At 34.8% G+C, this 144,179-nt stretch overlaps 7 protein-coding genes, 3 long non-coding RNA genes and 5 pseudogenes across 13 annotated transcripts; 10 read left to right on the top strand and 5 right to left on the bottom strand.

Moving 5' to 3' along the window:
• Window positions 1–3,640: 3,640 nt before the first annotated feature.
• LOC146906971 (F-box/kelch-repeat protein At3g23880-like) lies at window positions 3,641–4,867 on the bottom strand. The gene has a single exon (XM_085725788.1). It carries the CDS (start codon window positions 4,865–4,867, stop codon window positions 3,641–3,643), a length of 1,227 nt encoding a protein of 408 aa, XP_085581914.1.
• Window positions 4,868–49,879: 45,012 nt separating this feature from the next.
• Window positions 49,880–50,434, top strand: LOC146906970 (uncharacterized). Its single transcript, XM_085729009.1, has one exon. The coding sequence runs from the start codon at window positions 49,880–49,882 to the stop codon at window positions 50,432–50,434; it is 555 nt and encodes a 184-aa protein (XP_085585135.1).
• Window positions 50,435–52,991: 2,557 nt separating this feature from the next.
• Window positions 52,992–53,570, top strand: LOC146906969 (uncharacterized). The gene is made up of 2 exons (XR_015020040.1): window positions 52,992–53,038; window positions 53,285–53,570. It is a non-coding gene; the product is annotated as an uncharacterized LOC146906969 (long non-coding RNA).
• A 3,623-nt stretch (window positions 53,571–57,193) lies between these two features.
• Window positions 57,194–59,477, bottom strand: LOC146906968 (elongation factor 1-gamma 3-like). The gene is made up of 7 exons (XM_085729008.1): window positions 59,469–59,477; window positions 59,098–59,217; window positions 58,920–58,980; window positions 58,784–58,833; window positions 58,487–58,592; window positions 57,868–58,329; window positions 57,194–57,713 (listed from the first exon to the last, which is right to left on the bottom strand). The coding sequence occupies exons 1-7, from the start codon at window positions 59,475–59,477 to the stop codon at window positions 57,337–57,339; spliced, it is 1,185 nt and encodes a 394-aa protein (XP_085585134.1). The 3' UTR covers window positions 57,194–57,336.
• A 4,448-nt stretch (window positions 59,478–63,925) lies between these two features.
• Window positions 63,926–65,766, bottom strand: LOC146906967 (uncharacterized; annotated as a pseudogene).
• A 621-nt stretch (window positions 65,767–66,387) lies between these two features.
• LOC146906966 (F-box/kelch-repeat protein At3g23880-like) lies at window positions 66,388–67,620 on the top strand. The gene has a single exon (XM_085725041.1). The coding sequence runs from the start codon at window positions 66,388–66,390 to the stop codon at window positions 67,618–67,620; it is 1,233 nt and encodes a 410-aa protein (XP_085581167.1).
• Window positions 67,621–72,849: 5,229 nt separating this feature from the next.
• Window positions 72,850–73,714, bottom strand: LOC146906965 (uncharacterized). The gene is made up of 2 exons (XM_085729006.1): window positions 73,363–73,714; window positions 72,850–73,274 (listed from the first exon to the last, which is right to left on the bottom strand). Exons 1-2 carry the CDS (start codon window positions 73,712–73,714, stop codon window positions 72,850–72,852), a joined length of 777 nt encoding a protein of 258 aa, XP_085585132.1.
• A 1,168-nt stretch (window positions 73,715–74,882) lies between these two features.
• LOC146906964 (F-box/kelch-repeat protein At3g23880-like) lies at window positions 74,883–76,108 on the top strand (annotated as a pseudogene).
• A 14,282-nt stretch (window positions 76,109–90,390) lies between these two features.
• LOC146906963 (pentatricopeptide repeat-containing protein At4g21880, mitochondrial-like) lies at window positions 90,391–91,952 on the top strand. Its single transcript, XM_085729004.1, has 6 exons — window positions 90,391–90,489; window positions 90,641–90,760; window positions 91,125–91,229; window positions 91,393–91,520; window positions 91,599–91,677; window positions 91,791–91,952. The coding sequence occupies exons 1-6, from the start codon at window positions 90,454–90,456 to the stop codon at window positions 91,950–91,952; spliced, it is 630 nt and encodes a 209-aa protein (XP_085585130.1). The 5' UTR covers window positions 90,391–90,453.
• Window positions 91,953–101,766: 9,814 nt separating this feature from the next.
• LOC146906961 (F-box/kelch-repeat protein At3g23880-like) lies at window positions 101,767–106,949 on the top strand (annotated as a pseudogene).
• Window positions 103,231–106,324, bottom strand: LOC146906962 (uncharacterized). 4 transcript variants are annotated; one of them, XR_015017842.1, is made up of 5 exons: window positions 105,877–106,324; window positions 104,781–105,045; window positions 104,175–104,697; window positions 103,873–103,914; window positions 103,231–103,536 (listed from the first exon to the last, which is right to left on the bottom strand). It is a non-coding gene; the product is annotated as an uncharacterized LOC146906962 (long non-coding RNA). The 4 variants fall into 4 exon arrangements; XR_015017843.1 differs by having other exon boundaries at window positions 104,786–105,045; XR_015017844.1 differs by having other exon boundaries at window positions 104,175–105,045; window positions 105,877–105,920; window positions 106,013–106,324.
• Window positions 106,950–110,284: 3,335 nt separating the features above from the next.
• On the top strand, window positions 110,285–119,476 carry LOC146906959 (F-box/kelch-repeat protein At3g23880-like). The gene is made up of 2 exons (XM_085727243.1): window positions 110,285–111,507; window positions 119,366–119,476. Exon 1 carries the CDS (start codon window positions 110,711–110,713, stop codon window positions 111,503–111,505), a length of 795 nt encoding a protein of 264 aa, XP_085583369.1. The 5' UTR covers window positions 110,285–110,710; the 3' UTR covers window positions 111,506–111,507; window positions 119,366–119,476.
• Window positions 115,357–118,478, top strand: LOC146906960 (F-box/kelch-repeat protein At3g23880-like; annotated as a pseudogene).
• A 7,435-nt stretch (window positions 119,477–126,911) lies between the features above and the next one.
• Window positions 126,912–127,543, top strand: LOC146906958 (uncharacterized; annotated as a pseudogene).
• A 3,547-nt stretch (window positions 127,544–131,090) lies between these two features.
• On the top strand, window positions 131,091–131,936 carry LOC146906957 (uncharacterized). Its single transcript, XR_015019640.1, has 2 exons — window positions 131,091–131,770; window positions 131,888–131,936. It is a non-coding gene; the product is annotated as an uncharacterized LOC146906957 (long non-coding RNA).
• Window positions 131,937–144,179: the final 12,243 nt, after the last annotated feature.

Genomic DNA, 144,179 nt, shown 5'->3' with positions numbered 1-144,179 from the left:
TTTCAGAGCATTTACCAACTTTGTCCTGTCAAAAAGAATTGAAAACAACCAGACAAATATTAAATGGTATTCCAAAGAAATAATCAAGAGGAAATTTAATTCACACAATTAAAACAATGAGAAAAAAATATTCTTTTACCACTTCACGGAGCACTGAACTTGATGTTTTTCTTTCTCCATTTTCCCTTAAACAAGCAACGAACTAACATTCAGAAATCAACAAATTAGAAATAGTTTTTCATGCTTATAAAAATCCAAAGCTAGGGTACTCAAAAACCAAAGCTGAAAGTAAAATATACAATTATTTGCAAAAGCATTTTCATGCTTATAAAACATAATAATAGGATAACTCTTTTTGTTTCCCATAGGTTCCCTCCAGTAGAGGGAATCTTACTTAGGGTACTTTTACTTCTCCAAGCCGAGATTGGAACCTTGGTTTGCCACACGTTGTGTGTTGAGATAACTAGAGTTAGTGTTAAGATAACTATAGTTAGTTAGTTAGAATTGGTTAAATGTTAGTTATAGAGAACTATAGTTAGTTACAAGTAGTTAGGTCCAATGTTATCAAAATCGGGACTTTACTTCAAGTCGAAAGGGTGTAGCAAAATCGGGACTCGTAAAATCGCAATCAAAATCGTAGGATTTTACTCAAGGACTTTTGTAGAATCGATATAGGATAGCAAAGTCGGGACTCGTAAAATCGCAATCAAAATCGAGGATTCTTCCAAAAAAAAAAATAATGTTAAATATATGTTATAAATTGCATATAGTCATAAATGACTAAAGTTCAAAGTCCACAAAACACATATACATAAATGACTAAAAGCCTAGATGCAAATATTCTTTAGTAGTCATAATAATGGTAAATAACCTAGACAAAATACTTAAAGGTAAATCCTAAATGCCTGACAAAATACTTGATCACAAGTGAAGTGAGTAAGGCTGTTAAGTTTCAAGGCAAAGACTAGAGGCCTAACAAAAGATTTAATGGGAAAGCTTATATGTAATCATAAATCACGAATAAATCGCCAATTAGAACAATCCCGTGTAACTATTGAGGAAGTGAAAGAATGAAAATTTATGGCCTTTTGGGTCTTTATAGAACCGGGTCATGGATTCAAATCAGGTCAATTTCCGAATCGGGTCAAAAATTGACCCTTATAATAAAAATGAACAAAATCCTTCAAAATCCATCAAAATCCTGCTATTTTGAACGGATTTCACGATTTTGTGCGATTTTGATAGGATTTTGCCTGTTTTTAGGACTTTGCTATGGATTTGAGTAGTTGAAGCTACACAAAGTCGCAAAAACCAGGATTTTGGGACTTAAGTCGCGTTTTTGATAACAATGGTTAGGTCTATAAAATGACCAACCATGTACTCATGCATGTAATCTTTTTCAATACAATTCATAATGAATTTTAAGGGTTTTCCCTATGTTTCTTCCTATCAATCATACTTCTCCTATGAAGCTAATCTACATCTATTTGATCCTATTATTTCTGATATGGTATCGGGGCGATACCGTTGCGCATCAAGCTATAGCGATTGTGAAGATGATGATTTGGCTTACGAAGATGAAGACAAGTAACTTGTTTCTGACTGTGATGATGAGGTTCTAAGCGAAGATGAAGATTGCTTCTCTGAATCTCTACGTCAAGCATCATCATTTCAAGAAGCTATGAAGAATGGTCGTGTTTCGCAGATGATGAAGAAGAAGACTTATCTCTTCCCTAACTTCTGAAAGCACCAAGATTCAATTCTTGAATCTAGAATCATGGATTGCAAGAATTGGTTCGATCTTCCTCAACTGTTTTCCGGTGTCACTGTTCGATCAAAATTGACAAAATCACCGATTCAAGAACCACTGAGTTCTTGTTTCTCACCCCAAGTTTGATTCAGTTTTCATGCTTTAAGTTTGAGAAGTTGATTTTGACAACAATCACAATACTGCCAGAACGCGTCAATTTCTTCCACAATCTCCATGGCGTCCACATCAAAGTATTTGATCCCGGTGGTAATTTTTGCAATTCATCGCCCTCGCTCCTGTCAAGTTCTGTTTGCATTTCGTCTATTTTCGTTAGTATTTTCATTTTTGACTCCAATGGCAATCAATTGTGTTCGTTGTTGCGCTTGTTTCGAGGCGGAGGCTCTGCATTCGTATTTGATCCTGGAGGAACAAATTCCTTCCGATTTTCTCTGTTTCCTTTGACCGTGTTTACAGTGGCATTTCATCTCTTTTTCCTTGCGATGGTACTAACAATACTCTATCATTGTTGTTTCTTCATTTTTGATCCTGGTGGAATATCTGTTATGTTTTCATCGACTATAACATCATAATCAAACACCAAAATGAAGAATAATCACATTTTGAAAGTGCGGTTTAGGAAAGTTATTTTAGTTGAGGATTTTAGGGGCGGAGTTCAGAGTTATGTTTCTGGGTATTATTGTATTTCAGAATTGCGTTTCAAAACTTTTCTTTGCATAGTCACGATTGCAGAAGCGCTTTTGGGATGGAAAAGCACCATTGTAGAAATTTCGTTTGGGTTGGAGAAGCATGTTTGCAGATTCGCTTTGCATGCTGGTTTCGGAAAAGCGCGTTCTGCATAAGCTGGTTTCGAAAAAGCGTGGTCTGCATAAGCCGTTTGGTTGAAGAAGTTCGTTCACAGAAAGTTGTTTTCATTCAAAGGATGAAAGTGATGGTGTTGTACGGTTCCTGTTTCTTTGGGCTTGGTCCTCAATATTGCATCTTGGGTTCCCCTCTCATTTACTATAATTAGTTTTCTTTTTTGTTTAGTTTACCAAGTGTACCCTTTTATTTTGGTTACAACATTATTCACTTTGGGATTTGTATTTCGAACTCAAGTAAGAATTCTCTTACCTCAAGTTTGAGGGGGGATTTGAGATAACTAGAGTTAGTGTTAAGATAACTATAGTTAGTAAAGTTAGTTAGAATTGGTTGAATGTTAGTTATAGAGAACTATAGTTAGTTACAAGTAGTTAGGTCTACAAAATGACCAACCATGTACTCATTCATGTAATCTTTTTCAATACAATTCATAATGAAATTCTAAGGGTTTTCCCTATGTTTCTTCCTATCAATCATACTTCTCCTATGAAGCTAATCTACATCTATTCGATCCAATTATTTCTGATATTGTGGGAAGTTATCCTCTTCCGCTAGACCCAACCCCCATTTGCATAGGACAATGTGTGTAGGTACTTGTACTCATTTTAAGGCTCTGTTCACCCATAAGTAAAAAAGCACGTGGGTTCACAAACATATGCTCATCCAATTTGAACGTTTATATAATACAAATTACAGACACGCCCATCGTCTATAAAAGATTGGAAGTAAATGAAATTAATATCAGTTTGAAGAGTAAATGATGTTTTCATTTTATCATATATGTAAAGTCTGTAAATATTTGTAATCAACCCATACTTGAGTTTTGTATAGAATGATCCAAATACCAACCAAGTTAAGGTCATTCAAGAATCATTGAATTTCCTTTAGGGAGGATTATCTTCAAGTTATAATAATATGTGAAAAAAATCAGAAACAAACTCATTAAGTTCAGAGATTATAAAACACTTAAAATAAATTTGAACAATTAAATCAGCGAAGAGAAACTTACTTTCAAGAGGTTGAAACTAAGCTTTCAACATAATCATTGGAATAAAACCACCATATTCTATTGTTGTTAGATGCATGCCTTACTCTTTTATCTCTCCAATTATAGAAAATTGCATGTTGTTGGTCAAAATCATAGTCTACTTGATTACATGCCATTATCAATGTGTCGCTACTCTCAGAAACACACAATGGTAACAGGAACAATTGCTCCTCGTATTCCTCCACATCACTACTGCGATAATCAATTTGAAGATCCTGAAAACTAATTTTTAGGAATTGAGTCCAAGACTCTTGAACTCCGAATTCCATCATCTTCCATAAAACAAAATGGGTCCCTTTGAAATAGTGAGAAAAACATAGACAATCCATCAATACAATTACAGATGGCTCAATAGGTGGTACTTCAACAAAACCGTTAGGTGGCAACAACTGCCGATATGTCTCTGTGCCCAGATCAAGTGAGACAATCACAAATTGGTCGATTTTAATATCACGCCATTTATATTGATCAGTCATATTTCGAATAGCCAACCAGTTAATTGTGCCTCTCACATACACACCAATATTCTCATATGGACGACAATCACTAGCCTTAATGTCAAAAGGAACAATGGGAAAACTTGGAATATCTCTCCAAACACTATCACCCAAAGTGAAAACTTTGACCTTTTTGGCAGAGAAGGCCACCACCTTATAAGTATAATTGGAGACATCATAGCCAAATGTGAACCTGAAATTGTTAGTTAAATACCCTACTTTTTTAGATAATGTCTTCGTGGCTGGGTTCCAAAAACGGAGCCAGTAGTTTTGAGGCGAAGTGGGCGGAAATTCACCGTACAAACAGATTAATCCATTGCAGGAACCAACGATGAACCAACAATCCAAATCACTAAATAGGTCGTAAGGATCGTTGTGAATGGTGGTATTCCTTAACTGCGGACTCTCCAGCAGACGACTTACAGGAATGAGTACGATACTCAAACTCGACTGGGTGTCAGACGGGTCCAAAACCATTGCCAGATGGGTGTTCCGTGGCGACCGGTGAAGGTGCAATTTGGCGAAGGAAGGATCATGAGAAATTAGGGTATTCCATGATTTGCAAACACATTTGAATTGCACTAGAGTTTTCACAGGAAGCCGCGATAGAATTTCTGCAACGAGTTCATCAAAAATCACTGAGGTCGGAGCACCGCCGTTTGAATGCGGAGACTTTGGCGAAGAGGAATCCATCATGAGAGCCAGAAGCTATTTTATGAAGAATGCAGGGATGTGGTTGTTGAAACCCTAAGATATTGTGTATTTTCCTAGTCATGAGATATATACGGGAACCCACCCTAAGATATTGTTGAAACCGACATATTCTTTGTTTATTTTAAAGCGTTGAATAATATTTTAGTAAAATCCTTAAAAAAAAAATATTTTTGTAAGTGTTCACGTGAGTTTAGATTAGTTGGCAAAGACAATACATAATAATATAATTATATGCAAGGTCCGGGGTTCGAATCCTAGACACCACCAAAACAAAAAAATATATATTTTAGTAAGTCTTTATGGGTGGACACAGTTTAAATTTAAAGAAGTGAGAAATCAGTCGTCGTGAGCTTAGCTCAGTTGGTTTGGACAATGTATAATATATGCAGGGTCCTAGGTTCAAACCCCGGCCACTACCGCAGGGTCCTGGGTTCAAACCCCGGCCACTACCAAAAAAAAAACCGGCCACTACCAAAAAAAAAAAAAAAGAAGTGAGAAATCCAGCGTTGAAATTCAGTTCAAGCATATTAATTTTATTGTTTTTGTAGTTGTCAACCGAGCTGTATTTACAAAACAATTTTAATCCATATTTTTATGTACACTTATGTGTATCATTCACATTTTAAAATGAGTTTTTTCATAGACGTTTAAACCATTATAGCAATCTCTCCCATAAAAATTTAGAACTGTTTAACAAGATATGAATTAAATATGAATTCTTAAGTGCTAAAAACTTAAATAAAAATTCATATTTAATTCATCCCTTGTTATAAAATTTAAATTTTTGCTAGTGATTAATTTATAATATACAAAACCTGAATTCAAAAAATATTTTAATATTTGAAATAATACACGTGAGTTTACTTAATAGGAGAATCTAAAAGTCGAGACGGAAAATATTTAAAGAACCAAAACTTGTTGACTATTTTTAAAATGATTAAGAACAGAATTTTAGATATTAAAAAGGACCAAACACTTTTTCTAATAAAAAGGACCAAAACATTATTTTAAGTATATTTAAAAAAAATATTATTATCAAAAGGGGAGCGATAGTTATTCGAAAATATATGATAAATGAATACTAAAAAATAAAAAAGGTTGTACATGAAAAATGTGAGATAATTTGAGGTGTTGAACCTTTAATACTTAGGGGTAATAATTATCAAATTTGAATCAACTAAATTTATTTGTTTTTTTTTAATGTTTGCATCCAACTAACTAAATTAATCAAATATGACCTTTTTTAATAGTCTACTTTGCACGAGTACTAGATCATAGAGAATGCTTCATGCGCTAACAACTAACAACGACTCTTGCCGTAGGCTAAAGGCTCAGCAGAATAACAATTCAGTGGGAAATGTTGTGATCCTAACTTACCAATATAGCGTATTAAGTTTTGCGTGATTGTACACAAAAAGGTATGTTCATAGGCGTTTGGCAAGTGCACCAAATACTATCGAAATAGTAAAATATCGATCCCACGAGGACTGTTTTTAATCTCAATAATTCAACTACGTTGTACTTTAGGATGTGTAAAATTTGTTTTGATTTGCCACTAGGCAGTAGATTGATTTGGTTTCAATAAAATAATTGCTGGAAGTAAAATTGGGTTTAAAGAATAAGAGAGATGAGTTTAGGTCTTTCGAATCATCTATGTTCCCCTAATTGGTATGTTGCACCTATTCGTATGAATGATTTTCTAGTCCCACGATAGTTAACAAAATAGTCCTAATCAATCCCTTGAGTTAGCACCCTCTTCTCAAACTACAGCCCCTAATTCCTTAGGTGGTCTAATAATCTTTGAAGGTTTAAGCATGTTAACCTAATAGCACTAACAAACGATTATCCATTCCTAGACTAACCTTGTTTATTAGAACAATTCAATTAGGTCTAAGTAGAAAGCTATGGTTAATAGTCATTCATTCTCACTAAATCATGTTTATATTTGATCAGGATATAAAAAGCATTAAGAACAATTGAATTGAATAAAAACTAGATTGTCATTCACAGTAAATAGAGTTTCACAGCAACATGGATCAATTAGGGTTACAAAGAATCATCTCAGACCTAATATCTAATAGATTTAGCTACTCATAATTGAGTTTACAAATAGCATAATCAATAGTGGAATCGAAACATACATGAACTAATAGAAGGTTGAAGAAATCGCTCTCCTATTCGTAACCTTTAGGTCTCAAAATGGCACTTTTCTGTCTCCAATTCGTAACCCTTGTTTTTGGAATAGACTTCAGCTTAAATAGACACAGAATATCGCCTAAATCGTGTCACGTTTTAAGTGAATCGTGACATGTTTTTACCTTATGGAGCAAGAAACTGAATTAGGGTTTCACCAAATCGTGTCACGTTTTACCAATCGTGACACGTTTCCAAAATGTCGAACCAAAGCTTCTGATGCTTCCCAAATCGTGTCACGTTTGTACCAAATCGTGACACGTTTCATTTTTTGCATTTCCTTCAGTTTTTCTGCTCTTTTTGCTGCATAAGTCTTCTTGTGAACTCCATTTTGTGATAAAAATACATAGAAAATTACATAATGACAAGATGTCATCACAACCCCAAACTTAAACCATTCCTTGTCCTCAAGGAATTTACTTGCAAAGCTGACAATTGACAGTAAAATAACAATTACCTGATCAAGCGATAGTACCCAAAAGTTCAACTCCCTACTAGCTAAAGATGAACTAGTTTGACTTGTTAGCATCCACCAATTCACAACTCCACGCAACAAATTGAAAAGGGTTCATACATAGTCGACATGCAATCTACATATTACCATACGCATGAAAAGTTTCTAAACGTCAATCAAAATCAATGTCAATGCACACTTGAGGTCTTTAAGGGTTATAACGGGGCTTAGGTGAAGGTAGGATAATATTTGGATAAGTAGGCTTCACAAAATTTTGAGTTAGGCATTCCTACGGAAGTTAAGCACAAAATTCAATCCAACACATTCATTCACCTCATAGAACAACAATTGCAAAAGTACTAGAGAATATTTATAACAGCTGGGACAATCGAGTTTGAAGTTACTCGGATTTTCAATGTTTTTTCCCTTTTTTCATCATTCAATTTCATTTTCATTTTTTTTATACACCATTTTTGTGTGTATTTTCCATGATAAAGTTCATTCTTTTGTTCTATTATTCTCTAGTACCCCCACCCCAAACTTAGTTGGTTGCAAATTCCAATAGCAACCCCAAACTTAATCTTTAGCAACATTCTACAATGCCTAACTCAGAAAAACAATATGGGACAAGTCCTAAAAGTCTCTAAGCTTGTAATGTAGTTTGTCACCGAACAAAAATTTCTAAACCTAAAGGCTCAAAGTGGTTAAGAAAAGGATAAAATATAACAATTAACAATCAGGGTAGGCTTCAAAAGGCTCACAGGACCAAGCACTTTTGCCTCAGTGTGCTAATGACAAAGATCAATCAACAGTAGAGAAAAATCGCAAGTTCTAGAAATGTAAATGCATGGAATATTCTAATATAAGTAAATTGAAAAACAAAATTTGGCAATGAACCTTATGGCTGAGATTTCTGGGAGTTGTGACTACCTATCTTTACTGCCGTACACTTCGCCTTTGAAAACCAAGTCACTCCTCCTTTTGAACTTTTGGAATACCACTTGAACAAACATTTGTTACTAAACTGTAAAAAGTCAACTAAACAAGCAAATTCATCGACAATAAACAAGTGCAGGAATAATTACAAAAACGGGGGGTACAACCGAGTTAAACATCACCAAAGCAAATAAAATTGTTCAAACATGAAATTAAAAGTACATAACCAAAGTGCTGAAACAAAAACAGAAAAATAATAAAAGAATGGGCCATCAGTAGCCCACTCAGTCCTGCATCTGGTCCTCCGGAATCCAAGTGTTGGGATCCTCCTCTGCATAGGTATCCTCCCCAAAGTGCTGCGTAGACTAGGCGCCACCAGCAGCAAAGTCAGCTCTGATCTCCTGCTCTCTATCCTGAGCTCGACCTCTGGTGACATCAAAGTAATGGTCCATAGCCTCCTCGGACCCATCAAAGCGCTCGAAAGACCCTGTCATCTTCCTCTTGTTGAGCCAGACCGCCTCAGTGAACTCCTGACCAAACCTCGGACGGTTCCAATACTCCTGATCTGACACCTCGTTCATCCAATTGGCATGCCCGAACATGTAGTCCAGCATCATAGGATGAATGGGTGCATAGATACCCTGCTCACTGCTCCCCTCTCCTGCAAACGTCTGACTCTGAGGTGGTGGTTGTGGCTGATGTGGTGGCGGCGCCTGTGGCTGTCCTGCTGCTGCTGCCTCGGCAACCATGGTAGCATGCATGCGGTCATGATAATCCTTGACAAAGCCATCCATGTAAGTGTCGGTGATGGGCTTCATCATGGCTGCACTTAGATCGTTCCCAAACAAATCACACTCCGCTTCCTCACAAAGCCAATTGAAAAGGCTCAAGTGAGGAAGCGCCTTCTTGGTACCTGAAGCAAGCATATAAATATTGTTGGAAATTAACTCACCAACATTGATGGGTGCACCATCAAGAATAGCAGACAGTGTATGTAACAGCCCGATTTTCGCTAGTTTTATTTTATTATTTATTTATTTGTGATATATGTGCTCTTATGTGATTATTTACCTTTGTGTGTATTTTTGGTTGGGAATTGTAGAATTCGGTGTAGAAGGGTATTTTAGTCATTTTGGACTTAGGGGCATTTTGGTCATTTTGAGAGCAGGGGTAATTTTGTAATTTTGGATGAGGATTATTTTTAGTGCTTAGTAAGAGTATTATTTTACCAAGTTACTAGAGAGGGGGTAGTAATTATTTTAAATTACAATTAAGTGAGTAGTGACATTTTGGGTGTTAGAATAGAAATGGGTTAGGCCCATTAAGGTTTGAGAGATAAGCCCAATTGAGTAGAGCATGTATATAAACTCTAGTTGTTGGTAAAACTAGGTTTTACAAACATTATTCATTTCATTTCATTTGAGAAGAGAAGAGATAGATACTAGAGACAACAACAACAACAAGGGTTAGAAGGATTCAACATCTAGGAGCAAAATTGAAGCTTGGGTTAGAGAATCTTGGTGTTAGAGGTAAGAGGGTTAGATTTCAACCATAATTCACATCTTTTTCTCTTTACCCATTTTTGTGAAATTGTTGAATTGAACCTAATTGCTTTCAAATTCATGTTCATGTTTTGATGCAATGTTTGAGTATGTAATTTGAATGTTAATTGAGTTGTTAGTGATGAAATTACATGCTTAAGTGGTGGTTATATGTATACTTTGCATTTTTGTCCAAAAATGGTGATATGAGATGTTGTTGTGATGAATTGTTGGTGAATTCATGATGTTTAGCTGCTGCTGTTGTTGTTGATAGATGTTGTGGTTGATGATTAAAACATTGGGTAATCATAATTGGAGAGTTTGATATGACTTTGTGTTGTTTTTGAATATTTGATGAAAAATGGGTCAAATGATGATTTTTGTTAAGAGAATGTTTTGGGGCAAATTTTATATGGAATTGAGTGTCTTTTCATGTTTAGAAATGTTTAGACAAACTTTGGGATCAAATTTGGGCATTGGGAAGTCAAAATTGGGGTTTTTTCCCGAGAGGAACTGTCATAACTCGCAATGGCGAGTAAAGTTCACTCGCAATTGCGAGCACTCGCAATGGCGAGCAAAACTAGTCGCAGTTGCGAGCTGCACAGGTCAGTGCTCCCTGTTTTTGCGTTTTCGTATCTTTTCACTCGTTTTTGTTTTGAACTGGTTTTTGGTGCAAACATGAAAATTGTAGAGAATTTCTTTATCTTTCTAAGGGCGTTGGTTTGACTTGAATACGATTTTTGGTTTGCAAGTTATGGGGAAATTACTCTTGAAACGTTTTATTGAAAAATCCCGCATAACTAGTTCCAAGTCGACCTAATCCTTGTGGAATGTTTTTAAATCATTGAAAACTTGATTTTTAAGAGTGCAACAGAGGTGGTTAAGCTGTGATATAGTGAACCTACTTATTTTTACTTAGAAATTGGGAAATTCTTTGAAAAATGATAATGGAGACGAACTTTGTGATTTTTATGAATTCGTCGTATTTGGCCGATGAAATGCTTATGTAACCTCTACTGCACACACATGTGGACTGTGAGAATACAAGGCATAGGATATTGAGCTTGTTTACTTGGTTTTGAATTAATTGTTCAATTAATTTTAAGTTATGACTTGGAGAGACGAACTTGACTAAAGATGACTTTTGAGAATCAATTGCTTGTGAATCCTTTATGGGGAATTGTTATATGTTATGTGAAGATGATTGGTGGTGCAATTATGTGACAACTTTATGTTGTGTGATTTTTGATGTTGTTGGTGATTGTATATGTGTTAATTGGTGATGAATTGTTGATGATTGCATATATACATGTATTGGTGATGGTGAGGTGATTATTGTTTGTGTGAACATATGCATTTGTAGTTGAGTCATATGTTCATGCATTCATGACTGATGGTGGTGGATTTTATATCCAAGACTGATGGTGGCGGATTTTATATCCAATTGAGGTGGGTACGATGTTTTTGTTGCATCGAAGGTGACGACCTTGAGGTGATTTTGTACCACATGCATCTAGATGAGTCTAGAATCATTGCATAAATTATTGGTGGATTGAATTGCATTTGCAATGTGTGTGATGATTGTTTTGCTAACTGTAATTGTGGATTGGATTATTGATTGTTAATTGTTGATTGACAAGGTGAGTTGGACATAGGTGTATGATACACTTGTGGAGATGAACTTGGAATGATAGTATGTATATGTTGAGATTACTTATGAATAATATGTATGAATTGTTGTTCTTGAATATATTCTTTCATTTCCAATGTTCATGATAAATGTTTTTCGTGGATTATGATGATGTAATGCTAACCCTCAGTGGTTTACCACTTACCTTTCTGTATGGACGGGTAGATGGAGTGCAAGATGGTTAGTTGTTGCTTGTTGATGCCGAGGAGTGGAGTTCCTCTTTTTCATGCAAGTGTCTAGATTAGGGCTCTGATCTAGGATAGTCTTTGCATGTTGTTTATTTGACTTTGTATTTTGGAGTTGTTGAGATATTCTGTTATTTGAGATTTGGAGGATACATTTGTATTTAGTTTGGAGATCCAGAGATGTTTATGAATTATATGTTGTTCCGCTGCTATGTTGTGTAACATGATCTTTATGCATGTATGATTTGTGGTTTATTCGGAGACGTAGCATCTATTTCTAGAATATTTCTGATGTATTCGCGCGTTTTACCGCTTAATAGAAATAGGGTGTTACAAGTTGGTATCAGAGCCGTGGTCAGTCTTGTCTGAACTAATAGACTAGTGTTTGTTGATTTACCCTGTTAGTATGTGAATGGTAATGAGTTACCTTATGTACTTGTTCTTGTGTTGTTGTGTTGTTGTTCTTATCTGTTGGTTGGTTTTGTGTAGAAGAGAGATGGCTGGTGGTAGAGATGATGCGGCGATTGCTCAGGCTTTAGCTTCGATGGCTCAGGTGTTGGCTCAGGCAAATGAGCAGGCGGCAGTTGGTCATCGTGATCCTAGAGAGGCGGAGGAGCGGAGGTTGGATCGTTTCTTGCGAAACAGTCCGCCGACGTTCAAGGGTAGGTATGACCCGGATGGAGCTCAGAAGTGGTGCAAGACATGGAGAGGATCTTTCGTGCTATGGTGACTAGTGAGAACCAGAAGGTCAGGTTGGCTACTCACATGCTTGCTGAGGAGGCTGAGTATTGGTGGACCAATGCTAAGGGAAGACTTGAGGCTGGTGGAGCTGTGACTTGGGCTAGGTTCAAGACTGAGTTTTTGAGGAAGTACTTTCCTGAGGATTTGAGGACCAAGAAGGAAGTGGAATTCTTGAACTTGAAGCAAGAGAACCGTTCGGTGGCTGAATATGCGGCGAAGTTTGAGGAGCTTTCGAGGTTTTGTCCGTACATCAATGCGGAGGATGCTATGGTTTCTAAGTGTGTGAAGTTCGAGAGCGGCTTGAGGCCCGACATCTACCAGTATATGTGTGTTCAGGAGATCCGAGACTTTGATACTTTGGTGCATAAGTGTCGCATGTTTGATGATGCTGGAAGAGCTAAGGTTAATCACTACAAGGCTCAGAATGAGAAGATAGGAAAGAGTCATGGATTTGGGAAGCCGTACAACAAAGACAAAGGCAAGAAGAAGGAATCTGGTGGAGGCTCTAAGGTGAATGTTGTTGAGGTGAGGTGCTACAAGTGTGGCACATTGGGTCATTTTGCTAATGATTGCAAGGGAAGTGAGAAATGCTACAAGTGTGGAGAAGCAGGTCACAAGGCTGTTGAGTGCAAGAAGGAGATCACTTGCTACAATTGTGGTGAGAAGGGGAATATCAGTACTAGGTGTACCAAACCAAAGAAGGCTGGGGGCAAGGTGTTTGCATTGAATGCGGAAGAGGTGGAGCATCCGGATAATCTCATCTGAGGTATGTGTTTTATCAATAGTACTCCTTTGATTGCAATTATTGATACTGGTGCTACTCATTCTTTTATCGCGGTTAGTTGTGTTGAGCATTTGGGTTTGGTTGTGACTTCGTTGTCTCGTGGGATGGTTATCAATACCCCAGCTAGTGGTTCAGTGACTACTTCTTTAGTGTGTGCTAAGTGTCCTGTTAGTTTTGGCAATGTTGATTTTGAGTTGGATCTTGTGTGTCTTCCGTTGAAGCATATGAACGTGATTTTTGGTATGAATTGGATATTGACTTTTGGTGTTAACATTAATTGTTTGACCAAGAGTGTAACGTTTTCTAAGCCGATAGTTGAGGAAGGTAGAAGGTTCTTGACCGCGAAGCAAGTGAAGAAGTCTTTGGATGGTGAACCTAGTGTGTTCATGATGTTTGCTTCCTTGAAGGAAAGTAGTGAGAAAGGAGTTGGTGATTTGCCGGTAGTGCAAGAGTTTTCAGAAGTTTTTCCGGACGACATTACCGAGTTACCGCCGGAGAGGAAAGTTGAGTTTGCAATTGATTTGGTACCTGGAACGAGTCTTATTTCGATTGCGCCGTATCGAATGTCTGCATTAGAGTTGGGTGAGTTGAAGAAACAGTTGGAAGAGTTGCTTGAGAAACAGTTTATCAGGCCAAGTGTTTTGCCGTGGGGAGCTCCTGTGTTGTTGGTTAAGAAGAAAGATGGAAGCATGAGGTTGTGTGTGGATTATCGGCAGTTGAATAAAGTGACGATCAAGAATCGGTATCCGCTTCCGAGGATTGATGATTTGATGGATCAGTTGGTTGGTGCACAAGTGTTCAGCAAGATTGATTTGAGGTCAGGATATCATCAGATTAGAGTAAAGGCAGAAGATATATCCAAAACTGCGTTCAGAACGAGGTATGGACACTATGAGTATTCTGTGATGCCATTTGGAGTATCTAATGCGCTAGGTGTTTTCATGGAATACATGAATAGAATATTTCATCCTTTTCTGGATCGTTTTGTGGTGGTGTTTATAGATGATATTTTGGTGTATTCTAAGTCTGAAGAAGAGCATGCCGAGCATCTGAGGATTGTGTTGGGAGTTTTGAAAGAGAAGAAGTTGTTTGCTAAGTTGTCGAACTGTGAGTTTTGGTTGCGGGAAGTGAGTTTCCTTGGTCATGTGATTTCTAAAGGTGGCATTGCCGTGGATCTGTCGAAGGTTGATGCAGTGTTGCAGTGGGAATCACCTAAGTCTATTTTTGAAGTTAGAAGCTTTCTTGGTTTGGCAGGTTATTATCGGAGGTTCATTGAGGGATTCTCTAAGTTGGCGTTGCCATTGACGCAGTTGACTCGGAAAGGGCAAGCTTATGTTTGGGATGCTAAGTGTGAGAAAAGTTTCCAAGAGTTGAAGAAGAGGTTGACGTCACTCCAATGTTGATTTTGCCGAATCCGAAGGAATCGTTTGTTGTGTATTGTGATGCTTCTAAGATGGGTCTTGGTGGTGTGCTTATGTAGAATCATCAGGTTGTGGCTTATGCTTCGAGGCAGTTGAAAGTGCATGAGAAGAACTATCCGACTCATGATTTGGAATTAGCGGCCGTTGTGTATGTGTTGAAGATTTGGAGGCATTATCTGTATGGTTCTAAGTTTGAAGTGTTCAGTGATCATAAGAGTTTGAAGTATTTGTTTGACCAGAAGGAGTTGAATATGAGGTAGAGGAATTGGTTGGAGTATCTTAAGGATTTTGATTTTCAGTTGAGCTATCATCCTGGAAAGGCCAATGTTGTTGCTGATGCTTTGAGTAAGAAGTCGTTGCATATGTCTGCTTTTATGGTAAAAGAGTTAGAGTTGATTGAGCAGTTTCGAGATTTGAGTTTGGTTAGTGAGTTGACACCGGAGGGTGTGAGACTTGGAATGTTAAAGCTGACGAGTAATATTTTGGAAGAGATCAAGAATGGTCAGAAGGAAGATTTAGAACTTGTAGACCGAGTGGTGTTGGTTAACCAAGGTAAGGGTGGAGACTTCAAATTGAATGAGAACGGTGTTTTGATGTTTCGTGATCGTGTTTGTGTACCAAGAGTCCTTGAGCTTAAGAGGAGAATTTTGGAAGAAGGTCACAGAAGTAGTTTGAGTATTCATCCAGGAGCGACTAAGATGTATCAGGATTTGAAGAAGTTGTTTTGGTGGCCTGGAATGAAGAAGGATATTGCAGAGTTTGTGTGTGCTTGTTTGGTTTGTCAGAAGTCTAAGATTGAACATCAGAAGCCATCAGGTTTGATGCAACCGTTGTTTGTGCCAGAGTGGAAGTGGGATAGTATATCAATGGACTTTGTTGGAGCATTGTCGAAGACTGTTAAGGGTTTTGATTCTATTTGGGTGATTGTCGATCGGTTGACGAAGTCGGCACATTTTGTTCCTATTAAGACCGGTATATCTGTGGCGAAGTTGGCTGAGATCTACATTGAGCAGATTGTTAGATTGCATGGTGTTCCTTCTAGTATTGTGTCGGATCGGGATCCGAGGTTTACTTCTAAGTTTTGGGAGAGTTTGCAAGATGCTTTGGGAACTAGGTTGAGGTTGAGTTCTGCGTATCATCCCCAGACTGATGGTCAGACGGAGAGGACTATTCAGAGTTTGGAAGATTTGTTGAGAGCTTGTGTGTTGGAGCAAGGTGTCAGTTGGATTGAATGTTTACCGTTGATTGAGTTTACCCACAACAACAGTTTTCATTCTAGTATCGGAACGGCACCGTTTGAGGCTTTGTATGGTCAGAGGTGTAGAACTCCTTTGTGTTGGTATGAGTCAGGAGAAAGTGTTTTGTTAGGATCGGAAGTTATGCAAGAGACGACCGAGAAGGTTAAGATGATTCAAGAGAAGATGAGAGCGTCTCAGAGTAGGCAGAAGAGTTATCATGATAAGAGGAGGAAAGACCTTGAGTTTCAGGTTGGTGATCACGTGTTTTTGAGAGTGAATCCTGTAACTGGTGTTGGTCGTGCTTTGAAGTGTCGGAAGTTGACTCCTCGTTTTGTTGGACCTTTTGAGATTGTTGAAAAGGCAGGAGTTGTAGCGTATAGGATTGTGTTACCGCCGTCTTTGTCGAATCTTCATGATGTGTTTCATGTGTCTCAGTTGAGCAAGTATGTGTATGATGCGTCTCATGTGATTCAAGTGGATGATTTGGAAGTAAGGGATAATTTGACCGTTGAGACTTGGCCAGTTAGGATTGAGGATCGTGAAGTGAAGCGTTTGCGTGGCAAGGAGGTCGTTTTGGTTAAAGTGATTTGGGTTGGACCAACCGGTGAGAGTGCCACTTGGGAATCGGAGAGTAGGATGAGGGTTGCGTACCCGGAGTTGTTTCCATCAGGTAATTTTCGAGGGCGAAAATTCTTTTTAGTGGGGGAGAGTTGTAACAGCCCGATTTTCGCTAGTTTTATTTTATTATTTATTTATTTTTGATATATGTGCTCTTATGTGATTATTTGTCTTTGTGTGTATTTTTGGTTGGGAATTGTAGAATTCGGTGTAGAAGGGTATTGTAGTCATTTTGGACTTAGGGGCATTTTGGTCATTTTGAGAGCAGGGGTAATTTTGTAATTTTGGATGAGGATTATTTTTAGTGCTTAGTAAGAGTATTATTTTACCAAGTTACTAGAGAGGGGGTAGTAATTATTTTAAATTACCATTAAGTGACCGTTAGTGTTATAAATTACCATTAAGTGAGTAGTGACATTTTGGGTGTTAGAATAAAAATGGGTTAGGCCCATTAAGGTTTGAGAGATAAGCCCAATTGAGTAGAGCATGTATATAAACTCTAGTTGTTGGTAAAACTAGGTTTTACAAACATTATTCATTTCATTTCATTTGAGAAGAGAAGAGATAGAGACTAGAGACAACAACAACAACAACAACAAGGGTTAGAAGGCAAAGAGGGGATTCAACATCTAGGAGCAAAATTGAAGCTTGGGTTAGAGAATCTTGGTGTTAGAGGTAAGAGGGTTAGATTTCAACCATAATTCACATCTTTTTCTCTTTACCCATTTTTGTGAAATTGTTGAATTGAACCTAATTGCTTTCAAATTCGTGTTCATGTTTTGATGCAATGTTTGAGTATGTAATTTGAATGTTAATTGAGTTGTTAGTGATGAAATTACATGCTTAAGTGGTGATTATATGTATACTTTGCATTTTTGTCCAAAAATGGTGATATGAGATGTTGTTGTGATGAATTGTTGGTGAATTCATGATGTTTAGCTGCTGCTGTTGTGGTTGATGATTAAAACATTGGGTAATCATAATTGGAGAGTTTGATATGACTTTGTGTTGTTTTTGAATATTTGATGAAAAATGGGTCAAATGATGATTTTTGTTAAGAGAATGTTTTGGGGCAAATTTTATATGGAATTGAGTGTCTTTTCATGTTTAGAAATGTTTAGACAAACTTTGGGATCAAATTTGGGCATTGGGAAGTCAAAATTGGGGTTTTTTCCCGAGAGGAACTGTCATAACTCGCAATGGCGAGTAAAGTTCACTCGCAAATGCGAGCACTCGCAATGGCGAGCAAAACTACTCGTAGTTGCGAGCTGCACAGGTCAGTGCTCCCTGTTTTTGCGTTTTCGTATCTTTTCACTCGTTTTTGTTTTGAACTGGTTTTTGGTGCAAACATGAAAATTGTAGAGAATTTCTTTATCTTTCTAAGGGCGTTGGTTTGACTTGAATACGATTTTTGGTTTGCAAGTTATGGGGAAATTACTCTTGAAACGTTTTATTGAAAAATCCCGCATAACTAGTTCCAAGTCGACCTAATCCTTGTGGAATGTTTTTAAATCATTTAAAACTTGATTTTTAAGAGTGCAACAGAGGTGGTTAAGCTGTGATATAGTGAACCTACTTATTTTTACTTAGAAATTGGGAAATTCTTTGAAAAATGATAATGGAGACGAACTTTGTGATTTTTATGAATTCGTCGTATTTGGCCGATGAAATGCTTATGTAACCTCTACTGCACACACATGTGGACTGTGAGAATACAAGGCATAGGATATTGAGCTTGTTTACTTGGTTTTGAATTAATTGTTCAATTAATTTTAAGTTATGACTTGGAGAGACGAACTTGACTAAAGATGACTTTTGAGAATCAATTGCTTGTGAATCCTTTATGGGGAATTGTTATATGTTATGTGAAGATTATTGGTGGTGCAATTATGTGACAACTTTATGTTGTGTGATTTTTGATGTTGTTGGTGATTGTATATGTGTTAATTGGTGATGAATTGTTGATGATTGCATATATACATGTATTGGTGATGGTGAGGTGATTATTGTTTGTGTGAACATATGCATTTGTAGTTGAGTCATATGTTCATGCATTCATGACTGATGGTGGTGGATTTTATATCCAAGACTGATGGTGGCGGATTTTATATCCAATTGAGGTGGGTACGATGTTTTTGTTGCATCGAAGGTGACGACCTTGAGGTGATTTTGTACCACATGCATCTAGATGAGTCTAGAATCATTGCATAAATTATTGGTGGATTGAATTGCATTTGCAATGTGTGTGATGATTGTTTTGCTAACTGTAATTGTGGATTGGATTATTGATTGTTAATTGTTGATTGACAAGGTGAGTTGGACATAGGTGTATGATACACTTGTGGAGATGAACTTGGAATGATAGTATGTATATGTTGAGATTACTTATGAATAATATGTATGAATTGTTGTTCTTGAATATATTCTTTCATTTCCAATGTTCATGATAAATGTTTTTCGTGGATTATGATGATGTAATGCTAACCCTCAGTGGTTTACCACTTACCTTTCTGTATGGACGGGTAGATGGAGTGCAAGATGGTTAGTTGTTGCTTGTTGATGCCGAGGAGTGGAGTTCCTCTTTTTCATGCAAGTGTCTAGATTAGGGCTCTGATCTAGGATAGTCTTTGCATGTTGTTTATTTGACTTTGTATTTTGGAGTTGTTGAGATATTCTGTTATTTGAGATTTGGAGGATACATTTGTATTTAGTTTGGAGATCCAGAGATGTTTATGAATTATATGTTGTTCCGCTGCTATGTTGTGTAACATGATCTTTATGCATGTATGATTTGTGGTTTATTCGGAGACGTAGCATCTATTTCTAGAATATTTCTGATGTATTCGCGCGTTTTACCGCTTAATAGAAATAGGGTGTTACAAGTTGGTATCAGAGCCGTGGTCAGTCTTGTCTGGACTAATAGACTAGTGTTTGTTGATTTACCCTGTTAGTATGTGAATGGTAATGAGTTACCTTATGTACTTGTTCTTGTGTTGTTGTTCTTATCTGTTAGTTGGTTTTGTGTAGAAGAGAGATGGCTGGTGGTAGAGATGATGCGGCGATTGCTCAGGCTTTAGCTTCGATGGCTCAGGTGTTGGCTCAGGCAAATGAGCAGGCGGCAGTTGGTCATCGTGATCCTAGAGAGGCGGAGGAGCGGAGGTTGGATCGTTTCTTACGAAACAGTCCGCCGACGTTCAAGGGTAGGTATGACCCGGATGGAGCTCAGAAGTGGTGCAAGACATGGAGAGGATCTTTCGTGCTATGGTGACTAGTGAGGACCAGAAGGTCAGGTTGGCTACTCACATGCTTGCTGAGGAGGCTGAGTATTGGTGGACCAATGCTAAGGGAAGACTTGAGGCTGGTGGAGCTGTGACTTGGGCTAGGTTCAAGACTGAGTTTTTGAGGAAGTACTTTCCTGAGGATTTGAGGACCAAGAAGGAAGTGGAATTCTTGAACTTGAAGCAAGAGAACCGTTCGGTGGCTGAATATGCGGCGAAGTTTGAGGAGCTTTCGAGGTTTTGTCCGTACATCAATGCGGAGGATGCTATGGTTTCCAAGTGTGTGAAGTTCGAGAGCGGCTTGAGGCCCGACATCTACCAGTATATGTGTGTTCAGGAGATCCGAGACTTTGATACTTTGGTGCATAAGTGTCGCATGTTTGATGATGCTGGAAGAGCTAAGGTTAATCACTACAAGGCTCAGAATGAGAAGAAAGGAAAGAGTCATGGATTTGGGAAGCCGTACAACAAAGACAAAGGCAAGAAGAAGGAATCTGGTGGAGGCTCTAAGGTGAATGTTGTTGAGGTGAGGTGCTACAAGTGTGGCACATTGGGTCATTTTGCTAATGATTGCAAGGGAAGTGAGAAATGCTACAAGTGTGGAGAAGCAGGTCACAAGGCTGTTGAGTGCAAGAAGGAGATCACTTGCTACAATTGTGGTGAGAAGGGGAATATCAGTACTAGGTGTACCAAACCGAAGAAGGCTGGGGGCAAGGTGTTTGCATTGAATGCGGAAGAGGTGGAGCATCCGGATAATCTCATCTGAGGTATATGTTTTATCAATAGTACTCCTTTGATTGCAATTATTGATACTGGTGCTACTCATTCTTTTATCGCGGTTAGTTGTGTTGAGCGTTTGGGTTTGGTTCTGACTTCGTTGTCTCGTGGGATGGTTATCGATACCCCAGCTAGTGGTTCAGTGACTACTTCTTTAGTGTGTGCTAAGTGTCATGTTAGTTTTGGCAATGTTGATTTTGAGTTGGATCTTGTGTGTCTTCCGTTGAAGCATATGAACGTGATTTTTGGTATGGATTGGTGTTTTATCTTGGTTTTCGGGTGTCAAACATTGATTACGTTTGAACCTTTTTAACCGGTGATATCTTATTTTTTCTTGGGAAGGGAAAAAGTAAGCAAAACCCTTGAGAATCGAGGTCCGGGAGTTGTTTCGCTACGGGAAGGTGTTAGGCACCCATAACGACTATAATATCCTATAGGAACCGTCTTTAATTTCTACGCGCGCGCTCTATTTTTAAATGCTATTTTGAAAGTGTTTATTAAGCTTAAAAGTATTCTAAGTGAAGAATTGGAGGGAGAAGAATGTTTTTGGATTTTTATTTTAGTTGAATTGAAGGAATTTTGGTTCCTTGCCTACGTACCCGTTTAAGGGATCAAATCCACCGTAGTTCTCTTCCAAAAATGTTTTTGTTTTTGTTGGTTGATTTTAAGTTTGAAAATGGAACTTTTGAAGAATGAGAGAAAGAGGCCTCAAGGGCATGAGATTATGAAATTTTGAGGTTGAATTAGTCATTTGCAAAATGTGGTCTAAACATGATTAGAGTTCATTGAAATTTGATTAAGAAAATAAAAGAGAAAATGCAATGGGATTTTGATCCCAAGGTTTATTTTGAAAATGATTTGAGTGAAGATGTTCATATTTTTTTTGGAAAATTGATTTTTCTAAGTATAAAGCCTAAACATTCATCTAAACATACAATCCTAAACATACATCTAAACATGCATATTCTAGCTACATCTAGAGTGAGGTGTGTGCATGTGTCGGTGCTTGTGTCGGTGTACATCATTAGAGTCCATTGTCCTTTACATCATTGGCCTAGATACATTCTATGGTCTTGTAAGAATTAAAAGGCATAAAGCAAAATATTACAAAATCCCTAAATGTTACATTCTAACTTTTGGTAAAAATTAAATTGCAAGAGAATAGAGATGAATATGATGGGGGATGCTATGGAAATGAGACATGAAATAAGAAAGGTTAGTAGCACACATGAAATAGAAGCTAGTATCAAAATGCATAATAAGCTATTGTAACTTGCAAGGGAAGTAAACTAACAATCTTAGCAAAAAAAGTGACCAAGGGAAATTATCATGCCAAAAATTATAAGATTTTCAAGCTCTTTATGCACTTTTATTCCACAAAAGATTTACACATTATTTACCAAACACAAGGTCCTCAAGAACTAAACCAAAACAGCAAGCAAACACCGCATTAAGAGGCAAATTTATTCCACAAAATTATATGTCTAAAGGTCACAACTTCATACCAAAATTTCAAGGTCAACATCACATTAAAACTTCACAAAATTGTTAAAAAAGTAAGCAAAGACAAGAATATATCCTACATGTTTGTGAAATGAGTTTTTTTTACATGTAATTGCCTTCCAAAAGATAGTCCTCAAACACCAAAATTACTTTCAAGAAAAGTCCACAAGATCTTCAAGGATTTTTACGAGTTTTTAGCAAACTTTTAAAATAATGAACAAAGTATTTTTTCATGCATTTTTAACCAAGATTTAACATGCAAGAATTATCAAGAAATATCAAAAAAAACATCAAAAAACCAATGGTAATTTTCTTAAAATTTTATCATAAAAGAAAACACGCAGGAGGTGTAAACAACGACTATCCGTGCCAAAATAGCAAAAAATTAGAGCAAGGAAATGAAATCAGCAAAGAAACCAAGGCCCAAGCCCACATATGCAGCAAACGGTTCATCAGGGTGCACAGGGATCGTCGGATCGATCCAATTGGATCAGATCCGAAATCAACCGGTCAGATCACGCGAAGGAACATGACAATTGCATAGATGAGCACACATTGGATTAAAAGGCACAACACCAATCCAAAAGAACCAAACGCGTACAGGGAAAAACATAAACCACAATCTTCTTCTCTCTACAACTTTGAAATTGAAAAGTTCTCCTTTCAAACCTTCTTCTTCGAACCAATTCTAGCAAGTTTGTAATTCCTTCGTTTTCGAAGGTGTTTGCGGTTCTAAAACGTTTTTCAAGCCTTTTTACGAAGTCTGATCTTAATTTCGAAGGAGGAAGAAGGATCAATAGCAGATCATGATTTTCATTTTCCAAAGAATCTGTTGAAAACAAAGAAAGAAAACAACTCGAAGAAGCATTTACCTTTGTTGATTCTGGTTCGTTCTTCCTCTCCGATCTGGATCGTTTATGGCTCCGAAACGAACGTCTTTCTTCTTCCTTCTCTGCGGTTTGCACCTTCGAGGCTGGAAGCTTCAATTCGTCCACGTTTTGTTCGATCCAGCCAGCCTTCTTCCTCTTCGAAACAGGTTCCGATTTGTTGATGATTGGAACGGTTACGTTTTGGTCTGTGTCACCGAATTGGAATTCGAGGATGATGGAATTTGGAGGTTTGGAACGATTGAAATTGAGCATGGACTATGGAAATTTGTGATGAATTTTGATGATGAGTGTTGATGATGATGAAGGTGGAAGAAAGGTTGTTGTGGTGGTGGAAGTGGTGGTTGAAGGTGGTTATGGAGGTTGTTATGGTGGAGAGAGAAGGTTGTTATGGTGGTGAAAGAGGTGGCCACGTGGGAGAAGAAAAGAGGGAGAAGAGAAATTGATTTTTGTGTATTTTGTGATTTTTTTGTGGAAAATGATTGGTGTGTTGAAAATTGACCAACTTTGACCTTTATAGGTGGTGTGGTAAGCCTTGGGCCAATTGGAATGGGACATGTGGCACTTGGATCTAACAAACTTTTGTGGACTAATAGCATTTGGACACGTGGCACTTGGACTTAACACACTTAAAAAGGATTAAAATGTAAATAACAAAAGTACGAGGACCAAAATGAAAATTAAAACTAAAATTGAATTGAAAAAGTAAATTGAAAATTAACGTAAAGCGAGACGATTAAAAAACACAAAGCAGATTAAAATGAATCAGAAATATTATGTGAAATGACCAAAACGCCTTTAGGGACTAAAATGACTCGAAATGACTCAAATGCAATTTTAAAATGATTTTTTAACAAGGGATTAAAGCAAGAGTTCATACAAGCGAATTAAAAGACTCAGAGACAATTTTTAGAATTTAAACAGGGTTTTAACACATGAAAAGACTAAAATGCCCCTAGGGGCAAAACTGACTCAAAATGACTTCAAACGCAATTTTTTTTAAAATGGATTTTGACATGGAATTGAAATAGAAACTTATTCAGACTTTTTGAAAGGACTCAAACAATTTTTCAAAGATTGAAAGAAATTTTAACATGAGAAATAACTAAAATGCCCCTAGGGGCTAAACTGACTAGAAAATGACTCAACTGATATTTTTGAAATGAATTTTGACATGAGATTGAAACAAGGACCTATACAAACCAATTTAAAAGACTTAAACAAATTTCAAGGATTAAAATGAGTTGAATGCAGGAAATGACTAAAATACCCTTCTATGTGAATTTTGCAAATAACATTGAAATAAAATGCAGAGAAGCATATAATTGATCAGAGACAGTTCAAATGGCTTGTAACACAAGAAAAGAAGAATTGAATAAGTATTTTTAGGTCCAAAATTAGGGTATAACAATTGGATATTGACTTTTGGTGTTAACATTAATTGTTTGACCAAGAGTGTAACGTTTTCTAAGCCGGTAGTTGAGGAAGGTAGAAGGTTCTTGACCGCGGAGCAAGTGAAGAAGTCTTTGGATGGTGAAGCTAGTGTGTTCATGATGTTTGCTTCCTTGAAGGAAAGTAGTGAGAAAGGAGTTGGTGATTTGCCGGTAGTGCAAGAGTTTTCAGAAGTTTTTCCGGACGACATTACCGAGTTACCGCCGGAGAGGAAAGTTGAGTTTGCAATTGATTTGGTACCTGGAACGAGTCCTATTTCGATTGCGCCGTATCGAATGTCTGCATTAGAGTTGGGTGAGTTGAAGAAGCAGTTGGAAGAGTTGCTTGAGAAACAGTTTATCAGGCCAAGTGTTTCACCGTGGGGAGCTCCTGTGTTGTTGGTTAAGAAGAAAGATGGAAGCATGAGGTTGTGTGTGGATTATCGGCAGTTGAATAAAGTGACGATCAAGAATCGGTATCCGCTTCCGAGGATTGATGATTTGATGGATCAGTTGGTTGGTGCACAAGTGTTCAGCAAGATTGATTTGAGGTCAGGATATCATCATATTAGAGTAAAGGCAGAAGATATATCCAAAAATGCGTTCAGAACGAGGTATGGACACTATGAGTATTCTGTGATGCCATTTGGAGTATCTAATGCGCTAGGTGTTTTCATGGAATACATGAATAGAATATTTCATCCTTTTTTGGATCGTTTTGTGGTGGTGTTTATAGATGATATTTTGGTGTATTCTAAGTCTGAAGAAGAGCATGCCGAGCATCTGAGGATTGTGTTGGGAGTTTTGAAAGAGAAGAAGTTGTTTCCTAAGTTGTCGAAGTGTGAGTTTTGGTTGCGGGAAGTGAGTTTCCTTGGTCATGTGATTTCTAAAGGTGGCATTGCCGTGGATCTGTCGAAGGTTGATGCAGTGTTGCAGTGGGAATCACCTAAGTCTATTTTTGAAGTTAGAAGCTTTCTTGGTTTGGCAGGTTATTATCGGAGGTTCATTGAGGGATTCTCTAAGTTGGCGTTGCCATTGACGCAGTTGACTCGGAAAGGGCAAGCTTATGTTTGGGATGCTAAGTGTGAGAAAAGTTTCCAAGAGTTGAAGAAGAGGTTGACGTCACTCCAATGTTGATTTTACCGAATCCGAAGGAATCGTTTGTTGTGTATTGTGATGCTTCTAAGATGGGTCTTGGTGGTGTGCTTATGTAGAATCGTCAGGTTGTGGCTTATGCTTCGAGGCAGTTGAAAGTGCATGAGAAGAACTATCCGACTCATGATTTGGAATTAGCGGCCGTTGTGTATGTGTTGAAGATTTGGAGGCATTATCTGTATGGTTCTAAGTTTGAAGTGTTCAGTGATCATAAGAGTTTGAAGTATTTGTTTGACCAGAAGGAGTTGAATATGAGGCAGAGGAATTGGTTGGAGTATCTTAAGGATTTTGATTTTCAGTTGAGCTATCATCCTGGAAAGGCCAATGTTGTTGCTGATGCTTTGAGTAGGAAGTCGTTGCATATGTCTGCTTTTATGGTAAAAGAGTTAGAGTTGATTGAGCAGTTTCGAGATTTGAGTTTGGTTAGTGAGTTGACACCGGAGGGTGTGAGACTTGGAATGTTAAAGCTGACGAGTAATATTTTGGAAGAGATCAAGAATGGTCAGAAGGAAGATTTAGAACTTGTAGACCGAGTGGTGTTGGTTAACCAAGGTAAGGGTGGAGACTTCAAATTGAATGAGAACGGTGTTTTGATGTTTCGTGATCGTGTTTGTGTACCAAGAGTCCTTAAGCTTAAGAGGAGAATTTTGGAAGAAGGTCACAGAAGTAGTTTGAGTATTCATCCAGGAGCGACTAAGATGTATCAAGAGTTGACGAAGTTGTTTTGGTGGCCTGGAATGAAGAAGGATATTGCAGAGTTTGTGTATGCTTGTTTAGTTTGTCAGAAGTCTAAGATTGAACATCAGAAGCCATCAGGTTTGATGCAACCGTTGTTTGTGCCAGAGTGGAAGTGGGATAGTATATCAATGGACTTTGTTGGAGCGTTATCGAAGACTGTTAAGGGTTTTGATTCTATTTGGGTGATTGTCGATCGGTTGACGAAGTCGGCACATTTTGTTCCTATTAAGACCGGTATATCTGTGGCGAAGTTGGCTGAGATCTACATTGAGCAGATTGTTAGATTGCATGGTGTTCCTTCTAGTATTGTGTCGGATCGGGATCCGAGGTTTACTTCTAAGTTTTGGGAGAGTTTGCAAGATGCTTTGGGAACTAAGTTGAGGTTGAGTTCTGCGTATCATCCCCAGACTGATGGTCAGACGGATAGGACTATTCAGAGTTTGGAAGATTTGTTGAGAGCTTGTGTGTTGGAGCAAGGTGTCAGTTGGATTGAATGTTTACCGTTGATTGAGTTTACCCACAACAACAGTTTTCATTCTAGTATCGGAACGGCACCGTTTGAGGCTTTGTATGGTCGGAGGTGTAGAACTCCTTTGTGTTGGTATGAGTCAGGAGAAAGTGTTTTGTTAGGATCGGAAGTTATGCAAGAGACGACCGAGAAGGTTAAGATGATTCAAGAGAAGATGAGAGCGTCTCAGAGTAGGCAGAAGAGTTATCATGATAAGAGGAGGAAAGACCTTGAGTTTCAGGTTGGTGATCACGTGTTTTTGAGAGTGAATCCTGTAACTGGTGTTGGTCGTGCTTTGAAGTGTCGGAAGTTGACTCCTCGTTTTGTTGGACCTTTTGAGATTGTTGAAAAGGCAGGAGTTGTAGCGTATAGGATTGCGTTACCGCCGTCTTTGTCGAATCTTCATGATGTGTTTCATGTGTCTCAGTTGAGCAAGTATGTGTATGATGCGTCTCATGTGATTCAAGTGGATGATTTGGAAGTAAGGGATAATTTGACCGTTGAGACTTGGCCAGTTAGGATTGAGGATCGTGAAGTGAAGCGTTTGCGTGGCAAGGAGGTCGTTTTGGTTAAAGTGATTTGGGTTGGACCAACCGGTGAGAGTGCCACTTGGGAATCGGAGAGTAGGATGAGGGTTGCGTACCCGGAGTTGTTTCCATCAGGTAATTTTCGAGGGCGAAAATTCTTTTTAGTGGGGGAGAGTTGTAACAGCCCGATTTTCGCTAGTTTTATTTTATTATTTATTTATTTTTGATATATGTGCTCTTATGTGATTATTTGCCTTTGTGTGTATTTTTGGTTGGGAATTGTAGAATTCGGTGTAGAAGGGTATTTTAGTCATTTTGGACTTAGGGGCATTTTGGTCATTTTGAGAGCAGGGGTAATTTTGTAATTTTGGATGAGGATTATTTTTAGTGCTTAGTAAGAGTATTATTTTACCAAGTTACTAGAGAGGGGGTAGTAATTATTTTAAATTACCATTAAGTGACCGTTAGTGTTATAAATTACCATTAAGTGAGTAGTGACATTTTGGGTGTTAGAATAAAAATGGGTTAGGCCCATTAAGGTTTGAGAGATAAGCCCAATTGAGTAGAGCATGTATATAAACTCTAGTTGTTGGTAAAACTAGGTTTTACAAACATTATTCATTTCATTTCATTTGAGAAGAGAAGAGATAGAGACTAGAGACAACAACAACAACAACAAGGGTTAGAAGGCAAAGAGGGGATTCAACATCTAGGAGCAAAATTGAAGCTTGGGTTAGAGAATCTTGGTGTTAGAGGTAAGAGGGTTAGATTTCAACCATAATTCACATCTTTTTCTCTTTACCCATTTTTGTGAAATTGTTGAATTGAACCTAATTGCTTTCAAATTCGTGTTCATGTTTTGATGCAATGTTTGAGTATGTAATTTGAATGTTAATTGAGTTGTTAGTGATGAAATTACATGCTTAAGTGGTGGTTATATGTATTCTTTGCATTTTTGTCCAAAAATGGTGATATGAGATGTTGTTGTGATGAATTGTTGGTGAATTCATGATGTTTAGCTGCTGTTGTTGTTGATAGATGTTGTGGTTGATGATTAAAACATTGGGTAATCATAATTGGAGAGTTTGATATGACTTTGTGTTGTTTTTGAATATTTGATGAAAAATGGGTCAAATGATGATTTTTGTTAAGAGAATGTTTTGGGGCAAATTTTATATGGAATTGAGTGTCTTTTCATGTTTAGAAATGTTTAGACAAACTTTGGGATCAAATTTGGGCATTGGGAAGTCAAAATTGGGGTTTTGGGGTGAAAATGAGGTTTTTTCCCGAGAGGAACTGTCATAACTCGCAATGGCGAGTAAAGTTCACTCGCAATTACGAGCACTCGCAATGGCGAGCAAAACTACTCGCAGTTGCGAGCTGCACAGGTCAGTGCTCCCTGTTTTTGCGTTTTCGTGTCTTTTCACTCGTTTTTGTTTTGAACTGGTTTTTGGTGCAAACATGAAAATTGTAGAGAATATTTTTATCTTTCTAAGGGCGTTGGTTTAACTTGAATACGATTTTTGGTTTGCAAGTTATGGGGAAATTACTCTTGAAACGTTTTATTGAAAAATCCCGCATAACTAGTTCCAAGTCGACCTAATCCTTGTGGAATATTTTTAAATCTTTGAAAACTTGATTTTTAAGAGTGCAACAGAGGTGGTTAAGCTGTGATATAGTGAACCTACTTATTTTTACTTAGAAATTGGGAAATTCTTTGAAAAATGATAATGGAGACGAACTTTGTGATTTTTATGAATTCGTCATATTTGGCCGATGAAATGCTTACGTAACCTCTACTGCACACACATGTGAACTGTGAGAATACAAGGCATAGGCTATTGAGCTTGTTTACTTGGTTTTGAATTAATTGTTCAATTAATTTTAAGTTATGACTTGGAGAGACGAACTTGACTAAAGATGACTTTTGAGAATCAATTGATTGTGAATCCTTTATGGGGAATTGTTATATGTTATGTGAAGATGATTGGTGGTGCAATTATGTGACAACTTTATGTTGTGTGATTTTTGATGTTGTTGGTGATTGTATATGTGTTAATTGGTGATGAATTGTTGATGATTGCATATATACATGTATTGGTGATGGTGAGGTGATTATTGTTTGTGTGAACATATGCATTTGTAGTTGAGTCATATGTTCATGCATTCATGACTGATGGTGGTGGATTTTATATCCAAGACTGATGGTGGCGGATTTTATATCCAATTGAGGTGGGTACGATGTTTTTGTTGCATCGAAGGTGACGACCTTGAGGTGATTTGGTACCACATGCATCTAGATGAGTCTAGAATCATTGCATAAACTATTGGTGGATTGAATTGCATTTGCAATGTGTGTGATGATTGTTTTGCTAACTGTAATTGTGGATTGGATTATTGATTGTTAATTGTTGATTGACAAGGTGAGTTGGACATAGGTGTATGATACACTTGTGGAGATGAACTTGGAATGATAGTATGTATATGTTGAGATTACTTATGAATAATATGTATGAATTGTTGTTCTGGAATATATTCTTTCATTTCCAATGTTCATGATAAATGTTTTTCGTGGATTATGATGATGTAATGCTAACCCTCAGTGGTTTACCGCCTACCTTTCTGTATGGACGGGTAGATGGAGTGCAGGATGCTTAGTTGTTGCTTGTTGATGCCGAGGAGTGGAGTTCCTCTTTTTCATGCAAGTGTCTAGATTAGGGCTCTGATCTAGGATAGTCTTTGCATGTTGTTTATTTGACTTTGTATTTTGGAGTTGTTGAGATATTATGTTATTTGAGATTTGGAGGATACATTTGTATTTAGTTTGGAGATCCAGAGATGTTTATGAATTATATGTTGTTCCGCTGCTATGTTGTGTAACATGATCTTTATGCATGTATGCTTTGTGATTTATTCGGAGACGTAGCATCTATTTCTAGAATATTTCTGATGTATTCGCGCGTTTTACCGCTTAATAGAAATAGGGTGTTACAGTGTAAGCAAGCGGGGCAGCGGAATCTCTGAAGTACAAGTGGTGCCATCAATAGTCTGCACCACAAAAGATGCCCACGCCTTTGCATGGGGCTTGAAGTCGGCCCTCAACAACATGTGTGACCCTCCATGCCACTTAGCACCTTCAACACAAATCTGCAATAACAACTCCTCCCACCTATCATCATTCCAATTCTTGCACTCCTCCATCCTCCTCTTCACATCACAAGTCTCCGGTGGCACAATATCAAGCAAATCATTGATCCTCTCCGGGCTATAGCCAATCTCCTTCCCCCTCACATAGGACACATACTTCCTCCCCGTGTACCTAGCATTGGAATAGAATTCTATCCCAATAGTCTTGTTGGCTTGCTCAAATATCATACTCATTAGGGACTCCCACCCTCTCTCAGTGATCACTTGATGAAACTTGGGGTTGGAGATAAGTTTGGTTCTCCGGGATCACTTTAAGACTACAGATGTCTTTGAAACGGTCTCGGGCAGCGTTGTTGTAAACTCGGTGGTTGACAGATAGTGGTGGGGCGGTGTTAGGGCTAGGTTTAACGATTTGTTTGCGTTTGGGGGCGGTCTTGGCCTTTTTGGATGGCTGGGATGTGGCTTGGGACTTGCCTTTGTTGCGGGTCTCAACCATGGTTAGGGTTGGTGAAAGTTAGGGTTTGAAGAAGAATGAGTATTAAGGTTAGCGTTAGGGTGGAGATGATGAATATGATGATGTTTGGGTGTTTGTTGGTGATGATGAAGGAAGATGATGATGGTTTAACGTTTGGAAGATGAAAAGATGAAGAATTTTGGTAGAGAAAGTTTAGAAATTTGTAGGTTAGGGTTCTGGGAAAATTTTGGCAGAGTTTGGCTACTTTTGGAAGGGGATGTAATGAAAATCGTGTTGGGTTTATTTATAGGCTGGGGAAATCGTGTCACGTTTGGCCAAAAACGTGCCACAATTTGGTTTTGTAACGGTTAAATTTTGGAAACTGCCAAAATCGTGTCACGTTTGGGCAAAACGTGCCACGATTGCTCATTTTTGAAAAATTTCTTGCCCAGAAATCGTGTCACGTTTTGGCCAACGTGTCACGATTGTGCTATGTCAAATGGAACCAGTTTGAGACATAGAAAAAATTTGAAGTGCCAAATTCGTGTCACGATTTCAATATCGTGACACGTTTTTGAAAATGTCGAAAGGGCACTTTTTAATTCTTGTAAAGAGCTTCAGAGGGAGGCAAAATTGTGTCACGTTTTGCCCAAAACGTGTCACAATTTGCCCAGTATTGGACTTGAAAAATTTTTGTTCCTCTGTTCGTTTCAGCTAAAATCTTTTTGTGTTTTTGAATTTTTTTGAAAGCAATAAAAATTTAGAAATGCTACCTGAAATACACATGTGGGTTGCCTCCCACAAAGCGCTTCTTTACCGTCACTAGCTTGACTTATGATGACCCCTAAGAATCATTCAACACCACTCCCGCTCTATTCTTTAGGAGTCCACCTCCAAGATATGGTTTCAGCCTTTGTGCGTTAACCTTGAAAGTCTTTTGTTCACCAGGCTTCCTCAGCTCCACTGCTTCATAAGTAGAAGTGTTCCTTACCAACCCCTTGTCATAATACCTCCTAGCTTTCTCTATCGTGTCAGAGAAGATGGAGAGCATACACCATTGAAAGGTAACCGGCGCATTACGCAGCCCAAAGGGCATGCTCCTGTAAGCGAATATACCAAAAGGACTAGTGAAGGTAGTCTTTTCTTTTCCTTTATTCAAAGTTTCTGATCCCCCATACTTGTCGCCCAAGATGTCTTCAGGTGGTGGCAGTTGCATTTGTTCTTTGCTTGCTTCAAGTTGCTTGACACAATCACTAACTTCAAGGTCTTCATCCTCCTCACAACTCTCTATAGAATTTACAATTGCCCTTTCAAGAGGTTGTTGAGGTTGAGGTTCACGAGAGTTGTCTTCTAATATTTCTTCAACAACATCAATCCGGTAACACTTGGGGTTTTCCTCTCTGTGTTTCATTGCTTCAAAGATATTAAACACCACTTGCTCGTTATGGAATCTCAACATAAGCTCTCCCATCTCAACATCAATCAAAGCACGACCGGTTGCAAGGAAGGTCTTCCTAGAATGAGTGGCATATCTTCATCTTCAGCCATATCTAGGATCACAAAATCTGCTGGAAACACTAGATCATTTACCTTGACTAGCACATCTTCAAGCACACCGAAAGGATAAGAGATTGACCGATCAGCTAGAGTAATGGTCATTCTTGTTGGCTTTGGCTCCCCACATCCAAGCTTCTCCATCATTGAAAGGGGCATCAAGTTGATACTTGCCCCTAAATCACATAAAGCTCTTCCAACGTTTACCGGTCCAATAGAACAAGGGATAGTAAAAGCACCAGGATCTTTCAGCTTGGGTGGTAGCTTCTTTTGGAGAATAGCACTACAATTCTCGGAAAGAGATATGTTTTCATCATCTTTAGGCTTTCTTCTTCCCGTTAGCAATTCTTTGATGAACTTGGCATACAAAGGCATTTGATCAAGAGCTTCACTGAAAGGAATATTCACCCGAAGTTGTGATATAAGTTGCATGAACTTCTTGAATTGTCCTTCCTCCTTCTTTTTCTTCTTCTCTAGATGAGGGTAAGGAAGCTTCACATATGATGGAATAATTTGTGGGTTATCTCCATCCTTCAATATTTGGCTCTTGGACTTCCTCAAGATTGAATCTTCAACTATCAATTTCTCACTTTTTTCTCCCTCTATTTTTTTCTTCTTTTCATTTTCAACTACTCCTTAATCATTCTCCTTTTCAACTACACCATTTTCCCTTTCTTTTTCAACTTCGCCATCTTTTTCCACCTCCACTACTACTTCATCAACTTTCTTTGGAACTAAAGGTGTCAAAACCTTTTTACTCCTTAACTCAATAGCATTACAAGATTCGTTCGTAGGATTCTCTTTAGTGTTACCTGAGAATCCGCCTTTGTTTTGTTCAGCCAATTGCTTAGCTAATTGCCCAAGTTGAGTTTCAAACATCTTCCTGGAGGCTTCATTGTTCTTTCTCTCAGCCTCTTGACTCTTCTTCATCTCTTCAAAGTTGCCTTGAGTCATCTTCATAAAGTTTATCATAGTTTCCTCGAGAGCTGAAGGCTTTCTTGGTTGTTGCTGTGGAGGAGTAAGCATCTGAGAGTTCAAAGCATTGTTATTCGAGTAGCTCAAGTTGGGATGCTTGTTGATGCCTGGAGTGTTGTACTGATTTTGTCTTTGATAATTCCCCATGTAGTTAGCTTCCTCACCAGATCCTTCGGGAACACATTCTCCTTTTGCATGTCCTTCACCACATAAGTCACACTTGATTGCAGCCACTTGTTGTTGCTTATGAGCCAAATTGAAACCTTGAAACTCCTTAGTTAGAGCCTCGATTTGTTTGTTCATGGCTGCTTGGTTAGCTAGGATTGCAGTTTGCTCACTCACCCCACACACTCCTCTTTCTTTCTTTTTCACTTCACCACGATATTCGTTGCTGGCCATGTTTTCGATTAGAGCCTGAACTTCAAGATCAGTTTTACTTTTAAGCCTACCTCCCGCAGAAGCATCTAAGAACATTCTAGTGTTTGGTGTCACCCCCTCAGTGAAAATTTGGAGGTATTGTTTCTCAGTAAACTCATGGTTAGGGCATCTCTTAAGAAGCAAGTTGAATCCCTCCCAAGCATCATACAATGACTCACTCTCCCCTTCCATCTTCTTGTCCCAATATTTGGACATAGGAAAATACTTCTCGAGGAACTTAGGCTTTAGCTCCTCCCATGTTTGGACAGTCCCATTTGGTATTGTTAACAACAAATCTTTGGCTCTTCCCGTCAAGGTGAAAGGAAATAGCCTAAGCTTCTTTTGTGCGTCGGTCACAGTGGTTGGTTGTACACAAAACTCACATGTTTCAGCAAAGTGGCTCAAATGTTCATGTGGGCTCATGGATTCGGTCCCGTCAAACTGTTTGTCTCTCAACCCATTAAGGACGGTGGTTTTCGTGTGGGTCAGTTGACCACGATGAGTTGCTAATCCATAGTCTCCCAATTTTGGTCTCGGTGGTACAGGTTCTCCCATAGTTGTAGATTTAGGAGAAGAGATAGTTTCAGATTCAGCAGGTATCGGTTCTCGTACACCCGGTGGAACAGAATGAGACAACCTTTGCAGCCGGACAACTTTCCGAAGTGCTCTAGCAGTCCTTTCTATTTCTGGATCGTATTCTAAATCGTCGGCGCTCTGCTTACCTCGCATAAACCGCAAAATACCTTAGTAGCACTGCACGATACAAAATACTTAATGAATACTGAAACAAAGAAAAATTAAAAACAGAAAATTAAATTGCAGAAATCCTAAATTATAACGTAATTGCCTTGTTGAAATAAATCAACAGTCCCCGGCAACGGTGCCAAAAACTTGATAGGCGTTTGGCAAGTGCACCAAATACTATCGAAGTAGTAAAATATCGATCCCACAAGGACTGTTTTTAATCTCAATAATTTAACTACGTTGCACTTTAGGATGTGTAAAATTTGTTTTGATTTGCCACTAGGCAGTAGATTGATTTGGTTTCAATAAAATAATTGCTGGAAGTAAAATTGGGTTTAAAGAATAAGAGAGAGATGAGTTTAGGTCTTTCGAATCATCTATGTTCCACTAATTGGTATGTTGCACCTATTCGTATGAATGATTTTCTAGTCCCACGATAGTTAACAAAATAGTCCTAATCAATCCCTTGAGTTAGGACCCTCTTCTCAAACTACAACCCCTAATTCGTTAGGTGGTCTAATAATCTTTGAATGTTTAAGCACGTTAACCTAATATCACTAACAAACGATTATCCATTCCTAGACTAACCTTGTTTATTAGAACAATTCAATTAGGTCTAAGTAGAAAGCTATGGTCAGTAGTCATTCATTCTCACTAAATCATGTTTATATTTGATCAGGATATAAAAAGCATTAAGAACAATTGAATTGGATAAAAACTAGATTGTCATTCACAATAAATAGAGTTTCACAGCAACATGGATCAATTAGGGTTACAAAGAATCATCTCAGACCTAATCTCTAAGAGATTTAGCTACTCATAATTGAGTTTACAAATAGCATAATCAATAGTGGAATCAAAACATACATGAAATGATAGAAGGTTGAAGAAATTGCTCTCCTAGCCGTCTTTAGGTCTCAAAATTGCACTTTTCTGTCTCCAATTCGTAACCCTTGTTTTTGGAATAGACTTCAGCTTAAATAGGCATAGAATATCGCCCAAATCGTGTCACGTTTTAAGTGAATCGTGACACGTTTTTACCTTATGGAGCAAGAAACTGAATTAGGGTTTCACCAAATCGTGACACGTTTTACCAATCGTGACATGTTTCCATAATGTCGAACCAAAGCTTCTGATGCTTCCCAAATCGTGTCACGTTTGTACCAAATCGTGACACGTTTCCTTTTTTGCATTTCCTTCAGTTTTTCTGCTCTTTTTGCTGCATAAGTCTTCTTGTGAACTCCATTTTGTGATAAAAATACATAGAAAATTACGTAATGACAAGATGTCATCATATGTCTTCAAGGGCTTAATATGAAGGTTGAGTGCACAACACTTCCAGTGCCCACCAGGTTTCCAGGAAGATATTCATAGCTATAACTTTTTACTTATTTCCTCGGGAAGTTGTACGAAGCTATAACTTCCATCTCTAAGTTCTAGCTATCTAAATCTTGCAAACCTCTATCTTTACCAAGTTCATTCCTTAACCACACATTTTCACTTGAATCCGTAATTCCTTTTTACATGCTTTATTTACTTCTATATTTTACTATATTAGTATTTTAAAATATTGTCTTTTATATTTGTCTTTTTGGATCTTAAATATTTTTTTTTTTGAAGAATGGATCTTAAATAATTAAACTTAGTATTTGAAAGTACTTAGAACTTGTCCACGACAATCTTCGTGGGATCGATACTCTACTTACTCTCTATTACTTGTTGCGATAAAGTACACTTGCACCCTGTATATATTGGAGAATAGGTAACTATTTTTCAAGCATCAGCGGTTTTCAAGGCGACTTGGCTAGCAAACTAAGGAAGTTTAAGAATTATTTGAAGAACAACTAGCTTTTCCGTCCATGGAAGAAAGCTCGATTCGCTGGGCAACCCTTGCTTCACCTACATAACTTAAAATATCATAACCTCTATAAATAGAGGTGTAGCTCAATTTTGTTGGAGTTAATCGATGTAATAGGAAGCAAATAGAGATAAAATAGAGGGTTGAGAGTGTGAGCAACCATTGTAGGATTCAATCTTGTATACATCTCATGGGTAACTATACTCTCCTTTGTTTTGCAATTGAATGTAAATAGCTCAGTACCTATATAGTACTCTTAATATGATTGGTTTTATATGATTTATGCAGTCAATATAATCTTTAGTTTAAATATGTTTTTAATGCTTTTTTGACGATGTAGTTTGAGCCTTTAGTTTTAATCCATTCAATATAATATTTAGTTTAAATTCGTTCTTAAATATGTTATGCAATTGATATTTAGATTTAGTTTGATCCTTATTCGTCCCGATTATCTAAGGGACATGGTTTAATCTATGCACAAGTGCTATCACGTTAGAGATAACATGTTCTATATTCATGGTCTATATTCATGTATAATTATATGTGTGTATGCCATTTAAAACATTGACTATTGTGTCATGCAAAACTACGCCAGAAAGCTATTACATTTGTTTTCCGCAACGTCTTGTAGGTTTTGGACATGATTATACCAATACGGAGTAAAGCAAGGCAAGCATATGCGTCACAAGCCAAGCCAAAGCAACATAAAGTCATCTGGTGAAGAGTAAGGTTTAAATTTGATCCGTCAAATCCATTTCCAATTTCTTCGTCTTACTATTGGTTTATGAATATTACCATTCCCAATGATCCTTACTACCAACTAGCGAATATAGATTGTTGTCACATTGTTGGTTCCTACAATGGATTGATATGGTTTATCTTTGATTCTTGGTCCATTGAGCATCAACACACGTGGTTCAGTTTCTGGATCCCAACTAGGAGCATATAATATGATAAATTAAGGTATGTGACTAACTTTTTTAGGAATACATTTCCTTTTGATATCGCAACCAACACATATGAGTGGTTGCCTTCTCTGCCAACAAGGTGAAAGTTTTCATTTTGAGTGACAATGTTTGGAGAGATATTCCTTGTACCAACCCATTTTTCGATAGGATTATTTTATTTATTTATTACATGTTTATTTTCTTGTTCGTGTGTTTGATTTGGGATTAATGGATTTTTAGACGAGAGGGGTATTTTAGTCATTTTTAGAACTAAGGGTATTTTGGAAATGTGAGGAGTGAGGTTAAATAAGTAATTTTAGAATGAAGAGTATTTTAGTGTTTTAGTCTGAATAGTTATTTTTACTAAGATTAGTAGTAACTTGAGGTAATTATTTTGAGATAGTAATTGATGAGATGTTTTAATGAGTTAAGTGAGCGGTAACTTTTTAATTAGTGGTAAGAGTTACTAGACCAAATATGAGATGACATGACCTAGCCCATTAGTTGGAGTCTATATGGATAACAATAGTGGAAATTAAGGTTAGACTTTCATTTCACACATCACACAAAAGGGTGGCCAGAGAAAATTAGAGAGAAAATAAAGAGAAAAGAAGATAAAAGAAAAAGGAAAAACAAAGTAAAGAAAATAAAAGAAAAGAGCAAAGCTAGGGTTCACAAAGGGAGACAAGAATTTGGTGCAGTAGCTTAAGCTCAATGAGAATTGAGGTAAGGGGGATATGTTTGTTCTTTCCTAATAAGTTATAATCATGTTTTAGCTTTTGGGTCATGTTTGTTTATGTTAATTTTTGAAATTGATTATTATGGGTGTTAATTTCCGTGCTTGGACTTAATTGGTGATTTTGGGTATGATAAAACTGTTAAAAACTTGTTGTTGATGCATGAATTTCATTATTGATATATGTTGAGTTAATTACTTTGAGATTCTAGCTTAAATTGGTGAAAATGGTGGTGATGTTGTTGTTAAATGTTGTTGAATTCATGATGTATGTTCTAATTGAGTGATTGTGTTTATGAAAATGATAAGTTTAAATTGTTGTTGTTGTTTATGTTGTGTTTGGATGAATTAAGTCGTTGTTGTTGGAACTTTACCAATTTAAGTAAAAACTATGTGAATTGATGCATATGATGTTTTGGGTGTTGTGAAAAGAGTTTAATTGATGTGTTTTAGCCTTGGAAAATGATTTTAAACACTTTGGGTGAATGGCGAATGTAAATAAGCACTTTGGCTCATTAATGATGAAAATCTGATGCCAAAACACACAAAAAGACCCTTTTCGCAATGCTGGCGCCTGCACTGGAGTGCTAGGCACCCAGTTACTAGGAGCCAGTGCTTGGCCCTGTCCATCCTGGCGCTAGGCGCCCCTGATAGTGCAAGATTCTTCTTGCATTTTGTCGTGGGTGTAACAACCCGTTTTCGCTAGGATTATTTATTTATTTCTTATATGTGTTTATTTGCTTGTTTGTGTATTTGATTTGAGATTAGTGGACTGTTAACCTAAAAGGGTATTTTAGTCATTTTTAAGACTAAGGGTATTTTTGATCATTTGATGTTCAAACATTATTCAATTCTTGATAATATTTAGTCTTTGAAAGGATGTTGATTGTATTATTGATAAGATTGATACTCATATAGAGTATATAAGAGCTATTATAACCATAACTAGTCATTGCTCTATATGTGATTAATCATTTCTCTATTAGTGAAAATTACAAAAACTATAGAATATAAATAAATAAATATCAACAATTACTAAAAACAATAAAAATTGTTGTGATGCTTCCATATCTTAAACACAAGTCCTTGACTACAAATCTATAAGCAAAATAAAGGATTTGTCCATCCTTGCACAACAGGTGCGATACACATAACCCAGGGCCGGCCCTAGGCATAGGCTGGGAGTGCGACGGCCTAGGGCCCATGCCGGAAGGGGGCCCAAAAAAAATTTATTGGTGGGGGTGCATATTGTAAGAATTGGATTTTTGGGGGTTTATATAGTAAAATATACCAACATGCCCGAAACATTGACATGAAAAGCTGGGCTGCAGTCTGTTATTGTTTTGGCCTTTTTGATGCAATCTGTTATATATACACCATATAAAACAAAGCTTTCTATATACACCCTCCCAAAAAAAATTGGGCCCTTTGTTCCTAATAATATGCCAAGAAATTTTTTATATTTTTTGTGGCCCTTTGTTCCCAATAATGTGTCTTACTCATATTAAAAATATTTGTGATATTTATTATCCAGAAAATTGGGAGAATTTTCATAACAAAACAAATTATATTTTAGTTGAAAATTGGCCTACTAGAGAAATTAATCTTAATCTTGCCTTTAAAGTATCAAAAATAAATAAATTATATCATATAGTAATATAAATTTGGTACTTGTAGCATATAAAAAGATGAATGATTACTCTAAAAAGTCTAACACTGACTTTTTTATCAAGTATTATTGTTGTTATGGGTTTAACATTGGAGAATTTTGTATCCAAATGTCTAAAATTTAATTAATTACGTGTTGATATACATTTATTTTTTTGGTTTTACTAACATTAGATGTCAAAATTTCAGTGTTTACTATTAGATGTTAAAATTTCAGTCTACTTCGCAGTTGTTCTCTAATTCTATGGTATATGTTTAGTTTTGGTTTCTATGGAGTATTTGATTTATTTGAAGATGTTGCCTAAAAAAACTTTTATCTTGTAGTGAAAAGCGGAAAAAAAAATGAAGCACTAGTAAAATCATAACAAGAAACTAAAAAAGTTTATGATATATTATGCAAGGCCCATTTTTTCAAACTATGCCTAAGGCCCCTAAAACGCTAGGAACGACCCTGTCATAACCATTCAACAATTAAAATCATTTCGAATAAAAAAAAAATTGAATTATTTTAGTATGTGTTTTTGTATGTGAAGTGCAAGCAATGGAACAAGAATATAGAGATTATCTCGAAAATACTACAACAACTATAATGCAGGAATCTAATCATTGACCGAACTTTCAATTCAATCTTCTCAATCTTAACATCACAAAACTGTGTCATTTTAGAGCCTATGTCATGTCAAATTTTGTTAACTTTCCAAAGGTGGACAGAATCAATTACAAACAACTTGTGTACTAAAATTTAATATCCTCTCATGTGTTGTTTTATTAATGTCAAATTAAAAATTATACTGTCCACTATAATCTTTTCCCTACCATTCTATACAAGAAAAAAAATTCAAAAATGTTGGAAAAATATGTCCCTTGTTCCCTCTCATATTTTGTACTTATAACACTACTTATATAGTGTGAAATAAAATAAATAAAAATAGTATTATATGTTTTAACTTGAGTTTTAAGTGATTGAATTTGACTTACATAAAATTGACACTCAAATTAGTATAGGTTGGATTGGATTGGATTGATTTTGTTGGTATGAATCTAAACATTAAAAAAAAACTAATAAGTTGATTAATATTTTTACTTTTACAGCTATATGGGACAACTCTCTCTCTCTCATACTCTTGAGGTGTTATTTTTCTCTATGTATTCCTTTGATTTATGTGTCAATACTAACTGTTGAAACACAGTACAAAAAGGATAGAAGAATCATTATTGAATGATGAGCAGCAGGAACACAATACTTCTCAATTACTTGTGCCACAGGCTAACACTACACCTTAGTTACTTGCACTGCAAGTTACATGAGCTGGCGCTAGTTCAGAGTTGGTTATCAGAAATAACTAACTTCCTAGTTTATAGGGATGTTAGGGTCCAATGTAATAGGGTTGATACACAGTAGCATAGTATGTGCCTACAATAACAACCTATATAAGAGATCATTGTAACAAACTCTGATTCAATGAAAAAGTTCACATTTCTCTCTGATTTTCTTCTCTAGTTTTCTCTTTTCTCCAATGTTTTTGGTTACTCAACATGGTATCTAGAGCCTTTTGATTCGTCTTCCGCAAGCTTTCTCAAGCTCCATCAATGGCGCCTCGTAACAACGATGTTCTCACCGATCAATCGAGTCCTTTCTTCGTTCATCCTAGTGATGGACCTTCATCTGTCACTGTTTCTCCAGTTTTGGACGGTTCAAACTATCATTCCTGGGCTCGATCAATGCGAAGAGCTTTAGGAGGCAAAATGAAGTTTGAATTCGTTGACGGTACAATTGAACCTATCACTGATGATTTTGATCCTCTGTTTCGACCTTGGAATCGTTGCAACAACTTAGTGCATTCCTGGATTGTAAATTCTGTATCTCCTTCAATTGCACAATCCATAATTTTCATGGAAAATGCATGTGATGTTTGGAACGATCTGAAAGAACGATTTTCTCAAGGAGATTTGGTAAGAATTTCTGAACTTATGCAAGAAATCTATGCTTTGCAACAAGATTCCAAGTCTGTAACTGTTTTTTACTCTGAGTTGAAGATCTTATGGGAGGAGCTTGAGATCTATATGCCTGTACCAAACTGTGTGTGCAGAGTACGGTGTTCTTGTGAATTCATGCGCAATGCTAGACACAATCATAATCTGCTTTATGCAATTAGATTTCTCACTGGTTTGAATGAGAATTTTGCTATGGTTAAGTCTCAAATTTTGTTAATGGATCCATTACCTTCCATGAACAAAATCTTTTCCATGGTTTTGCAACATGAAAGACAAGGAAATTTTGCTTCACCTAGTGAAGATTCAGTTTTGATTAACTATGCTGATTCCAGAAAGTACAAGGGAGATTCTTCTGGAAAATCACAATCTCAAGGAACCAATTCTAAACATGGTGTACGTGTGTGTACTTTTTGTGGTAGAAAGAATCACACTGTGGAAACTTGTTGGCAGAAACATGGAGTTCCACCTCACCTTCAAAAGACTTTTGGTTCTTCATCTGCTAATCATATTGCAAAGGAGGATGTTACTAATGATGAGAAGCCTTCATCATGTGGTGATAGCAAAACTACTGCTCCAGCTATTACACATGAGCAATATGAGAAGTTAATGTCTTTACTTCAGAATTCATCTCTTAACCAAGGTTCAAAAACTGCACATGCTTCTAATCAGGTTTCTTCTTCCATGTCTCTTGGTCATTCACCAACTGACAGGCAAGGTACTAGTTTCTGTTCTTCTTTAACTTGTCACAATTTTACTCTAAGTTCTTGGATCATTGATTCAGGAGCTAGTGATCACATTTGTGGAAATCTAAAATGGTTTCATTCTTACAATGAAATCATTCCTACTAACATAAAACTACCTAATGGTCATTTAACTATGGCAAATCAATCTGGAACCATTAAATTTTCTGATGATTTTATCATTCATGATGTTCTCTATGTCCCTGAATTTCACTTTAATCTCATTTCTGTGTCCAAATTAACAAATTTTTTAAATTGTATTGTGAGTTTTAATGGTTTCCAGTGTTTTATTCAGGACAAGAAAACCAAGAAGATGATTGGTTCTGGTGATAAAAGGGAGGAGTTATACTACTTGAATCTTTCAAATAAGCTGACTTGTTCTGCAAGCAAGATTGTTCCCAACTTTGCTCCTTTACCAGATAGTGCCCTTTGGCATTTTAGACTAGGTCATCTTTCCTTTTCTAGAATGAAGTCCTTACAGTCTCAGTTTCCTTTTGTCTATGTAGATTCTAAAGCAACTTGTGATGTGTGTCACTTTGCTAAACACAGGAAATTACCATTTCCTGAAAGTTGTAATAAAGCTGAAAAGCCCTTTGAATTGATGCATTTTGACATTTGGGGTCCTATTTCAATTCCTTCTGTTCATAATCACTCTTATTTTTTAACTGTTGTTGATGATTTTAGTAGATTCACTTGGATAACCTTGATGAAATCTAAAGGTGAAACTAGACAACATGTAATAGATTTCATCACTTTAATTGAAAATCAACATGACTGTCATGTTAAAATTGTTAGAAGTGATAATGGCCCTGAATTTAATATGCCTCAGTTTTATGCCTCTAAAGGCATTCTGCATCAAACTAGCTGTGTTGAAACACCCCAACAAAATGCAAGGGTGGAAAGAAAACATCAGCACATTTTAAACATCACTAGAGCACTTCTTTTTCAGTCCCACTTACCTAAAACTTTTTGGTCATATGCTGCAGTTCATGCAGTCTTCATCATGAATAGGGTGCCTAGCCCCATTTTAAACAATCAAACACCTTATTTTCTATTACACAATCAAAATGCTGATATGCATCAATTGAAAGTTTTTGGCTCTTTAGCTTATGCATCAACTCTTCAGGCACACAGAGTCAAACTTGCTTCTAGAGCAAGAAAGTGTATTTTTCTTGGTTATAAAAGTGGCATGAAAGGAGTCATTCTTCTTGACACTCATTCCAAAGAAATTTTTGTTTCTAGAAATGTCACTCACCATGAAAGTATTTTTCCTTATAAAAATAACCCTTCAAATGTCTCATGGGAATATCATACACATCTAGCACAAGATTATGATATTGCTCCTGTTATTGAAACTCCTCCTTCTGAAACTGTGTCAGACCCTTTCAATTCAACTTCAAATTCCACCAATGAACCACCATCTTCCACTTCCATCCCTAACCCTCCTCTTCCTTCACCACCTGTTATACATAAATCTACCAGAGTCAAATCTGCCCCCAGCTATTTGAAAGATTACATCTGCAATAACTCTTCCATTTCATCATCAAAATCAGTCAACTCAGGTATTTCTTATCCCATTACTGATTTTCACTCTTTTGATCATCTTTCTTCATCACATAGAGTCTTTTCCATTTCTATTACTCAAAGTACTGAGCCTAAAACCTATAAAGAGGCATGTCAGTCTGAACATTGGTTAAAGGCTATGAATGATGAATTAAAGGCATTGACTGCTAATGGTACCTGGTCCATTGTGGATTTACCACCCAATGTGAAGCCAATTGGCAGTAAATGGGTATATAGAGTGAAACATAAGGCAGATGGCTCTATTGAAAGGTACAAAGCCAGATTGGTAGCTAAGGGTTACAATCAAGTTGAGGGCCTGGATTTTTTTGATACTTTCTCTCCTGTTGCTAAGCTCACTACAGTTAGAACCCTTCTTGCTATTGCCTCTATTCAAAACTGGCATTTACATCAATTAGATGTTAACAATGCATTTCTTCATGGTGATTTGCAAGAGGATGTATTCATGAGTATACCAGAAGGGGTTTCTAGTTTCCCTGGCAAAGTCTGCAAACTGCAGAAAAGTCTTTATGGTTTGAAACAAGCAAGCAGAAAATGGTATGAAAAATTGACTGCTTTGTTGCTTCATGAAGGTTACTCTCAGTCCACATCTGATTACTCCTTATTCACTCTTCAACATAACACTGATTTTACAGCAATTTTGATTTATGTTGATGACATCATATTGGCTGGTACTTCTCTGATTGAGTTTCAAAGAATCAAGTCCATTCTAGATGCTAAATTCAAGATTAAGGATTTGGGGATCCTTAAATATTTCTTAGGATTGGAAGTTGCTCACTCTAAAGCAGGCATCTCAGTCTCTCAAAGGAAATATTGCTTGGATTTACTTGATTCTTCTGGTCTTTTAGGTTCCAAGCCTGCATCAACACCTTTAGATACTTCTCTCAAGTTGCATCAAGACACAAGTGCACCTTTTGAAGATGTGTCTTGCTACAGGAGGCTTATTGGCAGACTGTTATACCTGAACACTACTAGACCTGACATCTCTTTAGCTACACAGCAGCTGAGCCAGTTTCTGAATTCCCCAACAAACACACATTACAAAGCTACTTGTAGAGTATTAAGATACCTTAAGAACAATCCTGGTCTTGGTCTTTTCTTCCCTAGAAGTTCAGAGAAGCAACTACTGGGCTATGTTGATGCAGACTGGGCAGGGTGTGTGGATTCCAGAAGATCAACAACTGGATTCTGCTTCTTTTTAGGTTCTTCACTCATATCTTGGAGAGCTAAAAAGCAAGTAACCATTTCCAGATCTTCCTCTGAAGCTGAGTACAGAGCTCTTTCCACTGCTACATGTGAGCTTCAGTGGCTGCTCTACCTTTTAAAGGACTTGAAAGTCAACAGCAGCAAACAACCAGTCATGTATTGTGACAGTCAAAGTGCAATTCACATTGCATCCAATCCAGTTTTCCATGAAAGGACAAAGCATTTGGAAATAGACTGTCACCTTGTCAGAGAAAAGATTCAAAAAGGAATCCTCAGACTTCTTCCTATATCAACACATGAGCAATTGGCAGATTTTCTAACAAAGCCTTTAGCACCTCCAAAGTTCAACCAATTTATATCCAAGCTTGGAATGATAAATATTTATCATGGTCAAGCTTGTGGGAGGATGTTGAAACACAGTACAAAAAGGATAGAAGAATCATTATTGAATGATGAGCAGCAGGAACACAATACTTCTCAATTACTTGTGCCACAGGCTAACACTACACCTTAGTTACTTGCACTGCAAGTTACATGAGCTGGCGCTAGTTCAGAGTTGGTTATCAGAAATAACTAACTTCCTAGTTTATAGGGATGTTAGGGTCCAATGTAATAGGGTTGATACACAGTAGCATAGTATGTGCCTACAATAACAACCTATATAAGAGATCATTGTAACAAACTCTGATTCAATGAAAAAGTTCACATTTCTCTCTGATTTTCTTCTCTAGTTTTCTCTTTTCTCCAATGTTTTTGGTTACTCAACACTAACATTGTCTTGTATATATTTGGTAGTCACAAAATAGTTATTCAAAAATTATACCCTAATTTAATTTTATTCAAATTGGATACTTCTTACACCCCTAGATTAAAGGTTCAACACCTCAAATTATCGTGCCTTTTTCATGCATTACCCTTTTTATTTTATCCATTTACGATAGAAAGTACAATAGAATCAAACTAATGGTTTAAACAACACAAAATAAATTGCTGAAAATGCAGTCACACGAAGCAGCATCAATACCTACATCAACATAAACTTTCAGAATCATAATTACGGGTCTTCCCAAATGCTTAAAGTCAAGGGTGTTGTTTGTCAAACAATGTCATTTCAAGTGAGATTCTATTACACTAGCGTATATATCGACAATATTTATAATAGAAGAAGTGGATCCCACGTGAAATGACGTTGTTTGTTGAACAACACCCTTACCTTTATGCATTTGAGGAGTCCATAATTCTGATGATAATTCCGAAATCTTTTATTGATGTAGGTATTGTTGCTGCTTCTTGTGCACTGCTTTTTTCAGCCGTTGATTTTATATTGTTGATTGAACCATTCATTGCACTTTCTGGCCAATTATCAAATTCGGCTTTATAAATTTATTTTTTAGCCATTACTACTAGAGAAATTCTTGTGTAGGAACAAACTTAACATATCATTCTTACAAACAACAAATTAAAACATGACACGTCATTCTTTTTTTTCTTTTAAAATGATTATGAAAAATAAACTACTAGAGAAATTCTTGTGTAGGAACAAACTTAACATATCATTTTTAAAAGAACTAGTTTGTAATTGTGTGGAGAAAGCGCTAGTTTATTTTTCATAATCATTTTAAAAGAAAAAAAAGAATGACGTGTCATGTTTTAATTTGTTGTTTGTAAGAATGATATGTTAGGTTCGTTCCTACACAAAAATTTCTCTTACTACTATGTAGTGGCTGCAAATAAATCAAAATATTCATAAAACAATAAAAACAAAACCTATAAACAAAGTTATAAGTCTCAATAAAAATGAAATGATTATAAAGACAAAACATTGATTAATTAGCGGTATACCTCTTGCTTCCTTTATTCAACATCAAGTTAAAATTGATCATCCTTTCATAGTGTTGCCTAACCTTTTCTATCTCTTTGTTTGTATTTTCAAGATTAATAAAAAATATTTTTTAATTATTTTTTATTAATCTTGAAAATACAAACAAAGAGATAGGAAAGATGAAGAAAAATTATTAAAGGTTTAAGAATTTCATTTTAATAAATGGAAGCAAGAGGTAACACTAATTTATCTTAGACGTTTTTTTCTCATAATAATTTTCCTTTATATTGGAACTTAGAACTTTGTTTCTTGTATGTTTTTTTTGTTTATGAAAATTTCGATTTATTCGAGTCTTCCACGTAGTAGTAGTGACCCAAAAAGTAAATTCAAAAACTCTATTTTGGTGATTGGATAGAAAGTACAATTGAATCAAACTAATGGTTCAAACAACAGCATAAAATAAATGGCTGAAAATGCAGGGCACAAGAAGCAACATGAATACCTACATCAACATAAACTTTCAGAATCATAATTATGGGTGTTCCTAAATGCTTAAAGCCAAGGGTGTTGTTCAACAAACAATGTCATTTTAAGTGAGATCCTCTTCTTCTGTTACATTGACGTATATGTCGACAATATTTATAATAGAAGAAGTGGATCCCGCATGAAATGACGTTGTTTGATGAACAATACCTTTTCCTATATGCATTTGAGGAGCCCATAATTCTGATGATAATTCTGAAAGCTTTTATATATGTAGGTATTGTTGCTGCTTCTTATGCACTGCTTTTTTCAGCCGTTGATTTTGTATTGTTGATTGAACCATTCAATTGCACTTTCTGGCCAAATACTAAATTAAGCTTTGTGAATTTACTTGTTGAGCCATTACTACTATGTAAGGGCTTCAAATAAATCAAAATGTTCACAAAACAATAAAAACAAAACTTATAAACAAAGTTCTAAGTCGCAGTACGAGAAAATATAGATTAATTAGTGATTACTCTTGCTTCCATTTATTCAACATCAAGTTGCAATTCTTCATCCTTTCAGAGTGTTGCCTCATATAGTATTAAGAGTTGATTCTCTTTGCTTTGACACAAAAAATACCTAAAAATAAATGGTATACAATTGCTGGAGAAAAGTAGCATTTCGGCGTTTGAGAGTTAGCAATCTTAGTTTTCCCTTTGAAACTTTTTACGGTGGCTGGAGACAATGGAATGGTATCTAGAGCCTCAACTTGAACATTTGAAGAAAGCAAAAAAGCAGCAGCGACACCGTTAAACTCATCAAGATTTATTCAAAAATAACAAATAAAAGAGGGAGAGAGAAGAAAAGGATTCTAAATTTCATAATATTTTTCGGTGTGTGGAATGAACTACGTGAGCTCTCTATTTATAGAGAAAAATCACAACTAATATGTGAAAAACATTGGGAACAAGTAATTCACATATTCCTTCAAAAAAAATGTAATTCACATATTATATCTAGTACAAAAATATCTCAAATTTTCATAATATTTTTCGGTGTGTGGAATGAACTACGTGAGCTCTCTATTTATAGAGAAAAATCACAACTAATATGTGAAAAACATTGGGAACAAGTAATTCACATATTCCTTCAAAAAAAAAGTAATTCACATATTATATCTAGTACAAAAATATCTCAAATTAAGTGTCAAAATATATAATATTGAGTACCAAATTATATCATATTATGTACAAATATATATTTCAGATCAAGTACGAAAATATCACTACAAGAAATCTTGCATATTGCCAGGGAACAATGCCAGGAGCAAGCAGTCCTGGCAAATTTGCCAGGAGCTATGCCAGGGAAAACTCCTGGCAAAGTTGCCAGGGGCAACCCCTCACAAAAGCCGTGGCAAAATGTATGGAGCAGAAAAGATTCTTGTGTGGTCAGAAAAAGCTGGACGGTACAACACTTTGTCAGGGGTTGTGCCACCAAAAACCCCTGGCAAATTGCAAAGCCTACAAATTTGTCAGCACAGCCTGCAAAGGCTACGTGAATAGCCTGTAAAGTTTAATTAAAAAATATGTTATTTATTAAAATTTTAAATTTATTGGTGTAATAAGTATTAAACTGATTTTATTATACGTAATGAGAATTAAAAAAATAATTTAAATGAATAAGTATAAAACTAATTTTATTATAAGTAATTAGAATTAAAAAAATAACTTAAATGAAAAAGTATAAAAAATGTTTATTGAAAAAATTTGTGTTAGTAGCGATACTTAGGGGAAAAAAAAACTACTACCTCCGTCCCAATTTAATTGACACAATTTTGTTTTTCACACATATTAAGAAAAAAGTATAAATAAAGGGGAAAGTGGAATATATTGTATTGGGAATGATAAAAGTAATATTATTTAGTGTTATATTGTATTGGGAATGATGAAAGATGTATTGAAAATTGAAATATGTCAGTTATTTTGGGACACTTTTTTTTAGAAAATGGGTCAGTTATTCCGGGACGGAGGGAGTAATTGTTATATATGTGAACGTTATAGCTGAAGGTGTCAAAGATGGAGTATTATCAGCATTATAGTAGTTGGATGTATGACATAACGTTTCCGGGAAGAAGGGGATTAAAATCCCATTTTGTAGGAGTTCACGGATTTATTTCATGGGCATGGGGACAACAAGTTTGTAAAGATGAGGGAGGGATAAAATGTCCGTGTCTGAAATGTGCGTGTAGATATATAAAGACTGACCCCAATGAAGTGAAGAAACACTTGGAGAAAGTTGGATTTATGCCTGATTATTGGGTTTGGATTTATAACGGTGAACAATGTCAAAATTTTGGGGCGGGAGTCAATGCACAAGCTTCGAGTAGTGGAATACATGTGGATGACAACGAGCAATTCAACGATGAACAATTCAACATGATGAATGATATGGTCGCTGATGCTTTAGGTGTGGAATTGTCTTACAATGATGATGTTGAAGATGAACAAGGCGAACAACCCCCAAATGAGCAAGCCCAGAGATTTTACCAGTTGTTGAGTGAATGTAATGTCCCGCTGTTTGAAGGGTGTACGCAATCAAAGTTATCAATGTGTGTCAGATGGTTTCAATGAAAGTGTTTTTGGATTATAATTAATGTATTGTTGTATTATTATAATTGGTGTATTGTTGACTTAGTTTTATATTGTTCTAATTGCAATGATATTATTTTCAATATGAATGAATATGTGCGTTGTTTAATTCATAGTAGTTAATAGCGGCCAATAGCGGCGCAACGCTACGTAGTTGTTTATAACCGCTATTGCATTTTAAGTGAAAATACAAGATTGTCCTTGGTTTTAAAAAAAATAAGGGTATTTTTGACATTTTCATCAAACCCTAAAATCCCTAAAAGCTTCAGCTTTTCTCTTCCTTCCTTCATTCTTACCAGCGGCGCCTTCTTCAGCTTTTCTCTTCCTTCCTTCACTCTCTCAAGAACGCTGCTTCCTTCCTTCACCGTCAAACGCCGCCGTTGTTCCTCACCGCCGCCGTTCATCAGGTTTGTCACTTCTTGACCTCGTGTTTTCTCTCTTTCCGAAATCTTCTTTAGATCTGTAACTTCTTGAACCCTTTCAATGTGATGTTTATTTTGTTCATAGATCTGTAATGTGTAACTTCTTTCAATGAGCATTGTGCTCCTCCAGAACCCTGAGCTACAATGGGGATCGATCTCAAAGGTGGGGGTAAGAGCAAAAACACCAAACGAACCGAACCTAAATCCAATGATATCTACCTCAAGCTCCTCGTCAAGCTATATTGCTTCCTTGTTTAAAGGTCTGACATTATCAGGTTATATTTATTGTTACATAGATTCAGTATTATTGAGATTGTTATACATGGCCTTGCTTTTAACTTGAATTTGATGTCTGCCAATAAATGGGTATTAAGTTTTTAGTTATCTAAAAAAAAAAAAGTGTAACTTCTTTCAATGTGATGCTTATTTTCTCGAACCCTTTCAATGTGTAACTTCTTTAGATCTGTAATCTTCTTTATCCTGATGAAAATGTTATATATCTTAAATCCTGATGAAAATGTGTAACCCTTTCAATGTTTTAAAAATTGAAAAAAATTAATTTATCCACAGCTTGTTCTACAAAATTAAGATATATCTTATGGTTGGTAGAAAACAAAACAGATTAACTTTGTTTTTAACTATCATATGTGGTGGTTAAATCATCTTTTTAACACAAAAAGCAAAAACTATAGCAAAAGCAGTCACATGGTATAAAGATATAGTACACATTACCTTGATTAACTTCTCAAGTGGCTGCCTAACTTTGAAGGACTTATTAGCAAGTATAATGGTTAGTAGCCACATGGTATAAAGATATAGTACATATTACCTTGATTAACTTCTCAAGTGGCTGCCTAACTTTGAAGGACTTATTAGCAAGTATAATGGTTAGTAGCCACAGCACTAAGATAGCTTTCAATTTTATCAACAAGTTCTGTATCTGATGAAGAAGAACTAGCTAATTTTAGTTCATCAGAAATGGATTCTAAGTAGTCTACATTTAGTTGGTTAAAGTCTTTGCAATCAACTAATGCACCAATCTCTTCATGGTTTAATGATGAAGATGATTGGTGGCGGTTGAGGAAATCTATGAACACTTTTTCTAGTTTTCTTGCTACTTTTAGGTTTTGCTTTATGGAGAATTTTCCATGGTTATATGGATTTGATGGTGATGAACGAATTGCGGATATGTGTTAGTTTGGTTGTGGATGTGTTTAGGAATAATGGTAGTACTAGGAATTTATAGGCACGTAGACGAAGTTGTTGAGATAAATTAAATACCCCTTCTCTAGCAATAGTATTTGGAAAATAACAATGTCTGTCATCAATGTGTTATAAATTTTTGTTTTTCTTTTTTAGTTAACCGACGTTGATCTATTTGATAAAAAGGTGATTCATACACATTATAACTATAAGTGATCATTTTCCGTATGACTTTTTTACACGAGGAAATGTAATATAAATCAAAATCGTCTATTCACTTCTCATTAGATGGACCCACATGCATTACTGAAAAGTGAGTGGTTCAAATTTAACTAAACTCTCCGGTTATAGGAGAGAATCCAGATCCATAAATGTGTGGGTTTAACTCCCGCATACCAACATTAAGAACTAGCACTTGAACTTATCTAAACTCTGACTCATTAAAGAGAAATGAGTATATGTTTCTAAGTGTATCATCTAGTACTAGTATAGGGATCAATGTCGATCCTTCAAAAAAAATATCACATAATATTTGTAGTCACAGATAGAGAGAATAGCATAAACATGTTCTTTCAAAAAAAAAAAAAAGCATAAACATGTTATACAATAGTCTTCATCACCAATTTTCCCTCATATTAAGTTATGCTGCAATGTCAACTTCCTTTCAGTTATAGGGTGAGATATACTGTTTGGATGATTCTGTTTGGATGATTCTGTTTGGATGCTTTTAATTTTAGTTTTCTCTATTGTATTGAAACGTGAGATATACTGCTTCTTGCTTGATCATGCTATGGCAAGATTTCATATTCTGATTGTCTGAGTAATAACTGTATATTTTACTTGTCTGTCAGTTTGAGTTACTGTACAATGTAGTTTTTTCCTATGTAAACGTTTTCTTACTACAATATCTGAACAGTTACGCAATTACATTCCAGCACCATCGATTAATATCAACATTAAGGTGAGGAGCATGTTTGATTATGAGTAGTGCAGATTGTTGATTAACAGGCCTTGTTGTGATCATTAATTTAAGGGTCATGCTAACAAGTGCCCTTAGGGAACTTGTTAAGGATTCAAAATTAGAAATGATTGATGAAATTTAGGCAACAAAATTATCCTAAACATAAAGTTAGAATTACTATGGTTTAATTGTGTTATGATGATTTATTGTTTTGATATGATGTTTTTCTTATTGATAAATATCTAGGAATGCCTCCGAAACATAAAGGAAAGAGCAAGGGCAACAACAGGAAGCGTTATAGTACTCATGTTGTGGACGCAGCAACATAAGCTAGATTAAACCCCATGCCTGTCATTTCTAATGCATCTTCTAGCCAGGGATCATCTCTCGTGCCTTTATCTATTTAATTTCTTGGTCGGTAATATTTGGGGAAGTTTCTTATACTTCCCGGTACAATTTCTACCTATTTGATACTTATGTATGTAATATTCTGCACAATTTTAATTTCAATGCTGCTAGACCTATTATTTTATGTGTGCTATTACTTTAATTTGCATTGTTAACTTCTTCTTCTAAACCAATTAAATTAAAATAACATTTTAAAAACGTTTTTTAAATAATTTTTATCATTAAATCAATTTTTAAAAAAGAAATAAAAAACAATTTAAAAACATTTATTTTAAATATTTTAATAATTAAATTTAATTAATTTTAGAAAATAAAATTTAAATTCTTTTTTAAATTTATTTTAATTATTAAATTTTAATATTTTTATTTTTTTAACGAATAAAAAACATTTTTTTTAAAAAGTCGTACACAATTTGCCAGGGGTTAACCCCTGGCAAAACGCCTGACACGTTTCTGAAAAGGACTGACGTAAGGGGACACAGTCTGCATTGATCAGATTGCGTCAGAAAAGCCTGTGTTCTATCAGACACATTTTGCCAGGGGTTGTGCCAGGGGATGTGCCAGGGGCGAATTTGCCAGGAGCTAAAGCCCTGGCAGGGTCATTTGCGATGAGCAGATTTGCTGGGTATTCTGCTCCTGGCAAAACTCCTGGCAAACGTCCATTTGCCAGGGCTTTCTGCATTTTGCCAGGGATTCCGCCCCTGGCAAAATGCAAGATTTCTTGTAGTGTATATTAGATTGCATACCGAAATATTTCAGGTTGAGTTTCAAAATATTTTAGAAAAACTTGGAGAATAAGAAAAACTTTCGAATAATGATTTAATTAATTATTTATTTAACATCTCTAAATAATAAAATATATAAATACTTTTTTCTTCCGTAATAAAATATATAAATACTTTTTTCTTCCTTTAGTGCTTACTTCGTTTACATAATTATGTACCCATCTTAGAGTTACACCACCCACAATATAAACACTATTAATGTGTGTGATACGTCCGGTAGCCCCACACGTTAGTACAAATGTGAGAACTACATCCGATATCTAATACCCATGATGCAAAAGTAGATAAATGAATTCCTATAACGAAAATACCTGATTTAGAAGCATATACTCCATTTTTCTTATCGTTAAGGTACTTTGGGTAGTTCCTCTTCCAATGTCCAGTCTTACCGCAATGGAAACACTTACCATCATTAGTTATGTCGCCAGTAGGTTTCAAAACATGAGTGACATGTTTGGGTTTGGAAACGTCCTTGCCCTTTCCTTTACCATTCCCTTTGTTTCCATTGTTATTCTTGAGATTTCCATTATTGACCATCAAAATGGGCGATTTCCCTTTTGATTTCATATTTTGTTCAGCTTGTCTCAACATGCTTAACAGTTGTGGCAGAGTCTTCACCATGTCAGACATGGTGAAGTTCAACACAAACTGACTGAATCTCTCCAGCAACGATTGCATGATCAAATAAGTCGAAAGCTCTTGCTCGAGGGGAAAACCCAGGCTTTCTAGGTTCTCCACATACCCAATCAGTTTGAGTACATGGGTCGCTTGGAAAAGGGCTTTGGAAACCTCAAACCTTTTAGTTATGGCCTGCACTTGATATAGCAATCATCAAGTGTTCAATCATATTGAATTCATTCACGTTCTCATGTTGTTTTTGCAACTCAGGGTTCATGGTGGCCAACATGAGACAAGAAGTATCTAAGGAGCATCTTCTAGATGCTTATAGGAAGCATCTCTTTCAGCCTTCGGATCATTTCTAAGAGGCTTCTCATTGGGAATGAGTAAATAGGTAATTACCCTCTGAAATTGTAAGTTTCGTCAATTACCCCCTGACATTAACAAAACTTCAATTACTCCCCTGAAATTGCACAATGTTAATCAATTTACCCCCTCCGTCAAATTTTTCTGTTAGCCAACATGACGTTTTGCAAATATCCCCCTGAAGTTTTGCACTTATGTGCAAAATGCCTCTTGAACTTGAAAATTTATATTTTTTTTTCTTATACTTGACTCAAGATATTAAATGCAAACAATTAACAGTTAACTTTAATATTTAAGTTATTTAAGACACATTCTCTCCCAAACCAATATCCAGGCTAAAAAAATGCCTACTAATTTTTCATTTAATTTCCCTATTGATTCACTACCTTGCATGAGGTTGTTGTAATATTCATCATTGCCTTTGAAATTAATCAAAGACTCTTCTTCAAGTTCGCCCTTTTCTGCATAGAGTAGGAGAATTTGTAATGGCAGAAGCTGAAGTTGAATCATTGCTTAGTCCATTAGTGCTTCGTGAACCATCTTCTTCTTCATTCATAGAATTTTTATGAGACATTACTGAGTTAATATCCATAGAAATCTCATGAAAAACACAAGTTTGAAACGTGCTGCTTAGGCTTGAACAATGTAGAATGTTGTAATAAAGTATCCAAATGTTAATTGTAATATTGGATTGCAATATTTTTATTGGATTGTAATATTATAGAGTTTAAAGTATTAAAGTTAATTGTTAATTGTTTTCCCTTAATATATTTTGAGTTAAGGATAATAAAAAAATAAATTTTTAAGTTCGAGGTGCATTTTGCACATAAGTGCAAAACTTCAGGGGGATATTTGCAAAACGTCATGTTGACTAACAGAAGAATTTGACGGAGGGGGTAAATTGATTAACGTTGTGCAATTTCATGGGGGTAATTGAAGTTTTGCTAATGCCAATGGGTAATTGACGAAACTTACAATTTCAGGGGGGTAATTGCTTATTTACTCCATTGGGAATAGGTTCCTCTATAACATACAACTTCTTTTCATGCATGAGGGCAATACTCAAATTGCAATTTCAGTCAAGAAAGTTTGCCCCAGACAATTTGTCTTTGTGACGAACTAATCGCGTAATATTGTTTGAAGTGTTATTTTACATGATAATCTACATTTAAAAACGTGAAGATATAAGTATCATTAAAACACATTCAATTGGACCTTTAAATATGCTCCCATTATTTTACTCAAACCCAACAACCCTCGACATTTGATTTAGAAAATCCCGTTGGAAGATTTTCTGGTGGGATGAGATCCATATTTCACTTTATATTAATTCAGCATTAGGCTGATTACACAAAACTCAGTTATTTACGTAGGAAGTCCTTCCAATTGTATCTCGTATAACTCTCATATTAGTTATTTACGTAGGAAGTCCTTCCAATTGTATCTCGTATAACTCTCATATTTAATCAAATGCTCCTTATTCTAATCCATAATATGGATGTTCCCGACTCTTACTTCTAACCTTATATAATCTTACTTGTGTCAAAAAAAAAAAAAAAAAACCTTATATAATCTTACTATATTAAGTTAAACAAGTTACCTCAATCCAACTTACTAATATAGAAAATGCATCTCGGGTAAACGAAACCTACATTATTCGATACTAGTCTTGAAGGGTTATATCCTTTGGAAAGCATATAACTTAACATTCACTTTGAGGAATTTTAATTAGTTAGATCTCGCGTCACTATGGCTTATTTATCACATACAATCGTCTCTCAAACATGTATCAACATCCATAAAATAATGACATGACATGGTTATGACCCTTAGCGCAATTGTTCTCTTAAGCCAATAAGATCATGACCCTTGGCGGAATGGTTATTTTTATTTAGTTTATTTAGTTTTCTATTTTTTTATTTAGTTATTTTAATCTTAGCGCAATTGTTCTCATAAGTAATTCATACATGCTTAAGTCGAAGGAGAAATATAGAACTAATTATATATAACACTGGTCCTGTTACCATCAAAGTTTCAACGTTGATAAAATCCTAAATATCTTGAACTTAACTATAGCAAAAAATAGGAAAGAAACCAATAACAAAACGATACCCATGAAACCTACTTAAAGCACATGGCATCCAAAAGAGCTTCTCCCTCAAATGGTTCAGTTTCTTCAATCATCTGACTCACACGCTCCTTCTGAACTTCATCAGAGATGTCAACCTTGGTCCACTCATAGAGCTCCATGTCATAGAATTCCTTGATAAATTTTTGAATATCTTGTCCACGGAAAAGCCACAACCCCTTCACCTTAAATGGAGGTTCTTTTCCAATTATAAGCATCTTTCCAAAAGCATACTTGCGAGCCAGAGCCATCCTGTGAAGAAATCCAACGACCTTGTTGAGTGGCAGAAAAGAAACTTTGTTCTCATCATTGAATTTGTAATCACAAAACCAGAGAGAATATCCCTCCGGATCATACATCTCCCAGAATCCTGCAAGTCAAATGGAGGAATTCAATTGACAAGATAAAAAGAATTCACGTTTCCAAAAACATTGTGAGAAAGAATAGTTTATTTTTGAAGGATATAAGCTACAAAAACTTGAAAGAAAAAAATAATAAAAAACACAGGAAAGTAACCACAATACCTTTGATTGCAACCTCACGGAAGTTCGTCGTAGTTATAGAGTAGAGTCTTTTCCAGTCATCCAAAATCATCTTGCTTGGAGGAAGAAGGTCAAGAGGATTCTTGGGTTCGGGTGCCTCCTCTTCAACTTCTTCTACTTCGGTCTGCCTAACCTGGCCTAATATCTTGCTTGGAGGAAGAATGTCAAGAGGATTCTGAAAAGGTAGCATAGCTTCAGTCTGCGTAACCTGACCTAATATCTTTCGGAAATTGCGCTGGTTGACCATGGTCCAGAAGTATCTCTCAACATGAGGAAACTCTGAGGTGAAGTTCTTAACCAAGAGTTTAGTAAAACCTATATACAAGTTGGATGTTGCTATAATGTCAGCAATGGTAAAAGAATACCCAAGCAGGTAGGTATTCTGAGCAAGATGAGTGTTCAGAAACTCAAATGCTCTCTTCAGTCCATCCATAGCAGTTGCCTCTTCCTTCAATTAGACACAAATTTCAAAAAGGGAAATTAATATTTTCACATTGAATTTAAATAACATTATATAATTGCTACCAATACTCAAGATTAGAAACATCATACAAGATTACATTGCAAATTAATATTTTAAAACATTAACATGGCACACAACTTACTCGATGATCGTAGGAGGCAAATCCAAGTCTTGGCAGGTACACTTTCATAATATTGGCGTCAATCTCCCTGGTAGAAAAATCAATCCACTGGTCAATGTGGGCCTGAAATAGAAAAATACAAAAAATTTGCATGGGACAAGGAAGATAAACAACAAAGCCAAGGGATATAAAAACTTTTGGTCCTGTCCAATTATACTCTTTACATAAACCATGTACATGGTACAACAGATACTAAAAACTATTAATGTTTATTTCTTCCTTTGACAAAACCATAACAGGAATGAGAATGTTACCTGATCAATGAGAGATGATCCAAACAAATTGTTTTCACCCAATTGGGCAACTGCAGCAAAGTAAATTACAAAAACATTACAAGAAAGAATAGTTGTTCAAAAACAGATGATGTAAGTTTAAAGAAAGAAAACATACCATAGCGAGCAATGGCATAGCTCTCAAAGACAGTACCATCAGGGGTTTCCAAGATCAAAAACTGGAAGGAATATTAATTTACGTGAGCTTTGATATGATGAATTTTAACTTATAATGATAATGATGATGATGATAATAATAATAATAATAATAATAATAATAAAAATAATAATAATACCGGTCCAACAGAGTCTGGAGACAATTGAACTTCGACACCGACATATTTAGCAGTAATCAGAGTCTTGTTAACATCTTTGTCGTAAACATCTTTGTTTCCATTGTTGGGAGGGCGCAGGATCTACATAATTATAAACAGTTACATGCACGGAATTGAAACCACAAGGAAAATATTACACATAAAATTAATTATGATGACTGAGAATTGAGACACCAATATTACAACTTGCCACACCCAACACAACAACCAGAAAACGCCAAATGGAACTAAACATAAGAAAAGCCAAGCCAAACCAAGACCAACAAGAAGATTCTAAACAAACACCAAACTATATATATATATATATATATTAAAATGAAGCAGTAACTAACCAGGGCCATGGCTTCCGAATGAAAAAGGAGATCTCAACCGATAGGAAAGAAGGAGTGAGTGATAGCACAGCACTTATTGCTTGCAGTGCAAGCTAAGGTTTTTCTTATGAATTTAGGGTTGAGAAATTGAGAGAATTTAGAGTAGAAGAAAAATAATGATTGTTGTAAACAATGATATATATAGCGAATTTGACTACTAATCACGAAAGTAAATATTATATATATATTTTGTTTTTGTTTTGGAAATATATGGAACAAAAATAAAACTACTAGAAATAAAATTAAAACTATCCTAGAAACAAGTAAAATAAAAAACTTACTCAATCTATACAAAAAAGATATAGATTACTAAAAAAGATAAACAAACAAAAGAAACAACTAATAATAATAAAAAATCACTACTCCTAAATAATTAAAAGATTTTTTTGAATAATCCTAAATAATTAAAAGATAAAAACTCAAAATTAAAAACAATAAAAGAAAAACTTGCCTAGACTTACCTAGAGCTAATCCTAATTTAAAATAAGTTTCACCGATTGCCTTGTCAAAATATAACAATCTCTGGCAATGGAGCCAAAAACTTGATGAACGAAATTGGCACGTGTATCAAATTGTAACAAGTAATAAAGTAATGAGTTTAGTAAAACTTATTTCAAAGGGTGAAAGTAAAAGAGAATTGAATAGAGTTTCAGGTTAAATTTCCCCGCCCAATGCGAGATTAGGTTTGTGATTAAAATAATTAACGGCGATTACGGAATCCTTAAATCCCCTTCGTCTCTGTTGGAATTAACTTAGAAAACAATCATTTATGTGGTGTCAACTCATGATTTACTGAAACTAAGATTTAAAAATTCTATTAAAACAGAAAAGAAGAGCTTTATAAATAAAGTTAAAAGTAGTTTGGTAACTGTTCTCGTGAGCTTAACTCAGTTGGTAAAGACAATGTATAATATATGCAAGGTATGACGTTGAAGCGCCGGCCAACAAAAAAAAAGTTGTTTGGTAACTATTTAAGCAAGGTATTTACCATTTAAACTATTGTTCTATTGAGTTTTAAAAGAAAAAAAACTTAAACTATTAGCTACAACGTAAAAAGAATGGTCAAATTAGTTACTAACTTTACAAGAAACTTTCAAGTATTTTAAAAATATCCCAAACTCAATTAGAATGTGGTCCACAAATTCAACCATTTATCATGAATTAAATCCTTATATCTTATAAATTTACTATTAATTTGGTCATTATCATTAACCACTTACTATCAAATATTCTCTAACATGTTTTCACAAAAATTAATATGAATAAAATTTGACATTTGAAAGTGTTTACAATTTGAGTTTTTGTGTATTTCTGGTTACACCCAAATTTACTTAAAATTTTATAATAATATCAAAATTGCCCTTTTATATAAATTTTCTTAAAACCTTGATTACATTCATTTTCATTCTAAAATTTCACCCTCTTTCACCCACAAACAATCATGGATGTTCAATCAATCTCTATAGAAGATTAAAGAGTGAATCAAAACATCTTTCATCCATAATTTATTGCATATAAATAATTGAATTTCTTCTTCTTTTTCAATGCTAGAGTTTCTATTTTTGATGTTATTCACTTTACAACACGGTTATTTAATGATGCAGCACGAACAACGTTAATTAAGATTGTTGAGGTTAACTTAAATTCAGTTTAAGTAGGTACATGTAAACATAGTTTACATAACCTTGCTACTTAAACTGAGTTAACATGTAGATAATTAAAATAAGATTACGTAGAAACATTAAACAGGGTTGAAAAAGTTAAAGCGAAATTTAACGTTTAGTATGTACACTTAAACTCAAGTTACATGATCACCTACTTAAACTAAGTTTACATGACTTATTTAAACCGAGTTTAAGTGTATGCACACTTAAACTCAGTTTACCTTACCTACTTAAATTAAGTTTACTTGGCTTACTTAAACCGAGTTTAAGTATGTACACTTAAACTCGATTTGAATGACCTACTTAAACTGAGTTTAAGATTAAATTAATTTTTGTTTAAGGGTAATTTTGTCAGTTTGGGGTGAAACAAGGAATACATGGGGTGTATTTAGAAAAATTACAATTTTGGAGGCTATAATTTGGACTTTTTTTTTTCCTTATCGAGACTTACTTTTCGTGTCACAAAAGACCTAAATGGAATTCAGAATTGATACACAATTATTTATTAGGGTTTAGCTTTCAACTTCAAGATCAAAACATAGGCAGTCACTTTGTTCCTTTCGTTGAATTCCCCTCCAACTTAGACAAACGCCTCTCATGAAATCCCCTCCAACTTGGCCGGCAATCCTTTTCGTCGAACTCATTGCTGAAATCCTATCATGGCTTCCTGTGAAAACTCTAATGCAAATTAAGTGTGTCTGCAAGTTATGGAAAACCATCATCTTTGATGATCCTTCCTTAAACTGGTATTAATTTCATTTACTTCAAAACTTTGTTATTGATAATTAGTGTGTTTGTACTTGTAAGTTCTGTATTTGCATAATGCTATGTACAGCGGATGTAAAATCACGATGGATTTAAGAATGACATGGTAGAATACTATCCTTTAGATTTCAGTCTTATATGAACGTTGAAAACCAATCCTCGTGATCACAAGCACGTGAGTGCCCGTCTTTTCACTAGTAGTACTAATAATAATAATAATAATAATAATAATAATAATAATAATAATAATAATAATATTAATAATAATAAATAAGGATTAAAAAGAAGGATGTTTCACTAACCAACAATCCATTCGGTTCAGAGGAAAGGCCATATGATAAAGAACAAGAATTTAGTATCTTTTTCTCTGTTGGAGGTCATGATGGTCGGAGATGGAGGGGGAGAAAGGCGAGGCCCTGATAGAGCTTGGTAAGGGAGGAGAGTGTGCCCTTGGTTTTGTTACATGAAATAAAATAATGATTGTTTTCTGGACAACAATTTTTTTTTTAAAGTATTTGTAGTGAGGGTTTGAAAAAATAGTTGAAACAAATTGAGGGAAATCTTAAGATTTATTCTCCTTGTATTTGTAATGAATGATATCAATTAAGTTTGACTTTCTTTAAATAAATAAAAGTGGGAAAGAAATATTGTAAAAAAAAAAAGATAGAAAAAAAGGTTAAAATCTTTTATCTTTAGAAATAGTAGAAGCTATTTAAGAAACTAAAAATGAAAAAAAATTTAGCTTCAGATACACGGACGCTAATTAATTAAATTAACAAAATATAAGAATCTACTACACTGAAACTAAATTTGGTAAAAAATTGAATTGAAAACAAAAAACATTTGCGTTAGATTTAGTTGGCGCTAAACAATATTTGGTGGATGCTAACATAAGTGATCTGAAACAAACATTTCTAAAGCTAACATGCAGTTTTTGTCATAACAGTACCATTATGAAACAAATTCTTGAAGAAGAAGTTTATACCCTCATAACAAATTTCTCATCCTCTTTTGTCCATGAAGAGGAGAATGGATCTCGTGGTGTGTGGCCCTGTACCTCATAACAAATTTCTCATCCTCTTTTGTCCATGAAGAGGAGAATGGATCTCATGGGTTTTGAATGTCGGAACCTTTCTCCACCCCTTTCCCTTTCACATATGAACTCATCCCAATTGTGCAGTGCAGAATCGTAAGCTACGATTCACATATGTTGGAAGACGAGGTAAGGAAGGAATACAATTTCTGGTTTGTAGGTTTTGATGGAGATGAATTTTTGGTCATGATTTCTATTCCTATAGAAAAAAGTTTTAGTTTCTGATTTTACGAAATGCAATTTTAGCTAGTTATGAGTTTTTTTTTTTTTTTGTTATCATTGTCTAATATAAATTATTGACCATTACATTCGAAAGTAATATCATTTTAAATTTAATATGACGTGACATCCATGTATGTACTAAGTTCAGATCCACATTATCGAATATTATGCCACATCGGTGTCAATTGAAATGTTGAATTAAATTCAAAAAATTAGAAGAAAAAAAACAAGGAACCAAAATTGCGGATTTCGAAATTGGGAAACCAAAATTCCTAAATTAGTTAAATTGCAGGACTAAAATTGCAATTAAGTCAAAAAGTAATTATAAATTTACAATAGTGTCATGAAATAAAGTTCGATCTTTGAAATTTTCATTTATTTACACTTAAATGTGCAAGTTCAGCCATCATATATTTTTTATTTTTGTTTATATTGTGTCGTGAGCATAATATAGTTGACATGCAGAGGATAGGGTTCGAACCCGGACATTCCACTTGTTCACTTTGAAAAGTGAATTCTATCCACCAGGCTATTTGAAAACGAAGTTTTAGATCTTTATAAGAATTCTCTAAAAACTCAAAGAAGATATTTACAAGAATATGTTGGTGTGTTTTTTTTTTTAAGGGAATAATATGTTGGTCACTTGTTCACTTTAAAAAATGAATTCTTTTTTTTTTTTTGACAAAAGCAAAGTTAACTATTATCATTAATCAACCAATGTTCAATACAAGAAGGATAAGAATTAAAAATACGGTGACTAGCCCAAGAACAGGCCGCCCTAGCTAAAGTGTGAGCAACCATGTTCGCTTGTCTCCTAACAAACTTCACCTCGAAGTTGTAATGTAAAGATAACTGATAAATAATACTAGAGACAATAGCATAGAATTCCGAATCACCATGGCCCGGAGACGATAGAGCTTGCACTAGAGTAGCTGAGTCGGACTCGAAGACAACCCGGTCCCATCTGTTCACATCAGCAAAGTGAATGGCAGCGAGTAAGGCTATTGCCTCCCCTTCCAACACCGTCATATTTGTCCGCTGCCATTTTGTTTGAGCCCGAATAAATTGCCCACGGGAGTCTCTAACACGACACGCAAAAGATGTAAGATGGTTACCGACATGGAACACAGCATCCACATTGCACTTCAAACACGTCTCGCGCGGTTTCTCCCAAACTGAGTTGTTGCCTTGCACTCTATTCTGCACTTGTTGCACAACCGGTGGTGAGGGCTGTTTATGAATCTCTTGCCATTGTTGCCATGCGTCCAGTGTTGTCCTTCCAATGCTTGTTGAAGTATGATGAGCATCATTCCAAATGACATCATTGCGTGCAGCCCAAATTTGCCAAAGAAGTAAAGCCACCCAACTAGCAATGTCTCGACTTTCTGAACAACATATGTCAAAAATAAAATTTGCCAAACTGCTCTCATTTCCAACTCGCGTTTGCATCACAGTCGATAGTCCTGCCCAATACCAACTCTCACGTGCTACCGGACAACCCACAAAAGCATGCCAATCATCCTCAACAGCCGTATCACACCAGGGACATATTACCTCACATTGCACATGCCGTGATTGTAGTCGAAGACGCGTCGGAATACACCCCTGCAAATCCTCCATAATAAATTACGTGCTTTGTGGGGGGAATTCACCTTCCAGATTCTATGCCACTCTTCTGCAACATGGAACCGATCAGTGTGTAACAACTCCATCGTAGCCAGTTTATAACCAGTCTTAACAGTATACCTCCCGTTACTTTCCAACATCCACGCTATTCTATCGTTCTGAACTTCTGCAAACAGTGGTGTGTCAAGAATAGCTTGCACCATATCATCTGAAAACAAAGATTCAATCTTATCAATGTCCCAAACTCGTTCCTAATCAGCTATCAAATCAGACACATGCAAACTATGCACATCCTGGCTTTGTGGGGATTGAAACCAACTACCATGAACACCTCGAACCCATGGATCATTCATCACGCTGATCTGCTGCCCATACCCAATTGTCCACCTACAACCATGTAAAAGTAACTGACGCGAATTCCAAATACTCCGCCAAGCAAAGCTCGGGTTATTACCGAGTTTAGCCCCCAAAAGGAAGACTGGGGAAAGTACCTCGATTTAAAAACTCTAGCAACCAGAGATTCAGGTTTAGACAGAAAGCTCCATCCTTGCTTAGCTACCATAGCGAGATTAAAAGCTTTGAAATTCCGAAACCCCATTCCACCAAACTCTTTGGGGCATGCCATTCGTTCCCATGTCATCCATTTAATCCCTCGGTTGTTACTCCCTCCTCCCCACCAGAATGCATTGATCATCTTCTCGATATCATCTATAACTGAATTTGGCAGAAGGTAGATACTCATTATATATGAAGGAATAGATTGTAACTCAGATTTGATCATAACTTCCTTTCCCGCCTTCGATAATGCTCGTCCCCTCCACGGATTTATTCGTCTCCATATACGATCCTTGATAAAAGAAAAAATGGACCTATTATCTCTACCACGCATTTAAAAAGTGAATTCTATCCACCAGACTATTTGAAAACGAAGTTTTAGATATTTTTAAGAAATCTCTAAAAACTCAAAGAAGATATTAACAAGAATATGTTGGTGTGTTTTTTTTAAGGGAATAATATGTTGGTTTTTTTTTATTTTGTTTGAAAAAGGAATAATAAAGAAATTCTGAACTCTTACCCAACACATCATTCTTACACCAACCCACCACGTTAAAATAATAAAAAGAATTAAATTAATATCAGAATTTTTTCTCATTATTTTTAATATTTCTCTCTCTTTTTTCCACTTTCTTTAACCGACAAGAACCACCCACCATCATTTATGTTTCCATTTCCTTAATTAAAATCACATTTTTTGTAAAGTTAATAACATGTGTCATATTTTTATTGGTTGGGTGTGAAAATAATGTGTTGGGTGAGAGTTGATGCAAGAATATCTCGTAATAATATGCCGGTGTTGATGGCTTTTCCCTTTTCCCGTGTAAAGACTTGATAATGACTCAGAAAGAGACAAATGTTTGTTATGGTTTCAAGTTTCAACATCAACGCCACTGCCTTCTTCATAGTCACGCTCAGCATACATTCATAACATAGCTGCTGCCGCTCTTTCATTATGGATTCTCCGTCGCCAGAGTCTCTGCAATCAAACGGTGGTGTTCTGACGTCAGTCCTCTTTGATGAACTCATCACTGAAATTCTATCGCGGCTCCCCGTCAAAACTCTGATGCAATTCAAATGCGTTTCCAAATCATGGGAAACCCTAATTTCTCATGATTCTTCCTTCATCAAATTGCACCTTCACCGGTCGCGATGTAACACCCATCTAGCACTACTTTCAGACCAGTACATATCTGATACCGAGTGGGATTTTAGTGTTGTACCCATTCCCATAAGTCGTTTCCTTGAGACTCCATTCAGGAATATCTCCATTCCCAAGGATCCTTCTTACTTCCTATTTACTAAGGATTGTTGTTTCATTGTTGGTTCCTGCAATGGATTAATCTGTTTGAATGGTGATTCTCGGTCCACTGACGACCAAAACGTCTGGTTCCGTTTCTGGAACCCAGCCACAAATACATTATCTCAAAAAATAGGGTATCCCAATTTTTTCAGCTTAATATTTGGCTATGATATTTCAAATGACACTTATAAGGTGGTCGCCTTCTCTGCCAACAAGGTAAAAGTTTTCAGTATGGGTGATAATGTTTGGAGAGATATTCCAAGTTTTCCCATTGTTCCTTTTGGCGTTGAGTCTAAACATCTCGAGTGTCATCCATTTGTCAATTCTGGTGTGTATGTGAGTGGCACTGTTAACTGGTTGGCTATTCGAAATATGACTGAATATGAATGGAGTGATATTACAATTGAGCAGTTTGTGATTGTCTCACTTGATTTGGGTACTGAGAGCTATCAACAGTTGCTGCCACCTAGCGGTTTTGTTGAAGTACCACCTATTAAGCCATTTGTTACTGTATTGATGGATTGTCTATGTTTTTCACACATTCTGAAAGGGACCCATTTTGTTTTATGGAAGATGATGGAATTTGGAGTTCAAGAGTCATGGACTCAATTCCTAAAAATTAGTTTTCAGGATCTTCAAATTGATTATGGCATTAGTGATGTGGAGGAATACGAGGAGCAATTGTTCCTGTTACCATTGTGTGTTTCTGAGAGTAACGACACACTGATAATGGCATGCAAGCAAGAAGGCTATGACTTTGACGAACAACATGCAATTCTCTATAATTGGAGAGATAAAAGAGTGGAGCATACTACATCTGTCAACAATAAAATATGGTGGTTTTATACCAAGGAGTATGTTGAAAGCTTAGTTTCAACCTCTTGAAAGTAAGTTTCCCTTCAATGATTTAATTGTTCAAATTTAGTTTAAGTGTTTTATAATCTCTGAACTGAATGAGTTTGTATCTGGTTGTTCTTATATATATTATTATAATTATAACTTGAAGATAATCCTGCCTAAAGGAAATTCAATGAGTCTTGAATGACCTTAACTTTGTTGGTATTTGGAACATTTTATACAAAACTAAAGTATGAAGTTGTTCTCGATTTGGAAGGATAATAAATTTAAAATTGAAATGCCACGAAAAAAGTCATATAAGGTAGTAGAGGGAAATGTTAAAGCGAGATACATGTCAATGGTTTGGTCACAGATATCTTGAGACTTTGGCAAATTTATTATCAATTGATCTTTCCATAGATGATAAAATGAAAACATCATTTTCTCTTCAAACTTATATTAATTTCATTTACTTCCAAACAGTTTTAGACAACGAGTGTGTCTGTACATGTAATATGTATTGTATAAACATTCAAATTGGCTGAGCATATGTTTGTGAACCCACGTGCTTTTTTACTTATGGGTGAACAGAGCCTTAAAATGAGTAAAAGTGCCTACACACTCATTGTCCTATGCAAATGGGGGTTGGGTCTAGCGGAAGGGATAACTTCCCACAACATGTGGTGAACCAAGGTTCCAATCTCGGCTTGGAGAAATACAAGTACCCTCAGTAAGATTCCCTCTACTCTAGGGAACCTATGTGAAACAAAAAGTTATCCTATTATTATGTTTTATAAGCATGAAAACGCTTTTGCAAATAATTGTATATTTTACTTTCAGCTTTGGTTTTTGAGTACCTTAGCTTTATATTATGTGCATCCCTACCTATGTAAAAAGGGCAGCTTTTCTGTAAGGGCTCTGACAAATTAGTTACTAATGTGTTTTATATGAACCGTGGTTTTTCCTGATCATAGTTCTTACATGATAAACGTGATCCCTCCGAAGGCCCAAGAATACCATAAGCCAATTACGTGAGACACCTTTCATTTTTGTTGAGGGATTGGCACTGAAACTTCTGTGAATATAATTGCAAGTTTTCTTCAGTTTGTATATTAATTTTCGTAACTCTTGAATATTTTTCTCGTGATCGAAAATGACATTGTTGGTAAGAACATTGTTTTATTTGTAGATAATCTACACAGCTCAACATTTAACTTCGCAAAATTTGAAACTTTTGTTTGCTGTAATGATTAATTTTTTTCTGATTCTGTTTCTGCCGTTGTTACACTCTAAGTTTGCTCCCCGCAGGTTATAATATGAAAATACTATGATCTGGTCACCTTAAAGAACTAATGTAATTTTTGGTTTTTAACTTTTTATCATTAATTTTCGTTGTAGGTACGAGTAGAATAACTTGATAGACATAAAAGCTGAAGCAGTTCATTTATTTATGATGATTAAAAACTCTGACTAATTCCTAATTTGATTACTATGATCTATGACTCAAGTATGATCTATGCCATTTTTCACTGTATGAGTTTCCACACCAAATCTTTCCAATAGATCTTTATGAATTAGACGTGTATTATCATCTTTATCCATAATAAGTGCTCTTAATGCTGGTATCACTAGATGATCTTGACCTTCTACCACCATTATGCCTTTGCCTTTGCCTTTCTCTTTTTAACCCGTATATACTATGATCCATGACGTTTATATGAAAATACTTCATAGAACTAATATAATTTTTGCTTTTTTGCTTTTTATCATAAGTTGTTTTGAAATATTGCATTAGTACAAGTAGATTTGCGCCATAGAATTATATCATAAGTTGTTTTGATATTTTTGCTTTGTCACGTTTTACCATAAGTTGTTTTACTAGTACTAACGATATCAACATACCGGAAGATTGCCTTTGCATTTCAATGTTTTTTCTACATTTGAAACCAAATTTCTCTTATTGAGTTAACTTGTTTGAGAGACCAAGGTTATTCTGATTTCCTTCACATTCCTCTCAAAAGACCTAAGGGAAAATGGAGAAACTAAAACATTAAGTTCAGCGCTCCATTAAGTGATAAAAGACATGTTTTTTCGCACTATTTTCACTGTGTGAATTAAATTTCATCTTCATTATTTCTTTGAAATATCATTTAATATTTGTCTGGTTGTTTTCAATTCTTTTTGACAGGACAAAGTTGGTAAGTGCTCTGAAAATGGCTGACTGTGAAGAACATGTCGTAACTTAACTAAGAAGTCATTTTGATGCAGTAAGAAAGTTTGGTAACAATTTATGTCATGCTGTAAAAATTGCATTCTCTATTTATTTTTGGTTCCTTCCAATTATTTGCCTTGATAATGCACTTGTAATAGAACGACTAGACTCTTGTGTGGATGTAGAGTTCAAATCTGTAATTTACCAAACCAATACTGTTAGTTTGCAACGGTTATTCTGTTACTCAGTCTCCATTATCTTGTCTCTATTGATAGACACTATTTTAGACATTTCTACAAATTCATTTCCTCTCATTTTGCTCTCTTCAACGAAAACAACAATAAACAACACTTTTTTTTATTGCAACATACATGTTTTAGAGAAATCTGCAAAACTGCAACCACTGTCGCAACCATGATCGCATTAACACATTGATCTGCCATGATCAGAAATATAAAAAATAGCGAGGCTGCACATTTGATCATAATATAAAAAATGACACGCAACCACCGGTTTAATACCATATAAACCATATAGATGAACGCAAGCTGTGAGATGGATTAAAAATAAGTGTACTTAAAAATATGGATTAAAATTGTTTGTAAATACAACTCAGTTTGCACCTAGAAGAACAATAATATGCAAGGAGTGAAGTGAAAATGCTAAATTTAAGGGGTATAGGCCCAGCCAGAAAGACTTACTGAAATAAATATTTTAAAGGGTTAAAATAGAAATTTAAGATTTAAGATATTTATAGGTATCTACTAATCTACTAACAATATATCTATTAACAATATATGAAAGTTGAAGTACAGCAAAATTTCATAATCGTCATCTTTAAAACTCACGATTTCCTTAATTTTATGTTCATCATGGTCATTTTGCAAAATTTAATTTAATTGTATCTATTAACAATATATGAAAGTTGAAGTACAGCAAAATTTCATAATCGTCATCTTTAAAACTCACGATTTCCTTATTTTTATGTGCATAATGGTCATTTTGCAAAAAATTTAATTTAATTGTTTTAAAAAAATATAAAATTAATTATGGATAATGGTCATCTGCAACAAATTTCTATGGATAAGCATGAAATTATTTAATTTGTAAAAAAAAGTTATGGATAATGTCATCACAACTCTAACAAATTTTCACGGATAACTATAGAATCAAATTATTTGTTTTTCAAAACAATGACTTTTTTTTTTACCAAGTTTTTCTAAAATGACTTCAAAATTTGTTTTTTTTTTGGATGCAAACTAATAAGTCTTTGGAATACTTTTAAGATATTATTTGTTTTTTAATTAAAAACAAAAAGGTGTAGTCAATTTTTTCTCTAAAAAAATGTAACTAATTTCCACTTCCACGGATAAGTTGGATGCAAAATTAATAAGTTTTTGAAATACTTTTAAATTTAAAATATTATTTGTTTTTTTTTGACAAGAAATATTATTTGTTTTTATAATCTATATATATATATATATATATATATATATATATATATATATATATATATATATATAGGATCCGTTGACACCAAATCTTAACCATTTAACACGTTTAATCCAAGGGTCCTAATTATTTTGAAATTTACTCATATGAACCTTTCTCTATCTGATCTGTTATTCCGTACACTCGCTCTTTCTCCATTGTTGTTCTGAACAACAATGGAAACGTCTTTTTTCTTATCAACAGGCATATACTATTTGTCCTAATTCCAATTCATCGTAGGCATATACTATTTGTCCTAATTAGTTACACCGCCATGCCTTTCAAACCCAGTATTCTTTATTTTTTCCATAGGAAGACATAGTGAATCACAAAGGATTTTGGATTGGATCTTTGGGAAATTGAACGTTGAAATTATCAAATCATGTCACCGAAATTATATTATTCATAAACCCTAATTCAATAAAGTTTAATTGCTTACAATCTCTAACTTACAAAACTCTATTGATCGAGGAACACAAACCATCTGAGAGAAAATAAAAGATTCATAGGATAATTGTGAAATACAGCACGGATATGGAAATTCATAAGAGAGACATTGAGGTTCAGAATAAAGGGAGAGAGAGATAATAAGGTGCGGAAAATACAATTGGTGTAACATGCACTTTTAAATGAATAATTATTAACCTCTCTTGATTAAACTAAATTAATGGATGAGATTTGGTGTCAACGAATCTGTTCACACCTGGTGTCAACGGATCCTAACTCATATATATATATATATATATATATATATATATATATATATATATATATATATATATATATATATATATATATATATATATATATATATATATAGACACACACACATATGGGGCATATCACATGAGAATGAACATCTTATGTGAGAATGATAAGAATGAATCTCACCCATTGGATAAAAATAAACGGTATGGATTAAAAAAACTAATTTTACATGGTACATATGCCTTTCCACATGCTATACTCAACTCATTCACCTTCTCATCTTCTCCAACCTACCAGATTCTCTCACTCTCTCTGTTTGTCACTTTCCCTTGATTAATTGAGTCCATCCTTGAATTTAAAACAGAAAATTGTAGAATGGACCGAAGCTTTGAAAAATCAGCAAAAACATATTGAAACGAATGAAGCTTTTGAAAATCAATTCTAATTCAAATAGAAAATTGTCGTGTTCTTTACAAAAATAAAAAAATTTACCTCTCTTATGCATAAATATAGGGAACAAAAAGTTTATGTTACTCTCTTATGCCATAAGTATAGGAAAATAATTTATTTTGATCTTTTTTTTTTTGACCAAAGCAAAATTAACTATTATCATTAATCAACCAATGTTCAATACAAGAAGGATAAGAATTAAAAATACGGTGACTAGCCGAAGAACAGGCCGCCCTAGCTAAAGTGTGAGAAACCATGTTCGCTTGTCTCCTAACAAACTTCACCTCGAAGTTGGAATGTGAAGATAACTGATAAATAATACTAGAAACAATAACATAGAATTCCGAATCACCATGGCCTAGAGACGATAGAGCTTGCACTAGAGTAGCTGAGTCGGATTCGAAGTCAACTCGGTCTCATCTATTCACATCAGCAAAGTGAATGGCATCGAGTAAGGCTATTGCCTCCCCCTCCAATACTGTCATATTTGCCCGCTGCCATTTTGTTTGAGCCCGAATAAATTGCCCACGGGAGTCTCTAACACAACACGCAAAAGATGTAAAATGGTTACCAACATGGAACGCAGCAACCACATTGCACTTCAACCACGTCTCGCACGGTTTCTCCCAAACTAAGTAGTTGCCTTGCACTCTATTCTGCACGCGTTGCACAACCAGTGGTGATGGCTGTTTATGAATCTCTTGCCATTGTTGCCATGCATCTAGTGCTGTCCTTTCAATGCTTGTTGAAGTATGATGAATGTCATTCCAAATGACATCATTGCTTGCAGCCCAACTTTGCCAAAGAAGTAAAGCCACCCGACCAGCAATGTCTCGACTTTCTGAACAACATATGTCAAAAACAAAATCTGTCAAACTGCTCTAAGTTCCAACTCGTTTTTGCAGCACAGTCACAAAACCAATACCAACTCTCACGCGCTACTGTACAACCCATAAAAGCATGCCAATCATCCTCAACAGCCGCATCACACCAAGGACATATTACCTCACATTGCACATGTCGTGATTGTAGCCGGAGGCGCGTCGGAATACAACCCCTGCAAATCCTCCATAATAAATTATGTGCTTTATGGGGGGAATTCTCCTTCCAGATTCTATGCCGCTCTCCTGCAACATGGAACCGATCAGTGTGTAGCAACTCTATCATAGCCAGTTTATAACCAGTCTTAACTGTATACCTCCCGTTACGTTCCAGCATCCATGCTATTCTATCGTTCTGAACTTCTGCAAACAGTGGTGTGTCGAGAATAGCTTGCACCATATCATCCGAAAACAAAGATTCAATCTTATCAATTTCCCAAACTCATTCCTCATCAGCTATCAAATCAGACACACGCAAACTATGCACATCCTGGCTTTGTGGGGATTGAACCCAATATTCTGATCTCTTTTAATCTCTTAATATTGCTAATTTGCATATAATTTTTTTTACTAGAAACGATACATTAATTTCTTCAAAAAAGAAACGATACATTAATGTTAATATTTTTAAAATAGTGATTAGTTTTCAAAATTCAAGCATATCAAGTTTCTCATATTGGTCTATATAAAATTTGATTTTTGAGATATAAGCACATAAATTAAATAATGAGAGTGGTGTAAATATTTAACAGTATTTTGGAGAAACAATACACTGATGTTGATATTTTGAAAATAGTCACGAGTTTTCCAAATTGTATCATATCGACTATCACATATCGTTAAATAAAAAATTTAATCTGCATATATAAGCTTATAAAATCCTGAACGAGTGTGGTGCAAATATTTATCGGTGTTTTAAATATAAAATAAAAAAGTTATTTAATAGAAACACTACATTGATGTTGATATTTTGAAAATAATGAGTTTTCAAAATTTTATCATATCGATTTTCTCATATATGTACATAAAAATTCATTTATGCATATATAAGCACATAAAATCTGCAACGGGTGCGGTGCAAACAATGCACGGTGTTTTGTATATAAAATAAGGAGTTATTCAATAGAAACACTATATTATTGTTTATATTTTGACAATATTAATGAGTTTCCACGATTTTATCATATCAACTTTCTCATATATTTGGATGAAAAATTGTTTTTGCAGATAAAACACATAAAATCTACAATGGGTGCGGTGCAATCATTGAATAGTGTTTTGAATATAAAATAAGAAGTTATTAATAGTGTAGGTTTTAAAAAATTATTTAACCCTTTAAAATAAGATGAAATAAACAAAGAATATGTTAGTGAGTTTTTTATTCTTCTCTAGCCATTAGGCTATTTCATAAAAATAAAATAAAAAAATATGTTGGTTTGATGGTCACGAATCATTTTTCAAAGAAATTCAAACGATGGGTTCCGTATAAATACACAATATGTTAGGGTTTCAAAAACCACATCAGTCATCACTGCGTTCTTCATAACATAGTTGCTGCCTCTCTCATGATGGATTCCCCTCCCTCAAGGTCTTGGCATTCAAACGGTGGTGCTCCGACCTCAGTGCTTTTTGATGAACTCGTCGCAGAAATTCTATCGCGGCTTCCTGTGAAAACTCTTATGCAATTCAAAGGTGTTTGCAAATCATGGAAAACCCTAATTTCTCATGATCCTTCCTTCGCCAAATTGCACCTTCACCGGTCGCCACGGAACACCCATCTGGCAATGGTTTCAGACCTGTCTGACGCCCAGTTGAATATGAGTGTCGTACCTATTCCCATAAATTGTTTGCTGGAGAGTTCGCAGTTAAGGAATATCACCATTCCCAACGATCTTGACGACCTATTTAGTAATTTGGAATGTTGCTTCATTGTTGGTTCCTGCAATGGATTGATCTGTTTGCATAGTGATTCTTTGCCCACTAGGCCTCAAAACTATTGGCTCCGTTTCTGGAACCCAGCAACGAAGACATTATCTAAAAAATTAGGGTATTTAACTAACTATTTAAGGTACACATTTGGCTATGATATCTCAAATTATACTTATAAGGTGGTGGCCTTCTCTTCCAAATCGGTGAAAGTTTTCAGTTTGAGTGATAATGTTTGGAGAGATATTCCAAGTTTTCCCATTGTTCCTTTTGACATTAAATCTGGTCATTGTCGTCCATATGAGAATATTGGTGTCTATGTAAGAGGCACTATTAACTGGTTGGCTATTCGAAATATGACTGACCAATATAAATGGAGTGATATTACAATCGAGCAATTTGTGATCGTCTCGCTTGATCTGGCCACAGAGACATATCGACAGTTGCTTCCACCCAGCGGTTTTGTTGAAGTACCACCTATTGAGCCATCTGTTACTGTATTGATGGATTATCTTTGTTTTTCTCATTATGTCAAAGGGACCCATTTTGTTTTATGGAAGATGATAGAATTTGGAGTTCAAGAGTCTTGGACTCAATTCCTAAATATTAGTTTTCAGGATCTTCAAATTGATTATGGCAGTAGTGATTGGGAGGGATATGAGCAGCAACTGTTCTTGTTACCATTGTGTGTTTCTGAGAGTAACGACACACTGATAATGGCATGTAATCAAGTAGGCTATGATTTTGACCAACAACATGCACTTTCTATAATTGGAGAGACAAAAGAGTAAACCATACACCTGTCAACAATAGAATTTGGTGGTTTTATACCAAAGATTATGTTGAAAGCTTAGTTTCAACTTCTTGAAAGTAAGTTTCTCTTCAATGATTTAATTGTTTAAATTAATTTGAAGTGTTATATAATCGCTGAACTTTATGAGTTTCTTTCTGGTTGTCTATATATATATATATAACTTGAAGATAATCCTCCCTAAAGGAAATTTAATGACTCTTGAATGACCTTAACTTGGTTGGTATTTGGAACATTTTATACTAAACTCTATTTGGGAGGAGTATGAAGTTTGAAATGCCTGGAAAAAGAAGTCATAAAAAGTAGTAGAGTTAAATGTTAAAGCGAGAAACATGTCAGTAGGTTGGTTTGCAGATATCTTGAAAATAGGCTTGGAGAAGTACAAGTACCCTCAGTAAGATTACCTCCGGTGGAGGGAATCTACAAAAAAAAGAGTTATCCTTGTTTCATATATGTGCCTAATCCCTTATTTTGGACTCTGACAAATTAGTTACTCGTGTGGTTTAGGTTTAATGTTGCTCTGTTCTATTGTGTGAATTATATGAACCACGATTATTCCTGTTCATAGTTCTTACATGATACATGCTAATTAAGCCAATAGCGTGAGACACCTTTCATTTTTATTGTAGAATTGACACTGAAATTTCTATGAATATAATTACAAGTTATCTTCAGTTTGTATATTAATTTTCCCAACTCTTGAATATTTTTCTCATCATCCAAAATGACATTGTTGGTGAACATATCGTTTAATTTGTTGATAATCTACACAACTCAGCATTTAACGTTGCAAAATTTGAAACTTTTGTTTGTTGTTATGATTATTTTCTTCTGATTCTGTTTCGGCCTTTGTTACCCTTTAAGAGAGAAGACTGATGTAGGTTTAGTTACATGTACAATATTACTCTCTCCAGCCATAATAGCATTAGAACTGCGCAAATTTACCATTAGCTTCACTCTGTATTAAATAAGAATACATAATATAGAGGAAAAACTGAGCAAACTGCGCAAATTTCTTCTGATTCTGTTTCAACGTTTTGTCTATATTTAAAACCAAAATTCTTTTATTGAGTTAACTTGTAGAAACTATTTCTAATTCATTGTTTTCTAAATGTTAGTAAGTTACTAGTTTGAGAGACAGAGGTTATTCTTATTTCCTTCATGTTCATCTCGATAGACCTAAGGGAAAATGGAGAAACCAAAACATTAAGTTCAGTGTTCCATGATGTGATGAAAGAACATGTTTTTTCTCAGTCTTTTCATTGTCTTCAATTCTTTTTGACAGGAAAAAGTTGGTAAGTGCTGTAGTAAGAGAGTTTGGTAAAATTTTAAGTCATGCTGTAAAAATTGCATTCTCTATTTATTTTTGGTTCCTTCAAAATGGTTATGTTCTTTATCCCATTGGATTTGAAAATTATTTGCTTTGATAATGCACTTGTCTTCAATAATTATATGGTTCCTTGTAATTTTGCTCTCTTCTTCTAAAACACTTTTTTATGGCAACATACATGTTTTAGAGGCATCAGCAAAACCGCAACCACTGTCACAACCTTGACCGCATTAGCACATTTGTTTTCCATGATCAGACACGAGGCTGCACATTTGATCATGATTTAAAACTTTACTTCTTACCCTTGTAAGTGGACAGTGGAATAAGACTCCTCGAATTAGCTAATTCTTAGGTCGGATACCGAGCTTTCAAAAAAAGCTTTAACTCTAGTATTTGAACATGGAAGTATATGACAGTACGTAGATGCAATACTTATAGAAAAAAAAATTAATAATTATTTAATTATCATTTTCTTTCTGAAGTAATTATCATTTACTAGTATGACTACTAAGAATTTAGTGTAAAGGATATCATAAGCTCGGCATGCAGTGCGCAATTGATATTTTTTTCGTATTTCAAATGCTCTCAACAACACTCGCTTTTTTATTTGCTTAAAACATGTTGGGTCACACACTTTAATGATAGGTAGACACCCTTAATATGTACACCCCTTTGTACCACTCTGGAAGATTTCAGTTTACCAAATATATGGTCTGTGTGACCACATTGTTTTAGTTGCTTGATCACTGGTTTTTCAGAATTTATTTGGTTAACCAAGTGCAAAAATAGTGGTCATCATGTGCATTTAGTTGCGTGACCACAATTTTCAGATATTAAATAGTGGTCACGCAACTGAAAAAATGTGGTCACACAGACCATATACTTGGTTAACTGAAATTTTTCAGAGTGGTACAAAGGGGTGTACACATCAAGGGTGTCTACCAATCTTTATTCCTTTGGAAATGGGTACCACTTAAAGTGGTGGGTCATACTTTGGTTTCATCCTATAAGAGAATGAAAGAAAGGAATTTTCAATTTTGATATTACAGAACTTGAATTTATGGTAGAGGCTACAAATGTTTGTTTCTTCCAAAACCTTAGATATTAGATATGGCTATAGGAGACTTATCTTATAAAACTGTCACAACATATTTCAAACAATTTTTCGATTACCAATTAGACATGCTACAAAAGTATATTTTCCACAACCAAACTTAACTTTAATTTACACATTCATACCATGGAAATGAAATCTTTTCAGAACAAATTGCATCTGGCCAAACAACAAGTATCATTACATGTAGCTGAGCTCTTTGGGAAGGTAACTCTTGTTGTAATTCAAGTTTTATTCATCTGAGGATCCATGGAAGACAAAAAACTAATTGTCATCATCTGTTAAAATGTTGAACTCGGCATAATATATCGAACGATAGTGTACTTTTGCAACTGCAAAGAAAGGCATTCAGGCAAAATATTTGACAGCAATGTTAAAATAGATGATAAGCACACAAGTCAAATTGCAAAAAACAGCAATGTTTCTGAACATCTGCAAAATTGAAAAATAAAAAAGATAGGACATGTAAAATTATGACATAATAAAATAACGATCAGCGAAAATTGACGAGTTCATCATAGTTATGTTTTCTGCTTCTAAAACCTCATGAATTGGACAACCATTAAGAAACGAAACCTTCATCAAAACAAACGTAGTTTAAATGTAAGCATCCTTATCTCTTTCAGTTTGAGAACCACAAAATTTCGTAAACAAAGTTTGAGCCATGTTATGTTAAGAGTTAAGGATGCTTAATTTCGTAATCAACAACGTGCAAGTACTGGTAGTAGAAGATAGTTGATATTCTTCACCAAGCAAAATGTAGTCGATATTGCTGCTGCTGATGGGAGAGCTTCTATCCCGGCATCCTTGTACTCTATGTCAATTTCTTCAAGGGTCTCAATGGGCTCACTCACAAAACTGAGATAGATGAAGGGACTATTTTTACTCTAGAAAATACTATTTTAAAATAATCAGTGTACCTCTCTGGAACAAGCTACAAGACTCCTCACACCTTTCTGGCCAATCATATTTAAGGTACAGGTTGACATTTCTTTATGATGTTTGTGAGATATGAATGGAATTTGAAAAGAAAATGAAGAAAGAGTCGAGGTGTAGAAAGAAAAAGAGATCAGGGTCAGTGTATCGTCAGGTAAGCACTAGAGTACTGTAATGTAGTCTAAAGGGAAACATTCAACAATAAACAAGTTAAATCGACAAACCAGAATTGAAAACCAAACATTGACAAACAAAGCAGACAGAATGACACCAAGTGTCCAATTTTATAATGCCTGCAAATATTGTTGAGTAGCTTTAAGTCTCTCTCATACTCTCATTGTATTCTCTTTCTCTATCTTTATTGCTTTGAATTATCTGTCAATACTTATTTTGTCTTGTATATATTTGGTTGACCCAAAATGGTTGTTCAAATAACGTACTTCTAAATTTATTTGATTCAAATTGGATACTTCTTACACCCGCAGGTATTAAAGGTTCAACAACTCAAATTATCTCACCTTTTTCATTCACAACCCTTCTTATTTTCTGCTATTTATCATATATATAGAAATAACTATTGATCGGCTTTGATTTGAAAGAGATAATTGAAAGCATCATTGCCATGTTGTTAATGGCCGCACCACCAATCTATCTCTTTCGAGCTCTCCTGCTCTGGAAAAGCACCGCGGCTGTGCTGTTAAATGCGGCGCTGCTGCTGTTCCGCTTTCTTCAATTGTCGAAGTTGAGGCTTTAGAGACCCCTCCTTAGTCTTCAGCCACAGTAGAAAGCTCCGAATAGGAAACAAGCACATAAAAGTCATGCTATTAATGCTGCTGCGATCAATACTGAGGTTGTGAGTTCTGAAATACCAAAACTTTCAAAGCAAAAACCTTCGCTAAATCATGTATTCTTATTTACCTTACCTGCTTATAATTTCTCTAGTAATTGTTTACCATTTGTTTATTTTTTTCCCACTTTCAATGTTATCTGATTTTCAGTTTTTTTTTTTTTGTGTAAAAGAAAAAGAGAATGGGCTCTTAATATTATACAAGTTTGACGAGTACCAATGATTCAATGAATCATAAAAGCTTATTTATTTTGTTTGTTTCTTTATTTCTGGTGTTTTCTATGTGTATTTTTTTAACCACTTAAACTTGGTTTTGCAGCCCTTTTTTATTTTTCATCTTCTATTCTTCTTGTTATGTTTTGATTTTTTTATTAATCTATGAAAATCAAAACAGGAGATACATAAGGTGAAAAAAAACTATGAAAGGCTGAAGAATTTTAACTTGATGTTGAAGAAAAGGAAGCGAAAGGCAACAAGAATTTATCTCTGTATTTTCTCATAAATAATAAGAAAAACCAGTTTTAGCGAAGGTTTTTGCTCTGAACGTTTCAGCGTTTCGGAACAGGATTTTTGGGAACATACTTTTGGGAGCATGTTTCCCTTTCAAACTTTTTACGGTGGCTGGAGACAAAGGAGCGGTCTCTAGAGCCTTAAAATTGATTTTGGAAAGAGAGGAACAGCAGCAGCAAGAGGGAGCGAAAGAGACAGATCGACGGTGCAGCCATCAGCAACACAGCATGGACGCTTTTTTAACAGCTCTCGCAGGGGCAGAAGTTCAAACTTTGGATTTCTGACTTCTCTATACTTAAAGTGTGCAAGTCCAGACATCAAAATTTCTTGATATTTTTTAAAAGGAAAGGAATAGTAATATCCTATACTTTCTTGTTTTTTTCTTTTTTTTTGTCCCACGTCCAACATATTTTACTTTATCTATAACCAAAATATGAAAAACTTAGCAAAATGGTATAGTATAACCTAATATAAAACTGCACATATATAGAACCAATCTTGCAATGGACAAAGCCTTCAGCCAGACTCAAGAAGTAAGAGTCGACATTCACCATCATTATACTACTCTTGGCAAAATTAACTCTAAGGAATTAAGCTAGGCCTAAGCACCCCAAGATAGTTTTCAGAGTCCAGAAGTTGGCCATAGAAGCATCCCCAATAAAAATAGCAGACAAACGGCAGAATATTTCACTAACCGATAATCCATTCGGTTAAGAGGAATGGCCATGTGATAAAAAACACGAATTTGGTATGTTTTTCTTTCTTGGTTAGAGCTCATGGTGGTCGGAGAGGAATGGCATATTCCCTCACTTTTTTCTGCAGTTGTGCAGTCTGCTCTGACTGTTGATTGAATGATCTGACTGATGGAAGGTCAAATCATAACAAATTATACAAGGGATTTGCGAGGGGTTTAACCCCTGTCAAATGGTATCTGAGGAAACTCTAGAAGACCTCCTCAAACAGGAGGAGCTATGGTGGGCTCAAAGAGCTAAGGTTAACTGACTCCAAAGTGGAGATATTAATACCAAATACTTCCACCAAAAAGCCAGCATGAGAAAAAGAAAGAACACCATACACAACATTCAAGATGATCAAGGAAACAACTGGCAGGATAGTTTTCATTTTCAATCTATATTTACTAACCATTTTCAAAAAATATTTGACAGTTCTGGTCACACATATAATCATGATATCTTTAATGTTGTTAAGGATAGACTATCTATTCAAGATCATAATCTCTTAAACACTCTTTTTTCAGCAAAAGAGGTGTATGATGCCATCAAGTCCTTAAAGGCTAAGTCAGCCCCTAGACCAGATGGCTTATCTACCCTTTTTTACCAAAAATATTGGGAGATTATTGGTCATGATATCACTGAGTATACTCTAAACATCCTTAACAATAATGGCAATGTAAATGATATTAATCATACATACATCAGCCTCATACCTAAAGTCAATTCTCCTAATCACCCTTCTGAATTCAGACCCATCAGCCTATGCAATGTTATTCTGAAAATAATCACAAAAACCTTAGCTAATAGAATCAAACTTATCCTTCCCAACATTATCAAAGACTATCAAAGTGCTTTTCTTCCTGGAAGGTTAATAACTGATAACTCTCTGTTAGTTTTTGAAATTTTTCACCACATTAAAAATTCCAGGAAAAAAAAAATGGGTTTGTTGGTATTAAACTTGACATTGCAAAGGCTTATGATAGCCTTGAATGGGATTTTATTGAGAACACTCTTAGGTACATGGGCTTCCCTAACAATATCACTAATGTCATTATGTCTTGTATTAGAACTGTAACCTTTTCTATTTTAATTAATGGGGACCCTACTGACCCTTTCCATCCTAAAAGAGGAATTAGGCAAGGGGACCCTTTATCCCCCTACCTTTTCATCCTCTGTGCTGAAATTCTTTCTGGATTAATTGCTAAAGGCCAACAAGATGGAAAAATACATGGCATTAATATAGCTTCTAAGGCCCCTAGTATCTCTCACCTTCTCTATGCTGATGATAGCATCTTGTTTTGTAGGGCCAATCCTGAAGAGGCCCAAGAAATCCTTAACATCCTAAACACCTATCAAGCAGCCTCAGGTCAAAGAGTGAACATGGAGAAATCAGAAATGGTGTTCACCCCAAATACATCCATTACTATTAAACAACAGGTTCAAGCTATTCTCCCTATAAAGACAAGTGATTCTATCAAAAAGTATCTTGGTATGCCAACCTAATTTGGCAGATCCAAGGCTCAAGATTTCAGTTTTATTATAGACAAAGTGTGGAAAAAACTTAGAGGTTGGAAAGAAAAAAGCTTATCTTTTGAGGGCAGGGGAGTTCTCATCAGAGCTGTGGCCCAGGCTATACCTACTTATATTATGAGCTGTTTTTTACTACCTAAAGCCCTTTGTGATAAGATTGAGAGTGAAGTTTGCTCCTTCTGGTGGGGAGGCACATAATCTAAAAGGAAAGTACATTAGACCAAAAAAGACTCTCTTTTCAGATGCAAGCATGAAGGAGGAATGGGATTTAAAACTCTAAGGGAATTCAATCTGGCTATGTTAGCCAAACAAGTCTGGAGACTCCACACCAACACCAATTCTTTAATAGCACAATGCTACAAAGCTAGGTACTATCCTAATTCAGACATTATTCAGGCGTCTAGTGGTAATAATCCCAGCTTTGCATGGAGAAGTATCCAACAAGCTAGTTGGATTATTAAGAAAGGGAGCTGCTGGAGAATTGGGTCTGGGGCCAAAGTCAACATCTGGGAAGATAATTGGATCCCAACTATGCCTAGTTACAAAATCCTAACCCCAAAGCATGCCAACACTATAATCACCATAGTTAAGGATCTCATCCTAAACACTAATGAACAATGGAATAAAGATAAAATTGACTCTGTATTACTCCCAGTTGACAGAGATCACATTGACCAAATACCTCTTATTAATGTGAATTCTAATGATGTGCTTATGTGAATGCATGAAAAAAATGGAAACTACACGGTCAAAAGTGGATACAAAGCCATTACCTCTTGGAAAACCTACTCTAATCCGGCCCCTACTACCAGCTATCAAAATACTACTAACTGGAAAAAGCTTTGGGCCTTAAAGACCATTCCCAGACACAAAAACTTCCTCTCGAGAGTTCTCAATAACTCCTTACCCCTTAGGAGTGAATTAGGAAAGAGAGGTATTCAATGTTCACCCCTCTGCCCACACTGCAATGCTAAAATTGAAGACATCAACCATGCCTTCATGACGTGTTCCTACATTACCCGAGTCTGGTTTGGGAGTCAGCTAAACATCAACATTAGCAACTCTCCTATTACCAATTTTCCTGATTGGATCTTTTATGCTATTGAACACTATGACCCAGACATCACCATTCAAATAGCAGCTCTAGCCTATCATATTTGGTTTGCAAGAAATCAAAGGGTTTTTGAGGATAAAAGAATACCTGAAGAGGACATTATTCATCGCGCTGCTACTAGTGTCCGTGAATTCCATGAAGCGAATCTACCTCAAGCTGGTGAAGCTACGCCAACAACTCACAAAGGTCCTTCCTAAAAACCCTCGCGTTTGACGACTTGGAAAAAACCAGCAGATAATCTGGTCAAGGTGAACTCAAATGCTAACCTCCAAATCGATGGTTGGTGGGGATTGGGAGCCATTATTCGAGACAACAATGGTTTGGTGTTAGCAGCAGCTACATGGCGAACACCAGGTTTTAAGGATGTCATTACTGCAGAAGGTTTTGCTCTTTTGGTGTCTAATAGGTTTGCGATGGAATGTGGCTTTCGTAGAATATACTGTGAAGGAGACAACGAGAAGCTGTTCAAACGGATCCAAAACACAAATGAAGAAGATAGATCGTACTTAGGATTTATTATAAAAGAAATCCAACTCCTCCAATATAGGTTCGACACTTGGCAATGTAATTTTATCCATAGAGAGGCTTATACTACAGCCCATAGTCAGGCCCGTTTAGCTCATTCAAGCCCGAATTTGGCTTGGATTGAGGAGGTGCCATCAGAAATTTCGGATGTATATTTTAAAGATCTTGTGAATTAATAAAATTCTGTCCTTTATTCAAAAAAAAAAATGGTATATATTTTTAAAAAATATTTTATTTATTAAACCGGATTTTTTATTAATTAATTAAATGTTTAAAAAATAATTTTAATTAATAAAATGTAATTAAATTAATTAAAAAATCGAATTTTTTTTAAAGTTGTTTTTGAAATACAATTATTTGTTTCAAAATCATTTTAATAAATAGAATTATTTTTTATGAATTATTTTTATATTAAAACCAGCTTTTGAAATTATAAAAATAATATTTTTTTAAAAACAGATTATACAAACAGTTTTTATTTTAAAATATAACAGATATTGTACCACACAAATTTAAAAAACGATTTTCCATAAATTAAAAAAGAAAGTTTTAAAAAACAGTTTAATTAAATAAACAGTTTTTTATATTAATTAAAAAACATGCTATATTTTTTTAAAATTTATATCAATTCTAAATTAAATAAAAAATACTATATAGTATAAACTTAATTAGTGTTGGCCCATACATTTTTTGTCATTCTAGTATAACTATAACTATACCCACATCATGTAATTCCATAAATAATTTCAAATATCTTGTAACTAACATCCAACATTATCAACATATATATATATATATATATATATATATATATATATATATATATATATATATATCATTATTACATTTATTTATTTAAATTTCGAATAAAAAAAAGTAAAAAAACGTTTTTGTCTAATTTATTTTCCTTAACAGTTTTTTGAACAATTTTTCCTTAACAGTTTAATTAAAAAAAAATTGAAATATATGTTAACAAAATAATAACAAATCATGCAAAAATTATGTCATCACCTATATCTAAAAAAACAAACATCATATATATTTCAAACTACTTTTTTTTTTTGAAAGAATATTTCAAACTACTTGAAAACTCAGAAAATTCAACTATATATAGATTTCAACACAAATAAAATAAAAGAATAGATTTTTACCAAATTAGAAAAGTTTCTTGATGTTGAATAAGAGTAGAGTGTAGAAGCGAGTAGAAGTGTATGAAGAATATTGAAGAGTTGTATAAATTTTTCTAAGTCTGAGGCACAAGGTTATGTTGGAGTTATATAGAGGGAAATAATGCCAGGGGTCATCCGAGGGGCTGCCCCTGGAAAAATGTAGTCAACTCTTAGTTGTACTCCTAGCTGTGTGTAGCTGCAGAATGGTAGGGAAAAAAACCAGGGCCTTGAGCAATATCCCAAGGTTTTAACCCCTAGCATGACAGATTTTGCAGAAACTTTTCAGGCTCATGTCAAGTCAACTGGGAAATTGCAGAGATTCCCTGCAGTTTACCATATGTGAAGGGTTGCTTGTGGGAAAAGCCCTCAGTTATGGCTGCCAAAAGCTGATTGGTGCATGCTTTTTGAATTTCAATTTCGCGTGTAAATTAAAGACAGGGAATTATGTCAATATCCGAGCGAACACCCCTATGTTATGGTAAGTGGGTCTGGCTTTTACCAATGACAATTTGCCAGGAGTTTTCCTTGGCGTAGGCCTTGGGAAATTTGCCAGGGGTTTTATGCCCCTGCCAAAATCCCTAGCAAAATGCAATGTTTCTTGTAGTGTGTTAACCCGTCTCGCTATACTTAACCAAATTTTTCCCTCCACACTTTTACATTTAATGTTTATCTAAAGTAAAATAAAATTATGTTCCTAATTATATGCTATTTTTTTTGGAAAGGAATAACCGTTAACCCGTCTCGTTATACTTAACCTAATCTCTTACTTATAATTGTTAACCCGTCTCGCTATACTTAACCTATTATGTTACGTTACGGTATCAAGGACGATGTCATTGAAATATTATGTTATGGTACAGTACCAACGTTTATGCTTCTTAATAATTAATATTATGAAATACTATATGATAATCATGACATTCATCTAAACTATTTTGTTACCTATTACCGTCAAATATTACCTTCCATATGACATGTGCGTTAGCACGGGTCGATGGTCTAGTTGGAAGAAAAAAAAATCAAACGTCCAAAATTGCGGATATAGAAATTGGGAAACCAAAATTCTGAAATTAAAAAAAAAAAGTTCTTTAGCGTTTCCACCCGTTTCTACAAATTTTCTATTCAGCATAACTCACCCTGCCTCACTTGTCAGTGTGCAGCTCAAAGATGCGCGCCTTTTGCCTAAAAAAACTAGAAAACTTTCGCAGAACATCATCTTCATGGAACCTGATTCTCTCATCCCGCAAACTCCATGATGCTTCTTCCACAAGTTTCTATCTCAGTTTTCTTCTATATTGAACACCAACTGTTTGTGAAATTTACTGTTAAACTCAATTCAAATGTTTGTTTTCTTTTTTCTTTTCTGTAGCTCCTCCTGTTGAGAAGCTTAAGCTTCTTGACTACGCTTCAACAAGACTAAAGGAAGTAACAATTGAGAGGAAAAAATTGTGGATTTCTAGAGCGGATACGCAACAACTTTGTGAAAGTGACAGCAAGGCACATATTTCGGATATGTTGAAAAATATAGACAGAGATATATCAAATATATTCGAATCATCAGAAAGACTGCAGTTGAAATCTGTGGCAGAGAAGCTATTATTTTATTTGAGATCATGCGGTACCATTATTATGTTATTCCAAGTTTGTTCCTTGTATTGATATTATTATCAATGAGGGGTAACCTTGGCGCAACTGGTAAAGTTGTTGTCATGTGACTGAAAGGTCACGGGTTCAAGTCCTGGAAACAGCCTCTTGTGTAAAACAGGGTAAGGCTGCGTACAATACACCAAATGGTGGGACCCCTTCCCGGACCCTGCATATGCGGGAGCTCTAGTGCACCGGGTTGCCCTTTTATTGATATTATTATCAATGACATATTCTTTATGTAATGCAGATTATGATGTGGATGATATTTCCAACTTCATTGCTAGTTATGCATTTAGCATTCCAAGTTTTGAGGTGAGGAAATTATCGTAAACAAAATACCCTTGATGATATGCAAGGCAGTTATGCTTATCTACAATTTTCAATCAATTTTACAAAATTCAAAAACAAATTGACCATATCCCATCATACAACAAGTTTTGCAGTGTATGCATTTAAAACATTTTATTGCCCATTTTGACCGAGGCATAATTTTTTCCTTACAATAGTTGTATGTTACAATTTTTTTTTCTTAGCTAGCAATCTTCTTATATGGTTTGTTGGTAATTTGAAGGTTGAGCATGTCATAGGAAGGATCGAGAATTTGCATGGTGTGTTGGAAATTTTGCCTGCGTCCTCTATGTATGAAAAGCTAATTTTGTATTGTTGTGGCAAGGACAGGGTATTATTTTCTCCTTTATTCATTCTCATACTACGGTTATCAAATAAATATAATTGTCATAAAGTCATCCATGAGAAGGAAAACGATAACAAGACGTTTGCTCCCTTCATCTCAAATTCTCTCTTCATTCTATTTTCTGTTACCATCATTTGTCAAAACTGCATTTCATTTTTCTTTTTCACTTATGCTTATGCAGGTGGAAGTAGCTATTAATGTTGTTGATACAATGTGTGTATCAGGCTTTACGCTCTCTAGTCATGTAATGCAATCTGTATTAGAGACTTGCTCGGAAACTGATCAACATTATTGGGTACTATATATCTTACGTAAAACAACTTCTTGTTAGGACTTAAGCCCATGAGGAGAGCCCAACCCAAAAGACTCGTCCAATAGGTGGGAGAGCCTCATGGCTTAAGTACCACATCAAGCACTTTTAGCTACCCGATGTGGGACTCCTAACACTTCCATGTTTTTCTTCTTCTTCTTTGAATTATATTATAATCCATTTCTTCAAACAATATGTTGCGTTCGATGAGTGGTACAAGACTAGATGAGATAGGATTAGGAATGACACCATTAGAGAGAGGGAGTTGGCGTAGCACCTATAGTAGAAAAGATGGTAGAAAATAGGCTAAGGTGGTTTGGACATGTTGAGAAAAGACCTGATCAGACGGAGGAGAGTGAGATTAGAAGAGGTAGAGGATGACCTAGAAAAACTATTAGATAAACTGTTTGGAAGAGCAATGCTATGATCAGGCGCTACAACACTCTCCTTTAGCCACCCTCTCTTTGATTGGGCCATGTCATACATGTTTTAAAAAATATTTTTGGCTACCGGTTCTAAACCTGCACAATAGTATATTTTTATTTATTTTATTTTTACTGTTGATTTCATGGCCATTGAAGGGTCGTCTTCCCCATCTAACAACAACTTTCCTAATTATTGAAGAGAAAGAAGTGAAATACGATTATAGCATTCTCATTTTGAGTCTCAATTAAAAAACAATGTTATAATTGTTCTTTCTATTGCTAATATTGCAAGAAATGAAGCCATAGTGGGAATCGACATACAATTTGTCAAAAGAGTGGTTTACCTTTGAAGAACAATGCAGAATTGTCAAATCAAATAATTAGAGTACAAAGATTATCCAGGAAACAAAGAACCCATTTTTACACATGCATAACTGGACTTTGAAACTTGCTGAAAATTAAAAGCAAATTTCAGATAAATGTGGGTTTTAATTTGCAGATGAGATGAGACGGAGAGAAAGAAAAAAATTCAAAATATCAAAGAACCCAGTAAACAAGGAACCCGTTTTTCAACAAAGAACCCAGATGAGATGCGATTGTTGTGTTTGTGTTTGACATTGTTTTGGCCTCAGAAGTTAGATTTGATACACAACAGTCATGGAGATTTTTTTCCCCCTGAGAGGAACAGTCACGGAGCCTGCTACCTGCTATTTTTTTTTTAAGATGAGATTTTTTTTATTTCTTGTTGAGATGAGATCTTTTTTTTTCTTTCCTGCGTGTGTTTTTTATTTTATTTTAGGTTGAATAAAAAAAATGGTGTGAGTAAACCAGCATAGCCAGTTAGCAGGTAGCTGGTTTTAAAAAATTGATGATGTGGACCAATAATTGAGGGAGTGTTTGAGAGAGAGTGTAAAAGCAACTGCAGCTAGCATTCCTCCTGTTTGGAAATATTTAGAGGTTAATGAGTTGGATCCAAATATGGTTTATGATAGAAGGGGTTCCACCATTTGGAGGACTTCAACTTGTGACCTTTTAGTCACACTCGTGACCTTTCTTTCACTCACGTGACAACAACTTTACCGGTGCTCCAAGGCTCACCCTTAAACTTTTACAATTACATAATGAAATTTATGATTCCTTTTTTACCGGTGCTCCAAGGCTCACCCTTAAACTTTTACAATTACATAATGAACATTTATGTTTGTTCATTTTCTATTCCTTTTTCTATATTGAAAATCAAGGTTTTTGAAATCTATTCCATCATAAGTCGCCATCCCCACCATTTCGAGTTAAATGAAAAAATTTGCAGGCTTTTGGTACACTTCTGTGTAGTGATGAAAGATGTAAGTTTTACCTTTTTTTTTATTTCTTAATGTATGCTTGTTTTCTACAATGGTATCTTTTGAAGGAATACTTTTTACTAACCAGATAATGTATTTACTTTCATTATGCAGTTTGAATGTGCGTCCAAGATGGTTAATTAATTGCAAAAAAAGTATTTCAAATACAAAACAACCATGTACAATGTCATTATGGCAGGATATTTTTTCGAGGTATCATTGTTGGATTTTGCTCTCACTCAGATTTTCAACAATGAAAACTTCTCTCTCTTAATGATTTCATTCATTAAAAAAATATTTAAATGAGTGTATGAAACATATTTAAAATAGTTCTTTCATTTTCTCACTTTTTTCGATATTGTAGAAAAACATCAGTGGTGGGTTAAGGGTTCTCAAACAAATGCGAGATGCCAACGTAAAGCTCGATTCATACACTTTCAGCTATTTGATTGGCAATTGTGAAACAAAAGAAGAGATTAAAAAAGTAAGTTGAGTTTAATAATTTCATATATTCAAGTTTGGGGGCCTTTGAGCGCGGTTTTTGGTTTGATTCCCGATTTCATGTGTCTTATCTCTATGGTGGAGTTGGCTTGGTCCATTCTTCCATTGTTTTGGGCACCATGGGGGAGGGAAATTTCTTGTGTTGTTGTTTTTGTGAAGGTGTTGGTTTTTTAGTTCCCCCTAGTAGTGTTCCAGGTGTTCTTTTTATGTTATTGTTGGGGTTTTTTTTTCCTTGGGCCACCTTTGGTGTGCTTATTCTCTTTTTATATTCGTTATCCATTTCTTCACATACCTTGTATATTTGATTTTTCAATAATCGAATTGCTAATTAGAATATTTACCTGTAGTATTATGAAGATATGGAACAATCTGGTATCCATTTGACAAAAGAAGTTTTTGTAGCCCTGATTCATGCATATCCAGCTTGCGGTGAATTTGATGTTAAAAAACAGGTATGTTTGTGTAAATATGTTGTCTTTCTACAGTTTCTCTTTTGGGGTGACCTTGTAAAGGACATGGCATATTGTCAGTCTCATGGTAGGGTTTTAGATTATTATTAATTTATATACCTTCCATTTTCAACCTTAAAACTCATCAATCATTGTACATTCTTAGGATGTGTTATGTAATTTACATGGCGAGTTGGAGAGGTTGCTTCTCCTACTTAAGGAGTTGAGTGGTCAAGATTGGGTTGACGGTTGCCTCTGGGCCATCCAGTATTCAGTTAAACACAAAAATTTAAGGTATGACGGTTTTTTATTCCCAATATTAAATTATGATTTTATTCTGCCATTTGTTTATGTTCATTGTATATTTTGGAGTTCTACCATTCAACTGTTTAAACAACTCGAGGATTATTTCAAAAGTCACAAATGCAAGAGAGATATGCTTTTTGATAAGGTAGTTTTTGTTTCCTTATGACTTGAATAATGATTCACAATTATAAGAATTAAATTTTGGTTTAATATTTATGCGTGTATGAAGCATGACATATTGGTCTCATGTATGTATAGGCGTATTGTCTAATTTCTCCATATGGGCCCACATACTTGCAATTTGGATTGGACTTGCTGGGTCTAATAAAAAAAGAGCTTGGCCTTGTTCCTTCAAGAATGTGTCTTGATAGTCTCTTAACTGGTTGTGCCAAATCAAGAGATTCGAATAATGCTCATTAGGTTTGGAGGGAATATGTATTTGCTAGATATCGTTATGATAGTCTAAGCTACTTGAGGTGGGCTTCTAACCTCTATACTATTTTTTCCCTTTCTTATAATATTTTCCTTCTCCTTATGATTTTACTTTATGGTTGTAGCATGTATCACGCACTTTTGGCCTCAGGCGATCACAAATCTGCTGACATTATACTCAAAAAAATTCCAAGAGTTTACTCTGAGTTTTGTTCCTCTTTGAAGCACAATTACGTCAAAATTGACGACATATTGGTATCCAATACGTAGGGTTGGCAAAACAGGTTCAACCCGCTAACCGACCCGTTTAGCCCACTATTTTTTAGCGGGTTGTGTCGAAGTTTTGAACTTGCTTCCTATAGCTGGCTCACCCGCTTAACTTGACAAAAAAAAGGGGCGGACACGAGGCGGGGAGGGTCGACCCGCTTAACTCGTTTTTCTTTTATTTTTTAGACTTATTTTATCCTTCTGGGATTATTTTGGTTGGAATTATTTTAAGATGTTTTATGTTGGTGGATTTGCCTTATTTTGCTATTATTGAGTATGATTTTGAGTTCGACAATTTGTTATTTATATTGTTTTTACCACAAATTTGGTTTTTACCTATTCTTTTATATTTTCTTATGATAATAGCTTGGTCAATGCACCATAGTTTTTTGTAACAATTATGTTGTAAAAAAATGCATTCGAAAATGGATAATAATACATTGCATAAATCAATAGTTCACAAACTTTAAGCAATTTTGTCATAAACTCAAAAATTTCACATGGTCAAGGTAATGCACGTACTTTATATATATATATATATATATATTTCACCCTCTGTATATTTTCTTTTTTAGCATAATGTTGTACTGTATATAGTCTTCGTAATTGAGGCAGTTGTGTACGTTGCCAAAACTCCATTATATATTCGAAAAACTTATTTTTGGCCTGAGTATATTTTCAAACACCTGAAGTATACGTCAGTGTCTACCTTATTAAAAATCAAGTTATTGAAGTAAGATGGATTGCTTCGGATGAAGTTTATTAAAGCAATTATTTTTACAACAAAAGAGTGAGTTTTTTTTTTTATTTTTTTGTGTCGACAGTACAAATCATCAAATTATGTTTGATTCTCTTGTTATGAAATCTGATGGAAACGATAAAAGAGAATACAACAACCGACAACAACGCAGCAGCCGCAGCCGAGCAAAATCAGCCAAAACAGACACGGCTACAGTACAAAGACTGAACAGCCTACTGTCACAACCACAAAAGAAACAACAAACCAAAAACAGGCAGGCCAACCGAGCAGCTACACCCTACAGCAGTTCCGCAGAAAGCAAAACTGCAGTAGGGAGACACACCGCAATCCAACAGCAGCGCAACTGTACCCCAAAAACAGTATAGAAAGCAGCCCGGACCAAAGGCCAGAACACCACCGAACCATGGCGGAAATAAACCTGCCCCCAAAAACCCTGTGCTGATCACGGCTCTGCCTCTACCCCATTATCTCTTTAAGCACTCCCCGGGGTCCCAGCACCATTCATAGAACAAGCACAACATTGCCTTGACATGGTGCAAAAACCATTTAATATTAGTCTGGTCTGGTTGTCTCCAATTCTTTTTTATAGGACGAAGTTGTTAACTGCGCTGAAAATTGCTCATTGTGAAGAACATGTCGTAACTGAGAAGTCATTTTTATCTAATAAGACACTACAAGAAAATATGTGATCTGCTACGCCCATTTTCGTAGCTAATGCGCAGCTAATCCCTAGCAAACGAGTTTAGCTAGGGATATGCTAGGGAATACCTATTGATTCGGCCGTAGCATAGATTGAGAGACAAATTTGCTAGGGAATTAGTTCTTAGTAAATCCATAGCTAGAAAAACTAAAATCCTAGCAAAAATTTAGTTAATCCGCAGCAAAAAAGCATTTAAAATGAATTTTCCGCAGCAAAATAACCATGACTTATCATAGCCATTTCGCAACAAATCTACAGCAACATAACTCTGACTTGTCGTAGCAATTCCATAGCAAATCTACAGCAGAAAATTAACAAAAAATTTCTTTAATGGATCCTAGCAATTAGGACCTTTTAAAAAAACATTTAAATCACAACCGATCAATTCATAAGAAACTTTAGTTAAACAAAGAGACTTACATCCATCAAGACCCTCATCTACTCTTGAGGCTTCTGCCTAGACTTCTTCACAAGGGAGGATCTTTGGAGTATGGGCAAGACTTTGGTATAACTTTGAAGGGATACCAACAAGCAAAATCAATCTGCACATCATGAGAATTTCAGAGAGAAAACTGAAAGTGACATCTTAATCAGACGAGAATAGTGACAAATTAATCAGACGGGAATACAGACATTTCAACCTGTTTGAAGTGACATCTTCAAGAACAACAGTAAACTCAAGCTTCTTCTGAGCAAGTGAGCCAATAGTAAACAGAGTCTTCTCCCTATCATGCGCAAGGTCTATTCGATTGCTCTACATCAAATAGAATAGGACAATTTGTTTTAGGAGTTGTTACTGACAACAAAGATGATTTGCTCTACATCAAATAGAATAGGACAATTTGTTTTAGGAGTTGTTACTGACAACAAAGATGATTTGGAGCACTAAAAATAGTCACGAGTGCCTCCTTCAGATCTTCGGATATCCAGTCTCGGAGTACACCTTCTAAGATGTTTCGTAGTGTCTTGCCTCTATCACAAAACATATCGATCAGCCACGGTAATGATTTGGAATGCAATGTGTTTAATATGCTGATGTAGACGAACAATTAACAGTTAAACACAGAATATTTGTTGAGAATAACTATTCAGATGTTTAGAGAAACTAAAAAACTAAAAGAAATTTAATGAAAATGCAGTGTCTTGAGCTGTGAGCTTGTGACTTACATGTGGTTTCTGACTTCAATATCAGCATCAGGATTCAATAGCATCAAAATAAGCCATCCAGATTTTCACGTATCATTTTTGTTGTTTCAGCTTCTATATGGAAAGCATTATCACCATCATTATCCTGCACAAAAATTACATTAGAATCATAACCAACAAGGATGTAACTGTAAGCTTTCTTCCAAAAGATAGGGAAAATATTAACTTTCACTAAGTAAAAATATTGACAGCTCTCATAAGCTTTTTTCAGCTTATTTTCATAAGTTCAATAAAAACAAACAGTGATGAATTACCAAAGAGTAACAACAAATGGTTTACACACCTTGGTCTCGTCTTATGAAACTCATCAATGCAGACAAACCTCCATCTGCCAAGACCATGGCTCCTCCTTCAAGATAAAACTCGCGCTGAAAATGCAAAGAATAACAATCAGATATTCTCAATCAAGATACACGAAGAACTAGTTTATGATCATATCTCAATGTTAAGTAGTGATGATAGACATTTAGCATCCAATGCATCAAGTAAAGGACTTACAGTGCTGCTATCTTGGATTACAGAAGCTGAGGCCAGCAGCTGATGATCCTTTTCCAGAAGTATAAACAGCAATAGGAGCAGTCTTTTCAACAAACTTAAGAAACTATAAAATGTAACTGTCACGTAATGTAGAGAAATGCAAACTACCTCATGAAGCTGACGTGAACGCTGAGACTTTGATGAACGGAAATGCAATCAATTGCAGAGGAAGACCCCATATGACTCTGACGCCCAGGTTGGTTTTTTCGCATTGTAATTGAAAAAGTCAGAAACAAAAAGTATAATAACTTCAAAAATAAAACAAACTAACACGCATGTATCACATAATGATGATAAGTAGAGTGATAGGTACCTCAGGAATGAATTCGATATGAGATTTTCTAAGTATGCGGACATCATAATGATTCAAAAGAGATTTTACAAGTTATCTTAATAAAATACTGATTGTTCTTCTAGTTTAGATTTCTGCTTCGTACTTAAAGGAGAATCCTGCCACAGAAAGGACATAATTAGACTTTTTTTGCCAAAAAATTTAAATGTCCTGTACTAAAGAATAATTTTAAAGCATTAATAAACTACTCATTTCGTAAGTGCTCTAACTTCTAAGCATAACAGTTGCAGAACACATTACATTAATCAACCACATATTTATATAAAAACTAATCGATAAACATACTTTGTTACAGGTCCCAGCAGACTATTTAAACTTCCAAGAAGAAATCTCATGCTGATAGGCATCCATAGATTTGTGCTAAGATCAAACAACGTGTTGAAAATGACACTGAAATCATGCAAACAACATTGTTGTTACAGGGCAACATATATTATATAGCTTGAAGGCCAAGGAAAGCATGACTTCATGTACATACACTGTGATAGCCCCTACAATTATAACTGATTTTCTACCATAGCGATCAGATATTATACCCCACAGTTAAAACATAAAAAAACATAAAAAAAACATAAAAAAAACTGAGTGATTATGCAATGAGATGAATGAGTTTGCAGAAGCATATTATATTAACAGAAATATCTAAAATAAAACACAAGAATTTGCAAAATCAAACACAACAAGAAATAGTCTATAATCAATCGCAAACCCAAAATTTTGCTAGTGATGGGAACAATAATAAGCACAACAGGAATTGAATCCAGTCTGTAATCAGTGCAGACATCAAACACGCTAACAGAATAACACATCCACTTACATCTTTCTGAACCTGTGCTTCTACACTAGGCTGAAACCATAATATTTTATTGATTTATTTCATCATAAAGGAACAAAGAGCTGAACATTTAGTAAGTTGGATCTAGTTGAGACACTATTGGTTAATAAATTTTGGGTTTTTATGAAATTCTACTTTATATAAACTTTTTATTATAGATATAGTTCAAGTATTACTAACTCTAGATGAAATTATGATCTGTGAAGTGGAGAAATAGTATATGGAAGCCCGACGGGACTTGACAGTGAGCATGAATCTTAGAAGCTCTCTTATTGTGATGATATGAGTTTCACTCATATCTCTATAGAAACGAATAATTTGCTTGACATCTTTCTGGTACTTTGTCTTTCTCAAATCTCTTACAATATCATCAAGAACTAATGAACCAAGAGTTTCAATAGCATCATTATAGTTTTGTTCTGTCACAGCAAAGCTTCCACGGCAAAAACCATAACCCCACCTACCAAACCAAGAGTAACCCCACCTACCAAACCAAAATTGTCTAAATATTTAAATGCAAAGAAATCATCCATCAACAGCAAAATGAAGCTATAAACCTTATTTAAATTTAATCAAAATAATACCATCTACCCAACATGAAAAAATGAATTAATATTTATGGTAAATCCTTCCGAGACATACAGACCTATAGGCCTTGATAAATTATACACAACGTGCACAATTGCAGATGATAAAAGTGAATATTATATGACATGTCAAATTAGACATTATTTAAAATCAACAACTTTACCTCTGGGTTCAGGAAAGCCAACTCCCTTATGCGTCCAGCTATTATGTTGAGATATGAACCAAATGGCAATGAGTGAAAGGAAGAGAAGTTGAGAGGAAGTGCCTGCTCCATGATGAGCTCTGTCAGGAAACCCTTCTTAATTTGTTACTTTGCAACTACCTTCACTACAACCTATATGACCAAGCAGAGAAGTTTGGCTCCACTAGTTTATAGTTCTTACATTTTTGTTCAATAACTAAAGGGCCGATTTGGATTAGTTTATTTGAGCTTATCTACTAACATAAGTTTTATGTGACTGTTTGGGAGAGCTTTTGAAAATAGCTTATGACATTTTCTCATAAGCTTTTTTCAGCTTATTTTAGTAAGTTCTCTAAGATAACTTCTGAAAATATCTTATAGCATATACAAAAACAATTTGAGTTTATTTTATCATAGGCTGTAGAAATAGCTTATGTAACCTTATACATAAGCCCTTATCATGAAAAGTACTTGTGCTATAAGCTCCAAATGAGTTGTTTATCTAAACAGACCCTAACAAGTTTGAAGCAGCACAACAATAACTCACACATGCTACAAGAGAATTTCAACATTGAATAACACCAATACAAGTTTCTAGGTTGCAGAGAAATGAATCGAACTAAAAACAAAAGTGATAATTTATAGATTTCATTGAATATTTCACTTACAGAAACACACTTTCTCTGATCAACAACCAAAACCAAAATACAGTAATACTAACAGTATCCCAAACCTATACCAAATAAAACGTACACAAAAAATGTTGAATCAAATCAATGCATCAAATTAGAAATGATAATTTGAAAATTAGGGTTCAGGATTGGGGAAATTAGTCCAAATGTGAATCAAAAGTATGACAAATATACTACAAACACAAAATGGTTTCAGATCGATACCAGAAAAGCTATGGAGCGAGAATATGAATCTTTGTGAATGAGAACGTGAAAAACTATGGAGCGAGAATATGAATCTTCGTGACTGAGGTAGCAAGGTAGCGAGGTCTAGATCTGAAAAACCGATGGTCCACGAGCCGCGACGGTGGTGCGATCAGCCTTATTGGTGGTGAGATGAGCCTCAACGGTGGTGCGGTGAACCACAACGGTGGTGCCGATAACCGTAACGGTGGAACTGTACGGAGAGAGATTACAACGGGAAGAGAGAGAGAGAGAGAGAGAGAGAGAGAATAATAAATGAAAATGTTTACTTTTTTGTTTTATAAAATATAAAATGTTTTGGGTATTAAAAATGTTTTTTATTCTGAATAAAATTCTGAAAGAATATCTTTTGAATTAATTAAAAATAAAATAAAAAACTAAACAAATGCTGTAAAAAGGAACGAACAACTATTAGTCGTAAAAGCACATTCAATCAACCACTAATTTACTTGAACACATGACCGGAGCAATAATTTGGTAGTAATACTGATATTTTCTTGTAGTGAGAGAGTTTGGCAAAAATTTATGTCTTGCTGTTGCTGTAAAATTTGCATTTTCAATTTATTTTTGGTTCCTTCCAAATGTTGTAAAAATTGCATTCTCTATTTATTTTTTGTCACTTGTGATATAGAACTAGACCTAAACTAGATGAGGAAGACTAGACTCTGCTGTGGATTTTCATAATGGAGAGTTTACTCAAGGATGTAGAGTTCAAATCTGTATTTTACCAAACCAATACATTTAGTTAGTAACGGTTATTCTGTTACTCATTCTCCGTTATGTTGTCTCTTTTGATAGACACTATTTAAAAATTTCTACAGATCCATTTCCTCTCATTTTTTTCGCTTCTACAAAAACAACAATAATATACAACATTTTTTATTGCAACATACATGTTTTAGAGGCATCGACAAAACTGCAACCACTGTCGCAACCATGATCGCATTAGCCCATTTGTCTGCCATGATCAGAAATATAAAAATAATGACATTAGATACGCAAGGCTGCACATTTGATCATGATATTAAAAACTGACACATAACCATGGTTTAAAACTTTACATCTTGCCCTTACAATTAACATAAAGAATACCATGAACGATTGTACGACCACAACCAATATGTTCAGCTAAAAAATTGCAACAGATAACTGACATGCATATAAGAATTAAGATATATATTTGAAATGTTCAACATAGTGGTGAGATTGACAATTTGACACAAATAACTAACCTTATAGATTGTGTGTTGGAGTTGTTTGTCTAAAACTTTGCAGTTAGGGGATTAAATTCAATTTATAAATGATTTAATCCTGACGTCTACTAAAAAAAATTTCAAAGACCATATGGATGAACACAAGTCTTATACCAAAAGTATCTTGAGAATAAGAAATAATCGACTTGAATTTGAGTGAGAAAGTTGACTTGAATTTGTGATTATCCATTTGATGAAGCCTTATATAATTCTCTTCTAACAAATGTCAATGTCTCAATTGAATTTAATTCTCGAAGGTAACTACAATAATTAACTACCTTTAATAACTCAATTAGTAAACTTGGAAAATGTTTGGTGTAGTGTACACACTAAGAGAAAAACAAATCATTTTTATTTTTTTGAACGGCAAAATTTCATTAATAACCAAGTCTATGCACAAGACGAACAAAGACCGATAACGTAGAAACAACATCACAAAGGGCGCCGTATATAGGCGGAACACCCAAATGAAATAACATACACCTCGTACATCAAAACACCAATTGACACCTCCCAACCGATGGCTACCACCAAACCAAAAACTAGCCACTAAAGTCAACTCCAGAAAATTAGGAAGAGAGGGATAAAGATAAAATGATCAATGCTTTTTTTTGGTGGTGGTCGGTTCGAACCCCGGACCTTGCATATTTTATGCATCGTTCCTACCAACTGAGCTAAGCTCACGAGTGCAAATGATCAATGCTTTTTGCTTCTATTGCAAAAGATACTATTAGAGATGCTTCTCATCTAAAAGCTTATACTTTACAAGAAAAAGAAAAATACACGTGTTTTATATGAAAATCTAGCACGCATTCTTTTAAGCAGAAAGAAAAAAAAGATTCTATTAGAGATGATTATCATCCAAAAGCTTATACTTTACAATAAATAGAAAAATACATATGTTTTATAGGAAAATCCAGCAAGCATTCTTTTTTTTTTTTGGTAGATAGACGAAATGACAAAACCATTATAAACTCACACACACAAGTGGAGGTACCGGGGTTCGAACCACGGTCATGACGTCCGGCCTAACAATTTCGGCATTTTGCCAATTGAGCTAGGACTTCTGGATAGCAAGCATTCTTTTAAGCAGAAAGAAAAAAAAGATTCTATTAGAGATGATTATCATCTAAAAGCTTATACTTTACAATAAATAGAAAAATACATGTTTTAGGAAAATCTAGCAAGCATCTTTTAAGCAGAAAGAAAAATAAATGTTGAAAATCTTTCAAAAATAAATAAATAAATGTTGAATTACTTGGTTCAGATGCAATAGTAACAATCAATGACTTTTCATTCATAAAGCCTAGACTCTATATTTGTCCAACATCGTAGATCCTAAGATATGATTATTCCGTAGTCTTGAGTATAATTACAATTAAAGGCAAATGTACTTCGCCGTGCTATTAATTTTTATCCTGTTATTTTTTACCGACTATAAATTGATATTAGATCAATAAACTTTATCTATACTATATATAAAAAAATCAACCTCTTTGAGCTCTTTTGGGTTGGATTTTTCTTTCCAGAAATGCCCTCAATTTTGAATACAAATAACACATGTAACAAATAGATAAGTATAAATTTAAATATTAAAAAAATGTAACAAACATGATATGAATATATATGCTTTGTTTTTATTTTTTTCCTTTATCATTTAAAAAGTCTAACAACCTTTTCATTATCTCAATTATACCCTTAAACAACTTTTTTTATAATAAAGATCGTTGTTGGTGTCATAAAAAAAAAGAATTTAGATTATTATTTTTTTGTTATATTGTTGGTGTCATTGAAATAAATAATCATGATTTGTTTGGTTTGTTATCACTTGAAAGCAACAAACATTAGTTTTAATCCAAATCAAAATTTTATAAAAAAACACGGTTAATAATTATCAAACGTTAGCGCAATAAAAAGAGCGAAATGATTATATATTATTAATTTTTCTATTTATTTTTTGTATGTGTGCTTTTTTTGATGGGATGTTGGTGTTGATGTCACTATTTCTCAAAAAAATAAAAATATTTACTTTTCCCGTTTTGTCCAAAAACAAAATACTTTTCCGTGTAAAGACTTGATGACTCAGAAATACACATTTGTTTGTTAGGGTTTTAACAACAACATCAATGCCTTCTTCATAGTTACGCCCAGCATACATTCATAACATAGCTGTTGTCGCTCTCTCATTATGGATTCTCCTCTGCCAAAGTCTCTTCATTCAAACAGCGGTGCTCCCACGTCAGTCCTCTTCGATGAACTCATCACTGAAATTCTATCACGTCTTCCTGTGAAAACTCTAATGCAATTTAAACGCATTTGCAAATCATGGAAAACCCTAATTTCTCATGATCCTTCCTTTGCCAAATTGCACCTTCAAATGTCACCACGGAACACCCAACTAACAATACTTTCAGACTGTTCTGTTGACATATCAGATTTTATTGTCGTACCCATTCCCATAAGTGGTTTGCTGGAGAGTCCGTCATTAAGGAATATAGCCATTCCCAACGATCCTTACTACCTATTGAGTCATATGGATTGTTGTTTCATAGATGGTTCCTGTAACGGATTACTCTGTTTGTACGGTGATTCTTGGCCAACTAAGCCTCAAAACGTCTGGTTCCGTTTCTGGAACCCAGCCAGAAATGCATTATCTCAAAAAATAGGGTATCCCAAATATTTCAGCTTAACATTCGGCTATGATATTTCAAATGACGCTTATAAGGTGGTCGCCTTCTTTGACAACAAGGTCAAAGTGTTCAGTATGAGTGATAATGTATGGAGAGATATTTCAAGTTTTCCCATTGTTCCTTTTGGCAATAACCATTCACATTATTGTCCCTTCGATAATGATGGCGTGTATGTGAGTGGCACTATTAACTGGCTGGCTATTCAAAATATAATTAAATATAAATGGAGTGATATTACAATCGAGCAATTTGTGATCATCTCACTTGATCTGGGTACGGAGACATATCAACATATTTTACCACCTAGTGGTTTTGTTGAAGTACCACCTGTTGAGCCATCGTATTGATGGATTGTCTATGTTTTTCTCACTATTTCAAAGGGACTCATTTTGTTTTGTGGAAGATGATGGAATTCGGAGTTCAAGAGTCTTGGACTCAATTTCTCAAAATTAGTTTTAAGGATCTTCAAATTGATTATGGCAGTCACTACTAGAATCTCTCGAATTTCCTGCGGATTTTCCTGCGGAATCTGGTGAAATTTCCGCAGGAAACACCTTTCCTGCGGATTTTGCCGAGGATTAGCACTCCCAGGTAATACCTTCGTGGGTAATTGTTTCTTAAGGATTTAAAAACCGCAGGAAAATTAACTGCGGAACTTTTCACAGGAAAAGCCAACAATATCCGCAGGAAACCTTTTGGTCAGAGTGGCAGAAGTTCCCCTGCCCGTGAATGATTCCTGCGAACATGCCGCAGCTAATTCCACAGGTAATTCCGCAGCAAAGCTGTTTCGGCAGGAAAATCCTCAGGAATCTGAACTATTCCGCAGAAAAATCCGCAGGAAAGCTCCAGGTACACATGAAGAATATTTTGTTTATTTTCTAGTAATGAATTCCAAAAGCCATTATAAATATCAAATTTAAATTATTTGTTTGATGAAGTAATTTATTATAAAATATAAGAGGTAAAAAAACCAACAATAGTCATAAAATACATAAGTCTGTCATAAAATACACAAGTCACCATCAATATGAAGGTGTAAAATATGCATAACATACATTTCAACAAACACTAAAACATGACAAAACACTAGTTATATTAAGGAACATGATTCATGTGAAGAAACTACAATGTAAGTTTTCCCTATCTTCTACTCTTAGTCTTGCAGCCTTGAAACAGAATCAACACTCATACAATGGCATTGGCAGCACTTGCAATCCTAGGCCAAATATCAGCACACTCCTTACCAATTGGTCCTGTGATAGCAGAACCTACAATGGACAACATGACATATATGTTAAAACCCAAATCAAATACCATCAATGAATCAATTAGACAAAACAGTCAAAAGGTAAAACAATGTAGCAAACTAACAAAAAGACAGGTGGTATGTTTTTTTCTTGTGAAAAAATTAGCATAACCACATTATAACAATAGCCAAAAGGCACTGAAGAAAGTGTACTAATTTAATATGACACTTCAATTTCAATTACAAAAGATCTAAACATATTTGCATGAGCATTAGGTCCCAAGTATATAATCTGAGTTTACCATTAGGTCCCAAGTATATAATCTGAGTTTACTACAGAAAAATGAACAAATGATACCTTTCATTTCTCCCTTAGGATTCACAATAACACCAGCATTATCTGCAAAAACCAACATCACATATTAACAAGAGTACAATTAATTCTGTAAATCTAATATGGCTAAAAGTATGTCATACTCTACCATGTGAATACTTTTAGAGAGGCTGAGATCTTCTAAAGTTCAAGCCTAGAACAAAAAGTACAATTCATAACAATACTACTAATAATACACATATTTTCAACAATGGAGCAAATTACTTCATATGCTAATATATGTGAAAAAAGGCAACTGAACACAAAGAGTCCAATAAAAAACATACCATAATTTCAGAATCCAAGTTACTAGTTATCAATATGATAGCTACTGTTATCTTCATCAACATCTTCAGCAAAATCATGGTCATCTTCAATATGATAACTACTGTTATCTTCATTAACCTCTTCACCATCATTTTCATCATCTCCCATCATAGGCAAAGTAAAATCTTCATTTTCCTCTTGATCTTCACCATTTAACCTTCGAGGAGGTTCATTCATATCAATTGTATTTTTGTAGAAATTGACCTTGTTTCGTCTAAAAGGATGATCATAAGGTAAAAATTTCCTGTGGCAATCAAACCATGATTGTTTCCCTTTGTTATCCAATCTGAAAGATTCTGTTTTTTCCATGCAAACTGGGCATGCAAATGTTCCTGCTGTACTCCACCCTGACAACATCCCGTAGGCTGGAAAATCATTTATTGTCCGCATTAATGAAGCTCTCAATCGAAAATTTTGCCTCTTAGATGCATCATACGTTACTACACCGTGTGTCCACAATTGTTGCAATTCATCTATCAGCGGCTGCAAATATACATCAATTTTACCTTTTGGACAATCTGGACCAAGAATAATTAAGGACAAGAACATATAAGGAGCCATTATACGCAACTCCGGAGGTAGGTTATATGGTGTAACAATCACTGGCCAACAAGAATATGGTCTTGCGGATTGACCGAAAGGGGTGAAGCCATCAGCACACTGACCTTTTCAAATATTTTTTTTGCTGACAAGCAAATTCAATAAACTCATTGACGCCGTTTAAAAACTCAGATACATGTCCTTTTCGTCCAGGATGAAGCCTATTATACATCCATGTCCGATGAGGGGGAACTTCCATCTCCAATGCAGCTCCAAGAATATTTTGGTAGTCTATAAAACATTAAATTATGACAATACATTCAGAAACATTCAGTAGAAATATATATGTAACTGACCAATTAAGTTTCAACTTTGCACATAATTTGCAAGGTGATGTAGAAATGCAGAAAATTGAAATGTACAAATTGCAAGGACACATAATACCAACCACAACTGAACTACTATGTGCAAATGAACACTGTTTGCGCTTTGTCATTAAAAACTGAAATTATGCAGAGCCAAGCTCAAAAAAATAGAAAGCTAAGTACCTAAGGCTCTTGTGTCTGAGCAAGAAACAAAATTATACACAACAATAGAATAAAGCAAGGTGATGCATGCAGCTACTAACTTTTTTAATCAATCTACCAAACAACTTATGATTAATGACGTAAACCGTTTTCATAAGTTCTCTAAAAATAGCCAAACAGGCCCTGAGATAAGTAAAATAAGTCAATTATTCAACTACCAAACATTTTCCACTACATAAAGTCAAATAAGTCAATTATTCCAGTAAATAAGTTCAAATAAGTAAACTGAAACAGTCCAAACAGGCCCTGAGATACCAAACTCATAGTAGTTTGTAATGTAAAAGTGATATACACTACCACCAAGTCAAATATACATATCACTATCCTATAAGCCCCAATCATAGCAGACAAAGTAAACAAATTCCTCACAATCATTTCATCGAACACTTTATGTGCCTTCTCTAAAATTCAATTTTCAGTAAGTAATGAATGAAAGTGCTGAAACAAATTCGAAATTAGGTTTTAAGCAAACAAATTCTATAAGCCAATCAACTTCAACTTGTACAAATTTATCAACAACAAATTTTCGAGGTACCTGAGATTTGTTTCCTTATACAGCTTCAAATCAATGCACATTACCTGAAATTTTCGTTCACAGATAAAGCAAAAAATCAATTCAATTTAAATCAAAAAATCAATTAAATCAACAAGTAGTTTCAGAACGGAATAACCTGAGCGAGTAGTTTCAGATCAGAAGGTGTTCGATTGGAGCTTCGACGAATCGATTGACGATGAAGGATTGGTGCTTCAATCAATGAATGAATCAAAACTGGATCGGAAAACGAGATTGGAAAACGATTGGAGCTTCAAATTGATTGGATCTTCAAAACGAGATTGGAGCTTCAAGCTGATTGGATCTTCAAAACGATTGGATCAACCAGCTTCATCTTCATCGATTGGAAATTCGGTTTGAAATTTTGTGTCTGAAACGAGAGAGAGAAAGGAATTTGGAAAATTGGAGAAAGAGAGAGAAAGATGGACTTGTGTCTGAAACGAGAAAGAGAAAGGAATTTATTTTGTCTTAATTATAATTTGTTTTTCTTTTCAAAATTATAATTATAAAAAAATGTATAATACATTTATATATACTAATTATAATTCCCCAGAAAAATCCGCAGGAAAGACCATATGAACAACCGCAGCAAAAATCGCAGCAATACCTGCGGAATTTCCTAAGGAAACGCAGATATAATATTGGATTATTATTCAGCAGGAAAATCCTCAACAAAATAAAAGTTACTTGCGGATGTTCCTGCGACATCTCAATCCGCAGGAAACTTCGTCAGACAAAGGGTAGCCGCAGCAAAATCCTCAGGTATTCCTGCGGATTTTTTTTCGCATGAAAATCCGCAGGAAAAACGAGAGTTTCTAGTAGTGAGTAATGATGTGGAGGAATATGAGGATCAATTGTTCCTGTTACCATTGTGTGTTTCTGAGAGTAACGACACACTGATAATAGCATGCAAGCAAGAAGGCTATGACTTTGACAAACAACATGCAATTCTCTATAACTGGAGAGATAAAAGAGTAGAGCGAATTACATTCAACGATAAAATATGGTGGTTTTATACCAAGGGATATGTTGAAAGCTTAGTTTCAACCTCTTGAAAGTAAGTTTCTCTTCAATGATTTACTTGTTCAAATTTTTGTAAGTGTTTTATAATCTCAAAATTGAATGTGTTTTGGGTTTATATATATATATATATATATATATATATATATATATATATATATATATATATATGTATGTGTATATATATATATATATATATATATATATATATATATGTATGTATGTATGTATGTATGTATGTATGTATGTATGTATGTATGTATGTATATATATTATAACTTGAAGATGATCTTCCCCAAAGGAAATCTGTGACTCTTGATAGAACTTATCTAGTTGGTATTCGGAACAATTTATACAAAAGTACTCTATGAAGTTGTTCTCAATTTGAGAGGATAATACATTTAAAATTGAAATGCAAGGAAAAAGTGATAAAAAAAAAAAAGAACTGGACTGAAATTTTAAAGCGGCAGACACTTCAAAGCATTGTTGTCAAAATCTCGAATTAAATCCTAAAATCCAAGATTTTGCGACTTTCTTCGCCTTCAACGACTTAAATCCATAGTAGAATCTCAAAATAGACAAAATTCATCTATTTTGATTGCGATTTTACGATTTCTTATAAACTAAGTCATTTATGACTTAATACCATTTATAACATATATTTAGTATTAAATTTTTTTAGGTAAAATCCATCGATTTTGATTGTGATTTTACGAGTCCCGATTTTGCTATTCCCTTTCGACCTGAAGTAAAGTCCCGATTTTGACATAGATCTTTACATAGATGATAAAATGAAAACATCATTTTCTTTTCAAACTGATATATATTAGTTTCATTTACTTAAAAACTTGTTATAAATAATGATTTGTTGTGCTTATCCTTTGTGATTGTATTGTATAAACGTTCTAATTGGTTAAGCGTATGATTTTGAAGCCGCCTTTTTTGTTACTCATGAGTGAGCAAAGCTTTGGAATGAGTACCAACTATTTTCTAATTGAATGCATTGAATTATCATAAACAACCAGGGTTTGGTTCTTATGGAAGAGGCTAGATTTCCACAATGTGGAGAACCATGGTTTGAATCTCGGCTGGAAAAAATACACACATTTTAGTGCCTGACAAATGAGTATTACCATGATTTTTAAGCTTGTAAATGTTTTTGCAAGTTTGTGTATGTGTCTGTGTGTGTATTTGATATTCTTCTTTGTTGTGTTTTATTTCTACAAGTTTAAGTATATCCAAACTAATTTTGGAAACAATGATTATATTATTTTTGTACTTGATAATGATATTCTAGAAGAATTAAATTTTTAATATCATAACTGTCGTATCACTTGTAGTACTGCCTTTTAGGCATTAAGGTTGAAGGTCGATTCTTTATTATTTTCATGCTTAAAAACATTTTCACAAACACAACAAAGAAATGTCGCTACTTTTGAGAACACACCAATTATTTTTTTTTGTTTGATTTTGTTCTACATTTTGTATTATGATGTTTCTCTCTCACGTGTAATATGGGTCTTTCTTGAATCATAGGACCACAACATGAACTTCAAGGACAACTGGCGTTATTGATGGTCGATGCAAGATGGTGCGAAGAAGGGGAAACAGAGTCTTATTGGAGCTACATTTCCTTCAGTTTTAGAACTAATTTTGTATAAGACATTTTTGGCCCTCTTTTGGACTTCCTTGAAAGTTTCTGTATAAATTTACCACAAAATATTTGTATTGTATTGCGGTTATACTCTTGTTTGTGTAAGGGCCAGTTGCATGACCATTTACATATTTTAGTAATATTTTGTAGTTTGCATAATATTTCCTTTTAATAATATATCAATTGCATGGTTGGATGAAGTTTCCTCAGCATTTTCTGCAAACTTTTCCATGGATTTATGGTTAGTTGCAGATTATTTGTGAAGTTTCCTTACACACATATATTCGTGATATTTGTTTACGGCCAAAAATTGTTCTCACTCTATTAAGAGAAATCATAATTGGAAACTTAATAGAGTTAGAACAGCGAAATATGAATCATTCATTCAGATTTTGTTTTATTAAAACTCTTAGATATCGAAGCTCGTCAGATTCAGACTTAGTGTATTAATGTACTAGTATTCAAACTTTTAATTCATAAGTTCTAGGCTCTCTTATACGTTCAGACTCAAACTTAAATACTTTCTATCCTACTCCCCCTTTTGTTATAAAAACATATGATAAAACAGCACACAAAGATGTGAATAGAAAAGAATTTGTATATTGGCTTTGTATAAACACTGTTAGAGTCTGAATCATTGTTGATTGAGTCTGAACAATCTCCTAAATCTTAGCTTCCAAGACTTCCGATCTCTTCTTCCGAGCAGACAATTCTTCTTTGATAACAACCAAAGCTAACTCCTTAGATCTTTTCCTTCTAATGAGCAAGTCTAATGAATTGAGAGGAAGAATTTCATACTGAATGGGAAGAGATTTGAAATCTTCTAAATCATTCTTCAAAGGCATTCTTGTTAATACCGTTGAACAACGCAATTTTCTTCATCTTTTATATTAAAGTTTATGAACATGATGAACATTCAAACACTTTCTAGAAAAACATTGCACAACATATTCTAGGATTTCTAGTTTGATCCTGCAAGTAATATCTTAAAACTAGCACTTTTATTATACCGAAAACACTGGTAAACACATACCCACATAACCTTTACAACCCATAGTTTTTTTTCTTCTCATGTAATGAAATGCCTTAGAAGCTGTAAAAGCATTATAAGTGACTTTAGTGCCCGTCTTTCTACTTTTTTTACCGTGCTAACGAGTGTAGATTCAACAATATTTTATAGAAATTTTGCGTGTAAAATACAAACAATATTTTATATAAATTTTTTGATATTGATTAAAATTATAAGTATAAATAATTGTGACTTTAAAATGTAACAAACTCAACAAACCATATTTCTATTTTTCAATGAAAACAATAATATAATAAATATAACAAAAAATTTTACCATTTTTAAAAACACAAACAATATAACCTTATTATAGAAAATTTTGTTTAAGGGTATAATTGAAATAAAAAAAAATTGTAAACAACATTAGATAGTGAAATTGGTCTGAACTCACTTAAAAAACAAAATCATACATTCCCTAAAACAATTATATAGTAGATTTTATTTCAATTTCTCTTTTAAGGAGATTTTATTTCAATTTTTTTTAAATACTTATTTCAAAATTTGTAAATAAATTTTTTTGTAACACTTTTTTCAAATTTTGTTAATAAGTAACGAACGTATAAGGTCCACTTATTAAAAAAAATAGATTGTATTAGGTCTCCTAAAAAAAGTAACTTATTAGGGTTTAGAAGCGGTCTTCGACTTCAACAAGACAACGTTTCCAATCAGGTTTCCTGATTCCCCCTCGAGCCAAATCGCCGAACTCTATTGACACTGAAATGTCGCAGGTTGTATTCCTCCGTCATGAGCTTATAGTAGAAATCCTGTCATATCTTCCAGTGAAACCCCTTGTGCGATCGAAGAGTGTGTGCAAGTCGTGGAACTCCCTCATCTCCGATCCCAAATTCGGAAAACTACGACTTCAACGATCCACAAGAAACAGCCAAATAGCAGTAATGAAATATGGCTCAGGTTACCCTGAAAGCAGTTTTGTAACCTTTCCACTGAATCACTTATTGGAGAACCCGTCGATCACCATTGCCGGTAATTCTTAAAACCAACTGAAGTTCAAGGAACCTACCCAAATTATTGGTTCATGCAATGGACTGCTCTGTTTGCTCAATCATACAACCATGTCCGCGGTTCCAAACTCCTGTTTCCGAATCTGGAACCCAACCACAAGAATAACATCTGAAAAATTTGGATCTTGTTACCGACCTCTCAATTGCAGACTTAATTGCACATTTGGTTATGATAACTCTACTAGAACATATAAGGTGGTTGTCTTGTTCCGTAACGAGGTTCAACTATTCAGTTTGGGTGATAATAGGAGAAAATCTTTAAGTTTTCCTTCTTCTGACCTAGCTTTTGCTTTTGGCTCTAGTCATGTGAATAAAGGAGTGTATTTGAGTGGAACCATTAACTGGTTTTCCATTCGAGGTAAGTTCAGTCATGATTACTGTCAGAAGGATATTACTTTTGAGCAATTTGTGATTATCTCCCTTGATCTTGGTACCGAGACATACAAGCAATTTCAGACCCCTCGTGGCATTGATGAAGTGCCAGATGTCGAACCGACTATTGCGGTGTTGATGGACTGCCTTTGTTTTTCTCACAATCTCAAGAACACTCATTTTGTTATATGGCAGATGACGGAATTTGGAGTTGAACAGTCTTGGACTCAATTTCTTAAAATTAGTTTTCAGAATCTTCAAGTGGATGATAGGTTTAGTGACTGGATTTATCAATCTTTTATGTTTCCATTGTGGCTTTCTAAAAATGGTGATACACTGCTATTGGCAAACTCTAAAAAAGACCAAGCAATTCTCTATAATCTGAGAGATAATAGAGTAGAGCGAACTATTGTTGATGAAATAGCATGGAAAAAGGCCATATGCTATGTTCAAAGTAAGGCTTCAATCTGTTGAAAGTAAGTTCCTTCACGTCGATTTACTTTTTCATTTTTTTTTTTTGAATTTATGTATGATGTTTTATTAGTATCTGATTGGAGTTATATTTTGAATTTTGATCCTGACTTATGTTATTATATGCTTAAGGTTAAATTGTGATCAATTTCCTATTCTTTAGTGTTCGGTTCGGTAATCTCTTCATTGAATGCATTTGTTTTGTTCCTAAGTGTTTTGTATATGTGTTGGGTATGTCTTTAATTTTATTTTATTTTAATCGGCATAGAATTTATTGGCTTCAAACTCACCACAAGTGTAGGAGAGATTTAGAACAAAACATATACTGAAGGTCCAAAAAATTGGACTAAACACCAAAAGCAGCAGCCAGCGACAACCCCATGCTGACCACAGAATAACAGAAAACAATAGGGCAGAAAAATAGAGCTCTCGATCACTAACGATAGAGATTTAGACAACCCTTCAACAGCCGAATTCTGCAGAAAATTGACACAGACATGCTGCCCAATACCTGCAGATATGTGCACACATAAACAACTGAAATCTGCAGAATTTAAACCGAAAAATGCTACAAAAAAACCTGCATAATTATGCAGCAAAATGCATACTGAGACAGAATACACCCTAATACCCAACCATCGAAACACTAACGAATATATCCTATACGCCACCTCACAATGAAGAAAAAAATATGGTTTGTCGATTCCTTGCAACCTTCGCAGAACACACAATCTGTCGCTCCTTCCAAAGGAAGAATTTTCCAAGACAAAGCAATTGCTTTAGAAAGATCCGGCCTTTTTTTATAACAGCTTAAAAACTCTATCCTCCAATTCACCCTCTACTCTCCCTCATTATCAACCCTTCCAACAATTCCACAGAAATTTTTTCCCTTTCACCCAGTCGCCACACCTACCAATCTTTCCCATCTCCACAAATAAAAGAATTTAGAAGCACTAAAAGATTATTGAAAACAATTTCCCATTCAAACAAGTTTCTGCTCCATACCGCTTCTCCACAAGCCCTCGTCCTCTTCTCTACAAAAAAAGTCCGCCACCAAATTTTCCTTGTACCCAGAAATTGCTAACAACCTTGGAAAGCACCAAGATAACATAGTTTCGCATATCCAAGGGTCTTTCTGAAACTTTGTATTTAGATGGCCACTCCTCGTTGAACCAGCTTGATACCACCCCTTGATATAAAGGAAAATATCTTTTCACCTCCTTGACGAATTAGATAATGACATAACACCATCCCAATCGACGTCCATCATGACCCGCTCTCCATATCTAACAACCAACACCTCCCTCCAAAGGGAAGTGTCATTTTGAAGCAAAACCACCTCTACTTTGCTAAGAGACTCAAATTGTCCAGTCTAACATCTCTCTAGACCGCCCTAGCTCTTTGGTTGACACATGGATTTCCACTTCATCCAACAAATATTCCGTCCACCACTAAAGCCGCCTCAAGGGAACTCTCTTTGATTTCGAAAAATTCTTTTCCACACCTTAGTCGGCATCTTCATATAGGAAAGGTAAAAAGTAGGTAGAGTTCAACACCGAATTAATCAAAACAACCCAGTGGCAGATTTATAATCAGCACATGGATATCTGAAGTTCATCCTGATCAGAGTTATTATTCTGTATGTTATTAGCATGAGCTCAGCTAGAAAGAAGAGTAATATGAATCGTAGAGTTGTTTTGCTAAAACTCCTACATGCATAGCTGTTTGATTCTTCAATCGGAAAAAGCCAATCTATATTCTTCAAGATCACACAAATAAAAAAATGTAATGTTGTTTCAGCTTATCTAGCTTTGTTAGGTCCTATATTTGAGTTAGTTTCCAGATCTTGGGGTATGAGAGGGGGAAATTTCTAAGTGACAAACTACCATGTTCCTCGCTGATACTTCGGAGTTAGATATGAAGTAATGATTAGAAGTATAGGACCATGACATTGCATTGCATCCTCAACATGTGATTGATGACTATTGTCTTATATTCAGCTGTTTGATAGGTTCGATACCCTTGAGTTGAGTGATATTATTATGAAATACGTGTCTATATGCTCTATTTATGTTCTGTTTATCCTATTTCATTGTATGCAATTACTTACTTTTATGTACTACCCTTTCATTGTTTGTGCGTGCATTTGCGAAAACACAGACTTTCCCCAGGCAGCAGGCGATGCTAGACGTCGTGTTGGAGTTGTTTTTGCTTTGCATTGTTTTATTTATTTTAATTTATTGTACTCGCTTGCATGACAAGACATGAAGTTTTGTTTTAAGGATTTCCAGATCTAATTGGTCATTAGGATAATTTTTATATGTTCAGTTTTCTACGAATGATGGATTACTTTGTGTTGATTCCAACGGCTTTATTGGATCAATTCCTTTTGCATGTTTTGAAATAATTATGGATATTTGTTTATGTCTAAGTTTAAATATGATGACCTAAACCTATATGTTATGTTTTTTTGCATGAGATGAATATTAAGATGTGAAAGTGTTCAAAGAGAAAGTTCAATGAGTTTTGGTATTTATAAGATATGATGCAAATGAGAAAACACAATGCGATAAGAATACACTCTTAGTTACAACAACTTTAATCGATTTAAACATCTTATGAATCAATTTATCTTAAAACATAAACATTTGTGAATTGAATGACCTACTGTGTGAATCGTTCCATTAAATATCATTGTGAATTGATTCATTATTTGATGGTAAGATGACTTCAAAAATGTTTCAAAGCAGTTCGAAGTGTTTTGATTATGTTTCTAACATGCATATATCTTAATGCATGATGAAAATCCTCTCAGTAAGATTTCTAGCATTCCGGCTCAGTAAGTTCTCGATCTTCTTACATTTTAGGTGTTAGTTCAATGGTACAAGCATAGCTTTGTAATAAAACATAAAAATCACACAAAACAAACAACAAGCTTAATACATGATGATATATTAAAAAATAACACTAGATAAAAAAAGAGAAATGATATTTGTACAACCATTTTCTAACAACTTTTTGACAATTTTCTCTCTCATACTCACATTATCTTCTTATTCTCTCTCTTCCTTTTTCTCTCTCTATTATTTTTGACCAATCAAAGAAGAGAAAACCAAAGTTGTCAAAAGAGTTGTACCAAAAAGTTGTTCAAATATCACTACTCATAAAAAAAATGGGCACATACTGAGATATTAGTGTAACAAAGAAAACGAAACCATAAGACAAATGAGATAAAAGATTTGTTTATAGATAAAAGATTTGTTTATATACATTAAGCTTATATACAAACTAGTTCGCACACGAAAGATTGATTTTTTTTTTTTTGAAAGATTGAAAGATAGATGCTTATAGCAATTTTTTAATAATAAGTTGTTCAATACAATGAGGTACATTATAATGAGTAATGAGACTAACTAATAATGTGTCAACCCCATCAAGGTGTGAGCTACCTCATTTGCATGTCGCCTATTAAACTCGAACTTTGAGTTTGTGAGGTGAGAAGTAAACAGTCATTGGCACACGTGGATTATTTGTCCAAACTCCGTGACATCAACAAGATCCTGATGGAACACATCAGTTGTCACTTTAGAATCTGAAGTGAAGTCCACATTGTTGAAAGACATGTCTCTCAACCATTCTATAGCATAGTATAAGGCCAACGCTTCCCCCATTGAAACTAAACACATCGGTTAGATAGGAATTGTTTTTGCCAACACAAAAATGCCTTCCTCATCACGAATACAAATGCCTACTCTTGTTCTATTTAGTCGATCACAAAAGGATGTGTCAACATTGCATTTTACTCGACTACGTCATGGTCGCAGCCATCGCTTTTCGCTTGACCCCGGATCACCATGAGAGGTTACGCTGGACTTTCTAGAAGCAGGGACGAAACGGAACAAGTCCTAGTGTGGCAAGTGCCACATCACCTCAAGCTGAATTTTTTAATTTTTTTTGTTTGGTCCAAAAGTCCAGCCCAACCCAAAACACAAGTACTTAATTTGTAAACACTTTCCCCTAAATTCTAACTTCAGCAAGCCCTTTTCATTCTTTTTTCTCTCAGCAAGCACACAACACAACACAAATAGATGTAATCGCTTTTCATTCTTATTAAATTTAGTTTTATTCAATTATTTGACAAAAATATTGTGCCTCATCGATATTGTGAGTCCAGATCCATGCCTTTCTAGAAGTCATAGAGTCTGAAGCAGCGTTGTTCATAAATGGCAGATCTATGCGCGAGTTTCTACTTGTCACAATAGGTGCCTTTGCTAGTTTCCAATCCTCTAACATACAAACAACATGGTTGATTGCCTGAGAAACCGTTATCTGAGACATCTTGCCAAAGTTTGAGGTTTCTACGCTTCCAAAGGCTCTATGCTATTACTTGGAGGTTCGATGTTCGGAAAAAATTTACTTTTGAGATCCGAAACATAAGAAATTGACTCATGTACATCGAGTTTCAAAATTAAACTTAGAAACAACACCATCTTAACTATTTTTTTAGGTGGCAATATGTAGAACAGATTTTAGTCCCTACAAGACTTCCTATAGAGCGGGCGCAATAATTTTGAATAGTTATTGAGGTTTAAAACAAATATTAAAATGTGAGTCTTTTATATCTACATATGAGCCCTTTTTTTGTTGTTTATAAAAACTAAAGACAAATGATTTGATGGGTCTAAAGTTTTTTTTTTTTTGTTGAGGGATTGATGGGGCTAAAGATAGAACCTTAGTAGCCGACCCCGAAAATATTAGTTCCAAACAGTGATTTTGGTCTCTAAACATGTGGGGCATCTCTTTAAATATCGAAAATAAGAAACATCTTTTAGTACTCCTTGTAAAATATAATACTTCAACCATGACCAACCATATGCTTAGCTAAGTCAATTGCAGACTTGCTATCAATAAACAATTTCATTTTCTCCTCTTCTTACATATTCATTTCCAACATAAGCATGATGATCCATTGAGCTTGACATGCAGTCAAAGAAGCTGCTATGTACTCAGCTTTTCGGGAAGAAAGTGTTACTACTGCTTCCTTCTTAGAGCACCATGGCACTGCTGCATTACCATACATGAATACATAGGCAGCAATGCTTTTCCTAATAACATCCTTGTCTCCATTCCATTCCAATCAGAATCAGAATAGCAATATACTTCCTTCTCAGACCCAATTTTTGTCATCTTATGCTTGGCAAATGTTCACTAGGGTCCAGGCAGACCTCAAGGAGTGAGTTGATCTCATAAGTAATAGATTTTTTTGAGGGACTCATAAATAATAGATAACGTTTTTTTTTTGAAGAAAAGAAATAATAGATAACGTTGATGACTTCATTAAAATATATTGAGATGAATAGTTAATGTGAGAGATGAGAGAATTAATTCTCAACTCTTGGATGAATATTAATTGTTCAGATTAATTATTGTTTAATGAACAACAAAAGTATAATGAATAACCTTTAAAGAAAAGTTTAATGAATAAGAAGAATAAAAAAAAATATTTCAAAGGTTAACTGAATAAGTTTGTTAAGATATTTATGCAAATAAATAAAAAATAAAAGAACAAGATTTGGTGTCAATAAGTTGGTGTTGATGGCTTGATATTCACGAATCATGATTTCTCAAATGTTTCTGTAGTTTACTTTCTCCCATACTCAGAAATAAACAAAGGTTTCAACAATAACATAGCTGCGTTCTTCACAGTTACGCTCAGCATACATACATACATATCATAGCTTCTGCCTCTCTCCCCGCCAAGGTCTCTTCATCGAAACAGTGGTGCTCCAATCTCAGTCCTCTTTGATGAACTCATCGCTGAAATTCTATCACGTCTTCCTGTGAAAATTCTGATCCAATTTAAATGAGTTTGCAAATCATGGAAAACCCTAATTTCGCATGATCCTTCCTTCAGCAAATTGCACCTTCTAAGGTCGCCACGGAACACCCAACTAGCAATAGTTTCAGACTGTTCTGAAGCCGTGTCAGATTTTAGTGTCGTACCCAATCCCGTAAGTCGTTTGCTGGAGAGTCTGCCGTTAAGGAATATAGCCATTCCCGACGATCCTTACTATCTATTAAGTAATAAGGAATGTTGTTTCATCGTTGGTTCCTGCAATGGATTACTCTGTTTGTGTGGTGATTCTCGGCCCACTGAGCCTCATAATTCTCCGCCCGCTGAGCCTCATAACGTTTGGTTCCGTTTAGCCACAAATAATTATCTAAACAAATAGGGTATCCCAACTTTTTTAGCTTAACATTTGGCTATGATATTTTAAATGACACTTATAAGATGGTCGCCTTCTCTGCCAACAAGGTCAAAGTTTTCAATATGAGTGATAATGTTTGGAGAGATATTCCAAGTTTTCCGATTGTTCCTTTCGGCAATAAGCCTTGTCATTACTGTCCATTTGAGAATGATGGTGTGTATGTGAGTGGCACTATTAACTGGCTGGCTATTCAAAATATGACTAAATATAAATGGAGTGATATTATAGTTGAGCAATTTCTGATTGTCTCACTTGATCTGGGTACAGAGACTTATCGACAGTTGCAACCACCTAGCGGTTTTGTTGAAGTACCACCTGTTGAGCCGTCTGTTACTGTATTGATGGATTGTCTATGTTTTTCTCACTATTTCAAAGGGACTCATTTTGTTTTGTGGAAGATGATGGAATTTGGAGTTCAAGAGTCTTGGACTCAATTCCTCAAAATTAGTTTTCAGGATCTTCAAATTGATTATTGCAGTAGTGATTGGGATGAATATGCTTATCAATTGTTTCTGTTACCATTATGTGTTTCTAAGAGTAGCGACACACTAATAATGGCAAGCACTCTAGAGGGCAATGTTGGTGACGGCCAACATGCAATTCTATATAACTAGAGAGATAAAAGAGTAGAGCGAATTACATTCAACGATAGAATATGGTGGTTTTTTACCAAGGGTTATGTTGAAAGCTTAGTTTCAACCTCTTGAAAGTAAGTTTCTCTTCAATGATTTACTTGTTCCAGTTTTTTTTTACGTCTTTTATAATCTCGAAACTAAATGATAAGCAGTACTGGACTGAAATGTTAAAGCAACAAACATTTAAATGGGCAAATTTATTATGTATTGATCTTTACATAGATGATAAAATGAAAACATCATTTTCTTTTCAAACCGATTTCATTTACTTAAAAGCTTTGTTCTAGATAATGATTTGTTGTACTTATCCTTTGTAATTGTAATGTTCAAATTGGTTGAGCGTATGATTGTGAAGCCGCCTCCTTTGTTTACTTATGAGTGAGCAAAGCTTTGGAATGAGTACCAACTATTTTCTAATTGAATACATTGAATTATCATAAACAACCAGGGTTTGGTTCTTATGGAAGAGGCTAGATTCCCACCAATGTGGAGAACAATGGTTTGAATCTCGGCTGGAAAAAGTACACACATTTTAGTGCCTGACACGACTCAAATAGGATTACAAAAACCAAATGAGTTATCCTATTACCATGATTTTTAACCATGAAAAATGTTTTTGCAAGTTTGTGTGTGTATTTGATATTCTTCTTTGTTGTGTTTTATTTCTACAAGTTTAAGTATATCCAAACTAATGTTGGAAACAGTGATTATTTTATTTTTGTACTTGATAATGATATTCTAGTAGAATTAAATTTTTAATGTCATAACTGTCGTATCACTTGTAGTACTTCCTTTTAGGCGTTAAGGTCGAAGCTCGATTCTTTATTATTTTCTTCACAAAGAAATGTCGCTACTTTTGAGAACATACCAAATTTTTTTTTTTTTGTTTGATTTTGCTGTACATTTAGTATTATGATGTTTCTCTCTCACGTGTAATATGGGTCTTTCTTGAATCATAGGACCACAACCTGAACTTCAAGGACAACTGGCGTTACTGATGGTCGATGTTGTATGGTAGGAAGAAGGGGAAAGAGTCATATTGGAGCTATATTTCCTTCAGTTTTAGAACTAATTTTGTATAAGACTTTTTTTGGCCCTCTTTTGGATTTCCTAGAAAGTGTCTGTAAAAATTTACCACAAAATATTTGTATTGTTTTGTGGCTATACTCTTGTTTGTGTAAGGGCCACTTGCATGACCATTTGCGTATTTTAATAATATTTTGTAGTGGCATAATATTTCCTTTTCATAATATATCAATTGCATGGTTGGATGAAGTTTCCTCAGCATTTTCTGCAAACTTTTCCATGGACTTATGGTTAGTTACAGAATATTTGTGAAGTTTCCTTACACACATATATTAGTGATATTTGTTGAAAGCCAAAAATTGCTCTCACCCAGTCGAATTCCATTTTTTCCAGTAGTCAAGTCGTGGTAGAGGGTGCAAGTATGTGTCAAGGTGCATGAATATAAGTAGTGTATGTATATTATTCCAATACTTGATAGACTGCAAATTTAGGAAAGGAGCCTTTATCATTCGCTCTTATAATTTATAACAGGAAGAGAATGCCTTAACTATTTTGTTCAAATTACGTTTCTCACCTACTCTCGTTTAAACTCATATCCTGCTACAAATACAAGATTTTGAATAAGTTCATCTTTGGTTTGATTAAATTCCTGCTGTAGTCGAGTCATGTCTCGAAAGAACCAGCGTTTACGGCTTCTTTGGCTCCAGATCACAATTGATTAATACCTTTGACATGAAATCGGGTTCCATAAGATGAATTTTAATCGGTGTGTATTTGTATCTTGTAAATTTTATTTGATGAACAATGCTTCTTGAGCCATGCCTAATCATCAGAAACTGTTGTATTTTCCTTCTATATTAATTTTCTTTTGATTCTTTAGATAGTTTGCTGTTATGATTAGTTTGATGTTGATTCTGTTTCTGCTTGTGTTACTTGTTTTAATTTGCTCCCTGTTGGTAATATTAAAATACTTATGATCTCATTAATTTAATGAACTAATATAAACTTTTGGTTTTTTTACCCTTTATCAGTAAGTGTTGTTTAAATCCTGCATTGGTTCAAATAGAATACTGTCATAGATAGAGAAGTTGACGCAGTCCATTTATTTATGACGATTATAAACTCTGCTTTTTTTATAATTGATATCGGTGAGAGCATAAGTCACAGCTGAGAAGTTCCCTCCGCGACATGAGGATGGACACCAATGCTTTCCATTAAGCTATCTTTACTCCTGGTGCAGTTGTGCTCCTTTGGATTCAAAATCTTATACCTTTAAATAGAAACCATTTCCTTAATATATATGGTCTTTTTGATAATCCTACTACTACTACTACTACTATCAATGACGTCACTGAGCAGAGAAAAAACTTTGCACTTGAATACCATTTGTTATGTGATTTGATTCATGAGCAGGTAAAACAAAATAAAATTAAATAACATACACAATTTGGAAGACTATTGGAACACCTGCTTCTTAAAAAAAAATTAGACTAATCAATCTAAAAAGAATAAATAACTTGGAGTAGGGGGACTAGGCTCAAAAGGAAAAGAAAATCAACAAGCCAGACGATGCTGAGAGTGTTTGTCGAGTAGTCTTAACAGCCAATTGTTATCATGGTCCCATATCCATTTAATCTTTATTTTTTTTTTTTTTTTTTGGTGATGAGATCCCCATCTTTTTTAACTGATGTTTTTGGTAATAGAGTGAGTGTTCGGACTTCTAACAAATTGGAAGGTTTTGAAATCAGTAAGTAGTAAAGTTGGTTCCATAAATAAAAAGTAGTGAAGTTGGTTATTGTTTAGGTAGTTTTGCTTGTTAGTAGAGGCTAGTATAAGTGGTCATTTTTCATCGAACGGATGCCACCTATGTGGCCTGGAGAATAATCACTTGTTCGATTTAGGTTATTTAGTGGCCAAAACAGCCTGTGATGTGTAGTTCGATTCAGCTTGGGTTGCTATTTTTGGTCTATTGGTGCCGGAACCTAACCAAACCTTGTTATATATTTGTTTAATGCTAATTTATTTTCCCACTCTATGTCTTTCTCAAACGTCCTCCGTTTTGTCGATTTTACCTTGTTCGGGTTTTATAGTCTGAAACTAAAAACATTAGTTCAAAAAGATGATGAGATCCCCACTTTTGAAACAATGTTTTTTGTTTTTTTATTAAAATTTCTATGAAGCAAGAGCAAGTTGCAACTTTAATTGTATGAAGCAGGAAAAAGTTGCAACTTAGTACTACTGTGCTCATTGATAAAATGGCTCATGAAGTTGCAGCTTTGTTCCATGACGAATAGATGTACTTTAGGGTTAACCAGGACGAACATAACCATGGCTAATATCTTCCTTTATTTCTTCTTTTCTTCGATCAGGTCTACCTCCAAAAAACATCACCACCATCAACAAATCGAACCAGATCTATGTAGATACCACAACCCAAGGACAGACCATCACCGAGACCAACCCTTTCAGTAAGCAACAGACCACCGTTAGCCACCACCAAGAACTGCTGCTTCAACCACCTAAAGCCGTCGGCGCAAAGGTCGTCGGAGGCGAGGTGATGCGGAGGACCACGCCTTGGCGCACTATATATAAGGGATTTGCACTATAATCACAACTAATTACGAATGCTCAAGGACACAATCAAGAGGCTTCCAATGCTCAAGCATACAAGCAATAGACTTTCAATGCTCAATCACAACCGAAAGGAACTTCTAATAGTTTACAAATAAACAGATTTATTCTTACACTTGATATACAATCAGAGGTGTAAACAATATAGTACATTATAGACTCTTAAACTTAGACTTTTTAAGATACAAACTTCGATAAAAAATTCTTAAGTATTCTATGCGCTTTTTATCTAACAGAGTAAAGGCAAAGTAAAAATAGTAGTCTTATTTTTATTCTTCAAGTTTTCAGCTCCTTACATAGGTAGGGATTTGAGAGACTGTTGAAGAGGTGTCATGCATTAAGAGTCGTCGAGAAGCTTCAAATCAAGGACCTAAACATGACCTAATTAGGAAAAAGGACCTAAACAGGAAAATTATGTATGCTTTATATATGCTTTTATGAGAGATAAAGGACCTAAATAGGAAAAAATTAAGATAAAGTACCAAAGTGTTACAAATATATATATACCACAAAGAACTTCTAATGTAATTTTTCCTATCTTAAAACTAGCACTTTTGTTTACCAAAAGCACACTATTAATCACATATCCACATAACCTTTATGACTCATAGTTTTTTTCTCATGTAATGAAATGTTGATAAGTCAATAATTATGTGGTTTTTAAGTGTTTAGTTTATTAGAATTTTATGTGTTTTACTGTCTTTTTAGAGCTTTGGTGCTTCAAATCGTTTGTTATTTTATTTCAGGATCAAATATGGTGAAATCAAGTCTTAACACAAAAGAAGGGATTTAAAAGCATGGTTAAGGAAAGAAAGGATTCAAGCATGATTCAAGGCTGATTAAGGAGCAAAATATGAAGATCTCTTGCCTATTTATCGCGCACGATCGTGCCTGCCAATGCACTGACCATGCGCCCCTTTCTACCAAACCGTGCCTGCCAATGTCGAGAGCTGCGCACGGTCCGTGCTCAGCTGCGCATGACCATGCACAACGCCGGCCAGTGCTCCCTTTGCTGCTTGTTGTGTTTTAATCAGGCATGGTCGTGTGCCTTACATGCACAACCGTGCGCGGTTCCAGCTGCTTGTTTAAGTTATATTTTTGACCTAAAATCCCATGGGTTGCCTTGTAACACATTGCTACTGCCTTTTCTAGGGTTTAGGCTATTCTTTGAGCTATAAATAGAGGAGCCATCCGACTTGTTATGCATCTTTGAATCTTGGGAATATTTTGAGACAATTGTTTCTATTGAATCAAAGTTCTTTGTTTTTCTGCAACCCTAATTTCTTGTTCTTTACTTTTTTGTTCTTAACAATTCTGCACTTTTACATTCAGCCGTTTATTTTCATGTCTTTCTACTCCATCTCTTTAATCTATTTGTCTATAATGAACATGAGTGAGTAGATCTCTTTGTCTTGGGATTGTTGGATGAGTCTAATGACCTAATTCCTATCAAACCAAGCCTAGAACCCTAATTTTATGTGAATTTCTTTTCTAATCTATTCTCACCGTTCTTAATTCATATTTCAAATAATAATTGAAGGATCGAAAGATGAAGGTTAGTATTAGAACAAGTGATATTAGACAAGGTTTGCAAAAGATGGGAATAGTCGAGTAAACCTTGAGACCTTAAAAGTTTCATTCTTAATGGATTTCAATCGCAATCAACCATGAGAATAGGCGTGATTTCCATTGAAAAGAACTGAAGGGCGCTAGGCTTAGCAGAGGTTTGATCTGGGCCCTTGATTTAATCAAAGGCTCTGATCTGATCAGGGATGCAACAAGACAAGGCGTTGGATTTCAATCAAAAGGCTTAGGGCGTGAGGGTGTACGTTAGGGCGTGTACCCTCACACACAGAATCGAGACATCTTATATATTTCCGGCAGCGGTTGGCCGGCCAGGGGTGGCGGCGTTGCTGCCGGTAACTGTTAAACCCCTTTTTTTTTTAAATTTTTTTGTGCTTTTTTATTCTAAATCCCATCCTCTACTCGAATCCTATGTCCAAACTCAACAAACAAAACCCAAATTGCCTAGATCTAAAAAGTAAAAGGAAAAGACAACACTACCTTTGATTTCTTCACTGGTTTGATACTGGTGGCGGCGGCTGGTTGTTTGTGGTGGGTCGTCGGTGGTATTGCTGGGTCAGTTTGTTGACTTCGGCTCCGTCGTCGTTTGAATCGGCTGGGCTCTTCGTGAATGGTTACGGTCGAGTTGGATTTGTGTCACGGTTTTGAATACGGTTGTGGCCTTAGGAGGTTAAGTTGTGATTGTGTTGGTATGATCAGGATACGACAGTGTTTTGATTTTGGTTGCTGGTTTTTGATTGGGATGAAATTGTTGTTTCTGGTGTTGATCTGGATGCGTCTAAAATTGATTGTTTGGTTTGAAAAATGTTTGTTGGGTTTTGATGAATTGTGACTTGTACTGCTGATTGCTTGTTGTGGTTTCGTGTAAAATTTCTGTGTGCAGGCTTTGATGTAAAGGAATCTCGATATTGACTTTTTTTGCAGGTTTCAGCCATCCAAAAATTGTCCCCTTCTATTGATGGCAGGCTTTGGTTTTATAGTGCAAGTTTGGATGTTAGGGTTTGTTAAAAAGATGCACAAAAAACTGGGGATTGGAGTGGAGCGTGATTCTGTTCCCGTAAGTGTGTTGCAGATGAGGCTGATGAACTGGATTGGAATAGAATGCAAACGCGTATGATAGTTTCATGTGACAGATTGGACTTTGATTTTTTTGGATTTTTTATGGACTTGAATAAATAAAAAGGAACTTGGACGCAAAAAAAAAACAAAAAGGAAAAAAGTGACTTAATAAAAAAGAATTGAATAAAAACATAAAAAAATAAAAATATGGAATTAGAGTTTAATTAATTAAAAAAATTAAAATTAAATAAAAGATGGAAACTAAAATTAAATTAAATAAAAATCAAGAGAAGGGGGCCTGACTCTGAACCAAGAGGTATTTCAAAATAACTCTCTGTCGAATTTTTTTGAAAAAAAACTAGAGATCGATCAGGGTCGTGTGATGCGTGTCAGTGGGGTCTTAGGTCAAAAATTGGGGTATCACACCTGTGGAACGATATTTTACTACTTTGATAGAACTGTGCACTTGCGGACTTCACACATCAAGTTTTTGGCGCCGTTGCCAGGGAGTTAGTAATATTGATTTACTTTTTAGTATCGGTTAAACTGAAATTTTTCTTTTTCTTTTTTTACTTTCAACTTTTGGAGTTTTTAATTCTTGAATGCGAATAACCAAAAGTCTTGGAGAATTCGTTCCTAAGATTGAGAGGTTCTTCCACGAAAGAAGAAGAAACACACACAAAAACAGAAACGATATGGCTGAGGAATGCACTCTTAGAGAGTATGCAACCACATCTACGGATGAGCCACACGCTGTTATTGTGTACCTAAGGTTGAAGAAAATAATTTTGAAATCAAACCTGCACTTCTCAATTTAGTGCAGCAAAAACAATTTTCCAGATTACCCACTGAGGATCTGAATCTTCATATTTCTACCTTTTTAAGACTCAGTGGAACTTTGAAAGCAAACCAAGAGGCCGTAAGGATGCACCTCTTTCCTTTCTCTTTAAGGGATAGAGCTAGTGTGTGGTTTCACTCATTGCAAAATGGTTCTATTACCTCGTGGGACCAGATGAGGCAATCATTCCTTGCCCGATTCTTTTCCCCCTAGTAAAACTGCTCAATTGAGGGATCAAACAAGACGATTCACTCAAAGAGATGGGGATTCTCTTTACGACACGTGGGAGCGTTTCAAGGAAATGCTTAGGATTTACCCCCATAATGGTTTAGAGAAATGGCTGATTGTCCATACTTTCTATAATGATCTTCTATATACCACAAAAATGACTATTGATGCAGCTGCAGGTGGAGCTTTGATGAATAAAAATACACAGCAGCATATGCTTTGATCTAGGACATGGCTCAAAACCACTATTAGTGGACAAGTGAAAAAGCCATCATTGTTGTTGCTCCTTCACCCTTTAGAAAAGAGGCAGGTATGTATGAAGTATCTGCCCTTGATCATTTGAATGCTAAGGTGGACGCACTCTTCCAAAAGTTTGATAAATTAACTGTTAGTGTTGTCACACCTCCACCTACTTCACCATCTTGTGAAGTTTGTGAAATATTTGTTTATACCGGCGTTGAATGCCAACTAGGTAGTGCTGTTGAAAGTCCTGAGCAAGTAAACTATGCTCAGTATAATAAAAGAATGAGGAACAATCAAAAAATTTATAATAAAATCCCTCAAAACCCTTTTGGACAACTAACAGCACCACCCGATTATGCAAACAACCAAAGTGGTCCTCAAAAATCCAACTTGGAATTTCTGCTAGAAAATTTTGTAATGGGTCAATCCAAGCAAAACCAAGAATTTAAAAATCAAACTGGATTTTTGAATGTCTCTCTCATTAAGCTTACATCAAAAGTGGACTCCATAGCTACTCACAATAAAAAGCTAGAGACTCAAATCTCTCAAGTAGCCCAACAAGTGGCCACTTCCTCACAAACCTTCGGAGTCTTTTCGGGCCAACCTGAAACTAATCCAAAAGGCTAATTAAATGCTATTATACTTAGAAATGGTAGGCAATTAGAGGACCTCGTAGGGAAAACCAAGACAAATGAGGGTGAGATAGAGAGTGAAAAGCCACAAAGTGAGAAAGTCGTAGGAAAGAGTGAAAAGCCAAATGCCGCACCACCTTACAAGCCAAAAATTCCATTTCCACAAAGGCTTGCTAAACCTAACCTGGATGTGCAATTTAAAAAGTTTGTTGACATGCTGAAAAAAATATACATTATGTTCCTTTTACTGAAGCTTTGTCTCAAATGCCTCTCTATGCAAAAAATTTGAATGATATTTTATCAAAGAAAATAAAAATAGAGGATAATGAGACAATAGCTTTAACAAGAGAATGTAGTGCTGTCATACAAAAGAAATTTCCTCCAAAGCTCAACGATCCCAGAAGTTTCTCCATCCCTTGTGTGATTGGAAATGAAACCATTGAGAAAGCCATGTGTGATCTAGGGCTAGTGTTAGCTTGTTGCCTTTATCCCTCTTTAAGAGGGTTGGTATAGGTGAGTTGAAACCTACCAGGATGACCTTGAAGTTGGCCGATCGTTCCATTATCTATCCTGCCGGAATTCCTGAAGATATCCCAATTAAGGTGGAAAACATTTATATCCCGGTGGATTTTATGGTAGTGGACATCGAGGAGGATTCCCAAATTCTAATCCTACTAGGAAGGCCATTCCTCGCTACCGCGGGTGCTGTTATTGATGTTAATAATGGTAAGATAGCTTTTCATGTAGGTGATAAGAAGGTAGAATTTGAAATTGCCAATTTGATGAAGGGTCCCTCTATTTTTTATTCATGTTGTATGATTTATGTTGTTGATCGTGATGTGAAAGAATACTACCTAGCATCTTCTACACATGATGATCTATTTGATCCTTTTTGAAAGTATTTTTGATCGTCAAGCTAAGGACATTAAACGAACGCTTCATGGGAGGTAACCCACAATTAAATGCTTTTGTTTTGTTTTATTTTGTAGGAGGATTGTCCAAAAATGAGGAGAAGATAATAAAATCTGGAGGCGTGTCACGATTTTGCAGAAGGATCTGGAAGGATTCTAAGTTTAAAGGAAATCGTGACGCAATTGGTAACAGGTGTGGCGCGATTTTACATTTAGAAAATATTTCCTATTTAAGCTAAAGTCAGTTCCAGAAACAAGGGTTATGATTTTGGATAGCAAAAGTGCGATTTTGAGACCTGAAGACTGTTAGATGGGCGATTTCATCATCCTTTACTCAGTTCATGTATGTTTTAATTATTTCATTGATTATGCTATTTGTAAACTCGATTATGAGTAGCTAAATCTCTTAGAGATTAGGTCCGAGATGAATCTGTGTAACCCTAATTGAAACATGTTGCTGTGAAACTCTATTTATTGTGAATGACAATATAGTTTTTATTCAATTCAATTGTTCTTAATGCTTTTTATATCCTGATCAAATATAAACATGAGTTCGTGATAATGAATGACTACTGACCATAGCTTTCTACTTAGACCTAATTGAATTGTTCAAATAAACATTATTAGTCTAGGAATGAATAATCGTTTGATTGTGATATTAGGTTAACGTTCATAAAACCTTCAAGAATTATTAGATCACCTAAGGAATTAGGGGATGTAGTTTGAGAAGAGGGTCCTAAGTCAAGGGATTGATTGGGGCTAATTTGTTAACTATCGTGAAACTAGTGAATCCTTCACAAGAACACGTGCAGTGGACCAATTAGGGGAAACAGAGGATTCGAAAGACCAGATCTCATCTCTCTCCATATTTTCTTAATAAATCTTTATTTTCTGTTACTTGATTTCATAAAATCAAACCAAATCAACTGCCTAGGGCAAATCAATATAAACTTTTATACATCTTATTTAATAATGTAATTGAATTATTGAGATTAAACAGTCCTTATGGGAATGATATTACTTTACTACTTCGATAGTTTTTGGTACACTTGCCAGATATCTATCAGGTTAAATTGGTTCATGAGAAACGCTTGAGGTTGTGATTTGTGTACGCTGAAAACAAAGCCTTGGAGGAAACGAAATTTTTTAATTTATGTTGTTGTGTTGTTAATGTTGTTATTGCTGCTAATGTTTATGCCTTTTGCTTGAGGACAAGCAAAGATTCAAGTATGGGGGAGTTTGATAAGTCAATAATTATATGGTTTTTAAGTGTTTAGTTTATTAGAATTTTATGTGTTTTAGTGTCTTTTTAGAACTTTGGTGCTTCAAATCGTTTGTTATTTTATTTCAGGATCAAATATGGTGAAATCAAGTCTTAACACAAAAGAAGGGATTAAGAAGCATGGTAAAGGAAAGAAAGGATTCGAGCATGATTCAAGGTTGATTAAGTAGCAAAATATGAAGATCTCTTGCCTATTTATCGTGCACGGTCGTGCCTTCCACTGCACTGACCGTGCGCCCGTTTCTACCAAACTGTGCCTGCCAATGTCGAGAGGGGCGCACGGTCCGTGCTCAGCTACGCACGACCGTGCGCGACGCTAGTGCTCCCTTTACTTCTTGTCGTGTTTTCATCAGGCACGGTCGTGTGCCTTACAGGCACGACCGTGCGCGGTTCCAGCTGCTTGTTTAAGTGATATTTTTGACCTAAAAGCCCATGGGTTGCCTTGTAACACATTGCTAATGCCTTTTCTAGAGTTTAGGGTATTATTTGGGCTATAAATAGAGGAGCCATCAGACTTGTTATGCATCTTTGAATATTGGGAATATTTTGTGACAATTGTTTCTATTGAATCAAAGTTCTTTGCAACCCTAATTTCTTGTTATTTACTCTCTTGTTTTTAACAATTCTGCACTTTTACATTCAGCCGTTTACTTTCATGTCTTTCTACTCCATCTCTTTAATCTCTTTGTCTACGATGAATGTAAGACCCGTAATTTTACAAATAAATAAATGTTAATAATATAATATTATGTTACTTCGTCTATTTTAAAATATAATCAAATAAAAATAAATAATACCTTCGACGATGAATTTTTATCGCTACTCGAATATTATGTAGTTTTTGTCGCGATAGTGACTCATGATAAATTTTTTAGAAAATTTCTCGAGAATTTAATTTTTCAGTCTCTTTGACAAACGGAAATTTTACCGCGCTTAATTTTTAAAACAAACTCCGTTTTGTACGAAATTTTTTGTATATACTCATAAAATTATTTATGATAGATTTATGCAATAAAAATATTTTTTCCATCAAAAAATTTTTCTCCTAAGAACCAAATGTAACTAGTATAGTCTAATGATGATTTTTCCTTGCTGAGAAAGAAAATATCTTCCCCTTATTTCTCCTCACACGGCACAACCACATAGAAATACCTACTCCCAATTATTTATATATATAATCAAACCAAAGGCAATCACTCATAAGAGAAAAATTACTCTTCACTCTCACTCTCACTCTCTCACTTCATCTTCTCTCTTCTTTCTCGTTATCTCTCTCTTCTTTCTATTGTCTTCATTCTTCTCTCTTATCTCTTATCTTTTCTTCTTTCTTTCTTTCTTTCTTTGTCACTCTTCTTTCTTACTTCTTTTTCCTTCTGTTGCTCACTCTTTTTCTCTTCTACAAAGAGTTCCCTAGTACATATACACATATACATATACACATAACATCACAACCCAAAGGCTAGAGTCAAGGTTTGTTTCTAAATTTCCCATGTTATCCCCTAATCTCTTCTCTAACGATTACTTGTTTCCATGCCTTCTTCACTATTCCTTTATTTTCAATTCCTAATATCTTATTGTCCCAATCAATAAAGAAAACTAGTGTTTTTGGTTCGGTAAGAAATTAAAATTGATTAATACGGTTTTAGTGTTATAAAAATAAACCAGGAAAAAATTGTTAAACTAGTTTCAACTATTTTATATATATATATATATATATATATATATATATATATATATATATATATATATATATATATATGCTTCGATCCTTTTTTTTTAATTCTCAAGTGGCTTTACCTCTACATATGGGCATACAATCTGATGAGAAGAAGAAATTAATATTGGACTTAAGTATTGATTGGATTGGATAATATAAAGATTTAGATGGATCACTAGCTAGAAAGAAAGAAAAAGAAGTTCCATAAGCCAAGTATTTAGTTTTTAAAGTTTATAAGTTTTAAGAAATGATTTAAGGATATACCTATATATCGTAAGATATTTGTTTTCCTCGAACAAGTGTTATAAGAAAATAAAATTTAATGTATGGATATATTGGTCTTAGATTTTTCTCCAAACCCATCACAAACAAAGTTTAACATATGTTGTGTAAAACAAAAATGCTAAATTAATATAGTAATTCATGAGTTTTGTTATGAACTTTGGAAAAGAAACGTATTTTTGTGTGAAAATATATTACGTAATATAATTAATTTTTTTTACTATTTTTGGTAATTTTAAAGAAAAAAAAAGTATGTTGTTGTTTAAGATGGGTGGCTAGATTTAATATAACAGAGATAGTATATGTACAAACTTATTGTCCTCTAAGAAGAAGAGTCTTAGTTCATTTTAGTAGAGAGCTTTTAGACTAGTCTTTATCACTAAGACAAAATTATAGTTACAAACATGAATAACCTTTTGATCTATTCTAGATAAGTATAAATAAATTATTTGGTGTCAAAGAGTAGACTACAATTGTATTATTTGGAGTATAAGTTTTGAGTTATTGCAAATTTTGTAGACAACAATGGTTAGGGACACATACACGTGTTTTGTTAATATATATAAATTGTTTGAGAGCTCGTGGTTAGTTATAAGGATTTGAATTGAAATAAAGAGATTCTATGAAATAGGCATACCGAATAAAGATGTTAAGTTAATTTCTAAAAGACTTATTAGTTCTAGACGTGGACTTTGGAAAGTAAAATTACTTTTTGTGTAAAGATAGAATATGAAGTAGGATTAATTTTTACTACTGTTGTAGTCTTAGCCTTTTAAAAGGAAACTTATTTTTGGTGTAAAAATATAAAATGAAATATGATTAATCTTTTACTACTTTTGATCTAAAATCTATGATTTAGTTACTAACTCAAAAGGTATGGTTACACATTAAAAATAATTTTAGGATTTAGAAAATTGTTATGTATGTGTAGGTTGGCCTTTTATCGAACACAAAGTAAATAAAATCTATGATTTAGTTACTAACTCAAAAGGTATGGTTACACATTAAAAATAATTTTAGGATTTAGAAAATTGTTATGTATGTGTAGGTTGGCCTTTTATCGAACACAAAGTAAATACATGAATAGATAAAAAAAAATGAATTAACATATGTATTCGTATCCAATTCTTTTAAGAAGTTTAATGAAATATGTTGTACTATGTGTTGACCCCTTTTAGAAATCGACTAGATTATGATAAATCAATGAAGAATAATGTTGACGACGTTGTTGATAAATTTAGATTAAGCGTTTAAAGTTTTAACGGAATTAAACGAAGTTTGAGAAAAGGACATAAAAATGAAAGAGACTTCGTAGAATTTTTTCGTAGAAATTTAGAGACAAACATTAAGATTATCATAATTCAAGACGTGTTTAAAATAAGACAACCTTAATCAAAGTTACTAAATTTATCTTAATCGAAAGTAATTTTGAAGTGTTAGTTAATTTTAGAAAAGGAAAACTTCTAATAGTGTTAACTTTTTATCAAAACAAATAAAATAAATAATAATAAATCCTGGCCTTATTCTTGATCTCCAACATCGTGGACTCCTTGGGTAGAAATTGGTCAAGCTTTACTTTTCTTTCTCTCTCTCTCTCTCTCTCTCAGGTCTGATCATCTCTCTCTATTTGTTTCGGTTTCTTTTCCCTTATCTTAAGTGTCGGTGTCTTGAACTTTGAAATAAGTGAGGTTTGAGTGAGAGTAAAATGAGATTGTGAGAAAGTTTGAGTGAGAGTTGGAAAAATTAATGGGTAAGAGGAAAAATAAGGGTCTCTGCTTGGAGGATAATGTCTAAAAGAAATAAAAGGGAATGCTTTGCTGAGGTAAGGGCACCTATCCATTTTTAGATATATTTATATATGATAAATTGTTATGTATAATTGCTCCGTATTTTCATGCGTGTTTGATGATGCTTAAATTCCAAGGTGAATAAATGAATATATATGTATATATATGCAGTCATTTATGAATGAGATTAATGATTTACATATGCTTATGCTAAAATTTAGATATTGCATATTATTAGAAATGCTTAGCATATAAGGGGAATCGTATGCTCATGCATTTCATAGTAAACGTGGCCACCAGAGAGGAGTCACGAGGTGCACACCGGAGAGGTGGCACGGGGTGCGTTTTAATACCACCTTATCCCGTAAGTGGATCATTGAGTCTGATAGATGAGTAGATACTCATCTCCTTAGTGGCGCGGCCACAACCCTCTGCGGAGCGGTGATAAATTCCGGAATCATATGCATGTGATGTCCTGTGATAGGCTTCACACTCATGTAGAGTCTGCATTGCATTAGGAGTCGAGTCTTAATAATATTTAGTAATCTTAACTTCTACTTGTTTTCATACGTGGGTTGAAATGAGATCTTCAATCCACGTATAATGTTTGCTCTGTTTATGCTTCCTGGATATTTGTTATTTTTGGATTGGTGACCCTTTCAGTGGATGTGTGGGCTATATGCCATAGATTATGACGGCACCATAGGATTCCGAGACGCTTCCATCGTAGGCGACAAAGTTCAACTTCCCTGATATCTGCACTACTACGTCTTGGGGATTCGACCCGGCGTCAGGACGGGTCACATTTACGGGTAACATACTCAAATAGTTGGTATATAGAAAGTCTTAGGCTTGATAGAATTGGTGGGTCCAGTACCCAACTTTTTGTTATAGAGTTAGAGATCAGCTTTAGGAGTCCTTTTAACTTTAGGTAACAACTTTGTAAGGATTCCTTTTTATTTTAGTTAATACTTTGGTTAGGAAATTCTCCCTCTGTGTAGGGATGTAATCATGTCATGTAAGTGTGTTTTGTAAGTTATTAAATTGTCATTGAAAGCTCTATATAACTCTGGCCTTCATTTTATAAAAGGAACATTTAATATATTTTGTGAATAAAAGTCTATAACTTGTGTTTAATAAAGTTTAACAGTTTTCTTTCGTTAAAAAAAAACATACACAATTTTTGGTGCTGAAAAACGGGGCGTTACAATGAACATGAGTGAGTACATCTCTTTGTCTTGGCATTATTGGATGAGTGTAATGACCTAATTCCTATCAAACCAAGCCTAAAACCCTAATTTTATGTGAATTTATTTTCTAATCTAATCTCACCGTTCTTAATTCATATTTCAAATACTAATTGAAGGATCGAAAGATGAAGGTTAGTATTAGAATAAGTGAGATTATACAAGGTTTTCAAAACATGAGAATAGTCGAGTAAACCTTGAGACCTTAAAAGTTTCGTTCTTAATGGATTTCAATTGCAATCAACCATGAGAATAGGCGTCATTGCCATTGAAATACACTTATGTATTCTGAGAGGAAACATAAAATACATTAGAGAAACTTCTTTTTAAAAACGGATTTAACCTAAGATTAAAATATAGGTTTGGATTGTGACTGATTTGTCAATATGATGAACCAATAATCTCGGGACGCATTTTATTATTTTATATCAATCAATTTGCTAAACTTCTAAACTTTGAACCTTTCAGCTAATCACAATTAGAAAGAAAATCAGTAATTACAATAACTCCATGTGGAACGACATTTTACTACTTTGATAGAACCGTGCACTTAGGCACTCACGTGTCCGTCTTTTTGCTTTTCTTATTGCGCTAACACATTGTACTTGCAATGAGTACAATAATAGAGTTTAGGGTTTTGACTATTTATGATATGCCTTGAGAATGATCCCAAGGGTGGTATTTATATCCCTTTGTGGGCTTGTTTTAGCATGACTTCAGCCCCAAGCAAGTTGGGCTTTAAACTTTTTTTATTAAGCTCTTGATGCTACTAGAAGCTAGTTGAGGCGGCGCCTCTGGAAGGGTGCGCCTAGGCCTCATAAGCCCTTATGGAGGGCACCTGATCCTTTCTAGAGGGCATTCGAGCCCTTTAGGAATATATTGACTGTCCACATCCCCCCAAGCACGCGTCTTGGGACAAGGCAGAGTGGTTAGTTACAATGTTGCTCTTTCAATATTGCAGTATGGGCAATAGCTGCATTTTGCAAGTCCTTCGGCGAGTTCATTGATGTATGACATGAGAGAGCTCTTTTTGGCGCTATAGTATCCTGCAACTTTATTTTGTTATTTTTTAGGCGTAGCTCAAGTTGAATTCCATGTAGATTTACTCATATTTTTCCTTTTGAATTAGATTTTTATTTTTTGTGTCGGATTTAATTTTAGCGTTGATTTTGATGTATTTGCCTATCTAAGAATCCTTACAAGAGGCCGCACCAGAGCCTCTTGAAAAGGGTAAGGTTTTGGGCGACTTCACTTTATCCGAGTCTTTTATAAGGGCGTTGTTTAGGCGTTTTTGGCGTGCAGGATTGTAGAACTCGCCACGTTAGATGCTTGTACAAGGTTGACGTTTTAGGCTCACTTGTTTGTAGAATTCACCATGTCAGATCCTTGTACAAGGTTGACGTTTTAGGCTCAGTTGTTTGTAGAAATCGCCATGTCCGAGCCTTGTAAAAGGTTGAAATTTTCGGCCCGTTGATTGTATAGTTCGCCAGGTCAGAGCCTTGTACAAAGTTGACGTTTTAGGCCTGTTGATTGTAGAATTTACCATGTCAGAGCCTTGTACAAGGTTGACGTTTTAGGCCCGTTGATTGTATAGTGTGCCAGGTCAGAGCCTTGTACAAGGTTGAGGTTTTGGGCTCTTTGATTTTAGAAATCCTTGTAGATTTCGTAGTAGTTATATATGAACAAAGTAGAATAGTAGAAGAAGGAGAGTTCTAAGAAATTTTAGTGCCTCGTTAAAAACTTGCAAAACAAATCTCAAAGGTTGAGAAAGGTTAGAATAACTCCGTGTTTCATCTTCAAGCTCTTAATGGCGGGACCGTTGCTTTTACATTTCATTCTGGCGTGTTGTTTGGTGAGTTCTTCCTTTTGTTCAATCTCACCCGTGGCGCGCTTGTTTGCCTCTCAAACTTTATTTATCTCAAATATAATATTACTTCCAAACTTCCAAAATAAGGGAGTCTTAATCATACTCAATCCAATTTAATGAGAAATAATTACTCGTTGTCTTCTCTTATTAACTCGCCTATATTTTCTACTCCCCTTATTATTCTTTTAATTCTCTTCCTAATCTTCTTACTTGATGATTATCTCGTGCTTTTAATCCTTGTCTTTCTTCTATTAGATTGGAAACTAAGTCTTCCTACTACTTTTCTTAAAACGAAATTCGCTACTTCCTTATTAGGTTTAAACTAACTCGCCCACTTCGTTCTTTTTATTTAATACTCCTTTTTCTCCCACTAACCTGAATTTTAACTTGCTTGGTATTTTCTATTCTATGTCTTTACTTCCTCCTATGAAGTTGGAACTAAGTCTTCTGCTCAATTTTATTCTTCTACGTGGATCTAGTGCTATTAATCCATTATTTATATTTTTACTAAACAGTCAATTTAATTCGCAAACTAAATGGTATATGAAAGGGGTTCTCAGAAAAAAGAGGTGGGTCACGTGGACCTCTTAAATACCAAGACTTTCCTCGCCAGATCCCTCATATGTGACCTTTTAAAAATATTACATTTTACTTCTTCCACGGGGTAGCTAAATTAGTATTTCTTTTATTAACTTGGTCATACCTCTTGTGTTTTACTTGTTTTTCTTACTTTATTACATTGTAACTAAATCACACAGCGAGAATTAATAGCAAGTGAAACAAATTAAGTGAAAGCTAACTGTCCATAAGACTGATTATCCACATATTATGTATATGCACCAAAAAACAATTGCAAAATAAAAAAAAAATCGATAAGAGCCTTCGAAAATGCATGTGGACTTAAGTTGGTAAGTAATGTTTTTCATATCAACTCTATGCGTAAAAATATATTGAAGATACATTTTTTATGCACGTTAAAAGTGTAAAATTTGAAAGAATTTGTGATTGATTTATTTTTACTACGTATATTAGGACTGCTTCACGAAATATATCAAAAGCCAATTTTATTAGATGTGTAAATATATTGAATGAAAAATCTTTTTCAAATTAAAGTTTGTAAAATATTGTCTCGAAATATATTAACCAAAAAATTTGCTGTAAATCAAATATTGTTTCATAATATGTTGAGTAAAAAAATTTCTTCAAATAAAAAAATATATTTTTTCAAAATATATTGGGCAAGAAATTTTCTTCAAATCAAATAGTAAATTCTCTCAAAATATATTGGGCAAGAAATTTATTTCAAATCAAATAGTGGACATATATTTTTTTAAAAGATATTAATCAAGAAGAGAATCAAAAATTGGAAATATATTTTCCCAAAATAAATTAATCAAGAAGTGAATCAAAATGTGGAAATATATTTTCTCAAAATACATTAATAGAGAAGTGAATCAAAAAGTGGAAATATATTTTATCAAAATATATTAATCAAAAAGTGAAAATATATTTTCTCTGAATATAATTAATCAAGAAGCGAATCAAAAAGTGAAAATATATTTTCTCAAAATATATTTAATCTAGAAGCGAATCAAAAAGTGGAAATATATTCCTTGGCAACTAAGGAATAGATGGGAGAACTGCTTGATCAAGACTTCCTCTATGAATTTTTTTGTTACTCATGTTTATAGGGAAGGAAATCATTGTGCTGACATTTTGGCAAATATTGGTCTCTCTTTGCAAACTCATGCCTGGTGGGATTTTGTGCCTAGCCAAATTGGCTCTGAATACAATAGAAATAGGCTAGGCTTGTCAAATTTTAGGTTTTGTTGATGTATTGAGGGTTTTGGTTTGGCCCCCTCTCTTCTTTTGTTTTTAATATATATCTATGGAGCTTGCTTCTTTGGCAAGTCTCCTTTATCTTGAAAAAAAAAACAAAAAGTGGAAATATATTTTCTCAAAATATATTAATCTATGTAATATAGAAATAATTAACTTGTGTAAGCCATAAACTTATAATGCCCAAAAAAAATTAAAGGAACAAAGAAGGGAATTGACGGATAAGAAGCAATATTGATAATATATCTATATCATTATACACAAGTGAGTAAATATATGATCATATATGAATATATATGCACAATGAAAGTCAGCAACACTCAATATGTTTTTTACCGGATGCACAAATTTATAAAGTGAAACCGAAACCAATAAAATCATATGCATATAGGAGCGATGAACATAACCAGAGAAATAAAAAATAAATAATAACAATGATAAAGGATTAACTGAAACTGGATTCATGAGAATTGAAATCGATGGCACCTGGTTATTGGCGAAATTGATCGCCGAAACTGGTTCGGTATTCGCCAAAACTTGATCGCCGAAGCTGGTTTGGTATTCCCTAGCTACCTTTTTTTCGAGATCGCCAGTAGGTTTTTCGGTTTATGAGTGTTGTCTAGGTTAGTTTTACCGTTTCCCACATACGGCGCCAACTGTACTTGCAGTGAGTACAATAATAGAATCCGGGGTTTAGACTGTTTATGAGATGCCTTGAGAATGATCTCAAGGGTGGTATTATAGCTCTTTGTGGGCTTCTTTTAGCGTGACTTCATTCCCAAGCAAGCTGGGCTTTAAGTCTTTTTATTAAGCTCTAGATGCCTTTAGAAGCTAGTTGAGGCGACGCTTCTGGAAGGGCGCGCCTAGGCCTCAGGAGCCTTTATGGAGGGCGTCTGAGCCTTTCTAGAGGGCATTCCTGCCCTTAGGAATATATTGACGGTCCACACATGTAGATTATCAACGATTTTTTTATAGAAATTTTGCGTATAAATTACAAACAATATTTTATAAGTATAGATATTTGTGACTTTCAAATGTAACAAACTCAACCAACCATATTTTTATTTTTTTCATTGAAAATAATAATATAACAAATATAACAACATTTCTTATCTTTTTAAATAACACAAACAATATAACCTTATTATAGAAAATTTTGTTTAAGGATATACTTCTAATAATAAAAAAAAAGTCAGCCTAAAATGGTTTCAAAAGATCATAATTTTTTTTATATATAGTACACCTAAAGATAATCTCTTGCGTAGGAGGGTACTTCTTCATGACGATACAACTTGTGTTGGAGGGTGTGACGCTCAGGAAACAGCGGTTCACTTTCTTTTTAGATGCGACATTTTTGGCAGGTTGTGGCACCTTATTTATCAGTGGATTGGTATTTCTTTCATTCTTCCAGGGTCGGTGGCGGACCACCTTCATCAATTCGGTGAGCTAGCGGGTTTACCGCGGTTTACTTACATCTTCCTCAAAGTCATTTGGCACACTACTGTATGGGTTCTTTGGAAGGAAAGAAACGACAAAATTTTCAACAATAAAATATAGGATGTGGTTCTTTTATTAGACACAGTCAAATTTATGTCTTATTCTTGGTTAAAGGCTAAGTTTCTCACTTCTGCTTTCAGTTAAACTGACTGGTGGCGGCACCCTTTAGTATGTATGGGTGTTGGGAATTAGTTCTTTTTTTGAGTTTTTTTTGTTGTGCTCTAAGGCAACAGACATTTAACTCTGTATTCCTTTTGGGTGGTTCTCTTTTGCACACCTTGTGCGAGATGAATCACTCTTGTTCAGTTTAATTCCATTTTGGTTTCTTAAAAAAAAAAAAAAAAAAAAACTCATCAAACATAGACAAGAGAGAAGAAACCCATAAAAGAACATAAAATAAAACGAAACCTTCATGAAAAAAATTTGGGTCTCAAAAATTGAAAAGAAAAAAAAAATCAAGAACCTCCATGAAATTTGTTAAATTTGTTTCATCCACGTTTGAAAGAAGATGACAGACATGGCAAAGGAAACTATCAAAATAAAAGAGTGAGGATTGTGTGGAGAAGAATTTGGTGTTATTTTTTTATTTCCAATAAATCTCAACCATTGAATTTTTTTAAAAGATCTAATAATAAAATATAAGTGGTACACCGGTGAGGGAATGAATTGCTCCCTCACCCTAGAATCCACCTATATTAAATGACCAGGACAGAAGAACTTTTTGATGCATCTATAATGCCAGGTAGGGTTCATTTCAGCCGGTTAGATATCACTTTTGTTACATTTTTTTTTTTTTGACAATCTTTTGTTACAATTTTGTAAACAACATTACATAGAAAAATTGGTCTGAACTCACTTAAAAAACAAAATTATACATTCCCTAAAAGAAATTATATATACATTTTATTTCAATTTTTTTAAATACATATATTTCCCCTAAAAAAAAAAAAGGCTAAACTGCAGTTTTGACCCCCTATTAAAAAAAATTAAAAAGTGACCCTCCATGTTTAGGGAAATATACTCTTTTAACCCCCTAACATAAGGGAAATATGTTTTTTGACCCCTTATCTTTACAAATAGGTGTGATTATGGCCCCTTTTTTTGGGACACGTGACGTCTTCTCAGCAATTTTGAAACGCAAGGGGCCAAATTTTAATTTTTTTTAATAGGGGGCCAAAATCGCAACATTTTGAAACTTAGGGGGTGAAAAGTGCAGTTTAGCCAAAAAAAAAATACATATATTTCAAAATCTACTAACAATATATAAAAATCGAAGTACAGCAAAATTTCATAATCGTCCTTATTAAAAATCATAATCTCCTTAATTTTATGCGCATAACAGTCATTTCGCAAAATTTAATTTATTTGTTTTTTAAATAAATCATTGCAGATAATGTTTTGTAACAAATTTTATGATAACTATGAAGTAAATTATAACTAATTACAGGCTTTATCCAAAGTTTTTCAAAATCAAAAAAAAAAAAAAAGTGTAAATAAATTTCCACCAAGAAAAAGGGCTATAACGATTTTTTTTTTAAAGTAACTAACATCCTAAAAATTAGTTGCCACGTAATAAAAAATGTTTCAATAAGAACCTAAGGTTTTCAATTAATGAAAAAAGGTGTAAATAAATTTCCACGAATGAAAAGGCACATGCCACCCCATTAAAAAAAAAGTTTTCAATAAAAAACCAAGGTTTTCAATAAAAAAATAAGGTATAGCCAATATTTTCTATACAAAAAGAATTGTAACTAATTTGCAGTTCCACATGATATAGGTGGATCTAATAAATTTCCACCGATATTTATTTTTTTTATCAAAATTAATAAGTCTTTGGAATATTTTTAATTTTAAAATATTTTTTTGGTCTACCAACAATATATAAAACATTATTTAAAAAAACAATATATAAAAATAGAAATACAACAAAATTTCATAATTGCCCTTTTTAAAAGCCAATATACTATCATGATAATTACGAACAAGTATCTTTACAAGTCCACACAACAAATTTAAATATCTACTTCTACTGCTAATCTCCTACTACTACTACTACTAATATACGAAAATAACAAAATCTTACTCCAGTATAATTTCATAATTATCATCGATTAAACTCATAATCTTCTTAATTTTATGCGTTCAATTGTCATATATATATATATATATATATATATATATATATATATATATATATTTAATTAATTTTTTTGGTTTATCAATACGAAGCTTACAACTAATTCCCTATATTTTGCAAATAAAAAAGTCAATTTGTTCCTTCTTTCTTCTCCTTATAATTTGATTCTCTAATTTTTAAATAAATTGCCCAAAAAAATTCTCGGTTAGACTTCTAATATCACAAATTTAGTGTGTTTCGTGGTCAATTTTGCTATTAAATAATAAGAAAAAACAGTGTAGTACAACATAAATATACGAAAATAGTTTATTCTCATCTCTTTTAATCCTTAATTTTACTAATTTGCATATAAAATTTTTTCAAAATAAATACTATATTAATGTTAATATTTTTTAAATAATCATTAGTTTTCAAAATTTAAGCATATCTGTAGAAATCTGGCAAGTGTACCAAAAACTATCGAAGTAGTAATAAATATCGATCCACAAGGACTGTGTTAGTTTCAATTATAACAAGTACGTTAGACGTTAGGATGTGTAAAATTTATATTTGGTTGCCCTAGGCAGAAAAAGTTTGTTTTAATCAGAGTTGATTAAAGTTGAAAGAGTTTGAAAGAAAATTATGTCGAGATGAATGGTTAAGCCGGTGAATCCACTATTGCTTTATATGAAAAAGTCTACCTCTCTCTACTCTCAATTACTACTCAGTTTTTACGATAAATTAACTAAGTGACTTTGATCAATCTCTCGCATCAAAGCCCTTTCCTAAGTTATAACTCTATTAATCTCTTAACGTGATTGAATAACCGCGAAAGCAATATTGGAACGTTAATTCATGTATCATAACCCTCAATTTCCTATCTCTAGGTTCCTAGTGTTGAGTTAAACAAAATTACTATTTCAGGATTAAAAGCTAGGGCTAGTAGTCATTCAATTCCTAAGATCAATTCATGTGATTGCAAGAAGCTAGGGCTAGTAGTCATACAAAACAATAATCATGAAAAGCAATAAACACAAGTAATTCTGAATAAAAACTGAATAGCATTGATTATAGAGAGAGTTCAACTACAAAATCATATATTACAAAAGTTTCCTCATGGCTTAACCAAACTAAAGGTTTAGCTACTCATAGCTAAACGATCATAAGAAATAACAAGAGAAAACATACATAAATCTAACCAACGGGGTGTTGGTATGAGATTCAGAGCTCGTTCCTTGGTCTCCTGTCGTCCTTAGTGCTCAAAATCGCAATAATAATCAGTACCAAAACCCTTGCTAGCAGCTGGATATTTATAGAAAGAAATTAGGGTTTCAGAAAAGCCCATCATCGTGCCACGTTACGGGTTGGTCGTGGCACGATGCTTCATTAATCCTACGTGGCAGCAAACAAAATCAACCATCCTGGCACATTGCACGTTGCTTCGTGCCACGAAATTTCCAGAGATGAATCTTTGTCCCACGCTTCCTTCAACGTGCCACGAACATAACCAAACGTGGCACAATGCTTTGAGTTTTAGGCAATTTTCCTTGGTTTCTTGAAGTTTCTTCTCTTGAGCTCTTGTTCCTGTTTTGGCTTGATTTCACCATGAATTCATTGCAGTTGACTCTCTAAATGCTATAATAAAGACCTAAATATGACTAAATAACTAGTGTTGATGCACTGTCATCACAACCCCAAACTTAAACCATTCCTTGTCCTCAAGGAATCAATTTGCAAATGGAAAAATCGCACTGAGATAACAACTTACCAACCAATGATATGCTTAAAAAGTTCACTCCCTTCCGGTGTAATGATGTACCGGATGCCAAGCTCTTTCCTCCAAATCCACAACTCCACGCAATTGTTTGAATAGGGTCACACAATCATCATGCAGGTCTGTTGTATTACCATAAGCTTGAAAAATTTCTAAACTGTCAATCAAAGTCAGAGTCAAGTACACACTTTAAGGTCTTTCAGGGTTATAACGGGGCTTAGGTGAAAGGTGGATATAATTTGGGAAGTAGTATTATAAAACAATGAAGTTAAGCTCATACTACTTGGGTATCCTTGATAACACACAGAAAACCAATCCTTCCTTTCAAATTTAACACAAAGAGTACTAGAGAACTTATTATTTTTTCTGAGACATATAAACATTGTTGGTCTCATACACAAGATTCTTTTCTTTTCATTCATAATAATTTTTTTTCTGCACCATTTCAAGTGCTTTTTATTTTCAAGAGATAACATATAAAATTGAATCATTTCTCTTTTCTTAGTTCTCTAGTACCCCCACCCCAAACTTAGTAAGTTGCTAATTCCAAAAGCAACCCCAAACTTGAACATTTCTCAACCTAAAGAGCTTCAAACAAATAATTGGGACATTCATTCCTAAGGTCTTCTAGGTTTGTAATGTGGCTAGTCACCGAACAAAAGTGATCTATACCTAATGGCTCAAATTGGCTTTACAAAGGATAAATAATTCATAAATCAAGGTAGGCTCAAAAAGGCTCAAGGTACCAAGCACTTTGCCTTAGTGTGTACAAAACAAGACCAATCAACAAATAGAGAAATATCGCAAGTTCTAGAAACAGCAGTTGCATGGAACACTCATATATGTAAAATTGGAAAAATAAAAATTTGGCTATGGACCTTACAAGTTGAGATATCTGGGAGTTGTGGCTACCTACTTCCTTTGCCGTACACTTCCCTTTGTATCAATTAGGCATCATCCTCCTTGAACTCTTTGGCATATCATTGGTATAGCATTGTTATGAGACTGATAAATTTCCACAGGCAAACAGATTCATTAATAATAAACAAAGGAAAGCATCACAAACGGTGGGGATTAAAGTCAAACAACGACACATCAACATAATGTTCAAACGGAATAAAAAGTACATCAAAATAAAAGAAACAAAAGATAGAAAGCTGAAAATAAACTTGGACTCTAAGTCCATCACTGCTCATCCTCATCAGTGGCCTCC

The sequence above is a fragment of the Medicago sativa genome, chromosome 7, assembly GCF_051527215.1.
Source record: "Medicago sativa cultivar Bolivia chromosome 7, Bolivia_mono, whole genome shotgun sequence".
Lineage (NCBI taxonomy): Eukaryota > Viridiplantae > Streptophyta > Magnoliopsida > Fabales > Fabaceae > Medicago > Medicago sativa.
This window is presented reverse-complemented; position numbering and strand designations above follow the sequence as displayed.

What these genes read in the sequence shown, in the direction of transcription:
- LOC146906971 (XM_085725788.1), bottom strand. Translation starts at nt 4,867, where the DNA reads ATGGATTCCTCTTCGCCAAAGTCTCCGCATTCAAACGGCGGTGCTCCG.
- LOC146906970 (XM_085729009.1), top strand. Translation starts at nt 49,880, where the DNA reads ATGGAGTATTATCAGCATTATAGTAGTTGGATGTATGACATAACGTTT.
- LOC146906968 (XM_085729008.1), bottom strand. An exon ending in CTATGCCATTGCTCGCTATG is followed by an intron (nt 58,834 to 58,919) that starts GTATGTTTTCTT and finishes ACTTTGCTGCAG; the next exon opens with TTGCCCAATTGGGTGAAAAC. An exon ending in GATCATCTCTCATTGATCAG is followed by an intron (nt 58,593 to 58,783) that starts GTAACATTCTCA and finishes TTTCTATTTCAG; the next exon opens with GCCCACATTGACCAGTGGAT.
- LOC146906966 (XM_085725041.1), top strand. Translation starts at nt 66,388, where the DNA reads ATGGATTCTCCGTCGCCAGAGTCTCTGCAATCAAACGGTGGTGTTCTG.
- LOC146906965 (XM_085729006.1), bottom strand. Translation starts at nt 73,714, where the DNA reads ATGGTGCAAGCTATTCTCGACACACCACTGTTTGCAGAAGTTCAGAAC. An exon ending in TTGTACAGTAGCGCGTGAGA is followed by an intron (nt 73,275 to 73,362) that starts GTTGGTATTGGT and finishes TATGTTGTTCAG; the next exon opens with AAAGTCGAGACATTGCTGGT.
- LOC146906963 (XM_085729004.1), top strand. Translation starts at nt 90,454, where the DNA reads ATGTACAATGTCATTATGGCAGGATATTTTTTCGAG. An exon ending in GTTAAACACAAAAATTTAAG is followed by an intron (nt 91,521 to 91,598) that starts GTATGACGGTTT and finishes TATATTTTGGAG; the next exon opens with TTCTACCATTCAACTGTTTA. An exon ending in GAGATATGCTTTTTGATAAG is followed by an intron (nt 91,678 to 91,790) that starts GTAGTTTTTGTT and finishes ATGTATGTATAG; the next exon opens with GCGTATTGTCTAATTTCTCC.
- LOC146906959 (XM_085727243.1), top strand. Translation starts at nt 110,711, where the DNA reads ATGTCCGCGGTTCCAAACTCCTGTTTCCGAATCTGGAACCCAACCACA.